The sequence below is a fragment of the Tenrec ecaudatus genome, chromosome 12 (genome assembly GCF_050624435.1).
Source record: "Tenrec ecaudatus isolate mTenEca1 chromosome 12, mTenEca1.hap1, whole genome shotgun sequence".
NCBI lineage: Eukaryota > Metazoa > Chordata > Mammalia > Afrosoricida > Tenrecidae > Tenrec > Tenrec ecaudatus.
In genome coordinates, this window is record NC_134541.1 from 6,178,908 (window position 1) to 6,290,532 (window position 111,625).

Below are 111,625 nucleotides of genomic sequence, written 5' to 3' on the forward strand. Positions count from 1 at the left end.
ATCAATTTCCATAGTGGTTGAACATACCTACAGGTCCACCAGCAATGGACGAGAGTTCCTGTCTCCTCACAGCCCCTCCAATACTTGTTTCTTTCTGATTTTTGAATTGGGATATCTTTGAGGGTGTCGGTGGTATCTCATTGTTTTAATTTGCATTTCTCTTATGGCTAACGATTGGGAACATTTTCTCATGCTTATTGGCCATTCAGATTTCTGTCCTTGTGAAACTTCTGTTCAGGTCCTTTGCCTACCTCCTCAGTGGGCAATTAGTTGTGTGTGTTTTTTTTTTTTTTTGGATGCTAGCAGAGTATTTTAGATTTTAGTAATAAGGCCTTTGATGATGTTTTCCCAGTTTGTAGGCTCTCTTATTACACTCTTGGTAAATTCTTTTGATGTACACAGGCGTTTTATCTTCAATATATCCCACTTGTCAATTTGTGACGGCTCTGTGTTTGTGTCTTTCCCTGTTTCTGATAGCCCATGTATTCCCTGCACCAACGTTCTCAGTTTGTCCCAATTCTGTCATTGATGGCCCTAATAATTTGTGGTTTTACCTCGAGGTCTGTGATCCACCTTGAATTTATTCTTGTGCATGGAGTGAGATAAAGGTCTTGCTTCATTTTTTTGCAGGTAGATATCCATTGTTTCCAGGACCACTTGTTGAAGAGGGCAGCTGCTTCTCATTGGATATTTTTTGTGCCCTTATCAAAGATCAGTTGTCTGTATGCTGATGAATTTATTTCTGGGTTTTCAGTTCTTTTCCATTGGTTTAAGTATTTGTTGTTATACCAATACCATAAGGTTTTGACCACTGTTGCTGTATAATATGTGCTAAAGTCAGGTAAACCAAGACCTCCCACCATGTCCTTCTTCTTGAGGAGTTCTCTGATAATTTGGGGCTTCTTCCCTCTCCATATGAAGTTGGTAATCAGTTTTTCCATTTCTCTGAAGAAAGATGAGGGTAATTGTATGGGGATTGGATTAAACTTATATGGTGCTTTGGGCAGAACTGACATCTTTACTATATAGAGTCTTCCAATCCACACGCATGGGATATTCTTCCATTTGTTGAGGTCACTCTTGGTTTCTGGTAACAGTGTTCTGTAGTTTTCCTTATATAAATATTTTGTTTGTTCAGTCAGGTGTATCCCTAGATATTTCAATTTCTACTTGGCTCTCATGAAGGGTACCACCTTTTTGATCTCCTCTTCTGTGGTTATCTGATGTGCATAGCAGTCCGATAAACTTCTGTCTTGTATTTTGATCTTGTATTCTGCCACTCTGCCATATTCCTCTATTGCTTCCAGTACTCCCCTGGAACTTTTGGGATTTTCCATATATAAAATCATATCATCTTTGAATAATGACAATTTCACCTCTTCCTTCCCCAGGCAAATATTTTTGATGTCTTTTCTTTGCCTTATGCTGTTAGTTAAAATCTCCAGTACAATGTTAAATAAGAGTGGGGACAAGGGACATCCTTGTCTGGTCCCCCTTTTCAGTGGGATTGTGTTTGTCTTTTCTCCATTGACTACCATGTTGCCTGTTGGTTTTTCATATATAGCTTGTATTATCTTGAGCAATTTTCCTTCCATTCCTATCTTCTTGAATGTCTTAAACAGGAATTGGTGTTGGATATTGTTGAATTATTTTTCCGCATCTATCGGCATTATCATGTGGTTCTTACAGTTTTTTATGTCAATGTGGTGAATTATACTAATGGTCTTTCGTATGTTGAACCATCCCTGCATCCCTGGTATGAATTCCACTTGGTCATGGTGAATTATTTGTTTTATATACTTTGTATTCTATTGGCCAGTATTTTGTTAAGGATTTTTGCATCGATGTTCATTAGGGATGTTGGTCTGTAGTTCTTGATTCTTGTGGAATCCTTGTCCGGTTTTGGTATCAGAATTATACTAGCTTCATAGAAGAAATTTGGGAGTTTTCTGTCTTTTTCTGTGGTCTGGAAGAGTTTGTGTAGGATTGGTGTCAGTTCTTCCCTGAATGCTTGCTAGAATTCTCTAGTAAAGCCATGTGGTCCAGGGGATTTTTTCGTTGGTAATCCCTTAATAACCTTGTCTATTTCTTCTATTGCTGTGGGTCTGTTTATATTCTTGATGTTCATCAGGAATAGTTTAGGGAGGGATTGTTTTTCCAATAATCTGTCTATGTCTTCCAAGTTGTTGAATTCATTGGCGTACAGTCCTTTGTAGTACTGTGTAATTATCCTTTTGATTTCATTAGCGTCTGTTGTAATGTCCCCTTTCATCCCTCACCCTCGCTGTTGAACTTTGTTCCCTCCTTTCTTTGGTTCAATTTGCCAGCATTCTGTTCATTCTGCTTATCCTTTCAAAGAACCAACTTTTAGCAACACTCATTTTCCCATTGTTTTCTTATTTTCCCTCTCCTGAATCTCAGCCCTTGTTTTTATTATTTTCTTTTGCTGTTAGTAGGATTGTCCTGATGACTCTGCTCTAGTTGCTGTGAATTTTGTGCCAGCATATCAATCATAAGTCTCTCTTCCTTTTTCATATGTGTATGTATTGCTATGAAACTTCCTCTGACAACTACTTTTGCTGTGTCCCATAAGTTTTGGTATGTCATATTCTCATTCTCGTTGGTTTCTGGAAATTTCTAAATTTCTTCTCTGATCTGGGCCAGTACACACTCCTTTTTCAATAGAGAGGTATTCATCCTCCAATTGTTTGCTTTTGTTTTCTAATGTTGATTTCCAGCCTTATGGCACAGTGGTCAGAGAAGAGAGTTTTGTATTATATCAATGTGCTTAAATTTATGTAGATTTGCCTTATGCCCCAGCATATGATCTATGTTTGGATATGTGCCATGTGGGCTTGAAAATAATGTAATTTTTTTTGTATTTAGATGAAAAGCTCTGTAAATATCAGGTCAAATTGTTTAATTTCAGTGTTCAAATATCTAGCCTCCTTGCTGAGTTTCTTTCGTTGTGACTTATCTTTCTCAGAACGGTGTATTGAAGTCACCTACTATAATTGTTGCGGCTGTGATTTCTTTTTTCATCTTTTGGAGTGTTTGGTTGACATATTCAGTGGGTCTCGTTTGGGGAATATATATTTAAAATGCTTAGTAGTTCTTTGTCTACCGTTCTCTTGAGCATTATATAGTGTCGCTCCTTTTTATGGTTTCCACTTTGAAGTCAATTTTATCTGAGATTAAATTGCAACCCCTGCTTTTTTGAATTGCTCTTTGCTTGGTATGCTTTTCTCCAGCCTTTGATTCTCAGCCCATTTTTGTCTGTAGTCTTGAGATGTGGCTTCTGTAGGCAGATTGATGGGTTGTGTTTCTAAGCCAGTCTGCTAGCCTCAGTCTTTTAATGCCTGAGTCCAGTCCACTGATATTCAGGGTTATTATCTCCATCCGTGGACTCTGTGATGTCATCTTATACCTTTTGTGTTTGTGTTTTCCTACCTACCTCATCAGTGTGTTGTACATGTGTGTGTTTGTTTCGTTCTTAACTTCTTTTCACCCTTAAGCCAATGCTATCTTGTGGGCTATTTTCTCTTTGTTGCCCTCTGGGTGGGGTTGTTTTATGTGGAGGTCTCTTATTTATGCTTGATGAGTGCTGTTCTCCTGCCCATATTGGGTTGGCAAGGATCTTTTTTAGGGCTGGGTTTCTTCCAATGTGTTCTTTGAGTTTTTTTCTTGTCTGGGAAGACTCTTACTTCACCATCTATCTTGATAATTTGGCTGGGCAGAGTATTCTTGGGTTTGCATTATATTCCTTCAATTTTTGGAATATGTTACTCCACTCTCTCCTTTTCTTCATAGTGTCTGAGCATATTCTTATTGGGAACCTTTATAGGTGATTGCTTGTTTTTCCCTAGCTGCTCTCATGATTTTCTCCTTTTTCTCGAAGTTGGATAGTTTAACTATTATGTGCCTTGGTTACTTCTTGAGATTTAGTCTAGCTGTTGTTCTTACAGCCTCCTAAATAGTTGTCTGGTTTTCATTCATTAAGCTGGGGAAGTTTTCCTCCAAGAATTCTCTCACTACTTTTATCTCTTGATCACACAGCTGGTGTGCTTCTTCCATGTGGGCTTAGTTGACTCCTCACTTCGATGGCTGCATATTTGAATACAAGCCTTCAAGACCCCAGACACTATTCTGCTTGATAGCTTGGCACTCTGCTTTTTTCACCATACTTTGCCATAGCACCATTATGTTCTGTGATCCTTTTATGAATGATAATGGTCATGATTTCTATTCATTTTATGAATCAAGCAGGGCTATGTGAGCAGAACCAGCTGTTTATGGATTGAGGCTAGAGTTCAGTCGAGCCCAGAATCCATCTGTTTGTCCCTGGGATATGCTTGACTCAGGTTTATTGTCTTGATCATTTTATGACAAATACAAAACCCCGTAAAACCAACTGCCCCAACAACGGCAACAAACTAACTTTCAGACAACAAAAGACAAACAAAACCAAGCAAACTAAAGGCAGGAAAACAAAAACCCATAGAAACAGAAAAGTAAAACATTGTCACTTTGACTCTTTAGTAGAAAACCCTTTCTCTTAGGAAACTGCTGGTGGCTTAGAAGGGCTGACTTTGTGGTTATCAACCCAACGACACCAGGGCTCCTGTTTGTGAAGCCACAGAGACAAAATAATAAGGTGCTAAGAAGGAATAAGGCTGCTAATCCACGGGTTGATGCTTTGAACTGCCAGTGGACACACTGGAGAAATAATGTGGCAGACTACTGTGTAAAGATTATAACTAAGACACCCTCTGGTAAGGTGACCAGACATCCCGCTTTTGGCGGGACAGTCCCAATTTTTAACAATTTTTCCTGCGTCCCGCCACATTTTTTAAAAGTTGTATATTTTTGGAAAGAATGCATGACAAGCTAGGGTATACGGTTTTTGGCTGCCATGTGGCTATTTTGCCAGGATATGAGTTTTATCAATGGTGTCCCGCTTTACCAATGTTAAAATCTGGTCACTTTACCCTATGGGGAAGTTCCTCTGTTCTCTACAGTCTGTGTAAGTCAAAGGTGACTGAATGAAAATGAGGTGAGGTGTTGGTTTGGTATTATTTTGAAAGATTATGATATCTGTAAAATAAATGTTCCTTTTGTGTAGCATTGCTGCAATTCTCTTCCTAACTTTTTCATAGCCATTGCTTTACTTCATGATTGAAGTGTTAAGGACATTATTTTAAAAGCTTTAAAAGGACATTATTTTAAAAGCTTTTTTTAAAAAAAGCTTATTGAACACCATAAAGAGAGTGAGTTTACAGATATCATTTGTTACCTGAACTCTTTACCAGTGCTTATTGGGGATCCCATTCGCTCACTCCCACCTTTTCTCTATAGTTGACATTTCCTTCCATCTTCAGCATTAAGTCATCACCATTCTTTCATGTCTACATCCAGCTCCATCTCTTTGATAATGCCTTTTGTTCTTTTTGAGCCTTCCTATACAGTAAACTCCTAGGCTTTGATTTCTCTTATTCTTTTTTAAAAAAAACCCCATGAACTTTATTAACACACCAATATTATTCATAAACATACCTGTAAAAATTCTCAATACAATATTATCAGATAAAATTTACTAATGTGAGTTGTGAGCAAAACTTGTGAGCAAGACTGCTGTCATTTTCATTTCAATCAGTCAAGTGTAAGTATAATCGATTTTAGCTTTAACTATTTCTTAAGAGTTCAAACAAGAGTTTGTAATATCAACTATTATTTTAATCCTACTTTGAGTTTATTTGACCCCATCCAGCTTTCTTAGTCATTTATGATATTGATAAGTGGAAGTCATTTGGAGAATAGGCCAAGATAATGAATTATAGAATGTTTATATACTCACTGTATTTTATGATTTTTGTGGCTTGTGTATTTTAAGAATTATAGCCCACTTGCATGTAACACATAATTAAAGATTAATAAGAGAAATTCATATAAATGTTGAACTAAGATTAGTAATCACCAAATATGATTATTAGTAATCACCAAACTGATTATTCTTATTCTTTTTTGTTGTTATTCAAATTTCTCTTATTCTTAAAGGCAATTTTTTCAAGTTATATTTTTATATTCCTCACTTTATTCTGAAAACATCTTTACTTGTATATTCAAATGATTCTTAGATTATAGTGATATCAGAGTACAGATATTATCCATGTTTGCCTATTAATTTAATAAACACTAATGAAAACTTATTTGCATAATAGTATTTAAGGACTTTCATATAATTGGACTCTCCCAGATTTTTAAAGCATTTCTCCCCCAGTCTAAGCCAATTGAACTCTTTGACATTTGGGATAATCCATTGTACATATATAAAAAGATCTATTTGTCAAATGGACATAAGATTAAACAGCCTTTGGTACAATGAATTTGTAGAGATCAAGTGATTCAAATAGGAGCAACTAAGATGGCTTCCTAAGGAAATAAACAAGATAAAAATTAAGTATGAAAGGTGTGCAAGATGATTCCCATAAATCTTTACCTATTCTCTTAGCATAAAAGTCTACACCAAGAGTATGTGTAAATTAGAATACATCTCATCTAGGGTGCCCGTGGTTGGGGAATGTTATTCAGGGAAAGTCCCTGGGATAAAAAGATGAGAGGTAGTTTATAAGGAGGGTAGAGGATGCTTGTCCTTCATTAACATATCCATGTTAACTTATTGGAGAGGTAGAACAGGTTATTGAAAAGTCTCAATGGCCTGGTTATTGGACTGGACCTTAAAGTGATATTTTATTATTTGTGATCATCATAAGTAAGCATTCCCAAGTGAAGGCAGTCCTTAGATTTATATTTGAAAACACCAGGAAATGACCCTGCTACAAAACATGCACAACATTTTCTTTTATGTTGTTTTACTACTTTGCTTATAACAAGGGTAAGTGGAAAGTTTAACTAATTGCAAAGATTTAATGTGCCACAAAAATAAAACATTTATTCTTTTTGCCAGTCGCAACTGATTTCCACCTACAATTAGTGTTCAGGTCAGAAACAGTAGGTCACCTGACGCAGTAGCTGCGACTGAGCTGTGGAACGAACCTGACTGCACTTTCCCATGCGCACCGACCGTACTGCCGAGCATCGCAGGGAAGGTGCTCATTGCAGTAGGCCTTTAGCAGCAGTGCATGCTGCAGCTTGAGCGTGCCTTCTCCAAAATGTCTGTGGCACCGCAGACACTGCTGGTCCGCAGTCTCAAAGTCAGAGCCATGCCCGTAATGGGGATCTTCAAAAATCAGTTGTTTTGGGCGATCATAGCTTCCACGGAGTTCAACTGTAGTTTTGCAGTTTTTAACTCGATTACCTTTTCTAACCACATCTCACAGATTGCTTTCGTCCATACATGGTATATAATCCAATGTGGTAAAGTCTTCTTTGGTAATCTGGGCACTGATTCATGGGGAGACCATGCTGCTTCGTACAATTTTGCCTTCGATAACCAGGAGGCTTTCCTATTTCCTAAGTGAATGTTGCTACGCTCCCTATTTTCCACTTATCTAAAAGGTTTTGATCAGTTTCAAATTTTCTGGAAATCGCTTCTGCAATAGGTGATTCACAAATGTTACCCAGGCATACAGACAAAACAGATTTGGGGGCCTGCACTGCCAACTTCTCTTGTGCAGAGATGTACAGTATGCGTCAGAACCACCAGACAGAACATTCCAAGGCAATATTTTCTTGAATACTGATTAATGCAATCAAATTGGTTCACCAATCATTTCTCCAGTGAATTCATATGTGTTTGAGTCTTAGGATGTGTGTTGGACATCACTTGTGCTCCCCAAAGGTCCAAGTCGGCAGTCAAGCCTGAGGAACTTGATATGGAGAACTGTTTCTCTACGAAGAATTAGATGAACTTCCGATGCAGATTCTTCAGGGCCCCCAGCTCACCTCTCACTGTGAAAATTGGTGGTGCTTTGCTGCTGCATTGATTTCTTGCTCATTCTAGGAGCCCGTTACATTGGAGGATGTCACTGTGGTTTTTACGGAGGCAGAATGGAAGACACTGAGCTCTGAGCAGAAGAACCTGTACCGAGACGTGATGCTGGAGGTGTGCAGGAATCTCTTCTCATTGGGTGAGGATGTGCTTTTTCTGCTCATTAACTCAGTAGATATTTAATGGCCACCTGCTCTGTGCCAAGTGAGCCACAGTGGTGCAATGGTTAAACACTCGTATGCTAACCATGTGGTTGGTGGTTTGGACCCACCAGCCACTCTGTGAGAGAAAGATGCATCCGTTTTCCGTTAAGATTTATACACTCAACTTGACAGTAACAGGTATGTTTGGTTTTTCTATGTGCCGTATACTTGGTGCTCAAGTATTCTTGCCAAACTCAATCATTCGAACCCATTCAGGGGTGCTGCCAACAAAATGCCTGGCAGTGTGTGTAGACAAAGGTTACAGTCAACAAGCCTGTAGATGAAATAAAATACTTGAAATGAAAACATAACTTCAATGGAGTTGTTCTGCTGTGAACACAGGCGGTAGGCATGAGTTGTAGTTGGCTCGAAGGCTATAACAGTAATGTCAGTAAGCATTGTACTGCTAACCGCAGGCTGGCAGTTCAGACTTACCAGTCACTCCTCAGGAGGAAGAGCAGGCTGTTGACGCCCATAAAGATGTACAGGCTGGGAAGCCCTCCAAAGTGTTGCTGTGAGTGAGAGGGACTGAGTGGCAGAGGGTCGGTAACAAATAACTCAGATCCTTAGCAATCCCTGGCTTTCCTGGATTTAACCTTGAGTATACAGAAACAACAGTTCACAACCTTTGATAAATAACAAACTGCACAATGCTCAAAGAGAATGTGTGCTATGAAGTGAAAACCTAGTAATAGAGCAATAGAAAGGGCTCTTGGTATGACAGGTTAGCTGGCTGGAGTATGAAATCACTTGGGTCTTTGAACATTAGCAAGGTAATAATATCTGACTACAGATGTACAGTGGTGAGGGAGTCGGGGCTCTGGGTAGTAGGGTAAAAGCATTTCAGACGGAGGGAGTGGTCGGTGTGGTGAGGTCTTCAGCTGTGTGCTCGCTGAGTGTGTAAGGAAGCCAGCGCAGTAGGGACGCGGTGCAAAGGGGCGTGTTGTGAGAGATGCCTTGTATGCCAGCAGTTAAAATGAAGCACCACATTTTTTATGCCTTTCAGCTTTCATGAACTACAGAGTTTTTAATGACTTAAACGTATTTCTGGTGATTTCTCAATCTGGATTGATAATCCTTATCAAATGCAACGCTCTTGTTCTCAAAGAATTTACACAAACTTTAGAGCCAAAGGAGCCAATCATGCCCCTCAGCAGCAATTTAAAAATTATTCAAGAGCCATATTTTACATGATTTCAAATAAATGAAATCACCATTATCTAAATAATATCCTGTAAAAGAATTTTAATTTTATGTCAGAGCCATATGTACTTACTGAAAGAGCCAAAACTTGAAGACCCGTGGTCCCGACCAAAGGTGGGCCCACTGTGTCTGCATGGCCGGTCAGTAACACCTCTACTAGTGAATTTAGCCGAGTCCCCTCTTCATGGACACTGACATTTTATTTTTGTGATTGTCACAGAAGACACAATCTGTTCTTTGACCTTTTTTACGACCATGAAAAATGCTTAAAATATTCTTAGATTGCATGCTCCACCAAATCACCCAGGGGTTATGTTTGGCTTCAGACCATTCTTTTCCATCTCTTCTTTCAGATTAGTCGTACCCATTAGAAAATGATTATGAACAAAGACCTTTAAAAATTACCTCTAAGTTCTGACTGGTCACATATCAAGTGTTCAGTGTACATATGCTGAGTGGCTACATGTTGGTTCCTGTATTTCTCCATAGTCCTACAGCTATAGAGAAACCACAGAGAAAAAGATCACATTTTTGTTGACACCAACTAGTTGCAGGTAGGCTTTTCTTGTAAAAAGGGTAACTGATTCCAAGATAACAATTTATTTTGTTACATTTTCATATTCTCTGATATTTTTTTTCAAATGACCCATTATGATTTAGTTCCATCATACTATACAGGTAATCTGAGGTGTATGATGTATCCAAGTCATATTGGATGTCACTTATTACTGCTTGTCATTTAGAGGGATTTGTTTTTGTACATCTTCCATTAGTAACAAGATTTGCATACAATGTTACACTGTAGAAGTTTATATATATATGTATACTGAAAGGAGTTTATTTCCTACAGATAATACTTAAATAAGAACCACAAAGGAGGTACACAAAATAGATGAGTTTAAAATATGAGTGAAAATCCATTCCATAATGCCTGACCCCAAACAATAAAACTGTTATTTAAGAGTATTTCCCTATTGCTTCTTCTTTTTTAAAAAAATTATCCTTTAAAAAAATCATTTTATTAGGGACTCGTACAACTCTTAACACAATCCATACATACGTACACATCAATTGTGTAAAGCACATTTGTACATTCATTGCCCTCATCATTCTCAAAACATTTGTTCTCCACTTAAGCCCCTGGCATCAACTCCTCATTTTTCCCCTCCTTCTCCATATCCCCCCTCCCTCGTGAACCCTCGATAATTTATAAATTATTATTTTGTCATGTCTTACACTGTCTGACGTCTCCCTTGTAGAAGTTTTTAACATTCTCATGCCAATGCCCAAAGTAATTAAATGTCTGCTTTATAAATCTAATTAGGCTAAAAGGTAATATTAATGAAAACTAAACAAAAAGGAGGCATTGAACTTACAACACAGCCAGCTTTGGCTATAACTGTTAAAATGTATCCTAGTCATAAGTTAGGGATTATGTCTATCGATTTCGCCATGTCTGTTGATTTGGCCTTTGGTCGTAGATGTGGTTGTCTATGAAAACAACAGTCAAAAACTCAAACAACATGCTGCACTGAGCCAATGTGCTGCAAAAGACCTCTTTAAGTGCCAAGAGGCAAAGCCGGCACCTTGAGTCATAAGGTCTTTTTAGGTAAATGCCAAATAATTGAAGTCTTTGAATTTTGGTATTTGCCAGAAATTATTGAATATATGAAGTCTTGTCAGAAGATTGAACAAATCTGTCTTGGACGATGTCTAGCTAGGATGCTCCTCTGAAGTGTGGATGGCAGAACTTCTCTCCACATACTTTGGACATGTTACCAGGAAGAGCAGGTGCCTAGAGAAGACAACACACTTGGTCAAGTAGAGGGTCAGGGACAAGAAGGTGGCCCTCAGTGAGATGGGTTGACCCTTTGGCTGCAACAGTTGGCCTAAGCTTAGCAATATTTGTGAGCATAGGGTCGGAGCCGGCACTGATTGGTTCTGGGTGGTATAAATTGGAACCAACTCTATAGCAATTGACTGCCAACAACAGCAACAGTCAATCTTACTGGGTTTTCCCCTGCCTTAAGATACTTCTATGCATTGATGCATTTATCTGGTGCAGTGGAACATGTTTGTCATAATAGTGAAGTTTTAGTGATTGGACATATCACTGTTAGTGTGTGAAGCTTACAGGAGCTTCACATTTATCTAAATATGGTAGATAAATGAATGAAGATGGTAGGACGTTCCTTAGGGTGTTCTAGGATGAAAATATTTATAGAAGCAGACTGCCACTGTACCATTGTACCATGGAGGTATTGGTAAGTTTGCACAACCAACTTTTTGTATTACAGACCAGGCCTTTAACACTCCCTCATATCTGCCCTCATAGAAAATTCTCTTCTACAGAACCAACATCAGAAGTTCACCCTACTTCCTCTTGCCTCCTGGATTTCCCCTGTCAGCAATTTCTCTGACAGCATGTGCTTCAGTTTTTCCCCAACTTGTGTGCAGGGAATCACTTCCATCCAGGAGAGTCCAGCCCAGGGCATCCAGAGCATCAGGATTCTGATCAGAATTGCAGGAGTGAAAACACAGAAGGGCAGGAGAGAGGAGTCTCCAAACCCTTGTTTGGGAGCAAAGGGGAGAGAAAGACCTCATGGGATTTATCCAGCCCAGCCTGGGGAAGGTCAGCAAGCCCCAGAGAAGGCAACACAGGGGTGGGAATGGAGGCCCACTCTTCCCAGAGGGGAAAAATTTGTGTGAAAACAGACAAGGTTCTGAAGAGATTAGAAACTTCAAGATTTGAAGCACTCAGCTATAAGGAGGATGAGGTCAACTATGTTCTGGAATCAAATTCCATCACAAATCAGAGTACTCTCTTCCGAGAGAAGCCACACATATTCATAGAGAGTAGAAGAAACTCTGTTCACATGTCAATCTCTTCACACACCCGAGGACACTTTCAGGGGAGAAGCCATATGTGTGTGAGCAGTGTGCACGAGGATTTAACCGAAAGTCACATCTCATCAGACATCAGTGGACACATTCAGGAAATAGGCCCTCAGTAGAGAAACCGCATGCATGTAATGTATGTGGGCGAAACTTTCAGTACACATCATATCTCACCATACACCTGCGGATACATTCAGGGGAGAAGCCATATGTGTGTGAGCGGTATGCACGGAGATTTAACCGAAAGTCACAACTTATCAGACATCAGTGGACACACTCCAGAGAGAAGCTTGGCTGTAAGGACAGGTGCATTAAACGTCAGGTGACTCATTCCAGAGGAGCTCTTTGTTTGCAGTGAGTGTGGGTGAGGCTGACTGTAATTCACTCCTCATACACCATAAGATACAGAATGCAATGGTTCTGTGTAGGGAGAATAAGGAAGACATTTGGACAAAGGTACACTTCACTATGTACTAGAGAAGATGTTTCTGTGGTCAGAGACGAAAAGGGCAGGAAGAAGGTGTGAGGTGCAATAACAGTAAGCTAAATCTCCTTTTGTACCAGAAGCCACAGGGAAGGGGGTCGTGAGGGTAGTGTGGAAGGAGGGAACTCAATTCCAGGGTCCTTTCTTACCTTTGCTCACGTCTGAGGAAGTTTGAGAAGTCTATTTTTTATGAGGGGAAGGTGTCAGTAATGAACCAGCGTGTTCTTTGCACATTCTGTAAGCAAATGGAATATAAAAGTAAAAGCTTAAGTCAATGTATGTGTAACTTGTTTTGTTTGCATAGACCAGTTCACATAAGTGCTTGATCGTGTTTTTCATTGCTTAACATTTTTTCAATAAACCAGCGGTCACTCTTGTGTTACTCATTTTTCTTGTACGTGGATTTCAAATTCACAACCGCAGTTTCTTGAGTATATTCAACCCTTTAGGGCAGTCAATGGTTCTCAACCTGTTTGTCCCTCCCCCTTTGAGGGTTGAAGGACTCTTTCACAGGGGTTGCCCGATTAACAGTAGCAAAATTGCAGTTATGAAGTATCAATGAAAATAATTTTATGGTTGGGAGGTGGCCACAGCATGAGGAACTGTATTAAAGGGTTGAGGCTTTTGGAAGGTTGAGAACACTGCTTTAGGAGGGAAAAAGGTTCCAAATACATTTATTGGCAAATCTAGTTATTTGGAGAGAAGAGTTGTCCAGGCTTTGGAGAGAGGGGCCAAGAGAGGGCTCTCATCTCTCAGGCTGGATCACCTCAACATCACTTCTTTCTGTAACTGCCTAGATGGCTTTAGTACAACCTCCTTCCTGTTGATTACCTTTTATGCTGTAAGTCTCTATGGTCTCTAGAATCTCTCTCTACCCCTGGACGAAGCTCCATTCCTTAGCATTGTCTTTAATACCACTCTTTCTGGAAAACAGCTTTCCAGAGTCTAGGGTCAGGGCCTTAACTGCCCAGACTTAACTCCAGTCTGTTGCAGTGGGCCTCAGTGCTACTCACCACGTGAAATCGCCAGTGTTAAATCTAAAGTACCCATAACGTATTTCTGATACTAAGCATAAGGCCTTTAGCCACGCCCCCTTTTGCTCTCTGGCTCGGTCCTGCCACTGATAATCTCTGGTCAATCTGAATTTGCTTTGCCTTAAAGACCCTTATAACCCAGTGAAGTGACAGGTAGGGAGGGTGTGCAGACCCGACCACTGAGGGTGTCCCGAGGAGAGTTCTGCACACACCATGTACCAGCCTGGGGTCAGGCTGAGGCTCTTCCCCAGATTAACATGCAGTCTGTTTTCTAACGCCCAGAACCCAGCATTCCCCAAGGCTTTGCTTCCTGCCTTGTGAGGATGGGGATGGGATGCTTGGATGAGAGGCAATGGGATCCTACATGTTTCATGACATCAAGTACAGGGTGCCCAGCATGTCGTGTGGCTTTTGTCCCAACTTTGTCCCAGATGAGGCTCTTTTGCTTGGTGCTACATCCTTCTGAATCCAGTACACACACCCCACCCCACCCCACACACCCCCTTTCCCCCTGGTGACTGAGACCTTAGTTTTGGAGGCTGAGTGTGCGTCCTGCCTGAAAAGCCCCTCTTGTTCCAGCTGCTTTATGTTCATTGCTGCTCAGGGCTCCACTCTTAAGTGGTGCTGAGCTGGCGCTACCTCCAGTAGCACTGCCCCTGGGTCTCCCAGCTGAAGTGCCTGCCTTTTGGAAGAATCCGTGATTTGTGTGTGATTGAGAAGGTGTAAGGGTTTGTTGCGGAGCCCGAGCCTAGGGACCGAGACTCGCCTTCCATGGAAGTTTGGGAAAATCTCGCGGGTCAGGCTGCGCGCACGCGCGCGAGCCGGCTGACGTCATCGCGTGCCGAGGGGCGGGGCCGGAGACCGCTCGGCGCTCTTGTCTGAGGAGAGGCGGCAGCGGAGACGCTCCCCGGCCGCCCCCGCCCGCGGCAAGAGCAGGTCTCTTCAGAGGGGACGGAGAGGCGGTGGGACGGCCGTTAGTCCGGTGCGTCGCGGGCCAGGGAGGCTGCAGCCGTGAAGACTCCTGGGGCTGTCGTTCTGGGGAAGCTTGGTGGCGACGAGTGACGGAGCGAGCGCGGCCTCGAGGCCTCCCCTCCGCGCGCGCGGGCAGGAGGCGCAGGGCGGGTGGGCCCAGCGTCGGGTCCGAGGCGGCTTCGGGTGGTGGGGCGCGAGCTGCGCTCTGGCGGCCCGGCGGCCCCGCTCCCGCGGGTGGACAAGGCCTTGGCTCCAGACTGGAGGAAGGTGGCTGGGAGGCGGGCTGGGGCCTGGGGTGGCGGCGCTCCGCAGCCCTCCGGTTCCCGGTCTGCGCGCTTGGACTGAGGACTCGGAACTGACCGCTGGGATTAGTCGCGGACAGGCTGACACCCCGCGCGGTCGCGCGCCGCTGCTTCGGGCTGTGGGGGTGGGTTCGGCCCGTCCTCGTAGACTCAGGAGCCGCTGCCAGAGTAGCAAACCCAGTGCAGGTGGTGGTTGAGGAGGGGCGCTTATTTGGCCTGAGGATGTTGCGTGGCATCCATCAGGTTTGTGGGAGGGTCGGTTTGCATTTAGGCCCAAGACCATTTTGAGGATCCACATAGCCATGTGCATAGCTTTGCCCGTCAGCAGTGTGTTTGCAAATGGAAACTCACAGGTGCGGTTCTCCCTTACCCATAGGATCTCTCTGAGTGGAATCCACTCCGGCAGTGAGGATTGCAGCCATCAGAGGGCTCTGAACAATCTTGTAATTTTCTGAAATGTCCCAGTGCACCTGTCTCAATCCCGGCCCCTTTCAGACTTCGGTAGCCCCACCAGTACCCGGTGGATTGTTCTGCAGGCACTCATCGTTTTGTGACAGCGACCTTTGTGTTCCAGACCCTATGCAAGTGGCCAAAGCTCTGTAAATCATTGGACTCCTTCATGGCTCAATGCTGACCGTTGTCCTCATCTGGATGATTTCTCTTAGTGTCATCTTTGTCTTGTTTACAGCATAATAAATTTGCCTGTAAGTTTTAAAGTTAAGAGTCTCTTTTCTTCCCTAGAATTGCATTTCTGGTCATGGTGGATAATCTAGGGCCTAGCATGCATGTCAAATATGTTTTTGGAGACATCTGGTGGAGGAGTTTGGCGGCGTTGAGATAGGCCATATGGGCAGCACACATCTTGATGCCTCAGATGTAAGCCTTGTGACTGGGTCTATTTGACCTGCTGATGAAAAAAAAAGGCACCAAGTGTCACGCATAACCAAAGCAGGGTATTTAAATATTGTGCTTAAAATAATGTCTTTAAAGCTAAAGGAAACACGTTAAAATTTAAAAGAGGAATGCGCTACGTCAAAATATACTTATTTCATACCAAAAGTACAGGTTTCTGTTATAAACGTTCTAGTTGTTTCACAACAGCAAGCTCCTTGTACGATTTCGGAGAGTGGGATGTGCCAGGACATTCCCTTATAAAACTCCCAACAATGGTCTGCCATCCTTCTCTGAATCCCATCGTCCTTGGTATCTGGCTTCCATTGTTGCAAACACACACTGCATACGGACAAAGCTATTCACGTTGCCAGTCAAATGTCGAAAGACTCAATGAAAACTGAAACTGTGTGGAGACTCAAAATGGATTGAGGCCTCTAAATGGAGATCTTACCCTTACACAAACCTGATACTCAGAATTTACCATATATACTCGAGTAAAAGCTGACCTGAATATCATCCAAGGCACCTAATTTTACCATGAAAACTGCATTAAAAAAGTGCTGCAGGGACCATGAGGTGTAGAAGGGTACAGGTATCAGACATCAAAAAAAAAATCTTATTGTAAATGACGGTGAGTGGAAAGTGGAGACCCAAAGCCCATCTGTAGGCAACTGAACCCCTTAGAGAAGGGTCGCCAGGAGGAGACATGCAAGTCAGGGTACAGGGTAGCAAACATACAACTTTCCTCTAGTTCTTGCATGTTTCCTTCCCCCACTATCATGATCCCAATTCTATCTTACAAATCTGGCTAGACCAGAGGATGTACATTGATACAGATAGGAACTTGAAACGCCGGAAATCCAGGGTGGATGAGTTCTCCAGGACCAGTGGTGAGAGTGGTGATATAGGGAGGGTGGCGGGAAGGTGGGATAGAAAAGGGGAACCGATTATGAGGACCTACAAAAAAACCTCTTCCCTGAGGCATGGACAGCAAAAAAGTGGGTGAAGGAAGGCGTCGAACAATGTAAGATATGACAAAATACTAATTTATAAATTATCAAGGGTTCATGAGGGAAGGGGGAGTAGGGAGGGAGGGGGGAAAATCTGATATCTAGGGTTCAAATAGAAAACATGTTTTGAGAATGATGATGGCAACAAATGTGCTTGACACAGTGGATGTATGTACAAATTGTCATGAGTTGCACAAGCCCCCAATAACATTAAAAAATGTGCTGGGGAAACTCGGCTTATACATGAGTATATACATGAGTATATACATGAGTATATATGGTAAGCCAAATAAGCACTCAACACCTACAACCAGAGGAAATCTTTCACCTTGCTCCTAACTTACAGCACCAAGATTCTCTGGAACATTATGAAGACACATGATTTGATTCATTGTAGGTATGAAATGTCAAATTATGGGGCTTATGGGCCACTGGAAATTCTTGCCTTCAGTTTTTGCATGGTAAGTCTAAGTTATGGGCTATGTATTCAATGCAGGAACTGTCTTTATTCAACACCTTTCCAAGTTGTTTCATCAGGCCTAGCTGTATGTATAGTGGTGACTATAATTCTATCTCATGCCACGAAGGGCTCATTGATTACATTTTGTCTTCCAACCACCATATATTCTCTTGGAGGCCAATCTTTTCGGACCCAGGGTTCATGTTTGGCTCTACTGTACCAACAGCCTAAGAAGCAAGGATGCTTTGTGGAGCCATATTGTTGACCAAGAAGCTATTTATCCAAGTCTTCACAAATCATCCATTGATGTTCTTGTTATCTTTTCCAAGACTAAAGAGATGGCCTTGTACTCTTCTTTCATCCTAGTAGAGTGACCGATTGGAATAGAACCATCCTTGTCATTTAAAAGGACATATGTCAAGCTAAGTTTGAACTGTTGATGAAAGATGACACTAACTTGGGTTGTATTTTGGGAGGCCAATTTTCTTCAAAAGGTTCCTGAATACTAAATTGTTGTCTTCAGTAAAGAATGGCAGCAAAAAACAAAACAAAACAACCAAAAAAAGAATGGCAGCAAATAATTTTCTCTCAGATAAAATGTAACTTTTGTTACAGGCTGAAGGACATTCTTTTCCTTTAGCTTGGAGTCAAGCATTTCAGAAAGCTCCTTGGAGAGATTTAAGTCCCTCCCTGCTTACATCACTCATTTCAGCCTGGTGAAAATATTCGCTATGTGAAGTTGTTTAGAAATCACTGTTAGTGCCCCCACGTTCTTTACTTTGTGCCATATCAGACATGGAGGACTCATCCTCTGAGAGCTGTGGTAGTTCACAGAAAGGTGGAACCAGGTACAAGATCCAAGTGTGTAACAGTGCATTGTAGGAAAGGCAGTAGACAAATAGTTGAGTCAATTCTGACTCACAGTGACCCTGTCATAGGACAGGGTAAAACTGCCCCCTGTGAATTTCAGAGATTGTGTACAGGATTAAAAAGCTCGGTCTTTCTCCCTCAGAGTGGCGGGTGGTTTTGAACCACAGACCCTGCATCTAAGCAGGCCAGCTTACCACAATGCCACTAGAGCTTTTACCGTTGATAAATAGGGGATGGTTTTACAAGTGTGGCTCTCTGAGATACAAGTGGCTCAAGACAATCACAAGTTAAAGCTGTGCAAGGGCAGCTAATCTTGTCAAACCATTTAAACAGCATTATTTCAAACATCTGGATAAGTTTTCATTCTGATAGACTTAAACAAGCAGAACTACATGCCGGTGCATTGTAAAGAAGAAAGCTAAAGGCAGTGCATGTATTTTTAAGCATGAACTTGCCTCCTACTCTCTGTAAGCTGTTTTGGTTATGCCAAGTGCCACTAATTTTATGTGCCCTCATACGCTGTCTTGCCATTTTTGAAATTAAAAACATTTGGTCATGATGTAGTTGCTTTTTAAGGTCCACCTGCATTAGTTTGTTAACACATTGCTGATGGATCCCGAGTTAATAGTGTTTCGTGCCATCTGTTATGGATGGATCACGGGATAACTTGTGATTTGTACACGCTGTCTTCAGATGCCATCTCCTTGGGTATATTTTAACTACGTCATCTATTTAGGTGTTTACATTAGTAGTAAATGTATCAGACTCGATTGTCTTCATGTTCTTTTTGTTTATTTAGCATTTTAGTGCATTTTGGTTAAATCAAATAGTTACTATTTTTGTCTTCAATTTCTGCCTACTTTTAGAGATGGCCTCATTCAGAAAAAGAAAGGAAATGAACAAATATGAAATACTTTCGGAAGTTTTTGACGATGATTATTCAGATGTTCCTGGTGAAAATGAGGATGCGGATGACTGTGTGAATGAATGTTTTGATGGTTCTGAGGACACTTCCAGTGACAGTGACATTAGACCTATAAAGAAGAATAAAGTGGCAGTGCTTTCAAATGATTCAGACACTAAAGATGAAGGTGAGTCTGTTTTTGTGAGTGATCCATTTTGTGATAATGTTACTAACGATTGGTGTGAAATTGACATTCCACCACGTTTGGAAATGTTTGAAGGTCATCCTGGGATCATTACATTTCCAACTCAATGTGACTCTGTAGCCTCTGTGACTAGCCGGATGTTTGGGGATGACTTGTTTGAATTGTTTTGCAAGGAGTTGTGCACTTATCATGATCAAACCTCAGCGAAATATAAAACATCACCTAAATCGCTCAAGTGGTCTCCCGTTACACAAAAAGACATGAAGAAATTCTTAGCCCTAATTCTTCTAATGGGACAAACAAGAAAAGATAGCTGGAAAGATTATTGGTCAACAGATCCTCTAATAGCTACCCCAATATTTTCGCAGACTATGAGTCGTAATAGATTTGAACAAATATGGACATTCTGGCACTTCAATGATAACACGAAAATGGACAACAGCTCTGGAAGACTCTTTAAAATTCAACCTGTGCTGGATTATTTCCTAAATAAATTCAGGACGCTTTACAGACCAAAGCAACAGTTGTCTTTGGACGAGGGGATGATTCCGTGGAGAGGACGCCTCAGGTTTCGAGCAAACAACCCAGCAAAGATTACAAAGTATGGTTTCCTTGTTAGGAAGGTGTGCGAGAGTGGCACAGGCTATATCTGTAATATGGAAATTCATACCGGTGAAGGGAAGAAATTGAAAGAAACTGTTCTCTCAGTTCTTGGCCCTTATCTTGGTATGTGGCACCATATCTACCAGGATAATTACTATAACAGTACCTCTACTGCTGATTTACTACTGAAAAACAAAACTCGAGTCTGTGGTACGATTAGAGTGAACAGAGGTTTACCGCTAACTCTAAAAGCCAAAGCATCAAGAATGAAGAAAGGTGACACAGTTTTCTGTAGAAAAGGTGACATTCTTCTCCTCATATGGAAAGACAAGCGAGATGTCAGAATGATATCAACAATTCATGACGCTTCTGTCTCAAACACAGCAAAGAACAATAGGAAAACGGGAGAGGACACATTGAAACCTGTGTGTATACAGCAGTATAATGCCCACATGAAGGGAGTTGATCGTGCAGATCAGTACCTCTCGTATTATCCTATTCTAAGGAAAACAATGAAATGGACCAAAAAAGTCGTCCTTTATCTCATAAACTGTGGACTTTTCAATTGTTATAGAATTTACAATGCCCTGAATCCAGAGAAAAAAATGAAGTACAAGCAGTTTCTCCTTTCAGTGGCAAAATACTGGATTACTGATGATGACAATGAAGGCTCTCCAGAACCAGAGAGAGAGATGTCCAGCCCAACCCCTAGTAGAGCAGGGAGAGCACCACGTAAAGACCCACCAGGAAGGCTGTCAGGTGACATGAAGCAGCATGAACCTGTGTTCATTGCAAGCAATGGAAAAAAGAAATTTCCTACCAGAGCCTGTAGAGTTTGCGCTGCCCATGGAAAAAGAAGTGAAACCAGGTATATTTGCAAATTTTGTAAGGTACCACTTCACAGAGAAAAATGTTATACAAAGTACCATACATTAAAAAAATACTAGGAACCTTTGATTATATATAGGTCCTATGCTAACTACAATATATGAAATAATTGTAACTGTTTAGGATAAGGTCTCCACAACTAATCATCTCAAAGGGCTAGAAGCTAATTTTTGCAATGTTTCAGGGATAGTATTTGCAGTCTTTGTTTCTCAATGTAGTTGTCTAGTATAGTTATATAGTGACAATAGTACATTGTGTAACAAAGGAACATACCAACAAATGAACACTGGGGAACATAGAATGTACTTTTTGTTTGACATACTGTAGTTTTTTCAAAGTAATATGGATTATGTTGATTATTTTTACAAGAAGTTTATAATTTCATGAATATTAAAGGTCATAAATAATCCACATACATGGCAAAATATTGTTTCATAATGTGAGATGTTTTATATTCAAAAACTTAGTTATAAATAAACATAAAAAGTTGATGAGATGTAAACCCATTTATGGTTTAATGCAAAAAAAAACCCTAACAGCCGAAAAAATATACGGCCACTTGGGTAAGATGATAAAAAAAAAATCCAGTCTTTAATGTGTTAAATTTCAGTTAGTGGTTTTTTTTGTTATTTTTTACATCTATGTTTATAGTCACTTTTCTCCATGGTGAAATTTCTTTTATGTGGCTATTTTGCCGTGATTTTTTGAAAATCAGCTTGGAAGATTATTTGCTGATAAGATTGGAAGATTAATGCCTGAGAAATTATCTTTGTCTCAGTTCTTTGCAGAAACAACTTGGTGGTGGCGGCAGCAGGCCACATCTTCCACCTTATTTTCTATCCGATGTGGTTTGGAACTTTTGGGGGCAGATTTCCCAGGTTGATTAGTATTCCTGTGAAAGCATGGTAATTTGATACTTTTTTTTGCCTGGTAGTTAACAAGACCTGAGTTGATTGACATCCTCAGGTTGCTTGGGGAAGCTCTAGCCTGTAACAGGTGAGTACTGTGCTATGTAAGTGACTGAAAAGCAAACTTTTTGAGGCTTCCTGGTGGAGAAGACAGTAGAAAAGCCAGGTTGGTGCAGAAGCAGAGCCATGTATGAGCTGAACCATTTAGTGGCAGAGATTCCCTGCTGGTAGAGAGGCCAGGGCAGAACTGTCCAAGGTGCTGATGGAGACCTGCATCAGAAGGGACCATTTCTAGTCCATGAGTTCCCCTGGAAGAAAGGAGCCCGGATTGGCCAGCTGCTAATTGTATCCCAACAAGCCTCTTACCAATAAGTGAGACTTCTCAGTGAATTGTAGGTAAAGAGCAGGGGCTGAGGGTAGGGGGAGGTTTGAGTGCTGAGAGAAGGGAGAGAACAAGTTGGGGCACAGCACCTTGGAGAAGTTTAGAATGAGGGGCATATTTAGGGACTGTCTCATAAAACCAGCTTTCTCTGGACTTTCATTCATGAGATTTGTTTACTGTGCATCGTTTTTCATGCCCTCCTTCCACTCCCTTACTCTGTCATCCCCACTGGTGAAGTTCCAAATAGAGGTAACACTGTGTTCCTCAGTCTTGACATGAAGATGACATTGATCACAGCTATAATTGCTAGATGGACATGGAACTTGAGTAAGAAACAAACCTGTAATACTTTAAGTTACTGAGGTCTTGAGAGGCTGTTTCTTAATACAGAGTAACCCAGCCCACCCTAAACATACAGACCCTTTCCTCTGAGAGTAGTCCCTTCTTCAGGTCACTCAGCTGTTTCATGTAGTCATGCTTTCAGTAACTACTATTGTAGGCATTGGGGAAGAAAAGGGGCTGTGGAATGAGACTTTTCCACTGTAGGGTGGCACTTGATAGCTGTATATCTAACTGGAGGAACAAATAAACTAACCTCTTAAATCCTCACTTTTCTCCTGTGAAATGAAAATAATAGGTATTTAAATCTTGGGCACTTTAAAGATTAGTGGAACCTTTTAGTATTTGCTTTATAAATGATATTCACTCACATTAGTGTTTGTATTGGATGGAGAGGTTTTGTTTTAGAAGGAAAGCTTTATCAGCATAGGCTTAGTTGTACTGCAGAAACGCATGGCCCTCAAGTCACAGCAATTCAATGAACCAATTTCAACCATTTACCCCATCTTATTTGCCATCCTTCATACATTGTTGTTGGTTGACACAATGATCTTTTCCAGCAGAACCTAGTGGGAAGAGGAGCCTGGTGGGAGCATGTTCTTCACATGTCAGAGGAAAAAGATGACACAGGTGATGGTGTCAAGAAATGTTTAGAAATCAGTTTTCCCCCAAGGGGGATGAACAACAAATATGGATGAAGGGATACAGCAGACAGTGTAAGATATGAAAATATAATTTATCATGGGTTCACTAGGTGGAAGGGTGGCGAGAGGGATAAAAGAGGAGCGATATATCATTGTGAATGAGGGGAAGTATAGATTGGGGACCCAAAGCCCACCTGTAGGCTACTGGACATCCCCTCACAGAATGGTCGTGTGAAGATGAACCAGTCAGGGTGCAGTATAGCAACTATGAAATATACAACTTTCCTCTTATTCTTAAATGCTTCCTCCCCACTTCCCCCCACTACCATGATTCCAATTCTACCTTACAAATCTGGCTAGACCAGAGGATGTACACTGGTACAGATAGGTACTGGAAACACTGGAATTCAGGACAGATGATCCCTTCAGGACCAGTGGTGAGAGAGGTGATACCAGGAGGGTGGGGTAGGAAGGGGGAACCGATTACAAGGACCTACATATAACCTCCTCCCTGGGGGATGGAGAACAGAACAGTGGGTAAAGGGAGACATAGGACAATGTAAGACATGACAAACTAATTTATAAATTATTCCCTATCAAGACTTCATTAGGGAGGAGGGACAAGGAGGGAGGGGGGAAAATAGAGGTGATACCAAGGGCTCAAATAGAAAGCAAATGTTTTGAGAATAATGGCAACAAATGTAAAAATGTGGTTGACACAAAATGGATGGATGTTTGGATTTTGATAAGAGGTATATGAGCCCCCAACAAAATTAAGAAAAAAAAACAAGCTATAGGGGCTCAGGTAGAAAGATAATGTTTGAAAATGATGATGGCAACATATGTACAAGTTTGCATATAATTGATTTATGCATTGTTAAAATATCTGTAAGAGCCTCCAATAATTTAAAAGTTTTAAAGTATCACAGTTTTATTTTCTTTTAACATACATTGTCCAAGCCAAGTCCAAGCCAAGTCATCAGGTCAAAGATAGTAGGGGGAACTGATGAAATCCCCTTAAGAGACTAAGATCAGCAAAATGATGTATTTTGACAATAAACATTTTTTTTAGCTTGCAAACAGATTGTTATAATTGCTGTCAATAAGGCTTAAACCTGTAAATACTGAACAGGCAAAAGTTGTGAGATAGATACAAGGGGGCTTCAAAAAGTTTGTGGGAAACTTCCATTATTTTCAGATTTGTGTAGAGTCATCACTGGGGCTTTTTCTTGCTTCTGGTTTCTTTGTTGGTCTGCTGTTGCACCTGCATGACCAGATCCAGGGCCTTCTTGAAAGCTTGCAGGTAATTGGGAAGCATGTCTACAGTGGGTTCTGCTTTGTTCTCAATTTTCTCCAGGTTGCAGTCTGGCTGCTTGGCCTTCTCAGGAGAGCTTAAGTCAGGTTGGCCCTTGCTGTGAGCTGGAGTCTCAGGGAGGAGGCACCGCTGGGCGTGCCCACTACACAGTGCTCAGGCTGCTGGCGCTTCTCTGGCACCATGCCCCATGCACAGCAAGGAGGAACCGCGGTATGACCCTCACTTCCGGCTAGGACACCGCCACGTCCGGCCCATCTCAGCGTGACCCGGAATGGGAGAACAGTTATGGGTGTGATCCGGGAACACATAAGTGAAAAATCAGGCAGGAGTTAAGACTTCATTAAGCTCTGCCCCGCTAGATGGTCCACGTGGAGGGAGAGAGTTAAATTTACTTTCTAGTTAAAAAGAAAACTTAATTTAAGTGGAGAAACTGCAATATGGTTTGATTAATGGAACAGGTCTGGATTGGATGGAAGAGCAAATGAGCAACTCTTGTCAACTGTGTTGGAAGATGACTCAGGATGCTATACTAGGGGGCTCCCAGTTACCCTTAAAGGACTGTGGAGCAGAAAGGTGACTCAAAGATGTGGAAATTATTGCACAGTATCGTTAATATCACATGCAAGTAAGATTTTGCTGGGGATGATTAAAAAGCGATTGCAGCAGTACCTCACCAGGGAAACAGAAATTTAAGCAGGATTCTGAGGATATGGAATGAGGGATAGCATTGATGGCATCAGAAGGATCTTGGCTGAAAGTACAGAGTACTAAAAGGTTTAATTGTGTTGTATTGACTCTGTAAAGTCATTTCACTGTGTGTACCATATCAAACTATGGATGACACTCAGAAGAACAGGAATTGCAGGACACTTAGTTGTGCTCATGTGGAACCTGTATAGACATCAACAGAGTAGGGACATGATGCATGCTGCTTGGTTTATTTTCAGGAAAGGTGTATATCAAGATTGTCTCTTCACCATACTTATTCAGTGTATATGCTGAGCAGATTATCCTAGAACTGAATTCTAAGAATGAGGTGGGACTGAATTATACATGTAGAACTTGTGGAATATTCTAGATTTGCATGTGATGATAATTGTACAACTCTTCTTGATATTACTGAATTGTATAACATTTGAATGGAATGCTAATAAAACTTAAAAAATAAAGAACAGGCATCAGGATTGATGGAAGGGTTATTCACAAACTTTGGTATCTAGATGACACAACTTCACTTGCTAAAAGCTAGGACACTAGGTACTTGCTGAAGACCAAAGACTGCAGCCCTCAGTATGGATCTCACTCAACATAATGAAAACCTAAATGCTTGTAAATGGACCAGTAGGTATGATCATGATAGATAGTGGGAAATAATTCATTTTGCCTGAATCCATCATCAACACTCATGGGAGTAATCGTCAAGAAATAACATGACAAAGCACAGAGTAAAGATGTCACTTTGAAAATGAAAGTGAGCCTGATCTAAACGTTCATATTTTCAATCATCTCGTATGCATTTGAAAGTTTGACAGTGACTAAGGAAGACCAGAAAGCAGTTGATGCATTTGAATTGTTTCGTTGAAGAATATGGAAAATAACTTGCACTGTCAGAAGAAAACATGCTGTCTTGGAGGAAGTACACTCAGGGTGGGTCTTAGAAACAAGGCTGGTGAGACTTTTGTTCGTATACTTCAAATATATTATTAATGCAGACTAGTCCCTGGTAAAGGACTTCATACTTGGTTAGAGAGTCATAGGGAAAAGAGAAGGATCTACTATGTTACGATTACCACAGGGGCTACAACAATGGGGTCAAATGTGACAATTGAAGATGGTTGGGTCAGGATTGGACCATACTTCAGTTTATTATTCATGCAGCCAATATGAGTCAACTTGTTACACCTAACAAAAAAATCAGACATCAGTAAGGAATCCCAGAATAGTACACAGAATATACTAAGGTGTATAAAGTTCAACAGTTTGAACTTACCCAGAAATTCCTTAAGATGATAGGCTTTGTAGTTTCTTTTTAAATAATTTTATTGGGGGTTCATACAACTCATCATAATTCATACATCCTTCTTGTCAAGCCCATTGTACATTTGTTGCCATTATCATTGTCAAAACATTTTTTTCTACTTAAAAGAGCCCTTGGTGTCACCTAATTTTATTCTACTCCCTCCATCATGAAACCTTTGTCGTTTATAAATTAGGTTTTCATGTCTTACACTGACTGATGTCTTCCTTTACCTACTTTTCTGTTGTCCATCCCCCTAGGAGGGTGTTATTGGCAAATCATTGTGATTGCTTTCCCTTTTTTCCCCCTACCCTCCTTGTAATGACTACTCTCAATATTGGCCCAGAGTGTTTAACTGTCTTGGATATCTTGTGTTTCCAACTGTTACCTGGACCTGTGTACATGCTCTGGCCTGGTTGAATTTTTGAGTTACAATTGGGGTCATGATAGGGGGGGCAGGGAATGCATTAAAGAACTAGAGGAAAGTCGTATATTTGAATCATGCTGTACTGCACCCTGATTGGCTCATCTCTTCCTTGCCACCCTTTGGTAAAGGGATGTACAATTATCTACAGATGGGCTTTGGGTCTTCACACTGTACTCCCCCTCATTTACATTGCAGTGATTTTTTGATCTGGGAGCTTATTTTCTTTTTAGGAATGGTTGAATTCACCCATGAAACTGATTGTGAATTTGGAATCCATGAACCTTTTAAAAATGGTAGATGAGTAATAGAGTGATTCATTAAAGAAACATTTTACTACAGTGCAGGACAACCAAGCACTAGAAAGAATTGGTGTTATGAGCATCTAGCTTTCTATTCCATTTGGTTACAGAATGCAAATAGGGAAGCGTTTCGCTAGTTAATACTGACCCCTCACCCACCCTCATTTCAAGTGGAGGCTATCAGACTTCCCGCGAAAGTTTCTCAGTGGTGAGTGGTCTGTGGTGGCAACTTTGTCCTTTTAAGTCAGCTAAGGAGGCACCCGGGCTCTTTTCCCTTAGTGCCCTCTGGTGCAAGAGTTGTAACTGATTGTGGAAGCCTCACACTCTCCCTGCCCAATAATGCTTCCTGGGGGTGGGGTGTGGGGGTGGAGATAAAAATCCTCTTCTGATGTATAGTGAAGGGTACCTTTGTCTCAAATTCGTGCCTAGTCTACCTACACAGTTTTAATTGTTTGATCTGCTGTATGAGGAATGAAACAGTTAAAACCTAAGCCACTCATGGAAAACACAGGATTCCTCTGGAGCGACCCTTCTGATGTTTATTGAGCCTTTACTCATAGCTAGTGCCCTGTCCACATGTGCCTTCTCTTGCGTGTTTATGCTGGTGCTTAAGGAGAATTGATTTGTGGGTAGTCTCATCCACAGTCCTTGCACACATGTAGCTTCTTTCCTGAGTGTATCCTCTGATGTGTGATGAGAATTGACTGCTGGCTGAAGCCTCACCCACACTCCTTACAAACATGTGGCTTCTCCCCAGAGCACTGTAGGGCGCGACCCATTTGGGGGCCAAATGAACTTTTCACAGGGGTCGCCTACGACCATCGGTCTTAGGAACTGATGGTCTTAGGGACCAATACACCGATCCTCTGTCAGTCTCCAAGTGGGTTCAACCATATGCAAATATGCCCACATGTGAGTACCCTGCGTGAAGACTGTTTCCCATGCTACACCATAAAATTTCATTTATTTGTAATTAGAAATATGTCACAATATGTAATTACATATTGTTTTGTGATTAATCACTATGCTTTAATTATGTTGAATTAACAAGGAAAATACATCCTGAATATCAGATATTTACATTACGATTCATAACAATAGCAAAATGACAGTTATGAAGTAGCGATGAAAAAATCCTTACGGAAAAGCAGATGTTTTGAGAATGGTGATGGCAATACATGTGCTTGACACAATGGATGCATGTATGGATTGTGGTAAGCATTGTATGAGCCCCCAATAAAATGATTTTAAAAATAATTTTATGGTTGGGGGTCACCACAACATGAGGAACTTTATTAAAGGGTCACGGCATCACAAAGGTTGAGAACCACTGCCCGAGAGTGTGTCCTTTGGTGTCTGATGAGATTTGACCTGCAGCTAAAGCCTCGCCCACACTCCTCACAAACATGTGGCTTCTCCCCTGAGTGGGTCCTCTGATGTTTGATGAGAATTGATTTGTGGCTAAAGGCTCGCTCACACTCCTCGCACACGTAAGGTTTCTCCCCTGAGTGTGTTCTCTGATGTTTGATTAGAGTTGACTTGCAGCCAAAGCCTCGCCCACACTCCTTGCACAGGTAAGGTTTCTCACCCGAGTGTGTCCTTTGGTGCCTGATGAGAGTTGACTTGCAACTAAAGCCTCGGCCACACTCCTGACATACATGTGGCTTCTCCCCAGTGTGTGTCCTCTGGTGTCCGATTAAAATCGACTTGCAGCGAAAGCCTCGTCCACACTCCTCACAAACATGTGGCTTCTCTCCTGAGTGTGTCCTCTGGTGTCCGATGAGATTTGACTTGCAGCTAAAGCCTCGCCCACACTCCTTGCACACATACGGCTTCTCCCCTGAGTGCATCCTCTGGTGTGTGATGAGATTTGACTTGTAGCTAAAGGCTCGCCCACATTCCTTGCACAGGTAAGGTTTCTCACCCGAGTGTGTCCTTTGGTGTCTGACAAGAGTTGACTTGCAGGTGAAGCCTCGTCCACATTCCTTGCACACATACGGCTTCTCCCCTGAGTGCATTCTCTGGTGTGTGATGAGACCTGAGGTTCGGGTAAAGCCTTGTCCACACTCTTGACATACATGTGGCTTCTCTGCTGAGTGTGTCCTCTGATGAGTTTTGAGGATTGACTTGTAACTAAACCCTCGCCCACACTCATGCACATAAGGCTTCTGACCTGAGTGTGAATTTTGGTGTTTGGTGAGCAATGACCTGTGGCTAAAGTCTTGCCCAGATTTGTCACACCCATAAGGTTTCTCCTCGGCACGTGTCATCTGCTCCCTAAAGAGAAGTGATTTCTGGTTAAAGCCTTGGCAGCACTCACTGTATAAATGTGACTTCTCCGCTGCATGTGTCCTTTGCTTTGCGGTAAAATTTGAATGCAGGCCAATCTCTGCCTCATCGTCTCTACAAGTGATTGCTCCAAATCTTGAGGTTTCAACTTCCTTTAACCCTTTGTCTGTTTCCTTAAACTTGTTGACCCTTTGGAATGAGTTGGGCTCCATTCCTACCACTGTGTTGTTGCCTTCTCCAGAGCTTGCTGACTGTCTTCGGGCTGGACTAGAGAATGCCCTTAAGGTCTCTCTCTCCAACAAGGGGTTGGAGCTATCTTTTATGTCCCAACCTCCTTGTGTGTTTCCACTCTTGCAACTCTCATCAGAATGGTGCTGCTCTGGCTGCCTCTGGGGCCGTGGGCTGGCATCCCCTGGATGGAAGTGATCGTCTGCACACAAGGCTGGGAAGATCTGCAGCACATGCTGTCCGAGGAACTGCTGACAGGAGAAAGCCAGGAGGCAGGAGGAACAGGGGCAGAGTTCTGATTTGGGTTCTGCAGGAGAGAGAAAGAGAGAGAGAGTTTTGTGTTAGAACAGCTATGAATGTGGCTTCCCGGACAGTGCTGCCTACTCAGATGACAGACAGTATCTCACTGCTGGAGTCCTGTGGGGCACACAGTTATGCACCCGACTGGGACCTGAAAGGGTGCTGACTCACAAGACATCCTGGTGATATGCTGGCAATCTGATATAAGAACACAGGTCAGAAAACCTGATGGAACGGCTCTAAGCTACTCTTCACTCATGTGTTCACCATGAATCACAGCCCACTTCACCAACAACAGTCTTATTAGCATGTATAATGGAAAACGTAGACAACACAGTCTTTTCCTCACCAAGCATTCATTTTCGTTCCATTTGTGCAAATTACACTTTCTAATGCAATCTAGAAGGACTCCAGGTGAGGCAGTTAAAGACTTTGTATTCATTCCAAAAAGTTGATGGTACAAACCTGCCAAGAGCTGAATAGGGCAGCAGTCAATTCTAGAAGGGCACAGATTGAAAAAAAACAATATGGAGCCCTGTAATCTACTCTACGCCTGGGGTGACCACGAGTCTGAATTGGCTTGAGCAACTAATTATGACTTGACTGCCGCATTTATAATATATACCACATGATGGGTTTTCCACCAAAAGTTCATTTATGGCCCAATTTTATCAATCACAAGATCTATTGAAATCCAATAGGGAGGAGGGTACAGGACCAGCAGTGTTTCGTTCTGTTGTGTCTCCGTTTACTGTGGGTCAGAACTGACTACGTGCCTAACCCCCCCCAACTACACTCCAGAAGGACTCCTAGCAGTTCACTGAGGAAAGCACTCTGATGTACTCCCAAAATGGGCGGTTTGCTCCTATCCAATCAACAACTTAATGTTAGAAGTTTGCTTCTATAAAGATTTAAAACATTAGAAACTCCATGTGACAGTTTGAGTGTATTTTATAGGACAAGAGAACCCATGCCCAAACCTTCAAGAGTCAAACTAAAATTTCCCAAGCAAGCATCGACGATAACGTGTTTCTGCCTGCTGACCAGCTTCTATTACAACCAGCCTTTCCCTGCTACTCACACCTCTAATCCATAGACACTGACACAGTCTTCCCTTAACATTTTGCTACCACTTGGAATAACAGATTCTATGACTAATATAGCAAAGAGCCCAGGTGGCACAGTGGAAACAACAGATGAGGGGAAAAAAACCAAACCAGGGTTGACACACTGTGAAAACTGTAACCCATGTCACTGAGCAGGCTGTATACAAACTACTAAGTGAGAACTTACTCGGCTGTGGACATTTTCACTTAACAGACCCACATTTTTCAAACACCCCCAAATTCGTTGAGACTTTGTCATATTGTTTGATCCAAATTACTCCACTGTACTATGCTGTCCGTATTGTAGTGAGGACTATGATCTTTTTTCCTTTCAGCCAGGCATCATACAGCTATAATTGTCATCTTAAAGGATGAAGTGAGTTGGCTCCTGGAGACAGGAGACTACACTTATCCTCATCTCCACTCTCCTCCTCGATCCAGGAACTGAGACCAACTGTCTCAATTTAATGGCCAACTAAAAGATCTGAAGTCCCTAGGCACTCCTCAGTGAACTTGGAAGTAGAAGAGAAGCACCAGACTCGTTCCTTTGAACCAACTAAATGAGTTGACAAAGAGAAAGTTCTAATTAGACATGGGAATGTTTATTTCTGTGGATTCCGTTCTCACACTGACCCCGTGTACAACGGAACTAGGCAGTGCCGCTCCTAGTGTTATCTTGACACTCGTTGCTCTGCTTAAGGCCACTGTTACACGTAATACATCTCTTTGCTGCTCTGTTACTCGCTTTTGACTATATAGCACTTGTCACCACTGAGCATGCCATATTTTTAAGGCTGTATATAAAAGCTTCCTGATGGCTGTCCTTCTCTTTATAGTCAAGGTTCAACCCAGTTGACTCGGGGGGGTTTTAAGGATGACATGGGCTAATTAGCATCAGTATCTAGGATATCTGTCACATATCTACTGCCATTGAGCTGATTCTGATTCCTAGCAACTCCATATAGGGAGTCTTCAAGGCTAGGGATCTTTATGGGAGTGGATAGGCTGATTTTTCTCCTGAGGAGTGCCTGGTGGGTCTGAAACACCCACTTGGTGGTTTTCAGTCTAACGCTTACCTGACAGCAATGCTGTTACTACCAAGTCCATTCCAACTCATGGCCCCACACCATGTGCTCAGAGTTAGAAATGCCCCTAGAGTACACTTTATTTGGTGTACTTTCGTTGAAGCAGATACCAGGCCTTTCTTCCTTAGTGACCCTGAACAGGTTAGAACCACCAATCTGAAACACAATACTTGAGCATACACTATGGTACATAGAAAATCTTTTGATACCTAAAACAACACAAGTATGTGTTACTGTCATGCTGAATCCAGTTCATACTGACCCTATCAGACAGCCATTTCCCCACAGGATTTCCAACCATGTAAATCTTTCTGGAAGAAGACTGACCGATGTGTCTCTCCAGGAGCACTTGGTGGGTTCAAACCACTACCTGTCTTATTAGCATCCCAGTGTGTCTTATCACTCCACTACTAGGATTCCGTTGGCTCATAGCAGGTAGGTAAGTGCTTCATCTACTGACACAATGAAGGGAAGAGAGGACTTCCTCACCCAAGGAGAGCAGATTCTTGTACGTCTCCAGCATCACGTCTCTGTACAGGTTCTTCTGCTCAGAGCTCAGCATCATCCATTCTGCCTCTGTGAGGACCACAGTGACATCCTCTAGTGTCACTGGTTCCTACAATAAGCAGAAACCAAAACATAGCACATCACCATCCATTTTCACAAGGAGACTTTAACAAAATGAGCCCAAAGAATCTGCATCTGAAGAAGTTCACTGAATTCTTTCCAGAGAACACAGTTCTCCAAAAAAGTTCTTCAAACATGACTGCATACCTGGTTTGGGGTAAAATTTGTGAGGAGTACAAGGTATGTACAAAATAGGTCTCAGAGATGTATCACTTTATTGGAGAAATTGGGAAGCAATTTGGATAAATTTATTTAAGCAGTATTTAAGAACACTTGCCTGTAAGAATTCAAAATGTAAAAAAAAAAAAGGCTAAATCACTTATCTTAGGGAGCATGGAAGCTCTGCAATGGCACCTCTCTCACACCTTACCTCAGGCATCCATTTCTGTCCTATTTTGCTACAAAAATATTAGGGTCATGAACACAGCCCAATGTGTGAGTTATGTGGATTGTTCCAGCAAATTATCAAAGCCACAGGAGTACTGGGATCTAACAGGTCACAAGTCAGGGATCCAGGATGGCACTCTAAAGCACATGGCTAGCTTCCTGCAGCCGTAAAGAAAGACTGAAATCATGACAGAATTGTGTCAGAAGCAAGGGAAAGCTACCATGTGTGAGGCCGACATGAATGAGTAAATTGTTTTAGCTTCTGTTAAGTCGGTTCTAACACCTTTGTCCTACAGAACAAAACACTGACCAGTCCTGCAGTACTCTCAGCTGTAATGTTTGAGCACAATGCTGAGGTCACTGTGTCAATCCATCACACTGAAGGTCTTCCTTTGCCCCTGACTATTTTACCAAGCATGTCTGTGGTTAGTCACCAAATCTGGTGTCAGTTTAAGGATTAAGAGTGTAGGGGTGGAATCTAGGCTATCAATCTGGATAGCCAATGAGACTTCTGTGTGGGCATGGTCTTCTCCTGAGAATTCTGCGGAATCTGATACCTCCTTCATGGAGACAGGAGACACTTCTGTCTCACTGCTCACTCTCTTGGAGACTGACAAGGCTGACTTCCTGGGAGACATCCCTGTGGAGAAACCACATGGACCTACCCTGATGCAGCCTTGGAAACTGGAGGCGCCACATAGAGACCACTGCCAGCCCTGAAATGCATCTACCGCCAATGACTTTGCACCCACTGGCCTGTAATCATCCTGCATTCGGTGTTATTTGTGTTTCCTGAGTCTGAAGAGGGCTTTATATAGATTGGGATCGGACATATGGGCTAAAGTTGGACTTAATCTGGGCTGGGATGTTCTCTTAATGTACAATTACCCTTTGTATAAAACTTTCTCTTATATACATATACGTTTTTATGAATTTGTTTCTCTAAACTGCCTGGACTAACACAATGTCCTTGACCGGGGACTGGTCTCTGTTAACACATCCAAAGAACATGAGACAAAGTGTCAGCATCCTCGCTTCTTGAGAGCATTCTGGCTGTACTTCTTCCAAGCCAGATTTGTTTGTTCTTCTGGCAGTCTATGGTATTTTCTCTCTTCCATTTTTATGTTTGCAAATACCTTTATATTTCTAGCTGTAAAACCAGAGCCAGCTGTGGAGGAGCCAGAATGTTACCATAATTGAATGTGGGGAAAGGCCAGCCCCCTACAACTTATTTTGAGTTCGATAGGAAAAATTATATGGTTGAAATATATATATTATAATAAAGTAATAGAGAGCATGAGAGAGAAAAGAGATTGAAATGAGTCAGATACATTTTATAGTAGCATGCTTACCTCAGACCCACTTGGTGGTTCACCTGGAGAGAGGGGCAGGGCAAGGGGGACAAGGGGAAAGGGAACAGGGGAGCAAGGACGGGAGAGGAAAGGGAAGCCGACCACAGGCCAAAGTGAATCTCTATTGCTAACCAAGGATTATATATCTTTGGGGGGAAGTGCAAGTTCACTAATTACAGGTAAAGACATACGTCACAGGAAGGGGTAGTACTATAGGTAATACAGCAATGAGAGGGGGACATCTAGGGATATACACACAATAGCAAGAGGAGGGATTGGGGTATGCATGTGACAAGATGGGCAGGTCCTAGATTCAGGATGGCAGTTAACTTTGGATGTCACTGAGCAGGTCTGACCTGTTATCTGAATCTCCATAGAAACCATTATCAATAGGGTGTAAACCCCACCTACAGGGACCAGACTAATGGTCACAAGCTTTTAGGGAGAAGTAGCCCATTGACAAGATAGTAGTCTGGCAACTGACTGCCTTCAGGGAGGTGAATTGACAATCATTTACCCTTAGCTGCAAGCAGTGTCTAAGTCTAACGTATATTGGGGGAGCCGAGTTGGGAGAAATCTTTGTTTCCCACAATTTAATAATACCGTTTTTCTTGTAGTATACTTTGTACTCTTGTTTGAGAAGCTGCAGGCATTTATTTGGTTTGATCACCTGTCACCTTAATGAGCTGCTTTTACATCAGCCACATCATCTAAAGTTCCTTCAAGTGGTGTAACTATATTTGAAAATGCCACACCTGGTGTGATGGCAATCAATGCCAACAGCAGGCTCAGCATGTAACAATATAGGTAGGGCCCACTACCAGCTGATAAGGCAGTGGATTGTTTCCCGGGAGGAAGAACCTACACACACAATCAGGTCAACTCAAGGAAGACGGAGGTTAGGCTGCCATCTTGAATCTAGGATCTGCCCATGTTATCACATGTGTACCTAGTCCCTCCCCTTCCTATTATGTGTACATCCCTACATCATCCCCCTCCCATTGCTTGTATTGCCTATATTATACCCCCTTCCTCTTACCCATGTGGTTACCTGAAATTGGGGGAGGCCTTGCATGCCCTCCAAATGTATATAAGCATTGGTTAGAAATATATTCTCTCCCCTCTTCTCCCACAGCCACATGCACCACCCAGAGGGGCTCAGGTGAGCATGTTACCATAAAACATGTCTGACCCCTTCATTTTACTTTCATTCCTTTCCTGTGTTCAACTTTACTATAATGTTTATATATTATTGCCGTATAATTGCACCTGCAGACCCCTGGGTTGTTAGAAGCTAGCTTACCAGTTCTATCAGTTCTTAATCATGATGCCACTTAAAATGGTTAAATGGCGATAGATAATAGTGATTCTGTATTCCTTCCCTTTTCTTTCGATTCTTTGTGCATCACTCAATATTTTGCCCACAAAATCCCTCCATATTTCAAATCTAGGCTTGAATTTTTCCTTCATTTTGTTTGGCTTCCTTCAGAGAAATTTTGAGCATGTTTGTGTTAGGTTGGATTCTCTTGAGAAGCACATCAGTGATGCTTGGATGTAGAAAGAGATTTCTCTCAAGAAATGGCTACACAGTTGTAGAAACTGTTAAGTTCATTCCAGTTTAAGTCAAACTTCTGACGCATGGAAGCTGAAAACTGGGAAGCAGGATGACAAAGCAGAGATAGCCAGGGTACACAATGGTGCATACAGAAGTGATACTGGCCAAATGAATTCCCTGTTGGTAGTCTGCTGCAGGCAGGTGACACAAGAGATTAAGGAACCAGACATAAGGTTACTTCAGCAGAAGGTGAAGGGCCAAAGAGCATTAGACTGTGCTCCATCTCTGTCTTATACAAAAAGACACTTCAAAGGAGGTATCATCAGGCTGTGACCCAGTTGATGGGTTACCACTCTGCTTCTACTCTTACCTGGAAGTGTCTAGTTGACATAATCTCTGGCCATCACAATGTCCTTCCTTTTTGTTTTTTTCCCCCACATATCCCTTTAATACTTTATTTTCTCGTTCTTGATGTATCCTTGAAAATTTCTGTTCAGCTATTTACTTTGTCATGATGAAAGGTTAAGGAAAACTTCCAACTTGTAGATAGCAGGTCAATGAGGGTATCACGTGAGTCTCAAACTAGTAGCTAGAACCTCTTATTTTCCCAGTCTAAAATTCAGCAATTTAAAAATTCGTTAGATCTGACCTAGTTCCTGGTGGTTAGGATCAAAGAAAGAAGTCTAGTGTGGGCAGCTGTTGTTGGCAATTAATAAGGAAGTAGAAAGGACTATTTCTATATTTTATATTTGTTGATCATATTCCTAGATGAAGGTTAATGTCTAAGCAGAGGTGCGTGCGTGCGCACGCACGCACGCACACGCACACACACACACACACACACACACTCTTGCACAAACATCCATCCACAGAAACATCCTATTCAGTAATTTCTCAACTGCCCACAAATGGCCCTGGTTCCTGGAACGAGCAAAACCACGTATCCTACCCACAAATGTACTAAAAAATTTCCCCTTAACTGGTACTATAAAACTCTGCTACTCTGTACAGAGAGGGCTTTTGACTCAGGTCAGAAGCTCCTCTCAGGCTTCTCCAATCAACTGTTTCCCGCTGTTCAGTCTCTCTTACATATCCTCTTCTAACATTTAGTATTCAAACACTGAAAATTAGATTGTCTCTTATATGAAGGGGTATTCTCCCCCCAAAATGGAAATTTCTTTTGAGGTATGTATTTAATTTTTTGCAAAACACTCTCAAAACCTTCAAAGTATTCTCCATTATGCTCAAGACTTTGTCAAATCTTCTATTTCATATTGGGAAAATTTTTCAAATTCATTTGTTTGAATGGCTAACAGCACCTCCCTATTTTCTTTTTTTTTAAATTTAATCATTTCATTGGGGGCTCATACAACTCATCACAATCCATACATACATCTATTGTATAAAGCATATTTGTTGCCCTCATCTAAAAACATTTGTTCTCCACTTCAGCGCTTGTCATCAGTTCTTTTCTTCCCCCTCCCTGCCAAATACCCCCTCATGAACCCTTGATCATGGATAAATTATTTGTCAAATCTTGCACAGTCCGATTTCTACCCTTCACCCACTTTTCTATTGTCCATCCCCTAGGGAGGAGGTTATATGTAGATCCTTGTAATTAGTTGCCCTTTTCCATTCCCACCCTCCTGGTATCGCCACTCTCAGCACTGGTCCTGAAGGGCTCAACTGTCCTAATTCCCTGTTTCCAGTTCCTGTCTGTACCATTGTACATCCGCTGGTCTAGCCAGATTTGTAAGGTAGAATTGGGATCATGATGGGAGTGGGGGAGAAAGCATTTAAGAACTAAGATTAAGTTGTACCTTTCATCGTTGCTACACTGCCTCTTAAATGGCCCATCTCCTCCCCGTAACCCTTGAATAAAGAGATGTCCAGTGGCCTGCAGATGGGCTTTGGGCCCCTATCTACACTCCCCTTTATTCACAATAAGATTTTTTTTTTGTTCTTTGATGGCTGATACCTGATCCTTTCGACACCTCGTGATCACACAGGCTGGTGTGCTCATACAGTGTGGGCTTTTTTGCTTCTGAGCTAGATGGCCGCTTGTTTACCTTCAAGCCTTTAAGACCCCAGACCCTATAACTTTTGATAGCTGGGCACCATCAGCTTTCTTCACCGCATTTGCTTATGCACCCGCTTTGTCTTCAGCGATTGTGTCGAGAAGGTGAGCATCATGGAATGCCAATTTAATAGAACAAAATATTCTTGCATTGAGGGAGTACTTGAGTAGAGTCCCAATGTCCAGCTGCTACCTTAATAGTAAACCTATAGTTATATGCACATAGATCTATTTCCCCATACTCATATATAAATATATTTACCTATGGACATGCCTTTATTTAGATCTCTATAAATGCCCATTGCCTCCTAGCTCTTTTCTCTAGTTCCTTTGACTTTCCTTTTGTCCTACTATCATGCTCAGCCTTCATTTGGGTTTCAGTAATTCCTCTCAGTTACATTATCCTTGATCAGACCCTACCAGAACTCCTACACACTCACCACCGATTTGGATCACTTGTTGTTCCCTTGTCCCTGGTTTGTTAACACCACTTTCGGCCCACCTCCCTCTCTCCCATGTTCCCCTGGAACCATCAATCCCATTGTTTTCTCTTCCAGCCTATCTTTAGACAGACCTGCAGAGATAATAACAGCCCAAAAACAAGACAGAGGAAAACAAAGGAACAAAAGAAAATAAAACAACATCAACAAAAAGCCAATGAAAAAAAAAACAACAAAAAAGAAAAGCCTGTAGCTAGTTCAAGGACCGTTTGTTGGCCTTTAGGAGTGTTTTCCAGTCAAGTCTGATGGGTGGGAGGCTATGGCTGGCCCCAAAGTGATTTTGGTACTCCCTGGCACCTTTGTTGCTCCCTAATTTTCTTTTTATAAATCATTTTCTTGGGGGTTCTTACAGCTATTATAACAATCCATATATCAATTGTACCAAGCACATCTGTACATATGATGCCATCATCATGTTGAAAACATTTTCTTAATCCTTGAGCCCTTGGTATCAGTTCATCTTTGTTCCCTCCTTCCCCCAACCTCCCACCCTCACGAACCCTTGATAAATTAGAAATTATTATTTTCAGATCTAACACTGTGTGGGGAGAGGTCAGACGCTTACAGACATCCTCCCAGAGGGCAGTTAGTCACCAGACGATAGGGTAGGCCTCTAGGGCATTTAGTCACCAGACTACAGAGTAGGCCTCTCTCCCTGCTATTGGGGACAATAAACTATCTCTCCCTGAGGCCTGTGACCAAGCATTCATACCCTACCAATAATGGTCTCTATCAGTTGAGCCAGGTAACAGGCAAAACTGGCTCTGTGACATCCAAAGTTAAGTTGCCATCCTAAATCTAGGATCCGCCCTCTTGCCAATTGTATACCCCAATCCCTCCTCTTCCTATTACGTGGATGCCCCTAGATCACCCTCTCCCATTACTGTATTACCTATAGCACCATCCCTTCCTGTAACATATGTCTTCACCTGTAATTAGGGGGCTTGCAAGTCCCCAGAGAATATAAAAAGCCTGGGCTAGCATTAGAGGGCTCACTCTCTCCCTCCACGTGGACCACCAAGCAGGGCTGAAGTGAGCATGCTACCATGAATCATGTCTGACTCTGTTTATTTCAATACTTCTATCTCTCATGCTCTCTAAAACTTTACTATGATCTTTACTTATTATTGCTGTACAATTGCACCTACCGGACCCATACGGATGTGTTAGGGGTTGGCTTCCCGACATGTCTGCTGTCTCCCTTTACCGATGTTGCTGTTGTTTGTCCCCCTCCCTCATTTTTTGTTCACCTTCTATGCTGTCATACTGCTATGCTTTCATGTCCCTCTGCATTTGTGCAAAGAAAAAGAAGTCACAGTAGTGAGGTCAAGTGAGCAAGGTGCATGGGGCAAGAAAGGCATGCTGTCTTTTGGCTAAAAACTGGCACACTGAGATGGTTGTGTGAACAGGTATAGTGTCATGGTGGCAACAGAAGTCCCTCTGACTGCCACAAATCAGGCTTTTGCTACTGCACACTGTTATGCAATCTTTTCTCTATATAGGAAGTTTGATTAATCGTCTGACCTGGTGGAACAAACTCCACTATCCCCCTCACATCTAGTGTTTTGGAGAGCTCCCTCGTAGATGGCTATTGAAGGTATACAATGGTACGTGACAAGTTTTGTTATAATGTTCTCAATTTAATATGTTTGAAAAGATAAAAGTCAAATGCAAAAAGATGCCCCAACGGAAGGACCTTGGGCCTCTACTCAAACACTCCCTCAATGCATGAATACCTTCTTTTATTAAATTGGAACTCTATGATGCTCACTCTCCCGACACAACGGCTGGAGCCAAAGTGGGTGAACAAGTAAATGTGGTGAAGAAAGCTGATGGTGCCCGGCTATCAAAAGAGATAGTGACTGGGGTCTTAAAGGCTTGAAGATAAACAAGCGGCCATCTAGCTCAGAAGCAACAAAGTCCACATGGAAGAACACACCAGCCTGTGTGATCGAGTGGTCCCGAAGGGATCAGTTACCAGGCATCAAAGAACAAAAAATCATATCATTGACTGCACACCTCCATGATAGGATCGCTGAAGACAAATGGGTGCATAAGCAAATGTGGTGAAGAAAGCTGATGGTGCCCGGCTATCAAAAGAGATAGTGTCTGGGGTCTTAAAGGCTTGAAGGTGAACAAGCGGCCATCTAGCTCAGAAGCAAAAAAGCCCACATGGAAGAAGCACACCGGCCAGTGCGATCACGAGGTGCCAAGGGACCAGGTATAAGGCATCATGCAAAAAAAAAAAAACGATATAAGTGTGTGTATATATGTGTACATGTATATGTATATATATACCATATTAAATGAAGGGGGAAGTGCAGAGTGGAGACCCAAGGCCCAAGTGTCGGCCAATGGAGTTCCCCTCATAGAGGGGTTTAGGAGAGGAGATGGGTTAATTAGGGTGCGAGGTAGTACCGATGAAGAACACAGCTTTCCCCCAGATCCTGGATGCTTCCTCCCAACTACCATGATCCGAATTCTACCTTGCAGGGCTGGATAGGGCAGAGGCTGTACACTGGTACATGAGGGCTGGAGGTACAGGGAATCCAGGGTGGATGATACCTTCAGGACCAAGGGTGTGAGGGGCGATGCTGGGAGAGTGGAGGGTGAGTGGGTTGGAAAGGGGGAACTGATTACAAGGATCCACATGTGACCTCTTCCCTGGGAGAGGGACAGCAGAGAAGGGGGGGAAGGGAGACTCCGGATAGGGCAAGATATGACAAAATAACGAGGTATAAATTACCAAAGGCACATGAGGGTGGGGGGAAAGGGGAGGGAGGGAAAAAAAAAAAGAGAGGATCTGATGCCAGGGGCGTAAGTGGAGAGCAAATGCTTTGAGAATGATTGGGGCAGGGAATGTATGGATGTGCTTTATACAATGGATGTATGTATATGTATGGATTGTGATAAGAGTTGTATGAGTCCCTAGTAAAATGTAAAAAAAGAAAAGAGGAGAAAAAAATGATTAGGGCAAAGACTGTACAGATGTGCTTTATACAATTGATGTATGTATATGTATAAACTGTGATAAGAATTGTATGAGCCCCAATAAATTGTTAAAAAAAAAAGAGTTGTATGAGCCCAATAAAATGGTTTAAAAAAAGAAAGTTGGACATTGAATAAAGAATTTTTATGTTAAGCACATAAAAAAAAGATGCCCTAAATATAAGATGGCATTCTTAGATACTACATACATAAGTGTGTAGTGCAAATAGTATATTTAAAAATGTTTATAATCTCAATGAAGCATAATGTCTAATCAGAAAACCCTGACTGGTAGAAATAACCTGTTCTGTTATATCGTGTGGGAAGGACGGACATCCTCCTGCAGAAACATCTTGATCACTAATTGCCCACCTGCCCACAAGATCATCCTGGTTCCTGGAATTAACTAAATCACGTATCCCTGTCCACAAATGTACGACCCTTGACGTAGCCTTTAAACCCTGGTGTTCTGGACAGAACCTTTTGACTATAGAGGCCCTTCTCGGGTGTCCTATAAACCTGTCTCTTACCACCTACGCTCTCATCTTGTCTCTCCTGAATCTCTGATTCTAACATTTGGTATTCTAATACTCAGTTTTACCAAAAATATTCCTTGTCTTAGATTATCCTGAATTCTTAATATTAACCTTTCAGGGATATCTCCCAGCCAGAAAAATACACGTTAAAATGCCTAAGATAACAAATACTAAGCCATGAATGCCTACATGTTGGTGGTCTTTTTCTGTCCCAAGACAGAGACTCAAAGTCTTAGTGTTGAGGACAATGAGGTCATTCCCACTCACCGATAGTTGAGATTTCATCTCTCGGTGCCCGTCAGTATCCTTCCAACGTAAACCTAAGGGGAAAAAGTGAAGCTGTGAGACGGCAGATCACCCATAATGCTCCTAGAAGAGTTCTTCTGGTCATGACACGGGGAGACGCAGTCAGTCACTTTACTCACTCAGCTGTGGACACGAAAGACTAGTATTACCTGACCCTGGAGCCTTGGTCCCCTTTCCCCTTCAACAACTCTCTTTCCACACCTCAACACCTCTCGTCTTTTGTCAGTTTCTTCCTGATATCCTTATCTTCTCTGTCAGTACAACCAAAAACTGCTCTCCCTGGGCAGAAGGACCAGGAAACAATGACACAGAGCAATTGCAGGTGATTTCATCTGGGAAGGTAGCTCTGCTGCCTGGGGTTTGCAGTGGCTGAGGGCTGGGGTGGAGGTAGGGTGAAGTTTGACTTCTTCCTCAACAATGAAAGCCCCTCTTGATGCCCAGCAGCCAGGCCTGTGGGACGGCACAACAACATGATTCCACTGGATCCTTCACGGTGTGCTCTAAGCAGGGCTCCTGTCCTTTCACAACGTCCTCAGTCAGGCTACTTGGGTTTTCTGGATTTTCAACCTTGCTTCATTTCAGGTTTATAAACCCTCCAATCTGGTCCCTGACACTGCATTTCCTGTCAAAATTTACTGTGTCCTCCTTGCCCCAACAATTCAGATTTCAGCTCCAGGTCCCAGATCCAGTTCTATTATGTGAGTCAGAAGACAGAACACAGATAAATGGCTATGAGGAAAGAGCCTCCCAATCTCCCAGCAGACTAAGCAATCTGCTTCTGACTCTGTGGTGCAGACGCATTACTTAATGCAGTGTGAGTTAGAATGGTGCTGATATAAACAGCACGATCTGTATTTTAAAACTGTATAAATGATCCCAAACTCCTGAATAGACCCAGCCATTTCTTTACTGCTACAATGACATATAATTGTTTTGTATTCTCCCATCATGGTTTTTTGTTTATATTCTGTGACCAGCTGCTCAGGACCTGGAATTTCTAGTGACAAATTATGGCCTGCCAGCCAGCCAGGAGTCACACAGTTTCAGAAGCAGATTATACAGTGGAATGTCCCTGATGTCTACAGCCACTAGGAAATTACTCCTGAAGACCCCAAAGTTGTTTAGGAGGATGGCTCACCCTAGAACCAAAGGTTACTAGGGGAGAGACAGACATCTGCCTGAGATGTTTCCCAAGAAGGATGAAGTATCCTTGATGATGTAAATTTAAATCTTCTGTAAAGCTTTAAAGAGAAGCTCCCAGGGGACTTGATCAGTCACGGAGGGCACTGAAAGTTGTAGGCTGTAGGTGTTTCATTGTTCATTGGGTGCCCCTTTGGAAACTGGGTCAATTACTTGGTATGGGCAGATAGTGGGGTAGTGGGTTATACATTGAGCTGGTAACCTGAAGGTCAATCCTTCAAAACCACCACTAGTCACTCTGTGGCAGAAAGGTGAGGATTTCTACTCCCATAAAGTTACAGTCTGGCGAACCGATAGGAGCAATTCTACCCTGTCCTATAAGTCACTATAATTTGTAATCAACCTGATGGCAGTGAGTTTGTGAAATTCCATGCAATCACTTCAGCCAACACCATCACATCTCCCATCTGAAGAGATTACTCCGCCTTTGCCTGCTTGCCATTAATCAAAGTCTTTACCCCTACCCTCACCCCTATATTTGAGCAGATTAGCCCAAGTGGCCCTTGGAGTGCTTACTGGAGCATCCTCTAAGAATAAGACATGATAGAGTGTTCCAAAGGAACACCCTCACCTTCCACGATTGCTTCCAGACCTACAATTAGAATTTAGTCCCTGGTTTCCCGGTATGTAAAGTACAGAGGGTGACCAAGAAAGATTGCACAGTGGCCTACATGTTAAAATACTAAACCTACCTTGGTAACTTGTAGAAGAAGGTACCAAAGGCTTAGGCTTAGTACATTAGAGTGGGTTTACCAGGGGAGACCCATAAACCCTCGCATTGAGATCTATGGAAACACCTTTTTCTTTTCAGCCCTGGTTGCAGAACTACTGATACAAGCAGCAGTGCAGCAGTGTCAGGACAAGTCCCTGGTACTGGCAACACACCTTCTCAAGAGACGTATTAAATTCAGTAGGCACAAGTGTTCATCTTGCTATTTCACTTGGACCCAACATCAAAACACACTCGGATAAAGAGGTATACTGATTAAATGCATGAAATGTTTCCAAGTGTTTAGTCATTTTAAGAATGCACTAAGACATTTCCCTACAGAACTGAGAGAGTTCAAGAAGTTGCCCCATGACCTCTTGAAAGAAATCATTCCCAGGTTTGGCCTCCCTCATACTCTGAATAACAATAAGGAGGCTCCTTCTTTCTCAACAGTAGTTTAAGTTGTATCCTAAGAGTAAAGTAGCAACTCCATTTGCTTGGAGAACAAATCAAAAGGAGAGACGGAACCAAACGCAGAAGAGGGAGCTCAGCAAACCATGTCAAAGAATGTAGTTACAATGGACTGATATTTTGCCTTTAGTTTTATTGAGTCGGGCAGCTCCCAAGGCATAATTGAAATGAAGCCACTTTAGAGCTAAAAACCTTAGTTGCTCACTGTTCAGCCTCATGTGCCTTCACCCCAGTTAGAAATGCGTTTGTTTTCTTTAACCTCAGTTCTATCCCAAACTCATCAGGCAGTGAGAGTAAGACAGCGGCTCCCTTTACAAGTCATTATACACTGTTTCCAACTAGGATAGAAGGGGCTCCTGCAATCCTGGAAAAATGTTCTGCTTCAGTCAACCCAGCTTGGAAGCTTAGGGAATGAAACCTTGGATTTGCTGAGACCCACAAGACTAAAAGAGAACGCAGAAGCAGGCTCTTATCAAAATCCATCCATTGTGTCAAGCACATTTGTACATATCATTTTCTTTTTGACTATATGTTTAAGCGAATATCATTTCACTCTTTTTTCCTTCCATCAAAGACTAATAAAGGGAATGTTTTTCTTTTCTCAATTTCTTTTCTCCAGTGTTTAAATCTGAGTGCGAACAATCAAATTCAGAAAAAAAAAACAACAAGCTAACAATCAGATGCAGGGTAGTTTTAGGGAGTTCCTAACATTAGTACTCATATCAAGTTTCCCTCTCACTGCCATTGACTTGATTCTGACCCAAAGCAACCCTTTAGGACGGATTAGCACTGTCCCTGTGGATTTCTGAGATGTTAGCCCTTTACACAGTAGAGTGCTGCCTCATCTCCCTCTGACAAAGCACAAGGTGGTTTCAAACCTCAGAGCTTGTGTTTAGCAGCCCAACTCAAAACCCATCAGGACTCCCAAGCTTTCCTAGGTTATTTTTTATCTTGCGGCACCATGACACGCCTAGATCCCTACCAACATGGGTGGGAGGTGGGGGTCGGGGCGAGTAGTCTAGATCTACAAGGCAGCTAGCTATACACCTTCGTGGGAAGCCCTTACTGTTTTGGCTAGACCTGCCAGAGAACCAGGGTTTCTTTAGGTGCAGGCTGGTGACAACCTGCCCTTGCTGTCTTTGTGTCCAAGGAGGGGCTGCAAAGAAGTCAGTACTCCACCTTGCCTTACAGCAAGACCATGAACACCACCTCTCAGGGATTCGATGGATACCTTGGTGGTGGAGTGGACACAGTGAGCCGCTAACCACAAAGTCAGCATTTCGAAAAAAACACCCGGCTCCATCGAAGATGATGCGCTCTACTCCTGTGAAGGTTTACAACCTCAGAAACACACAGGGCGCACTTCTACTCTGACATATGGGCCCTAGGAGTTGGCAGCGAGTTCTAGGAATCACAACAACGAGTGTCTGGCGAAACAAACACAAAGCCTTACTTAGCAAAGCTGGATTCCCACCATAAACCACCGCGGGTTTGCCACCTTAGACCACAGCAAAGGACGAAGCAAGTCAACGGGACGTGCGGCTTCGTCCCGCAGCAAACCCACCGCATCAGCAAACATAAACAAATGACAGGGCCATGCCGCCGACTCTGGCCCGGAACAAAGCCACGGCGCGCCCCACAACTGGGGCCACCAGGCGCTCGCTCGGACTCGTCCCAAACGCGGGCGTGGAGCCGCGCCCCCTGCTCCACCAAGCGACCCCGGGAACTCGGGAAGCACCGGGCCCAGGGCGGCCCCCGCCCACCCGGGACGCTCCTCGGGCCCGGCGCCGGGCCCACCCTTCGCCTCCCCGCGCCGCGGCTCCCACGGCCGCCGCTCCGACCAGCGAGTCACGGCCGCGGCCGCACTCACGGAGCCCGGACGCCCTGCAACGCCTCTCCGGAAAATACCTGCTCGTCCGCCGGGAAGCTCCACTCCCCGGGACCTCCAGCGAGACGGCGCGTGACCGCGGCCGAGCTCTTCTCCGCTTGCCGCCCGCCCGCCCCGCCCTCGGCGCGCGCGATGACGTCAGCGGACGGTGCCCGCGGCGTGGGCAGGCCCGCCCTCACCCGCTGTCCGGGGAGCGGGCTGCTCCTGGAAGTTTGTGTAACGAAAAGGCTGCTCGAGAAACCTCAGCTCCAGCTCGCTGCCTTCGACGGCACTCGGGCGCCTCAGTCCGCGGGGCGGACGGCGGCGCAGCGGGCAGCGAGGAGCCCCCCTCAGACTCGGAGCCGAGGGCCTCGCAGCGACCCGGTGAGTCTGAACTTCGGCTCCGGAAGTGAGCGACCGCCGCCTGCAGCCGCGGGGACTCCCGCCTGCCCCCCGCACACGCCTCTCGGAGTCAGGAGCTCGCAGGAAGCACACTGCAGGGCACCGCGGGCTCCCGAGTCTCGTTGCAGCCTTCCCTCCATCTGTGCCGGTCCCGTCTGGAGCCACGTCCTCCTGAAACTTCATTTCGTCGTCAGCCGGACCGCTGCCAGCTTTTCCTGGACCCCTCCTCCAGTCTCTTACAAATTGTGTCGCGTGCGGAATGGCTGGGGAGCCTGGCGGCACAGGCCGTTGAGTTGAGCTGCGAACTGCAAGGTCTGCAGTTTGTCCATCAGCCCAGTGGTTCTCAACGTGTGGGTCGCGACCCCTTTGGGGGTCAAACGACCCTTTCACAGGGCTTGTCCGATTCATAACAGTAGCAAAATTACAATTATGTAGTAGTAACGAAAACAACTTTATGGTTTCGGGGCCACCAGAACATGAGGAACTGCATTAAAAATTAAGGGTCGTTCCATTAGGAAGGATGAGAACCACTGTACTAGCCGTTCCGTGAGAGAAAGATGAGGTGTTCAACTCTCTAATAGTTACAGTCTTGGAACCCCCCAGGGGCCGTTCTACACTGCCTAGTAGCGTCTCTGTGAGTTGGAATCCTCTGGATGACAGTTAATTTGCATGACTCAGAAACAAGCATCAAGTTTCCTCAAAGAGCCCCCTCCCCTTACATGTTGGAGTCCAGCATCCTCTAACAAGGTGGGGAGAGGGGCTCGTCGCAACTCTACGGATCTAATATGTAAAGGTTCTAGTAAAGTCATAAAGAATAGGAGAGGTAGGAGAGAAGGTCAAATGAAAGATTCAGACACATTTCATAGTAGCATGCTCACCTCAGCTGCTCCCCGCGGAGCTCCAGGAGGATTGGGAGAGGAAGAGATGAGAGCTTCTTTACTGTTTGGGGCCTTTTATAGGTAGCCATTACACATGCATATTCAGAAGTTACTGTACAAGTTGGATGGCAATCACAGTAAAAGTCAGAGCTCATAGGTGAGGAAACCTAATACCTGCATTGGGGAAGGAAGGAGGGGGGATGGGTGATGAGTTGGGAGGAGATAATCCAGGAATGTCTGCTTCTACAAGGAGACAGAACTTTTTTTTTTTTTCACAAGAGAAAAGCTTGTAGTTAGTTCAGGGATCCTTTGCTGGCGACAGAACTTTAAAAAAAGAACATTTTACTAGGGGCTCATACAACTCTTATCACAATCCATACATATACATACATCAATTGTATAAAGCACATCAGCACTAATCATTTTCAAAGCATTCGCTGTCCTTTGCATCAGGTCCTCTTTTTTCCCCCTCCCTCCCTGCTCCCCCACGAGCCCTTGATAATTTATAGATTATTATTTTGTCATATCTTGCCCTATCCGGCGTCTCCCCTCACCTCCTTCTCCGCTGCCGTCCCCCAGGAAGGAGGTCACATGTAGATCCTTGTAATCAGTTCCCCTTTTCCAAACCACACACCCTCTACTCTCCCAGTATTGCCCCTCACCCCCTGGTCCTGAAGGTATCATCCACCCTGGATTCCCTGTGCCTCCAGCTCCTATCTGCACCAGTGTACATCCTCTGCTCTATTCAGACTTGCAAGGTAGAATTCGGATCATGGTAGTTGGGGGGCAGGAAGCATCCAGGATCTGGGGGAAAGCTGTATTCTTCATCGGTGCTACATCGCACCCTGACTGACTCATAAACCCCTCTGTGAGGGGTCTCCAGTGAAGGAGACAGAACTTTAAGGCAGTATAGCTGTTAGGGAAGAATCCGTGGGAATGATGTTTAAAGCAGGATAATGTGCTTGTACTTTATCCCTAACTTACCCGAGTGGTGGGTTTCCTACCATGAAATACTAGCTTTCCAGATTCCCTCTGTTATAAGGTTAGGGAATACAGTCCCGGTCATGTTTCACTCAGTGTTAGTTTCCCACAGTTAAGTCTGAAAATTCTCCCAAAATGCTAATGCCTGTGAATACTAAAAGAAACTACAAAAAAAAACTACATTTTTGTAAGCTGCTAAGTAACTTGCCCATTCCACCCTCCCACCTTAGAAAGTGGATCAATCTCTTCTACCTCCCCTATGGGAAAGTCTGCTGGTGATTAATTTTAGAATGTACTCCCACGGTCCCAGGTTCTGGATGCTATAATTAGTTTAGATTATTCTTCAGTATATCACATATTCTAATTCAGTATTGTTCCCTTGAATGTTGTAATGTGAATGTTGTAGTTAATTTTGGTATGGTCACCAGGATGTTATAATCAATTTTGTTATGTTTCCTTCATGATACAGAATGTCTCTTATAATATATGCTTACTCTTCTCGAAGTTACAATTCATTCATTAATTTTGCTGTCTGCTTCTGTTCATGCGTGCTTGAACCCTAGATAGGTGATGAATGAAGTTTTCGGCCTTAAAAGATAGACTGGAATTTGGATTCTGGACTGCAGTCAAAGAATCACCTTTAGATTCTAGCAGTCAGATTATAACCAAATAAAGATTCTTCTAAATTATCAAGGCATTATAGTGGATGTCATTTATTCGAATCCACAACACCTGCTGCCACAGTAAAGCAGACACTGACAACCGAGGGGTCTGGAGGCGCTGCTGCAGGGCTTCAATACATAAAGATCGTAGTAAAGTCAGAGAAGATGGGAGAGAATGCCAAATGAAGGAGGGAGACATATTTCACGGCAGCATGCTCCCCACAGGGATGGCCATGATCTCAGCAGCCAGTTCCTCACACACATGGAGCAAGGAGGAGTATATTTCTAATCCAGGTTTATATACACTTATGGGACATGCAAGTCCCCATGATTGCATCATAACGGGAAAGGGTTGTACCATGGGTAATAATACAGCAATGGCAGGGGAACGATCTAGGGGTTTACACATAATAGGAAGGAGAGGGACTAGGGGTACACATGAGACAAGATAGGTGGATCCTAGATTCAAGATGGCAGCCTAACTTTGGCTGTCCCTGAGGGGGCTTGACCTTGTCTCTGGGTTCTCCTACAAGGAAACAATCCACTATCCTTATCAGCAGGGAGTGAGCCGCACCTACCATGGAATGGAGTGCTCTAGATGGTTGATAGCCTCCTGGAGATAAGTGTGCAGTAATTTACCTTGTGTTACAAGCAGCCTCCTAAGTTTGGCTTATATTTTGGGGAGACAACCTGGGGAAAAACCTTTTTGCATCCCACAACCCGTTATCTAGTTAGTCAAAAGAGACATCCCTGAGACAGGCCTAAGACATAAAAGTTCTCTGCCTACTCATGGTCAACAATTACATTTGGTGATTATCCTGAAATCTGATTTGATGGAAAACATCTGTATATGATCCCCCCCACCCCACGTATGAATTCCAAAGTAAAAAATATGTAATCTACATATTCTGCTCTCAAATCGGACACCATCAAGATAACATCCCCCTCCCAAACGCCACTCATTGCCACCTAAGTCCCAAACATGCCAGGGAAGCCCGGTTGCACAGGAAGGCAGGCCTGCAGTCGTGAGGGCAGGAGAGCACCATACAGAGCAGCCGGCTGTGTGAGCCTCTGTGGGAAGGCGACCCTGGCAGCTGAAGGTCCTGAGGAGGAGAAGGTGAGTCCACATTCTCATCCACATGAGACCCACCTGAAATGGCCTCAGCAGTTAGGCTTGCTGTGGGACCGATGGGTCTTTCAAGTCCTGGGGACTGTGTTAGGATTCAGGGAGTGCCACTTGTTCTCAGTGTGACCTCCTTCTGGTGATCCGAGCTCTCCCTGCTTCATCCCAGGGTACTGGGGGGATAAAAACAGCCATCAAGTCCCTACATGGGGCTGGGGTGGGGGCGGAGGATGAGCAGCCAGGAAAAGCCCTCTCCTCGGTTCTCTACATCTGAAAGGCCATCGCCATTGAAGCCCCTATGGAGCACAGATCTTCTCCGGCATCTAAGCTTTATCTCCATTGGGCTGGCTGGGGTCCACATGTCCCAGAAATGGAGTTCTAAGGACGTCCCAGATGGGAAGGAAGGGAGACCTTCATCTGGGATGAGCAAGGGACAGAAGCTGCACCACAGCCTGGGCATTCTACATTCCTGTGAGAAAACATTGATATGTAAGACAATTTTTGACAGCCAGGACCAGTTCCCACTAGAAGTGTTTATGGAAAGAGAAGGGACTAAGTCCAGGGTCAGGGCGCAGTTTATTGCTTCCTGCGTAGTAAAGACTTGAAGAGAAGGGAGAAGGCAGAGAGTTTGTGGTACTGTCACTGGACTAAAGTCGAGCAGGGGCAGCCAGCCCTCACGCAGGAATGTTCAAATGAGAGAAGCAGCAGACCCAAGACAGTCAGGGAAAGCCAGCCCCTAACAAATCATTACGGGTCCGGTAGGCACACTTGTACAGCGATAATAAGTAAAGATTATAGTAAAGTTATAGAGAGCATGAGAGATAGAAGAGAATTATTGAGATAAATGGAGTCAGGCATGATTCATGGTAGCTCACCTCAGCCCGCTTGGTGGTCCACGCGGAGGGAGAGAGCCCCTTTAATGCTAGCCCAGGCTTTTTATATTCTCTGGCCATTCAAGCCCCCTAATTACAGGTGAGTACAAACGTCACAGGGAGGGATGGTGCTATATGTAATACAGTAATGAGAGGGGGTGGTTTAGGGACGTACATGCAATAGTAAGAGGAGGGATTGGGGGTATACATGCGATGAGATGGGCGGATAACTTAACTTTGGATGTCACAGAGCCAGTTTGGCCTGTTGGTAGGGTGAGAACGCTTGGTAGCAGGCCTCAGGGAGGAATAGCTTATTGTCCCCAGTAGCAGGGAGTGAGGCCTGCCATGTAGTCTGGTGACTAACTGCCCTCGGGGAGGATGTCTATGCGTCTGACCTCTCCCCACAAGTCCCCCTTTTGTTTTATATATAAAATTCAAAAGTCACATGGACAATATGGTTATTTTCTAAACATTAAAGCTATCAAGACAAAACCTCATGATCCAATTAATATAGTCAAAAATTCAGGCTTAATAGAAACATTTTGAATCCAGGCATGAAGGATAAAGTCCCCCTATGTCTATCTGCTGTTGGAGGAAGGTATGAGAGGAGCTGGATGCCACTGCGGGAAGAAATAGAGCCAAATAGGAATGTCTGCTTCCATAGGGAGAATGAATCAACCATGTGCTCACTTTGCAGCACAGCTTTAAGGAAGAAACAGTGGAAAACTTAGACACCCGCAGGAACATGTACCTGGACTATATCCCCAAGTACCAGAGTGGTCTTCCAGCCGTGGACTTCTCATCTTCCAGATTCCCTCCGTTCAAGTCAGGGAATAAGTCCCAGTTTTATTTCCCTACAGCGCTAGTATCCCACATTTCCCCTCTCTGCATTATGTTTAAGATTTAATAGTGCAACGGAGGCAACATGGTCTCTCTTCATATCTCTCAGCTTCCTATAGAAGCGACAGGAGACTGCGAGAATCACAATTATGATGATAAACAACACAGTCAGACTGGAACTTAAGCTATGGGAGATACTTTGCACCCGAGCTCGCCGGTCCAACCCTTCCATGCCACTCACCAACTGCTTGATTACATCATAGCCAGGAGATGCCTCAAGCTTGTCTTTGAATGTATAGAAAATATCCTTTTTAAGCTGATCAACATCCAATGAAATGTTTATCTTAAACCCTTGCAAATGTTTCCTAATCAAATCCCAATCATGCAATGTCTTATTATAAGGATAAGGGGTTATACAGAAGTCAGTGACATTCCAATCACATTTCAGCATTAACTGATGTTGCAAGTCCATGATTTGATCTCCCAACCACTGGATAGTTTGCTGCAGCTCCGCTACTTCCCCCACCCCCCCAGTTCATTGTCCACCTTTGCCTGAGTGGCCCAGAGCTGATGCGAGTACACTTGCCACTTCTGCATGAAATGTTCAGTCTTGATGGACTCTTGTAGAGCACTCCCAGCGAAGGCAGCAGTGGTGGCAATGGCTATGAGTCTGATTATAGCTGCGATCAGCATTCCCACGAGTCGGCGAGGTCTTCTCAGCATCTCCGACACCACTTGCATCAAGAAGGACGATTCCGGACTGCTCTCCCATCTGCGCTTCATCTCCACCGGGATCCACACCCCCATCCTGCGCTTTAGGATGAGGATGCTGTCTTTTGAAAGGTGTACAAGCAGAGCATGGTTAATGCATGTGAACAATTTACAATTGTGGCAAGTGGCACTGCGAGCAGTTTCATTTATGATGATGTTTCCTACAGCGAGCACATAAGGTAGCTTTACACACGAGCCTATGTATCGAGTCTCATTTTTGTGAAACGTATAAGTATAGCCAGACTGACTGGTGCCTGGAAAGCTTCCTGTATAGCCTCTTAAAGGCTTAGTGGCAAGTGGTAATTTCCACAGGTCCCACTGTTCAGGTTCTGTCAGACTTCAGTAACCTGGGGCGGGGAGGCGCGAGGCCTCCTTCATGCCACGCCATCAGTTCTGACCTGGTAGTGGCAAAGCCATCAGAGGTCTTTTGCCACTCACAATTACTTATATAATCACACCAGGTGATATTGGATTCCTCTGAGCAATTAGCCAGAAACTTGCCGTGGGGGCCCCAATCAATAATAATCGCAGTGTCATTTCTTAACACTTTTCCGTGTGGCCCCTGACATTTGAGCCATTTGAGTCTGTCAGCAATGACATGCCAGTAACTCATAACTTTACAGGTTTCCATAAGTCCTCTCCCCTCCACAGTAGTGGAGTTTTCATATTCTGCAAACGCTTCGCCCATTATCATATAGAAGCCATAGCTGGTTTTATTAAAGGTCAGGCAGTTATTCCATGCCTGAGAGTTAACGGTTAAACAGCTAGGGCTGGCACCCACACATAAAGGCAGAGTTTCAAATCCCAGAATGAAATTAAAATCTCTGCCCTCTTCATCGGGTGTCTGGCTATTCCATTTCCCTAAGGCCCTGGGGTCCATACTGAATCATTTACAAACATGACAGGGCCAGCCTGGGTCCACTCCACGATTTCTAGTAGAGGGGGATGGGGGACATAAGTCCAATAAGCCTGATTGGCACTTACCTCCATGGAGACAACCGACATGACAGCAAGCATTGCCAGGAGCACACACTCACAGGTGACAGGCCTGCCAGTGTTGGCTAGTGTTGCTCGTGCCTGCTGATTCAAAGCTTTTATCTGTCCCGTTAGGGGGTGTATTGTAGAGCGTTGGATCCTACGATGTCTCTTACTTATAGAGGGCTGCCATCTCCTTGACTGGGACAGAGTCAGGGTTAGAGTGGCTAGGTGGACTCTTCCTTTTCCTTGTTCCTCTCAATCCGTAGTTGAACTCTTCTAAGGGGGATCCATCTACTCAAAGGCAGGAGACAGGTGTCCTGGAGGAACCTTGAGGGGTCTCTGATCTGAGTCAAAAGCCCTCTGCACAGACTAGTGTGGGTGTATAGGACTAGTCAAGAGGAATTGTTCAGGGACATTTGTAACGAGATGCTTCCTTGGACAGGCTGTTTGGACAAGATGTTTCTGTGGGTGTGTCTGAACAGGAATGGGTGGTGGACGAGGGGGCCCATTCTGGTGAGATATCCTCCAGAGCCCCACAGGGTGACTGAGTGAGGTTGTAACTGGCCCACCCTGCTTCTCTTCACCTATGTGCTCTCAAGCCTCTGATTTGAATCAAGTACCTACGTGTGGGGTGGCCTGTGAGCTTGAAGTCTGTACATCACTGCTTGGAGGTCTTCCTAGTGTAGCAGCTGCCTTAATTATTGGCTTTAAGATTTCCATGCGGTGGAGATCACGACAGACCGTGAATAAAAGCAACAGAAAACACAGCTAGTTTTCTGTGTAGAAGAGGCCAAGGGAAGCGTGAAGGGCAAATTCTGGCTGCTTTTACAGATTTCACGTGAATGTTGTTGAGAGATGAACAGGAATTGCAGCTGGGGAACATTGATTAACCCTACGTTCTGTCTGGGAGACTCAGAGGAAGGTACCGTACGGGTCAGTCCTAAAGGGAAGTGCGTTGTCTTTGCGGTGGACATCCCAAGTGTACAAAATGCTGGCACCAGGGACTGACCCTCCTATCCAGTGTTTTCAAGCAGTATGCACCCAGTCTGTGACGGGGGTTCAGGAGGCTCCTCTCTTGTTTCCCTTGCACACTACACTCAATAGTTTGCTCTTTTGCCCTTCTCAAGAGCCTCCATAAGTCTAGAAGAAACTCTTCAAGAGTCTTATTTGGATAAATGATCACTTTTCAAAAGGTTACTAGGAGCGCCGTGGCTAAGTGCTTTTAACAGGGTAGGGCTTTCTCGGCACTGAAGGGAATTAGGAGTGGCTGAGGGCGGGTTCAGGTTGATTTTCAGTTAGTAGCCTCCATCCATTTGGAGTCCTTGTTTTGCTTTTCCCCCTTGAAATCCATGTATTCGGGGAGCTGATATTAAGAAGGGCTCAAGTAGAAGGCAAATATTTTGACAATGATGATGGCAACAAATGTACAAATGCGCTTGACACAATGGATGGATGTATGGATTGTAAAAAAGATTGTATGAGCCCCCAATAAAATGATTAAAAATAAAACAAAGACAGATCTGTCGTGAAAAAAAATGCTTGTATTCTTGGTAGAGGCTTTTACAGACAAATGGTGTTCATCTAAGGCAAGTGGTTCTATTACAAGGCTCTCCAACAGTACCCAACAAAAAAGGGATGTTTTTTCCACCAAAACTACAAATTAAATATTTTTTTTTTACAAAACAACCTTATCACCTTCAAAGTGTTCTCCATTACACGTAATACACTTGTCATCTCTGTGATTCCATTAAAAAGTAAATTTTATTGGGGGCTTCTACAACTCATATCATAATCCATACATACATCTATCGTGTCAAGCATATTTGTACATCTCAAAATATTAACTTTCCACTTGAGCCCTTGGTATCAGCTCCTGATTTTTTCCCAGTGCATGTATTTTGGAACATAAACTTGCCTCCTACTCTCTGTACACCGGTTTGGTTATGCCAAGTGCCTCTAGTTTAACGTGCCCTCCTACACGGTCTTGCCATTTTTGAAATGAAAAATATTTGATGTAGTTGCTCTTTAATGTCCCCCTGCATTAGTTTGTTAAATTTCAGTTCGTGGTTTTCTCATCTGTTTATAGCCTGTTCTCTTCATGGTGAAATTTCCTCTTTTACGTGGGCTATTTGCTGTGATTCTCTGGAAAAACAGCTTAGATTATTTCCCTAAAAGACTGGAAGATTAATGTTTGAGAAATTATCTTTGTCTTAGTTCTTTGAAGAAACAACTTGATGAAGGTGGTGGTGGCAACAGGTCACAGCTTCTGTCAAGGGAAGCCAGCCCCTAACACATCATTACGGGTCTGGTAGGCGCAATTGTACAGTGATAATAAGTAAAGATTATAGTAAAGTTATAGAGAGCATGAGAGATAAAGAAGTATTGAAATAAATGGAGTCAGGCTGCTCCAGGAAGGAAAAAATAAATAAAAGAGAAATAAATGGAGTCAGACACTATGCATGGTAGCATGCTCACCTCAGCTCTGCTTGATGGTCCACGTGGAGGGAGAGAGCGCTGCTCTTTAATGTGAGCCCAGGCTTTTTGTATTCTCCGGGGACATGCAAGCCCCCTTATTACAGGTGAGTACAAACGTCACAGGGAGGGGTTGTGCTATAGGTAATACAGTAATGAGAGGGGATGGTCTAGGGACATACATGCAATAGTAAGAGGGATTAGGGGTATACATGTGATAAGATGGGCGGATAACAACTTTGGATGCCACAGAGTCAGTTTGGCCTGTTCCCTGACTCAACTGATAAAGATCATTATTGGTAGGGTGAGAACGCTTGGTCGCAGGCCTCAGGGAGGAATAGTTTATTGTCTCCAGTAGCAGGGAGTGAGGCCTGGCATATAGTCTGGTGACTAACTGCCCTAGAGGCCTACCCTGTAGTCTGGTGACTAACTGCCCTCGGGGAGGATGTCTGTAAGCTTCTGACCTCTCTCCACAGCTTCCATGTTACTTTCTGTCCGATGTGGCTTGGAACTTTTGGGGGCAACTTTCCAAGGTTGATTGGTATTCTTGTGAACACAGGATAATTTGATACTTTCTTCACCTGTTAGTTAAGATCTGAGTTGATTGACATCCCTTGAGTAAATCACAATCGGCTGGTGAAGCTCTAGCTTGTAACTGATGAAGACTGGGCTACGTGAATGAAAAGCTAGTTTTTGAGGCCTCCTGGTGAAGGGAATAGAAGAAAAGCCAGGCTGGTGCAGAAGCAGAGCCATGTATGAGTTGAACCAGTTAGTGCCAGAGATTGATGGTTGAGAGGGGAGGGCAGCAGAACTGTCCAAGGTGCTGATGGAGACCTGCATCAGAATGGAGCATTTCTGCTTGAGTTCCCCTGGAAGAAAGGAGCCTTGATTGGCCAAATGCCAATTGATGTATCCCCACAAGCCTCTTACCAGTAAGTGTGAGACTTCTCTGAATTGTAGGTGAAGAGCAGGGGCTGAGGGTGGGGGGTAGGGTTGAGTGCTGAGAGGAGTGGGAAAGCAAGTTGGGTTACAGCACCTTGGAAAAGTTGGGAATCATGGGCATATTAGCGTCTGACTCATAAGACCAGCTTTCTCCAGACTTTCATTCATGAAAATTATTTACTGTGCACCATTCTTTCATGTCCTCCTTCCACTCCCTTACTCTGTCATCCCCATTGGTGAAGTTCCAAATAGAGGTTACACTGTGGTCCTCAGTCTTGACATGAAGATGACATTGGTCACAGCTATAATTGCTAGATGAACATGGAACTTGAGTAAGAAACAAACCTGTAATACTTTAAGTCACTGAGGTCTTGAGAGGCTGTTTCTTAATACAGAGTAACCCAGCCCACCCTAAACATACAGACCCTTTCCTCTGAGAGTAGTCCCTTCTTCAGGTCGCTCAGCTGTTTCATGTAGTCATGCTTTCAGTAACTACTATTGTAGGTACTGGGGAAGAAAAGGGGCTGTGGAATGAGACTTTTCCACTGTAGGGTGGCACTTGATAGCTGTGTATCTAACTGGAGGAACAAATAAACTAACCTCTTAAATCCTCACTTTTCTCCTGTGAAATGAAAATAATAGGTATTTAAATCTTGGGCACTTTAAAGATTAATGGAACCTTTTAGTATTTGCTTTATAAATGATATTCACTCACATTAGTGTTTGTATTGGATGGAGAGGTTTTGTTTTAGAAGGAAAGCTTTATCAGCATAGGCTTAGTTGTACTGCAGAAACGCATGGCCCTCAAGTCACAGCAATTCAATGAACCAATTTCAACCATTTACCCCATCTTATCTGCCATCCTTCATACATTGTTGTTGGTTGACACAATCTTTTCCAGCAGAACCTAGCGGGAGAGGAGCCCGGTGGGAACATGTTTCTCACGTAAAAGGAAAAAGATGAAACAGATGATGGAGTCAGGAAATGTTTAGAAATCACAGTTGTCCACCCCTCCCAGGGAGACGAACAACAGAAACATGGGAGAAGGGATATAGTGGACAGTGTAAGATATGAAAAAAATAATATAATTTATTAAGGGTAAATGACGATGGCAACATATGTACATGTCAGCGGAGCCTGCCCCTAACAAATCATCACAGACCCAGTAGGCACAATTGTACAGCAACAGTTAAGTAAATATTAAAGTGAAGTCAAAGAATAAGAGAAGAATTTCAAATAATGGAGTCAGACACATTTCATAGTTGCATGCTCACCTCAGCTCCTCTTGGTGGTCCAGGGCAGGAGAGACAGGGGTTAGGGGACCAGAAGAGGGAAGAAGGGGAAGAGAGGACGGGAGAGAGAGCTCTTTATTTCTAACTAAGGCTTATATAGCTTTTGGGGTCATGCAAGCCCCCTAATTACAGGTACAGACATATGTCACAGGAATGGATTATACTATAGGTTATACAGGAATGAGGGGGGATGATCTATGGATATACATGCAATAGGAAAGGGAGGGATTGGGGTATACATGTAACAAGATGGGTGGATCCTACATTCAGGGAGGCAGCCTAATTTTAGATGTCACTAAGCAGCTTTGACCTGCTCTCTGGCTCTCCACAAAAACCATTATCAGTAGGGTGTGAAACCCACCTACAGTGAACCAGAGAATTAATCCATTGTCATTAACAGCAGGGAGTGGGCCCCATCTGTGGTGGAACCAGGCATAGTCTGAATGCACATGACCTTCTACCATGTTCTGGCAAATAGCCTCTAATGCTTGGCCTATCTTTTGGGGGGAGACAAATCTGGAGAAGTCTTTTTATATCCCACATGTACAAGTTTGCTTGATATAATTGATTTATGGATTGTTACATCTGTAAGAGCACCCCCCAAAATATTTTTTTAAAAATAAGAATTTTATATTACTTTAACCTACATTGTCCAATCCAAGGTCAAGCTGATAATAGGGGGAACTGAGGAAATCCCCTAGAGACCTAAAATCAGCAAAATGAAGTATTTTGACAATAAACTTACTTTCTAGTTTAAAAAACTTAAGTGGACAAACTGCTATATGGTTTGATTAATGGAACATGTCTGGACTGAATGGAAGAGCTAGTGAGCAACTCTGTCGGCTGCTTTGGAAGATGAGTCAGCAGGCTGTACTAAGGGACTCCCAGTTACCCTTAAAGGACTGTGGAACAGAAAGGTGACTCAAAGATGTGGAAATTATTGCACAGTATCGTTAATATCACATGCAAGTAAAATTTTGCTGGGGATGATTACAAAGCGATTGCAGCAGTACCTCACCAGGGAAACACAGAAATTTAAGCAGGATTCTGAGGACATGGAATGAGGGATAGCATTGATGGCATCAGAAGGATCTTGGCTGAAAGTACAGAGTACTAAAAGGTTTAATTGTGTTGTATTGACTCTGTAAAGTCATTTCACTGTGTGTACCATATCAAACTATGGATGACACTCAGAAGAACAGGAATTCCAGGACACTTAGTTGTGCTCATGTGGAACCTGTATAGACATCAACAGAGTAGGGACATGATGCATGCTGCTTGGTTTATTTTCAGGAAAGGTGTATATCAAGATTGTCTCTTCACCATACTTATTCAGTGTATATGCTGAGCAGATTATCCTAGAACTGGATTCTAAGAATGACGTGGGATACATGTAGAAGTTGTGGAATGTTCTTGAATTGAATGCGATGGTAATTGTACAACTCTCCTTGATATGATTGAATTATTGTATAATGTGAATGGATGCTAACAAAACTGTTAAAAAATAAAAAGAACCAGGCATCAGGATTGATGGGTGATTCACGAGCTTTGATAGCTAGATGACACAACTTCATTTGTTGAATGCTAGGACACCAGGTACTTACTGAACACCAATGACTGCAGCCTTTGGTATGGATCTCACTCAACTCAATGTGATACACAGCTACATCCTCGTAACTGGACTAATAGGTATTATCATGGTAAATAGGGAGAAATAATTCATTTTGCCTGGATCCATCAACACTCATGGGAGTAACCGTCAAGAAATCATGGGACGTAAAGCAAAGGTGTCACTTTGAAAACTAAGGTGAGCCTGACCTACATAAACCTTGGCTTTTCACCTCATATGCATGTCAAAGTTGGACAGTGATTAAGGCAGACCAGAAAACAATTGATGCATTTGAGTTGTTTGGCTGAATACGGAAAGTAACATGTACTGTCAGAAGAAAACAGTCTTGGAGGAAGTGCAGAGTGGGTCTTAGAAACAAGGCTGGCGAGACTTCTGTCTCAGACTTCAAATACACTAGTAATAGAGACCAGTCCCTGGAAAAGGGCTTCAGATTTGGTTACAGTCACAGGGAACAGAGAAGGATCTATGTTTTGGATTGCCACAGGGCTACAACAATGGGGTCAAATGTGACAATTGGGAGGATGGTTGAGTCAGGACTGGACAGTGTGTCGGTTTATCATTCATGCAGCCAGTATGAGTCAACCTGTTTCTCCTAACAAAATCAGACAGCAGTAAGGCATCCCAGGATAGTATGCACGAGTAAGCTCTCACCTATGAGGATAAAGTTTGTTTGAACTTGAACTTAAGGGGAAACTGCTTAGATGACAGGCGTTGTAATTGATTTCCTTTAATGATTTTATCAGGGGCTCATATAACTCATCACAATCTGTACAGCCATCGTGTTAAGCCCATTTGTACACTTTGATGCCATCACCATTTTCAAGACATTTTCCTTCTACTTGAGCCCTTGGTATCAATCCCTCATTTTATTCCCTTCCCTCCAGCCCTCATGAGCCCTTGATAGTTTTTAAATTATTACTTTTTCATGTCTTACACGAACTGATGTCTCCCTTTACTCTTGTTCATCCCCTTGGGAGGGTGTAACTGGTAGATCCTTGTGATTGCTTTCCCCTTTCCCCCCCTACTCTCCTTATAATGACTACTCTCAATATTGGTCCTGAGGGGCTTATCTGTCCTGGATTCCCAGCTCTTACCTGCATGCGTGTACATGTTTGGGCCTGGCTGGATTTCTAAGGTAGAATTGGGGTCATGACAGTGGGGTGGTGTGGGGTATGTGTGCATAAAAGAGCTAGAGGAAAGTTGTATGTTTCAATGATGCCACACTGCACCAACTGGCTTGTCACTTCCTTGTGACCTTTCTGTAAGGGATGTCCAATTGTCTACAGATGGGCTTTGGGTCTCCACACCACACTATTCCTCATTCATATTCCTATGATTTTTTTGTTCTGAATTTTTTTTTTCTTTAGGAAGGGTTGAATTCATCCAAGAAATTATGATTGTAAATTTGATACTCATCAACCTTTAAAAAATGGTAGATGAGTAACAGAGTGATTCATTAAAGAAACATTTTACTACAGTGCAGGGCAACCAAGCACTATTAAGAATTGGTGTTATAAAGCATCTAGTTAGTTTCTATTCCATTTGGTTACAGAATGCAAATAGGGAAGCGTTTCTCTAGTTACTACTGACCCCTCACCCACCCTCATTTCCAGTGGAGGCTATCAGACTTGCCGCGAAAGTTTCTCAGAGGTCAGTGGTCTGTGGTAGCAACTTTGTCCTTTTAAGTCAGCTCAGGAGGCACCCGGGGAATGAAGTCTGTCCCCTCCCTCCAGGCTCTTTTCCTTTAGTGTCCTCTGGTGCAAGAGGTGTAACTGATTGTGGAAGCCTCACACTCCCTGCCCACATGATGCTTCTCTGGGGGTGGGGGTGGGAGGATAAAAAACTTCTTCTGATGTAGTGAAGGGGGGCCTTTGTCCCAAATTATTGTCTAGTCTCCCTACACAAAGTTTTAATTGTGTGCCATCCGCTGTATGAGAAGTGAAACAGTAAAAATCTCAGCCACTCACGGCAAACTCAGGATTCCTTTGGCGCGACCCCCTTCTGATGTTTACTGAGCCTTTACTTATAGCTAGCGCCCTGTCCACACGTGGCTTCCAGTGTTTATGCTGGTGCCTAAGGAGAGCTGGTTTGTGGGTAAAGTCTCACCCACACTCCTTGCACACATGTAACCTCTCCCCCAAGTGGGTAATCTAATGTGGATGAGAAGGTACTTGTGGATAAAGCCTCTCCCACACTCCGCGCAAGTATGTGACTTCTCCCGAGAGTCTGTCCTATAGTGTGTAATGACATCTGACTTGCAACTACAGCCTGGTCCACACTCCTTATATAGGCAAGGTTTCTCACCCGAGTGTGTGATGAGATTTGCCTTGCAGCTATAGCCGTCCACGCTCCTCACAAACATGGTGCTTTCCCCGAGTGTGTCCTCTGATGTTTAATGAGACTTGACTCGCAGCAAAAGCCTCACCCACATTCCTTGCACAGGTACGGTTTCTCACCCGAGTGTGTCCTTTGGTGTGTGAAGAGAACCGACTTGCATTGAAAGCTTCGACCACACTTCTCACAAACAAGTGACTTCTTTCTTAAATGTGTCCTCTGGTGTCTGATGAGATTTGCCTTGCAGCTAAAGCCTCGTCCACACTCCTCACAAACATGTGGCTTCTCCCCTGAGTGTGTCCTCTGGTGTCTAATGAAATTTGACTTGCAGCTAAAGCCTCGCCCACACTCCTGACAAACATGTGGCTTCTCTCCTGAGTGTGTCCTCTGGTGTCTAATGAAATTTGACTTGTTGCTAAAGCCTAGTCCACACTCCTCACAAGCATGAGGCTTTTCTCCTGAGTGTGTGCTCTGGTGGCTGATGAGATTTGACTTGCAGGTAAAGCCTCGTCCACACTCCTCACAAACATGTGGGTTTTTCCCTGAGTGTGTCCTCTGGTGTTTGATGAGATATGCCTTGCAGCTAAAGCCTCCTCCACACACCTCGCACACATGTGGCTTCTCCCCTGACTGTGTCCTCTGGTGTCTGATGAGACTTGACTTGCAGTTAAAGCCTCGCCCACACTCCTTGCACAGGTAAGGTTTCTCCCCCGAGTGTGTCCTTTGGTGTATGATGAGAACTGACTTGCAACGAAAGGCTCGTCCACACTTCTCACAAACAAGTGGCTTTTTTCCTGAGTGTGTCCTTTGGTGTCTGATGAGATTTGCCTTGCAGCTAAAGCCCCGTCCACACTCCTCACAAACCTGTGGCTTCTCCCCTGAGTGTGTCCGCCGGTGGCTGATGAGATTTGACCTGCAGCTAAAGCCTCGCCCACACTCCTCACAAACATGTGGCTTTTCCCCAGAGTGTGTCTTTTGGTGTCTGATGAGATTTGACTTGTAGCTAAAGCCTTGTCCACACTCCTTGCACACATATGGCTTCTCCCCTGAGTGCATCCTCTGGTGTCTGATAAGAGTTGAATTGCAGCCAAAGCCTCGCCCACATTGCTTGCACAGGTAAGGTTTCTCACCTGAGTGTGTCCTTTGGTGTCTGATGAGAGTTGATTTGCAGGTAAAGCCTCGTCCACACTCCTTGCACACATACGGCTTATCCCCTGAGTGCATCCTCTGGTGTGTGATGAGACCCGAATTTCGGGTAAAGCCTTGTCCACACTCTTGACACACATGTGGCTTCTCTCCTGAGTGTGTCCTCTGATGGGCTTTGAGGATTGACTTGTATATAAACCCTCGCCCACACTCATGACACACATAAGGCTTCTCACCTGAGGATGTCTTTTGGTGTTTGGTGAGTGATGGCTTGTAGATAAAGCCTGGCCCAGATGTGTCACACACATATGGTTCCTCCTGTGCATCTGTCCTCTGCTCCATAAGGACAAGTGATTTCTGGTTAAAGCCTTGGCAGCACTCACTGTATAAATGTGACTTCTCCGCTGCATGTGTCCTTTGCTTTGCGGTAAAATTTGAATGCAGGCCAATCTCTGCCTCATCGTCTCTACATGTGATTGCTCCAAATCTTGAGGTTTCAACTTCCTTTAACCCTTTGTCTGGTTCCATAAACTTGTTGACCCTTTGGAATGAGTTGGGCTCCATTCCTACCACTGTGCTATTGCCTTCTCCAGAGCTTGCTGACTGTCTTCGGGCTGGACTAGAGAATGCCCTTAAGGTCTCTCTCTCCAACAAGGGGTTGGAGCTATCTTTTATGTCCCAACCTCCTTGTGTGTTTCCACTCTTGCAACTCTCATCAGAATGGTGCTGCTCTGGCTGCCTCTGGGGCCGTGGGCTGGCATCCCCTGGATGGAAGTGATCGTCTGCACACAAGGCTGGGAAGATCTGCAGCACATGCTGTCCGAGGAACTGCTGACAGGAGAAAGCCAGGAGGCAGGAGGAACAGGGGCAGAGTTCTGATTTGGGTTCTGCAGGAGAGAGAAAGAGAGAGAGAGTTTTGTGTTAGAACAGCTATGAATGTGGCTTCCCGGACAGTGCTGCCTACTCAGATGACAGACAGTATCTCACTGCTGGAGTCCTGTGGGGCACACAGTTATGCACCCGACTGGGACCTGAAAGGGTGCTGACTCACAAGACATCCTGGTGACATGCTGGCAATCTGATATAAGAACACAGGTCAGAAAACCTGATGGAACGGCTCTAAGCTACTCTTCACCCATGTGTTCACCATGAGTCAAGAGTCCACTTGATGGCAACCAACAACAATCTTACTAGCACATTTATGACAAGATAGACAACATATTTCCCTGCCAAGCATTTATTTTCGTTCCATTTGTACAAATTACCCTTTCTATTGCAATCTAGAAGACTCCAGGCGTGGCAATGGTTAAAGCCCTTGGATGCAATCCAGAAAGTTGATGGTACAAACCTGCCAAGAGCACAATGGGGCAGTAGTCTATTATAGAACGGCACAGGCTGGGAAAACAATATGGAGGCAGGTGACCAGGAGTCTGAATTCACCTGATGACAACTAATGATTTGACTGCCACATTTCTAAAAAATATATACCACATGATGGGTTTCCCACCAGAAGTTCATTTAAGGTCCAACTTTATCAATCACAAGATGTACTCAATCCAATTGGGAGCTTGGTGCAAGACGAGGCAGTGTTTTGCTCTTTTGTGTCTATGGTTCCTATGGGTGAGAACTGACTACTTGCCTAACCCCCACAATTGCACTCCAGAAGGACTCCTAGCAGTTCACTGAGGAGAGCACTCTGATGTACTCCCAAATCGGCGGTTTGCACCTATCCAATCAACAACTCAATGTTAGAACAGTCTGCTTCTATAAAGATTTAAAACATTAGAAACTCCATGTGACAGTTTCACCATGTTTTATGGGACAAGAGAACCCATATGCAAACCCTCTTCAACAGTAAAACTAGACTTTCCCAAGGAAGCATCGATGATACTGTGCTTCTGCCTGCTGACCAGCTTCTATTACAGTCCGCCTTTCCCTGCTACTCACACCTCTAACCCATAGACGCTCACTTTGATACAGTCTCCCCTTAACATTTTGCTACCACTTGGAATAACAGATTCTTTTTTTTTTTTTTTGGAATAACAGATTCTATGACTAATATAATTAAAGAGCCCAGACACAGGGAAAACAAAACAACAGATTAGGAAAAAAACCAACAGATTAGTAAAAACAAACAAACCAGGGTTGACACACTGAAAACTGTAACCAATGTCACCAAGCAAGCTGTATACAAACTACTAAGTGAGAACTTAATCTGTTGTAGAAATTTTCACTTAAAAGACCGAAAATTTTCAAACACCCCCCCCCCAAATTTAAGAGTGACATTATCTATCATTTTGTTTGATCCAAATTATTCCACTGTACTATGCTGTCCATGCAGTAGTGAGGACTATCATCTTGCTTTCTTTGCAGCCGGCATCATCCAGTTGTAATGTCATCTTCAAGGAGGGAGGGAGTTGGCTCCTGGAGACAGGAGCTGCACACTCCACTTAACCTCATCTCCACAATCCACCTCCTTAATCCAGACCGGAGACCAACTGTCTCCTCTGATGGCCAACTGCAAGCTCTGAAGCCCAGTGAACTTGGAAGTAGATGAAAGGCACTAGACCTGTTCCTTTGAACCAGTTAAATGAGCGAACAAAGAGAAAGCTCTAATTAGACGTGCAGAGATTAGTTTCTGTGGACTCAGTTCTAACTCACACTGACCCCGTGTACAGCAGAACAAAGTAGTGCCGCTTCTGTGCTAGCTTCAGTCATTGCTCTGCTTAAGGCCACTGTCACACTCAATACATCTCTGCTGCTCTATTACTCGCTTTACTTTACAGCACTGTCACCACTTGGCATGCCATATTTTTAAGGCTGTATATAAAAGCTTCTTGATGCCTATCTGTCTCTTTATAATCAAGGTTAAACCAGTGAACTCAGGGGATTTTAAGGATGACATGGGCTAATTTGTGCTCAGTATCTAGGATGTTATCTGTCACATATCTACTGCCATTGAGCTGATTCTGATTCCTAGCAACTCCATATAGGGAATCTTCAAGGCTAGGGATCTTTATGGGAGTGGATAGGCTGATTTTTCTCCTGAGGAGTGCCTGGTGGGTCTGAAACATCCACTTGGTGGTTTTCAGTCTAACGCTTACCTGACAGCAATGCTGTTACTACCAAGTCCATTCCAACTCATGGCCCCACACCATGTGCTCAGAGTTAGAAATGCCCCTAGAGTACACTTTATTTGATGTACTTTCGTTGAAGCAGATACCAGGCCTTTCTTCCTTAGTGACCCTGAACAGGTTAGAACCACCAATCTGAAACACAATACTTGAGCATATACTATGTTATATAGAAAATCTTTTGATACCTAAAACAACACAAGTATGTGTTACTGTCATGCTGAATCCAGTTCATACTGACCCTATCAGACAGCCATTTCCCCACAGGATTTCCAACCATGTAAATCTTTCTGGAAGAAGACTGACCGATGTGTCTCTCCAGGAGCACTTGGTGGGTTCAAACCACTACCTGTCTTATTAGCATCCCAGTGTGTCTTATCACTCCACTACTAGGATTCCGTTGGCTCATAGCAGGTAGGTAAGTGCTTCATCTACTGACACAATGAAGGGAAGAGAGGATTTCCTCACCCAAGGAGAGCAGATTCTTGTACGTCTCCAGCATCACGTCTCTGTACAGGTTCTTCTGCTCAGAGCTCAGCATCATCCATTCTGCCTCTGTGAGGACCATAGTGACATCCTCTAGTGTCACTGGTTCCTACAATAAGCAGAAACCAAAACATAGCACATCACCATCCATTTTCACAAGGAGACTTTAACAAAATGAGCCCAAAGAATCTGCATCTGAAGAAGTTCACTGAATTCTTTCCAGAGAACACAGTTCTCCAAAAAAGTTCTTCAAACATGACTGCATACCTGGTTTGGGGTAAAATTTGTGAGGAGTTCAAGGTATGTACAAAATAGGTCTCAGAGATGTATCACTTTATTGGAGGAAGTATTTGGGAAGCAATTTGAACAAATCAAGCAGTATTTAAGAACACTTGCCTTTAAGAATTCAAAATACCAAAAAAAATCAAAATGGCTAAATCACTTATCTTAGGGAGCATGGAAGCTCTGCAATGGCACCTCTCTCACACCTTACCTCAATCATCCATTTCTGTCCTGTTTTGCTACAAAAATATTAAGAGTCATGAACACAGCCCACTGAGTGACTTATGAGAACTGTTCCAGCAAATTATCAAAGCCATAGGGGAACTGGGATCCAACAGGCCAGAAGTCAGGGAACCAGGGGCTCACTCAAAAGCACATGACTTGCTTCCTACAGGTGTAAAGAAAAAGACTGAATTTGTGACAGAATTGTGTCAGAAGCAAGGGAAAGCTACCGTTAGGCTGACACCTTGAAGGAGTAAGTTGTTCTTAGGTTCTGTTAATTCAGTTCTAACTCATACCTACGTCCAACAGAACTAAACACTGACCGGCCCTGCAACACTCTGTATTGTTATGTTGGAGCACACTGCTGAAGCCACTGTGTCAATCCATCACACCGAAGGTCTTCCTTTGCCAACTCTATTTCACCAAGCATGATGTTCGTGATCAGGGACCAGTCTCCGCTGCTAACATGTCCAAAAAACATGAGACAAGTGTCAGCACCCTCACTTTGAGAGAGCATTCTGGCTGTATGTAGTTCTTCCGAACCAGATTTGTTTGTTCTTCTGCCAGTCTATGCTACTTGCTTGCTTTCTTATGTTTGCAAATATCTTCCTATTTCTAACAGTAAAATCAGAGCCAGCTACTGTGCAGCCAGAATGTAACCATAATTGAATACAGAGCCGTTTCTCTTGTTGGACACTCTGTTCTCCTCTTTGAGAAGCTGCAGGCATCTATCTGGTTTGATCACCTGTCACCTTGATGAGCTGCTTTTACATCAGGCACATCATCATGTTCCTTCAAGTGGTGTATCTATATTTGAAATGCCACACCTGATGTCATGACAATCAGTGCCAACAGCAGGCTCTGCATGAAACTTACATACAGGTGGAGCTCATCTCCTGATACCAAGGACAATGGATTGTTTCCCTGAAGGAGGAGCCCAGAGACAAGGTCAAGCCAACTCAAGTAAGACTGAGGTTAGTCTGCCATCTTGCCATGTGTGTATCTAGTCCCTCCCCTTCCTATTGCGTGTACACCCCTAGATTGTGCCCCTCCTATTGCTTGTATTGCCTATGATAAAATCCTTCCTGTTACGCATGTGGTTACCTGTAATTGGGAGAGGCCTTGCATGCCCCCTAAGCGTATATAAGCCTTTGTTAGGAATATACTCTCTCTCTTCCCACTTCCATGTGCACCCCAAGAGGGGCTGAAGTGAGGATGCTACCATAAAACGTGTCTTACCCCTTATTTTACTTTCTCTCCTATTTTTCCTGTCTTCATTGACTTTACTATAATCTTTATATCTTATCGCCATACAGTTGCACCTGTGGACCCCTGGGTTGTTGCAAGCTGGTTTACTGTAGCAGTACTACCAGTTCTTAATCATGTTACTGCTTGGAATGGTTGAATGGTGACCAGTTAAGAAGCCTCGACAGATGTAGTGATTGTGTATTCCTTCCCTCTTCTTTCGATGCTTTGTGCATCACTCAATATTTTGTCCACAAAATCCCTCCATATTTCAAATCAAGGCTTGAATTTTTCCTTCACTTCGTTCAGTTTCCTCCAGAGAAATTTTGAGCATGCTTGTTAGGTTGGGTTCTCTTGAAAAGCACATCAGTGATGCTTGATGTAGAAAGAGTTTTCTCTCAGGAAATGGCTACACAGTGTAGACGTAAGTCCATTCCAGTTCAAGTGATCCTTCTGACTCATGGAAGCTGAAAACTGGGAAGCAGGATGACAAAGCAGAGATAGCCAGGGCACACAATGGTGCATACAGAAGTGATATGAACCCAAAATTCGCCAAATGAATTCCCTGTTGGTAGTCTGCTGCAGGCAGGTGACGCAACAAGAGATTAAGGAACCAGACATAAGATTCTGCTTCAGCAGAAGGGCCAAAGAGAATTAGCCTGTGCTCCATCTGTCATACAAAAAGACACTTCAAAGGAGGCATCATCAGGCTGTGACCCAGCTGAATGGTTGGACTCTGCTTCTGCTCTTACCCAGGAGTGTCTAGTTGACATGGTCTCTGGCCATCACAATGATCTTCCTTACTGGTTTTCTAGTCCAGTGTAGGGAACTGCGTGTACCCCACCCTGGATTTAAGCCATGTACAACCTTTATGAATTTACTCTCAGTTTCCTGCCATACAAATGGCCCTGTGATTTTACTGCCCTTTGTTCCTTTCCCGCCGGAGGGTGGCTGCCTTGACCCTTGCTAGGATTGGTGCTCTTTCACTAGCAGCTGCTATGCTCATTGGTCAATACATGACTGATGGCATCCCCCACCCCCACCCCCAGACACCAGGTATGCTTCGTTAGCATACTTACCTGTTTGCCTTATTTGGAGATGCACGACTATTGGCTACCTCAGTTGTACCTTACTTTACATGTGACATAATGGTGCCCGTGCTTCGCTGGCTATTTAAACCTCTGCTCTCAGCTCAATAAATGAGGCTTGATCAGAGTCCTGTCTTGCCTCCATCTCTCCGCGTCTTGCCCATCTTCATTCCCAGTCCCTCTTTCAGATACCCACGTTGTTGATGTCCTGCGGGACGGGACAGTCCAGGGTTGTTGTTTTTGCACATATCATTTTAATACTTTGTCTTTCTTGAGATATCCTTGAAAAATTTCTGTTCAGTTCTTTACTTTGTCATGACGAAAGGTTAAGGAAAACTTCCAACTTGTAGATAGCAGGTTAATGAGGGTGTCATGTGAGTCTCAAACTAGCAGCTAGAATCTCTTTATTTTCCCAGTCTAAAAATCAGAAACATTTAAATTTGTTAGATCTGACCTAGTTCCTGGTGGTTAGGGTCAAAGATAGAAGTCTAGTGTGGGTAGCTATTGTTGTCAATAAATAAGGAAGTAGAAAGGACTATTTCTGTATTTTATTTTTGTTGATTATATTCCTAGATCAAGGATAATGTCTAAGCACACACACACACACACACACACATTCTTGCACAAACATCCACCCACAGAAACATCCTATTCAGTAATTTCTCACCCGCCCACAAATGGCCCTGGTTCCTCGAACTTGCAAAACCATGCATCCCACTGACAAACGTACTCTAAAGCTTCCCCTTGACTGGTACTATAAAACCCTGCTACTCTGTAGAGAGGGCTTTTGACTCAGGTCAGAGGCTCCTTTCAGGCTTCTCCAATTAACTGTCTCCCGCTGTTCAGTCTCTCCTACATATCCTCTTCTAACATTTAGTATTCAAACACTGAAAATTAGACGGTCTCTTATATGAAGGAGTATTCCCCTCCAAAACTGGAATTTAAAAAAAAAGGTTTGTATTAACCTTTTTTTTTTTTTGCAACACAACCTCATCACCTTCAAAGTATTCTCCATTATGCTCAATAATTTGTCAATTTTTAAAAACATTTTATTAGGGGCTCATACAACTCTTATCATAATCCATATATATACATACATCAATTGTATAAACACATCCGTACATTCTTTGCCCTAATCATTTTCAAAACATTTGCTCTCCACTTAAGCCCTTTGCATCAGGTCCTATTTTTTCCCCTCCCTCCCCGCTCTCTCCTCCCTCATGAGCCCTTGATAATTTATAGATGGTTATTTTGTCATATCTTGCCTTATCCGGACTCTCCCTCCCCCCCTTCTCTGCCATCCATCCCCCAGAGAGGAGGTCACATGTGGATCCTTGTAATCAGTTCCCCCTTTCCAATCCACTCTCCCAGCATCGCCCCTCACACCCCTGGTCCTGAAGGTATTGTCCCCCCTGGATTCTCTGTGCCTCTAGCTCCCATATGAACCAGTGTACAACCTCTGCCCTATCCACTGACCCATCTCCTCTCCTAAACCCCTCTATGAGGAGATCTCCAGTGGCCGACAAATGGGCTTTGGGTCTCCACTCTGCACTTCTCTCTTTATTCACTATGGTGTGTGTATGTGTATGTATATATATATATTCTTTTTTTTGCATGATGCCTTATACTTGGTCCCTTTGGCACCTCGTGATCACACAGGCTGGTGTGCTTCTTCCATGTGGGCTTTGTTGCTTCTGAGCTAGATGGTCGCTTGTTCACCTTCAAGCCTTTAAGACCCCAGACACTATCTCTTTCGATAGTCCAGCACCATCAGCTTTCTTCGCCACATTTGCTTATGCACCCGTTTGTCTTTGGCGATCGTATCATGGAGGTATCGTATCATGCAGCCAATGATATGATTTTTTGTTCTTTGATGCCTGATAACTGATCCCTTCGGGACCACGTGATCACACAGGCTGGTGTGTTCTTCCATGTGGGCTTTGTTGCTTCTGAGCTAGATGGCCGCTTGTTTATCTTCAAGCCTTTAAGACCCCAGTCACTATCTCTTTTGATAGCCGGGCACCATCAGCTTTCTTCACCACATTTTCTTGTTCACCCGCTTTGGCTTCAGCAGTTGTGTCGGGGGGGTAAGCATCGTAGAGTGCCAATTTAATAAAAGAAAGTATTCATGCATTGAGGGAGTACTTGAGTAGAGGCCCAAAGTCCTTCCGCCACCTTAACACTAAACCTTTAAATATAGACACATAGATCTATTTCCCATCCTCATATATATATTTGCATGTACATGTCTTTGTCTAGACCTCCATAAATGCCCCTTGACTCCTAGCTCTTTCCTCCATCTCCCTTGACTTTCCTCCTGCCCTACTACCATGCTCCGTTCCCACCTGGGAATTTGTCTATTCTTGGGAACATTTTTCAAACTCATTTATTTGGATGGCTAACAGTACCTCCCTAATTTTCTTTTTCTAAATAATTTTGTTGGGGACTTTTACAGTTCTTACAGCAATCCACACATCAGTTGTATCAAGCACAGAATATATATGTTGCCATCATCATTTTCAAAACATTTTCTTTCTATTTGAGCCCTTGGTATCAGCTCCTCTTTTATCCCCTCTATCCCCACCCTCTCACTCTTATGAACCCTTGATAAATTATTATAATTTTCAGATTTTACAGAGTCTACTGTCTCCCTTTATCCATGTTTCTGCTGTTTGTCCCCCTCCCTCATTTTTTTCTTCACCTCTTCTACATTGTAAAATTGCTGTCCTTTCATGTCCCTCTGCATTTGTGGAAACAAGAAGTGCCATGGAGTGAGGTCAGCTTAGCAAGGTGAGTGGGGCAAGAAACGCATGTTGTTTTTTAACAAAAACTGGCATACTGTGAGGGTTGCATGAGCAGGTGCATTGTCATGGTGGCAAGAAAACCAGTCCTCAGACTGCCACAAGTCAGGCCTTTGGAATTTCATACTATTATGCAATTTTTCAGAAACTCTAAATAGAAAGCTTGATTACTCATCAGACCTAGTGGAACGAACTCCTAATGCACTATCTCCCTTCCATCACATTCAGTACTTGGGGGACTCCCTTGTAGATGGCTGTGGAGGGTATATGATGGTACCCGAGAAGCTCTGTTTTAATGTTCTCAATTTTAATGTGTTTGAAAAGATAAAAAAGTCAAATGCAAAAAGATGCCTGACAAACAATGTAGAGATGTGCTTTATACAATTGATGTATGTATATGTATGGATTGTGATAAGAGTTGTATGAGCCCCTAATAAAATGTTAAAAAAAAAAAAGATGCCTGAACATAAGATGGCATCCTTAGATATTACATACATAGCTGTGTAGTGCAAATAGTATATTTTAAAATGTTTATAATCTCAGTGAAGGATAATGTCTAATCAGAAAAGCCCTGACTGGTAAAAACAACCTGGTCCATTATATCGTGTGGGAAACATGGACATCCTCCCGCAGAAACAGCTAGTTCAGTAATTCCCCACATTTCCACAAGATCATCCTGGTTCCTGGAATTAGCTTAATTATGTATCCCTGCCCACAAATGTACGCCCCTTGATGGATCCTATAAAACCCTGCTGTCTGGACAGAGCCTTTTGATTACAGTCAGAGGCCCCTCTCAGGTGTCCTATAATAAACCTGGCTCCTACCACCTACGCTCTCATCCTGTCTCTCCTGAATCTCTGATTCTAACATTTGGTATTCTAATACTCAGTTTTACCAAAAATATTCCTTGTCTTAGAGTGTCCTGAATTCTTTTTTTTTTTTGTGTGTGTGTGTCAAGTTCACATTTTGTATTTGGAAAAAATTGCTGTGCAGTAAAATTTCTAATCCCATCCTTTGCTCACAAGAGTTGAGCTCTCAGTCTCTAGCTTTCTAAGAACACTCCTGTACATTCACTTGGTATATGGCTACTAATAAAAATAGCATCTTCCCTCCCCCACCCGGTTCTCTATCAAGATGTACAAAGGTTTCCAATCTTACAACACGGGTTTTTCATATCTTCTTCCCAAGGCTCATCCTGGCGCCACAGATACTAAACAATTTGCTGGAAGGTATCTCGATTGTTTCAAATAGTACTGCTTAGCTGTTGAAGCAGTTGATAATTCAGAATCAGACTTTAAGGAAACAGCGGGAGGTAAGTTTTTGGTTTCCTCTGCTAACTGGTTGGAGTCTGGGAGTACAGACTCGGGAAGCCGAAACGGAGAATCTTTTTTCCTCTTTTCTTTGAAAAACGCCCATGCTTGGTTTCTTGGAATGGGAGGCTCCGAAATTGTACTCTTCAAACTCTTCCTAGCTGTCCTCAGACTTGAACACCGCCTGACCCCAACGCCTGCAAGTGCTTCTGTGACCCAGAGTGCCACCTGGCTTAGTGGGCATGTTTTTGAGGATACTTGGAAAGAGCGTCTGTGGCGGTTTCTGTTGACTCTGCTGCTTTGGAGGCGGCGGGACACTGAAGCTGGGTGGCTGCTGAATGGCCTGCAGTGGTTGATGGCTGTGCTTCAGCTCAGGCTGTTCAACAGGCGATCACTAATGTCTGAGAGAGGCTTAGGTTCAAGTTCAACCAAAGCTGGCTTCATCGGTTCCAGGGGCTTCAGCTGCTTACTTAAAGCCTGTTTGGTGTCCAGATGATGTAAAGAGGCACCTAATACTTGGCCAACTTGGAAATATGGGTGTTTCAAAGCCTGGCTTGCTGTTGGTCGTTTCTTTGGGTCCCAATTCAACGTATCAGTCATGAGTTGAATAGCTTCGTTACTGGCACTGGGAATGAGAGTTTTTAAGTTTATAGGAACACACTGGGGAAAGCGGAAATTCATAGAAGATGCAAGCTGGTACCCTTCTGGCCAGTCACTCTTTTTGGGAGTTCCTAAAACTTGGCAAATTTTAAAGATTTCATCAACCTCACTTGTCCCCGGGAAAAGCGGCCGTAAGGTGTACAGTTCAGCCACGGTACTCCCAACAGCCCACACGTCGATGGGAGAGCTGTAAACCGACGATCGTAATAAAACTTCAGGTGCACGATACCACCTGGTAGATACATAATCAGTAATATGGTGGCTGGGACCTTAATTCTCTGGCAAGTCCAAAGTCAGCTATTTTCACAAGTTCTGGACCCATACAAAGCAAGTTTTCTGGTTTCATGTCCCTATGGAAAAAACCATGTTTATGAATAAAAGCCAGGCCTTGCAATATTTGATACATAATCTTTCTGATGACTGATTCAGGGAACAGTTTGTTTCTGTCTTTCATTAATTGATAGAGATTTTCTTTCATATATTCAAATATTAAATAAAGATGGTCATTTTCTCTGATAACTTCTTTCAGTTTAATCACATTGGCATGATTAAGTTTCTTCAGAGACTTAACTTCTCTTAGGTTCATACATTCATCCCAAGAGTAAAACTTTCTCTTCATCCTCTTGATGGCCACCAGCTCCCCCGACTCGTTGCTCTTGCCCATAAGCACACTGCCATAGGTGCCGTCCCCCAACTGTCTTATGGTTGTATAGCGGTTCATCTTGGAAAACAAAGCAGCAGGAATGGTTGATGGAATTAACTTTCTTGTTGAAGAGAAATTTAAATGCTTCTTGTACTCTCTTAGTTTTTCCCACAGACTCCTTAGGCTGGTGACAGGTTCAGCATCATTAAAGGCAGGCTCTCCCCCGAGACTCAGTAGGTTCATGAACTACAGCAATAAGGAATCTGGCGAGGAAGCAGTGCTTCCATTCTTATGAACACCCGGCGTCCAGGTACCAGCGCTCCGCGGAGGTGGGCAACAGCAGCACCGGGCGTCGGGGAGACATGCCGGGCCGGCCGCGCAGGACGGGCTCAGGCTGGACGGAGGGTGGCGGCCCCGCAGCCCGCTCGGGATTCGTTCTGAATTCTTAATATTAACCTCGGGGATAACTCCCAACCAGAAAAATACACGTTAAAATGCCTAAGATAACAAACACTAAGCCATGAATGCCTACATGTTGGTGGTCTTTTTCTGTCCCAAGACAGAGACTCGAAGTCTTAGTGTTGAGGACAATGAGGTCATTCCCACTCACCGATAGTTGAGATTTCATCTCTCGGTGCCCGTCAGTATCCTTCCAACATAAACCTAAGGGGAAAAAGTGAAGCTGTGAGACGGCAGATCACCCATAATGCTCCTAGAAGAGTTCTTCTGGTCATGACACGGGGAGACGCAGTCAGTCACTTTACTCACTCAGCTGTGGACACGAAAGACTAGTATTACCTGACCCTGGAGCCTTGGTCCCCCCCCTTTCCCCTTCAACAACTCTCTTTCCACACCTCAACACCTCTCGTCTTTTGTCAGTTTCTTCCTGATCTTATCTTCTCTGTCAGTACAACCAAAAACTGCTCTCCCTGGGCAGAAGGACCAGGAAACAATGACACAGAGCAATTGCAGGTGATTTCATCTGGGAAGGTAGCTCTGCTGCCTGGGGTTTGCAGTGGCTGAGGGCTGGGGTGGAGGTAGGGTGAAGTTTGACTTCTTCCTCAACAATGAAAGCCCCTCTTGATGCCCAGCAGCCAGGCCTGTGGGACGGCGCAACAACATGATTCCACTGGATCCTTCACGGTGTGCTCTAAGCAGGGCCCCTGTCCTTTCACAACATCCTCAGTCAGGCTACTTGGGTTTTCTGGGTTTTCAACCTTGCTTCATTTCAGGTTTATAAACCCTCCAATCTGGTCCCTGACACTGCATTTCCTGTCAAAATTTACTGTGCCCTCCTTGCCCTAATAATTCAGATTTCAGCTCCAGGTCCCAGATCCAGTTCTATTATGTGAGTCAGAAGACAGAACACAGATAAATGCCAATGGAGAAAGTGCCTCCAAATCTCCTGGCTGACTGAGCAGTCGGCTTGCGCTGGACTCCGTGGTGCAGGCGCATTCCTGAAGGCAGCGTGTGGTAGAACGGTGCCGATGCAAGCAGCACGATCTGTGCTTTAAAACCCTATGAACGATCCCCACCTCCTGAGCAGTCCCGGCCATTCATTCATTGCTGCGATGAAACAGAATTGTTTTCCTACTTTCCCACCATGGTTTTTTGTTATATTTGGTCACCAGTCAAGCTGTTCAGGACCTGGAATTTCTAGTGATGAATTATAGCCTGCCAGCCAGGCAGGAGCAAGACAATTTCAGGAGCAGATTAGACAGCGGAATGTCCCTGATGTCTACAGCCACCAGGAAATCACTCCTGAAGACCCAAAGCTGTTCAGGAGGCTGGCTCACCCTAGAACCAAAGGTTACTCGGGGAGAGGCAGACATAGACGTTTCTCCAGGAGAAGGATGGTGCATCCTTGATGACGTGAATTTAAATCTTGTGTAAAGCTTTAAAGACAAGCTCCAATGGGACGTGATCAGTCACGGAGAGCACTGAAAGTTTAAGCTGTAGGTGTTTTCATGTTTGTTGGGTGCCCCTTTGGAAATTGGGTCAGTTACTTGGTCTGGGCAGATAGTGGAGTAGTGGGTTACACAGTGAGCTGGTAATCAATCTGAAGGTCAAGAGGTAAAAACCACCAGTCACTCCGTGGCAGAAAGATGAGGCTTTCTACTCCCAGAACGTGACAGACAGTGTGTGCTTCTTTCTCACAGGGGCAATTCTATCCTGTCTTATAGGTCACTATGAGTTGTAATCAACCTGATGGCAGTGAGTTTGTGAAATTCCATGCAATCACTTCAGCCAACACCATCACATCTCCCATCTGAAGAGATTACTCCACCTTTGCCTGCCACTGCATTTAGAAAAGTCTTTACCCCCCTCCCCCAGCTACATTTGAGCAGCTTAGTCCAAGGGTGTATGCCAATATGGCCCCTGGAGTGTTTACTGGAGCACTGTGTAAGAACAAGACATGATAGAGTGCTCCAAAGGAACACCCTCACCATCCACGATTGCTTCCAGACCCAGAATTAGACTTTAGTCCCTGGTAGCCCCATAGGCAAATAAAGAGGGTGACCCAGATAGATTGCAGTGGCCTACATGTTAAAATACTAAACCTACTTTGGTATCTTGTAGAGGAAAGTATCAAAGGCTCGGTGAAATTAATCCATTAGAGCGGGTTTACCAGGAGAGACCCATAAACCATCACATTGTCTATACGGTACAACTTTTTTATTTCACCACTGGTTGCAGAACCAGTGCCACTGATACAAGCAGCAGTGTCAAGACAAGTCCCTGGCACTGGCAACACACCTTCTCAAGAAAGGTATTAAGTTCAAGAGGCACAACTTTTTATCTTGCTATTTCACTTGTACCCATCATCAAAACACACCCGGATAAAGAGCTATGTTTGATTACATGTATGAAGTGTTTCCAAGTGTTATTCTTTTTCAGAATGGACTAAAACATTTCTCTACGTAACTGGGAGAGTTCAAGAAGTTGCCCCATGACCTCTTGAAAGAAATCATTCCCAGGTTTGGCCTCCCTCAGACTCTGAATAATGGTAAGGAGGCTCCTTCTTTCTCAACAGTTGTTTAAGGCATATCTTGTATACTAGGAGTAAAGTAGCAACTCCATTCTGCTTGGAAAACACAATCAGGAGGAAAGAGAGAGACTGAACCAAAAGCAGAAGGGGGAGCTTAGCAAACCATGTCAAAGAACGTGGTTACAATGGATTGACATTTTGCCTTTAGTTTTGAAAGTTCCACTGCTCCCCCACGGCAAAACTGAAATTAAGCCACTTTTGAGCTAGGGAACCTTACTTGCTCACTCTTCAGCCTCATGGGCCTTCAAGCCAGTCATAAATGTATTTCTTTTGCTTTCTTTAACTTCAATTCTATCCCAAAGTGAGACGCTCCTTTTACTAGTCACCATCCAGTTTCCAACCAGGCTAGAAGGGGCTCCCTGCAATCCTGGAAGAATGTTCTGCTTCAGTCAACCCAGCTTGGAAGCTTAGGGAATGAAATCTTGGATTTGCTGGGACCCACAAGACTAAAAGAGAACCCAGAAGCAGGCTCTTCAAACCCCTCAAGACTTCATATGTTTAAGCCAATATCTTTTCACTCTTTTTTCCTTCCATCAAAGACTAATAAAGGGAATGTTTTTCTTTTCTCAATTTCTTTTCTCCAGTGTTTAAATCTGAGTGCGAACAATCAAATTCAGAAAAAAACAAAAACAACAAGCTAACAATCAGATGCAGGGTAGTTTTAGGGAGTTCCTAACATTAGTACTCATATCAAGTTTCCCTCTCACTGCCATTGACTTGATTCTGAACCAAAGCAACCCTTTAGGACGGATTAGAACTGTCCCTGTGGATTTCTGAGATGTTAGCCCTTTACAGAGGAGAGTGCTGCCTCATCTCCGTCTGACAAAGCACAAGGTGGTTTCAAACCTCAGAGCTTGTGTTTAGCAGCCCAACTCAAAACCCATCAAGACTCCCAAGCTTTCCTAGGTTATTTTTTATCTTGCGGCACCATGACACGCCTATATCCCTACCAACATGGGTGGGAGGTGGGGGTCGGGGCGAGTAGTCTAGATCTACAAGGCAGCTAGCTATACACCTTCGTGGGAAGCCCTTACTGTTTTGGCTAGACCTGCCAGAGAACCAGGGTTTCTTTAGGTGCAGGCTGGTGACAACCTGCCCTTGCTGTCTTTGTGTCCAAGGAGGGGCTGCAAAGAAGTCAGTACTCCACCTTGCCTTACAGCAAGACCATGAACACCACCTCTCAGGGATTCGATAGATACCTTGGTGGTGGAGTGGACACAGTGAGCCGCTAACCACAAAGTCAGCATTTCGAAAATAACACCCGGCTCCATCGAAGATGATGCGCTCTACTCCTGTGAAGGTTTACAACCTCAGAAACACACAGGGCGCACTTCTACTCTGACATATGGGCCCTGGGAGTTGGCAGCGAGTTCTAGGAATCACAACAACGAGTGCCTGGCGAAACAAACACAAAGCCTTACTTAGCAAAGCTGGATTCCCACCATAAACCACCGCGGGTTTGCCACCTTAGACCACAGCAAAGGACGAAGCAAGTCAACGGGACGTGCGGCTGCGTCCCGCAGCAAACCCACCGCATCAGCAAACATAAACAAATGACAGGGCCATGCCGCCGACTCTGGCCCGGAACAAAGCCACGGCGCGCCCCACAACTGGGGCCACCAGGCGCTCGCTCGGACTCGTCCCAAACGCGGGCGTGGAGCCGCGCCCCCTGCTCCACCAAGCGACCCCGGGAACTCGGGAAGCACCGGGCCCAGGGCGGCCCCCGCCCACCCGGGACGCTCCTCGGGCCCGGCGCCGGGCCCACCCTTCGCCTCCCCGCGCCGCGGCTCCCACGGCCGCCGCTCCGACCAGCGAGTCACGGCCGCGGCCGCACTCACGGAGCCCGGACGCCCTGCAACGCCTCTCCGGAAAATACCTGCTCGTCCGCCGGGAAGCTCCACTCCCCGGGACCTCCAGCGAGACGGCGCGTGACCGCGGCCGAGCTCTTCTCCGCTTGCCGCCCGCCCGCCCCGCCCTCGGCGCGCGCGATGACGTCAGCGGACGGTGCCCGCGGCGTGGGCAGGCCCGCCCTCACCCGCTGTCCGGGGAGCGGGCTGCTCCTGGAAGTTTGTGTAACGAAAAGGCTGCTCGAGAAACCTCAGCTCCAGCTCGCTGCCTTCGACGGCACTCGGGCGCCTCAGTCCGCGGGGCGGACGGCGGCGCAGCGGGCAGCGAGGAGCCCCCCTCAGACTCGGAGCCGAGGGCCTCGCAGCGACCCGGTGAGTCTGAACTTCGGCTCCGGAAGTGAGCGACCGCCGCCTGCAGCCGCGGGGACTCCCGCCTGCCCCCCGCACACGCCTCTCGGAGTCAGGAGCTCGCAGGAAGCACACTGGAGGGCACCGCGGGCTCCCGAGTCTCGTTGCAGCCTTCCCTCCATCTGTGCCGGTCCCGTCTGGAGCCACGTCCTCCTGAAACTTCGTTTCGTCGTTAGCCGGACCGCTGCCAGCTTTTCCTGGACCGCTCCTCCAGTCTCTTACAAATTGTGTCGCGTGCGGAATGGCTGGGGAGCCTGGCGGCACAGGCCGTTGAGTTGAGCTGCGAACTGCAAGGTCTGCAGTTTGTCCATCAGCCCAGTGGTTCTCAACGTGTGGGTCGCGACCCCTTTGGGGGTCAAACGACCCTTTCACAGGGCTTGTCCGATTCATAACAGTAGCAAAATTACAATTATGTAGTAGTAACGAAAACAACTTTATGGTTTCGGGGCCACCAGAACATGTGGAACTGCATTAAAAATTAAGGGTCGTTCCATTAGGAAGGATGAGAACCACTGTACTAGCCGTTCCGTGAGAGAAAGATGAGGTGTTCAACTCCCTAATAGTTACAGTCTTGGAATCCCCCAGGGGCTGTTCTAACCTGCCTTGTAGTCACTGAGTTGGGATCCTCTTGGTGGCAGTGAGTTTTGCATGACTAAGAAGCAAACATTGTTTCTTCAAAGAACCCCCAGTTAAGTGTTAGAGTAAACAATCCTGTAACAATGTGGGGTGTGCAGTCGTAACTTTATGGATATAATATTTAAAGGTTATAGCAAAGTCATAGAGAATAGGAGAGGTAGGTAGGATAGAAGAGTCAGACACATTTCATGGTAGCATGCTCACCTCCGCCCCTCTTGGCGCTCTACGTGGAGGTAGGGTAGGAGAGAGCTTCTTTACTGTTTGGGGGCTTCTATAGGTACTCATTAGTCATGCATATTCAGGACTGGGTCCCTAGCTCTGACCAGGATGACTCAGGGTTACTGGGCCACCTCCTGAATGCAAGCCCAAGTCTTGATTTGCTGTCCTGAAGCTGACTGGAGGGAGGGATCAGACTTCAGGAAACATCAACTAACCACCCACTGCTGGGACCCTGCTTTACATGTGGCCCAGAAGGGCAACGGGTTATACATTGCCCACTTCCCCGGCCACCCACTAAGCCTTGCCCATCCTGTGGTCAGCTAGGGCACTGGAGAAGTGACTGCCCCTCGGCACCTAGCTGCGGAGGGTGAGTCCCTCCAAATCTTGAACCGCCATCAACACTGCTTAACCTGGCCATTGAAGAGGACCAATGAAGAAGCCCCGCACTCAGCAACACCACCACCACGCCGTTCCCAGGGTAGCGATCAGGGCGCCAGGTAAGCTGGTTTCCTTTTGGTGGACTCAAGCAAGCTGTCCTCCACGCCTTCTCGGACCCAACTTCCCCTTCCCTGGTCTTGGTTATGGGACGTGATGGTCGTCTCTCCAAGCCTTTAGTCATCCCTTTTTTTAAAAAAAAATTGTTTTATTAGGGGCTCATACAACTCTTATCACAATCCATACATACATCAATTGTGTAAAGCACATTTGTACATTCATTGCCCTCATCATTCTCAGAACATTTGCTCTCCACTTATGCCCCTGGCATCAGGTCCTCACTTTTTCCCCTTCCCCCTCCCTCATGACCCCTTGATAATTTATAAATTATTTTGTCATATCTTGCCTAGTCCGACGTCTCCTACTTTTCTGTTGTCCGTCCCCCAGGGAGGTCACAAGTAGATCCTAGTAATTGGGTTCCCCTTTCCAGCCCACCCTCACTCTATGTTCCCAGTATCGCCACTCACATCACTGGCCCTGAAGGGGTCATCTGCCCTGGATTCCCCGTGTTTCTGGTTCCTATCTGTACCAGTGTCCATCCTCTGGTCTAGCCAGACTTGCAAGTTAGAATTGGGATCATGATAGTGGAGGTGGCTGGAGGAAGACGCATTTAGGTACAGGAAAGTTGTACTTTTTATCGTTGCTACATCGTACCCTGTGACTCATCTCCTCCAAGACCCCCCCTGCAAGGGGATCTCCAGTGGCCGACAAATGTTTTTTAGGTCTCCACTCCACACTCGCCGCCCCCCCCCCCATTCACTATGGTAAGATTTTTTTTTTTCCCGATGATGCCTGATACCTGACCCTTCAACATCTTGTGATCGTACAGGCTGGTGTGCTTCTTCCATGTGGGCTTTGCTACTGCTGAGCTAGATGGCCGCTTGTTTACCTTCAATCCTTTAAGGCCCCAGACGCTATATCTTTTGATAGCCAGGCACCATCAGCATTCTTCACATTTGCTTATTCACTTACTTTTGTCTTCAGTGGTTGTGTTGGGAAGGTGAGCATCATAGAATGCCAATTTAATAGAAGTATTCTTACATTGAGGAAGTACTTGAGTTGAGGCCCAATGTTCTGCTTCAGTTGGTTTTAATGCCTGTATAGAAAATGGGCTTTCTATACATGTACCTAAATAATACTTTTGAGATAAAATGAAGACTTTAATTCTCATAAAAGCTGTAGGTACAGGTGTGAAAATCTAGACTTTCAATTTGAGTAAGAAATCTCTTCTTAGGTCACAAGGAAGGGGTGACTCAGCCAGGGTGCAGTATACCACTGATGAAACTCACAACACTCTTCTAGTTTAGTGGTTCTCAACCTTCCTAATGCCTTCAATAGTTTCTCATGTTGTAGTGACTCAGAATTATTTTCATTGCTACTTCATAACTGTAATTTTGCTACTGTTATGAATCAGGCAACCCCTGTGAAAGGGTCATCCGACCCCCAAAAGGGGTCGAGATCCACAGGTTGAGAACTGCTGCTCTAGTTCTTTAATGCTTCCCCCACCCTCCCACTGTCACGATCCCAGTTCTACCTTACAAATCCGGCTAAACTAGAGCATATACATTGGTACAGATAAGAACTCTTGACACATAGGATCCAGGACAGAGAAACCACCTAGGAACAGTAACAGTAGCAGCAATACCACAAGGATAGGGAAAGATGGGGGCAGATGGGGGAGAAGCAAAAACGGCAAATGGAGACAGGGTGATATGAAAACAATAATTTATCAGGGGTCCATGAAGGCTGGGCAGTGGGGAAGAAGAGTGCAGAAAGACTGCCGTGTATAGTGAAGTGGTGTATGGAGAAGCCATCTATTCTTAGAAGTAAGCTTCTCCTGTGCTATTGTTTGTTTACGGAATGTGCAAACATTTGTCTAGTGAGTACAGAAATCCTCACTCTCAGAGTACAGGCAGTCAGGCTTTTCTTGAAACGCCCCGAGGAGTGGATGAAGTAGTGATTTGTGGTGGCAACATTTTGTTCACTTGTCAGTTGAGGGACACTGGAAAAGTCATGTCCACAGAATTCTACTTTTGTCTCATAGTGAAGAGGAGGTATCCTATCCTCCCTGCCCACATAGGGCTCCTTCCATCTCTTCTCTGGTGTATACGGAAGTGCGCCTCTTCTCCCATATTCTTGTCCATTTTCCTTGCACACAAAACTTCTAATCCGTTTCCTTAGGTGTGTGAAGTGATTTACAATGAATGCCTCAGCCACACTCATTGTAAACACGAGGCTTCTCTGGAGTGAATCAGATCTTTAAGGAACTTTTGCTAACAGCTAAAGCCTCACCCACACATGAATGACACACACACACATCTCCCCCAAGTGTTCCACCTTGTGGTGAAGGTCTGACTTTTTGCAAAAGCCTTGCCCACACTATATAGATGCATTTAAGTTTTTTCACCTGAGTGTACCCTGTGTTGTCTGAAGACTTTTGATGTGTACTTACCACCTCATTCACACTCGTTGCATACACATGACAGGACTTCAAAAAAAAAGTTCATGGACAAATGGAATTAAAAGATAATGGGGTTTTTCCACAAACTTTTTGAAATCTCCTCATATGGCTTCTCTCCTGAGTGTGCCCTCTGGTGCATAAGAAGATGTGATTTCCTGTTAAAGTCTTGGCCACACTCATTGCAAACAAAAGACTTCTCCCTCGAATGTATTTTTTGGTGCATAAGGAGACTTGAGTTTCGGGTAAAGCCTCGTGTACATTCCTTGCACACATATGGCTTCTCCCCTGAGTGTGCCCTCTCGTGTGTGATGAGAGTTGACCTGTGGCTGAAACCTCGCCCACACTCCTTGCACACATGTGATCTCAGTCCTGAATGTGTCCCCTGGTGGACAAGAAGACCTGCTTTCTGGCGGAAGCCATGGCCACACTCCAGACACATGAAAGGCTTCTCACCAGAGTGCGTCCTCTGGTGTGTGATAAGATTTGACTTTTGGCTAAAGCCTCGCCCACACTCATTGCACACATGTGGCTTCTTCCCTGAGTGTGTCACTTGGTGAAGAAGAAGGCCTGCTTTCTGGCTAAAGCTTCGCCCACACTCTAGGCACATGTAAGGCTTCTCACCTGAGTGTGTTCTCTGGTGTGTGATAAGATTTGACTTTTGGCTAAAGCCTCGCCCACACTCATTGCACACATGTGGCTTCTCCCGGGAGATGGTCTTTTGGTTTGTGGTGAACTTTGGTTTCAGGCCAACAGCTGCCACATCTTCTCTATAACTGACTGCTCCAAGTCTTGAGGCTGCTGACTCCGTCATTGTTTTGTGTCTTTCCACAGACTTCACCTTTTGGGCTGATTGGGGCTCCATTCCTACCACTGGGTTGTCTTCTTTGGGGCTTGTTGACCCTCCCCAGGCTGGGCTGGAGAATTCCCTTGAGGTCTCTCTCCCTGCTGTGCTCTCACACAAGGGTCTGAAGACCTCTTCTCTGTCGTGTCCTTGTGTGTTTTCACAACTCTCACCAGAATGGTGCTGCTCTGGCTGCCTCTGGGGCCGTGGGCTGCCAACCCCTGGATGGAAATGATCGTCTGCACACAAGGCTGGGAAGATCTGCAGCACGTGCTGCCCGAGGAACTGCTGACAGGAGAAAGCCAGGTGACAGGAGGACCAGGGGGAGGTTTCTGGCTTCAGTTCAGCTGGAGAGAAAAAGTTTTCCATTAGAGCAGCTTTGATGGGATTTTCCTCTGGATGACACAGTAAAGCGCTCGACTATTAGCCAAAAGGATGGCAGTTTAGAAGACAGGCCTGGTGACCTGTTTCAGAGGTTACAGCTCAGAAACTGCAGCAGTCCTACTCTGCACACAGGGGTCACTGTGCATAAGAAATGACTGTTTGGCAACAAGCAACAATCTTGTCACACTTGTATTTGATAATATATGACATGGTGTTTCCCATTAGTAATTCCTTTGTTACATTCTTACAAATTACACTCTATTGCAATCCCCAAGGTGCCCTGATGGCACAGTAGTTAATGTGCTTGGCCGCTAACCACAGGTTCAAACCCATTATCCAATCTGAGAGAGAAAGAGGTGTTAGTCTGGTTCAATAATCATTTACAGCTTGGAAATCCTGTAGGGCAGTTCTGTCCTAGAAGTTTGAATCAACTCAGTGGTTAGTGGGTTTGAGCACTGCAATCCTAAGAACCAAACCAAACAGCATGTCAGTCATACTAGAATTTCTTAATTATCAGATACTGCTTCTCCTTGGTGAACAGTTTCTATTATAGTTAGTCAGTTTTACTAAAACTAAGCCATACACTACCTCTAATACTTTATTATTTGGAAATAACAGTTTCTATGAAGTATGTGGAAATATCCTTTATAATATAAATGGACCATAAATTACAAGTCACCAAGTCTGGGTGGTTTCTAGATATAGGAGGCAATGCATGAGTGAAAATGGCATAGTGAGGTCTGAACCAGCCCAACTTTAGATGGATAATTATCAGGATCAACCTAAGCCTAATTCCCATAGGATGGAGGGCAGACATACCTCTGCCTTCCATCCTTTTTACAAACTGACATCGGCCAGCCTCCCCATGACCCTCACTGCTTCTCCTGTAGATTCAATGATCCATTGCAACAGCCACACAGATGTGTGTGCGCACACCCACCCCACCCCACCCCACTCCCATAACATACAGTTAACTGGTTTATTAAGGGACTGAGTACAACTCAGGATCAGGAAACTTGTAGGCAGTCTCCCTTCAGTGCAGCAGCTTTCTCAGCTCTGCAGGCCTCCTGTCAATCTCCAGAGGTCAGATTTCGTCTCAGCCCTATCCCGCCGCCCACCTAACACCTGTCACTCCTGGTTCAGCTCTCAGGCCACTTCCAGGCCTCTCACTCTCTGGTTTTACAATCTCTGACCTGGGCTGGGGCTCTTGCAGGAGGTTGCTTGCCTCCTCTTTCTCTTTGTTTTCCTGTCTTTGTGTTTTTTGGCTTCCTCCTGACTTTTTCTGTCTGTGGGGTTGCTTCATCAATTTCAATCTCACCAGTGCAATGAACAGACTAATGCCCTCCACAGACACTCTATTTGCAGTTTATTGATCAATCCTAGTATGGTGCATTCCAATCACAGGGCAGGTTGCAGCAAAACCAGACAAAACGAAGTGGTATACAGTCTCTGGCAATGAAAATCTAGGGCAAATGTAACTCCTTGGGAAACATCTCTCAAGATGTGTTTTCTAAGAATCAAAGCAAAAGGTCAAATAAAGGAGTTAATTTCCCTACAATATGCGAATAGTGGCTACAGAATAGATTGCTCACTTATAAACAAGCACTTATTCAGCCTTTCTTTGTGACTTTTCATTTCTGACCATCAGCAGGCACTTGTTTGTGTGGACTGAGACTGCTGATCGGCCAAATGAACGGTCCCCTTGCACTGAGCAGCCCGGCCACAGGGTTCTGGTCACTCTCACGGAGTGCTCCCCAGTTGACTGAGCTACTTAACCTCTCTCAATAACCAAACTGTGGTTTCTATTTCTGGCCAGTTGGCTCCTGTGAGACCACGTGGTAACTCTACAGTGTTGAGCTTTCAGCCTTGATTCTATGACTTTGCATGTAGTCTACAAATATACTCTACCTTCTAAATGGTTAGGAAGAAAATAAAAGATTAATTTTTCATAATGTGAAAATGATACGGAGCTCAGATCTCAGTGTTCATGAAGAAAGTTTCACTGGAAACACAGCCGTGGCCATTTGTTTGCACATGATAATTACTTTTGCACCACCACAAAAGTGAGAGTTGTGACACAGACAATTTGGCCCAAAACCTCAGTACTTACCATCTGTTCCTTTATACAAAAGGTGGCAAAATCCTGATCTACAATATTGTAGCAATTAATAATATTGATAAATCGAGCCTTAAAAGCCATTGTAATATTTTCAATACATTAAAAAAAGAAAAAGCATGACTTACTAATTCTAAAAGCCATAAACAATTTCACATTTCATTTCAAAAGCTTGTAGAGAAGGCACCTCTCACTACCTCCCTCTGCATCCTGTGCCCCCACGGCCCTGGCTTTGACAAGTCCTCAGCCTCAGCACCACTGACAACTCTCTCCCTAGTTCCTACAGGTCTGAAATACTCTCACCCTAGTTCCTACAGGTCTGATCCCTCACACCATACATCCATGGTCAAGTGTTAGCTCTTTGATGATTTCACATGCTAAATTTCCAACTTCGACCTTGTTACATCCAATCCTCCATTCACCTGCTCTAATATATTATTAGGTTCTCCTTGTATAGCATATGTCACGTTTTACCATTCCATAATGTAGTATCTCTGTATGTAAAGATCGTTGCTGTCACTTTGTACTTGAAGATAAGCCTGTGAGGTTTACATTGGCTAATGTGTTGAGTGTCTGGAATATTACCCAGCACTTAGATCAAAAACAAACACAAACAAACCCGCTGCCCCTGATTCCAACTCTTAGTCCCACTCATGTGTTACTCGGCACAACTGCTTCCTAGGGTCTATTTTTAAATTTTATTTTATGTGGTCTATAGGCTTTTGTTGCCTGTAATCTGTGGAAACAGAGTGCCAGGCCTTTCTTCTCTAGTGTCTTTGGATGGGTTTGACCCACTAACCTTGAGGTTAATAGTTGAGTGCAAACTGTATGGAACACAGAAAAACACAAAACCCTGTCAGAGATGCTATATGCACTACCACCTAGTCAATTCCAACTCAGAGCAACCCGATAGGACACAGTAGAACTGCCCTGTAGGTTTCTCAGACTAACTTTTTATGGGAGTAGAAAGCCTTATCTCCTTCACAGCAGCTGGTGGTTTTGAACTGCTGACCCTGTAGTTAGGAACACAAAGCATAAACCACTATGCCACCAGTGTACCTCTTAAAGACCCTGTAATACAGAGTAAATACTCTGTAGGTTTCCAAGGGCAGAACTTTCAGGAAAGCAGACTGCCACATCTTTCTCTCATGAAGAGGCACATGAGTACAAATTGCTGACCTTTTGGTAAGGAGCTGAGTGCTTAATGACTGTACTACCAAGACTCCTTTGGAACACATTGATGGCCAATCAATATTTACTGAATGAATGACAAGAGTACATCCTCACCCAAGGAGAGCAGATTCCTGTACATCTCCAGCATCACGTCTCTGTACAGGTTCTTCTGCTCAGAGCTCAGTGTCTTCCATTCTGCTTCTGTGAAGACCACAGTGACATCCTCGAATGTAACTGGCTCCTACAATAAGCAAAAATACCAAGCACATCATCAATTTTCCCAAACTGGGGGCCAGATAATATTCCAGGAACGCAAAACACATTCGTAAATTTAATAGTTTAACTGGTAGTCTTAAAAAGTCTGCATCTGAAATAGTTTATTCTTTCTAGAGAACACGGTTGAGATGTAGTCACTTAATACGGCCCCTCTAGTCATAATCACTTAAGTGATGTCTTGTAATTCTGTACTCTATGCTGGAAGCTATGTCACTAGTATTTCAAATGCCAGCAGGGTTGGCCAAAATGAACAGGTTTCAGTGGAGTTTACAGAGTAAGAACGGACTATTTACGAAGAACTAATCGACTATTAGCCACTGAAAGCCGTATGCATAGCACTGAAACACCGTCAGATACTGAAAGCCAAATGAACAGAAGCAGAACATTGTCAGAGACAGCGCTAGAAGATGAGCAGGTCAGAAGTGAAAATCTGACTGAGGAAGAGCTACCTTCTCAAGCAGAGCCCATCCTAATGTTGACTGGAGTAGAGCCTGTGGGAGTAAAACCTTTGGGGTCTTCACTTGCTGATGGAACATGACTCAACATGGAGAGAAGCAGCTGCAAAAATCTAACGATTCGAACTTGTAATGTACAAAGTATGAATGTAGGAAAATTGAAAGTCCTAACAAATGAAATGGAATACATACAAGATCGATGTCCTAGGTGTTAGCAAACTGAAATAGACTGGAATTGGCCATTTTGAATCAAAATCAAAAGGTTTACTCTGCTGAGAATGGCACAATCCAGATGAATAGCATCATCATCAAAGAGATCTGTCTTGAAGTACAATGTTGTCTGTGACTGGATTATAGCTATCTGAATTCAAGGAAGCCCAATCAATACAATCACTCAAATTTATGCACCAATCATTAAAGCTAGTGATAAAAAAATTGAAGAATTCTACTAACGTCTCCAGTCAAGAATTCATCAAGCATGCAATCAAGATGCACTGATAATTGACGGTTAGAAAGCAAAAGCTGGAAACAGAGGAAGGGACAGTAGTTGGAAACTAAAGTCTTGGTGATAGAAACAAAGCTAGAGATCACATGATAGAATTTGCAAGACCAATAACTTGTTCATTGTCAATGCCTTTTTTCAACAACACAAAGTGACCACATACATGGACTTCTCCATATGGAATACACAGAAATCAAATTGACTACATTTGTGGGATGAGACAGTGGAGAAGTTCAGTAACAGTATTTAAAACCAGGCCAGGGGCTGACTGAGAAACAGCCATCAACTGTTCATATGTAAGTTCAGGATGAAGCTGAAGAAAATTAAATTAAGTCCACAAAAGCCAAAACACAACCTTGAGTCTCTCACATGAATTTCAAGACCATCTCAAGAACAAATTTGACTTATTTATTTTTAATCATTTTATTGGGGCTTGTACTTTATTTTATTATTATTTTAGTAAATAATTTTATTTGGGGCTCCTAAAGCTCTCTCTCTCTCTCTTTTTTTTTTTTTTACATTTTATTAGGGGCTCATACAACTCTTATCACAATCCATACATAAATTGTATAAAGCACATCCATACATTCTTTGCCCTAATCAATTTCAAAGCATTTGCTCTCCACTTAAGCCCTTTGTATCAGGTCCTCTTATTTTCCCCCCTCCCCCCTCCCTCATGAGCCCTTGATAATTTTAGATTGTTATTTTGTCATATCTTGCCTTATCCGGACTCTCCCTCCACCCACTTCTCTGCCGTCCGTCTCCCAGGGGGGAGGTTACATGTGGATCCTTGTAATGCGTTCCCCCTTTCCAACCCACTCACCCTCTACTCTCCCAGTACCGCCCCTCACACCCCTGGTCCTGAAGGTATCCACCCTGGATTCCCTGTGCCTCCAGCTCCCATATGCACCAGTGTGCAACCTCTGCCCTATCCAGTCCTGCAAGGTAGAATTTGGATCATGGTAGTTGGGGGGAGGGAGCATCCAGGATCTGGGGGAAAGCTGTGTTCTTCATCGGTACATCGCACCCTGACTGACTCATCTCCTCTCCTAAACTGCTCTGTGAGGGGATCTCCAGTGGCCGACAAATGGGCCTTGGATCTCTACTCTGCACTTCCCCCTTCATTCACTATGGTGTATATATACATTTGCATAATGTCTTATACCTGGTCCCTTTAGCACCTCGTGATCGCAGAGGCTGGCGTGCTTCTTCCATGTGGGCTTTGTTGCTTCTGAGCTAGATGGCCGCTTGTTCACCTTTAAGCCTTTAAGACCCCAGACACTATCTCTTTCGATAGCTGGGCACCATCAGCTTTCTTCGCCACATTTGCTTATGCACCCGTTTGTCTTCAGCGATCATATCATGGAGGTGTGCAGCCAATGATATGATTTTTGTTCTTTGATGCCTGATAACTGATCCCTTTGGGACCTCGTGATCACATAGGCTGGTGTGTTCTTCCATTTGGGCTTTGTTGCTTCTGAGCTAGATGGCCGCTTGTTTATCTTCAAGCCTTTAAGACCCCAGCTTGTACAACTTTTTTTTAAAAATTTTTTTTGGTTGTTTTTTTTTTGTACAACTTTTAAAAATATTTTAAAAAATCATTCTATTGGGGGCTCCTAGAACTCTTATCATGATCCATACATCCATCCATTATGTTAAGCATATTTGTACATTTGTTGCCATCATTTTCAAAACATTTGCTTTCTACCTGAGTCCCTGGTATCAGCTTATTTTTCCCCCTCCCTCACGAACCCTTGATAATTTATAAATCATTTTGTCATGTCTTATACTGTCTGACATCTCCCTTCACCTACTTTTCTGTTGTCTATCCCCCAGGAGGGAGGGGCTTATATATAGATCCTTGTGATTGGTTCCCCCTTTCAACCAAATTTCCCCTTCCCCTCCTGGTATTGCTACTCTCACTATTGGTCCTGAGGGGTTTATCTGTCTTGGATTCCCTGTGTTTCCAGTTCTTATCTGTACCAGTGTACATCTTCTGGTCTAGCTGGATTTGTAAGGTAGAATTGGGATCATGATAGTGGGGGAGGAAACATTATAGAACTAGAGGAACGTTGTATGTTTCATCGTTGCTATACTACACCCTGACTGGCTCGTCTCCTCTCCATGTAGTAAGTCCATAGAATCTATGTGGCAATGTGAAAAATACTATCTTTTTAACTTGTGAGATCTGACCTAGTGCCACGTGGCTAGGATCAGAGAACGAGTGCTGCAGGGGTACAGCTGATGTCAGAACTGATAGAAAAGTGCAAAAGTAGATATTTTGGTAATTTATATTTATCAATAGAATATTTTATTCCCCTACATAAGACTGGTCATTATGAATGATTGTTGAAGCTCTACGAAGACAACTGAGAATCTTATTTTTACTATGCTGTTTATTTCTATAAGTTTATGAAGATGAGACTCAATATACAAGATGCTATCATTAGATAGCATGCACATGGCTATGGAGTGAAATTTAATGTTCTTGTTGTTGGTGGTGTCATCAAGTTCATCCCGACCACTAGAGAACAAAACACTGCTGGTCCTCACAATTTTTCCTATGCTTGAGCCCATAGTTGCAACCACTGTATCACATTTCATAGTACATTAAAATATGTTAATAATCTCAGTTTTTCAAAAAACATTCCTCCCAAAACAGAGTATGTCCCCATTACCTGAGAAATGAGCCAGCAGTTCAGAAAAACAAGGTAATTCCAACTTACCAGTATTTGGGGCTTTCTCTTCTTCGCTTGGGGCCAGTTGGTATCCTTAGAAGACAAACCTAAGGGTAGAAAGAGAAGCTGTGAGAAAGCAGATCACCCACAGTACTCCCCAATTAGCTCTTCTCATCATGGGAGGCGCTTTGCTGAGCTATGGTCACTAAAGGCTTCTCACATGAACCTGGAGCCTTGGTCCCCTTTTCACCTCTCCACACCCTCAACAACTCTCACCTCTTGTCGGTCTCTTCCTGGTCTCCATATCTAATCTGTCTTTTGAAGCCAAGACCTTTTCTTAGTCCTATTTTCCCTAGGCCAAAGGACCAAGCAATGTAATGACCACAGTCAGGGTGGTCACTGCTTTGAAATTCGTCCACAGGGCCAGTGGCAAATTATTTCATCTCCAGATGGATCTTGGCAAGCTGTGGGGGGTGATGTCTTCAATCCTCACTTAGGAAATCTTCTTATTCCCATGTATCCAGGACCTATGAGATGGAGAAGGAATTTCATGTTGCTGCATCCTTGACAGTGGGCTCTAAACCTAGGCCTCTTCAGTAGGGGTCCTGACTTCTCACATTATTCTCAGTTGACAATCACAGGTGTTGGCTTACTTGGGCTTTCTGGATTTTCTAGATTTATTAATTTCTGGTTTATAAGCCCTCTAGTCTGCGCCCCTCTTGCCTCCAGAGATCTGATTCAAGTTCCATATCCCACATCCGTTTCTGCAGCTTGAATCAAAAGACACAATACAGACTAATGCCTGTGGGGAAAGATACTGTCTCCCTGCAGACCAGACAGGCCTGCAGCTGTCGGCTTCGGACTCCCTGCAGTGTATTACTGAAGGGGACCCTTCTACCATAGTCCTTGTAGTTTCTCAACAACGACCTAGTGGGACTATGTAAGCAATATGCTGTGGACCACCAAGGAGGTTGGACACTATGTTAGGCTGGGTTTCGATAAACAAAACCAGTGACACTCATATACGTATAAGGAAGAACTTTATATCAAGAAAGCAATCCAGCCCAGTCCAACTTAAATCCATGGGTCCAAGGTCAGTGGTGCCCTCTTCAGACTCACAGGGTTGTAGACCAATGATGCAGAAGGTGAAGCAGGATGCAGGAAGATCACAGGCCTGTGGGTGCACAATGGCATGGATTTAAGGTCAGTAGAAACATGGCAGGGCATCAGTAGCTCTCAGGGTTGGGTGGCCCATATGGGGTCACCCCTGTAGGCAGACACTGAGTCCCAGCAAGTTGGAAGGTGAAGGGGTAGAGAAATAGAAATAAATTGACTGGGGGTTGGGGTGTGGGTAGAGAAGTTTTCAGTGTCTCATAAAAGGCTACACCTCCCATGAGACATCATCAGACAAAACTTGTTTAGATGCAAATGGAGATTCAGTTCTCCAGCAGCAGAGTGCGTTCTGCTTTGGGTTCAAGCCAAACATCCCCACCCGCGACCCCGCAAGACTCCACCCCAACACAACCACCCCCTAACTCCCATCACCACCCTAAAATCCCCAGGAACCACAGATCCACATACTGAAATCAAGGTCACCTTCAATCCTTTCCCCCAGGCCCTCAACAAACCAAAGTTTTGAGACCGACAGAGGCACCTTCATCCCGGCCCTTGCTCAATGACGTCGGGGTGTCTCCAGCTTCCACCAACAAACGTACCCTCATATGCAAGAGAGGCTCTGGATTCCCAACGTGTCTCGGAAATACAGGGCCAATTACGCGTTCCCACCCTAAAATTGGCGGGTTTGCCCCCTCGCCGCGCCCCCACTGACAGGGCATGCGAGTCTCTGGGCGCTGGCGGAATGCTTGCCCGCAGCTCCAAGAAACCGCGAAAGGCCTCTCTGAGCCCGCCGGCCGTCGCGCAGTAACCCGGACAGAGAGAGAGAGAGAACGAACATTCCGAGCCCGAGCGGCCGCGGAGCCTCCCCCAACTCCGGGACTGAGGATGCCTCCACCCAACCGGGGTACAGACGCGTCCCCTTCCCCACACACGGAGCCCGGAAACCCGAGCAGCCAGGACCCAGCCCCCGAACCCTCCCCGTCCGACGCTGGGCCCACCTTCCCTGCCCTCGTGACCGCGCGGGAAAAGCCACTCGGGCGTCGAGGACCCCGCGGCCGCGCTCGTCCGTCCGTCCGTCAGTCAGCGGGGCGGGCTTCCCGGGAGCCCGTCCGCAAGGCGCTCAGGCTGCGGCTCCCTCGGCCGCCACAGAGCCGCCGCGGGGCAGGCGGGACGGGACAGGGTGGTCACTGCGTCCTCGGCTCCCGGTCCCGCCCTCAGAATACCTGCTCGTCACCCGCAGCCGCTCCGAAAGCCCCGACTAGCTCCTGTCCCAGGAGCCTCAAGGCGCCTCTCGGCGCGCGGCTGACGTCAGAAGGCGCTTCCGGTCGCTGGCGGTGACAGCTTCCGTCTGAGCTTGGCCCCCTCCCTGTGGTGGGGTCCATTCGCAGTCTGAGCGCCCGCACAAGTCCGGGTACGGCTGCGCTGGTGGCGCAGTGGTGGCTGCTAGCCGGGAGCAAGGGGAGGCGTTCCATCCGGTCCGGCCTCGCCGTCTCGGCCCCACAGGCTCCCTGCAGTCGGCGTCGGCTCGTGGCAGTAAAAGCTTTGGGTTTCTGAGACGGAAGCCTCAGCTTTCTCCTGCAGAGCGGCTGGGGCTTTCGAATGGCTGACCTTGCGGTTCACAGCCCAAGACATCACCCACCCCGCCATCAAGGCTCTCTTCCGAACTTTAAACCCAGAAAGCAGACTCGCTGCCGTGGAGTCCATGCTGACTCAGAGCGACCCCCCTGTGAGTTTCAGACGCACTGTGTCCGGGAGCAGAAAGGCCGGTCTTGCTTCTGCCGAGCTTCTGCCCAACTCCAGACTTTAGTGGCGCTTAATTCCCTGACTTCAGGCTCGGTAACAAACGCCGTTTATAAGGGTAGCAAACTCAACGCACAGCCAGCGAGTACGTGAATCTCACAGCGACTCTGTAGGACAGAGAGCCATTGCCCCCGTGGGTTTCCCAGACGGTAGCTCTTTACCCTCGTCTTTCTCCAGCTGGCCTATCCGCTGGTGGTTTCTAACGGCTAGCTTTGTGGTTAACAGCCCAACAGCATCGCACTGAGCCACCAGGCGCCTCAAGAAGTCACGATGGTTGTCAAATCCCAGGTCGTGTCCTGTGCGACGCAAAGCCAATTTGGCCACGGGAGTGACGAAACTCAACTCGAACAACCAAACTCACCGTCATTCAGTTGATTTCGACTCATAGTGATCCTATAAGCCATGGTAGGGCTGCCCTCTGTGGATTTCCAAGGCTGTAAATCTTTACCGAAGTAGAAAGCCTCATCTTTTTCCCTCGGGGTGGCCACTATGCCCAAGAGTTCCCGAAGGAGGAGTTAGAAGAGTTTTATGCATAAATGGGAAATAGAGAGTCAAACGATCCCATGTGGGATTCTGAGGCTGTAAATCTTTACTGGAAAAGAAAGCCTCATCTTTTTCCCGTTGGCGCAGGTTAGAACAGCCAACCATGAGGTTAACTGTAGCAGCCCAATGCATAACTCACTGAGGCACCAGGGCACCAGCGGATAGAGTTTCAGCACTTCCTAAATGCCGGCTTCAAATATTGTGTCCAGCTAAACAAAGTTTATACATGTTTTCTAAAAAAAATTGCAACAATTACAGTCAACACACTCCATTTCCAAGGAGGGATATTTTGACCTATGAGAGGTACAAAATAAGCACACTTAATTAGTTCTCAATTTTATCTAATGAAAGTTCTTATGGCCATGGTACGTTTTACCCCAGGGGAGGAGATGCCTATTGCAAGTGAAGGCAGTGTTTTCACACTGACCGTTTTTTGTGATGTCGATTAGATCCTAGCATCTTCAGCTCCTGGGCCTGGGATTTTATTATAATCATCTTTTATACACTTTGTCGTCAAACGAATTCATGGCCTTGTAGCTAACTACAGCACATGGAAAACAAAGGAAATGGTCATAAAACTATGATTGGCAGCAGATCAATTCCTCACTGATGCAGGTATGACTAGAGAAGCAGGTGAGGAAAGGGCCATGCTTAGGACATTTGCACAATTGCAGATTCTGCAGCCCTCTGACCACCTGACTACTTGGAAGTTGGAGTTATGATTCAAGACCAAGCAGCCCAGGGAACAACAAGAGATCTAAAATTGATGGTGTGGAGGGCGTATAATGCCTGGTGGGGTTTGATCAAGGTTGCAATATAGATATAGCCGAGAGCAATTACTGAGAGTGGAATGGCGGGTGAGCAATGGTGGGTGGGACAGGAGGAAGGGTGAAAAGAAATAGAAGAAAGAACAAAAAGGCAAAAGCGATTTATAGAGGTAAGCTATAGGCATATATATGTAAATATTTTAATTTATAATCAAAGGGATAAAGGTCAAAGTACATATATTTATATGTTAAGTATTGAGGTAGCAGACAGACTTTGGGCCTCTACTTGAGGCCTCCCTAAACACAATGACACTTTGTTCAAATAACCTGGCACTCTTTGATACGCACCTTCCCGAAATAATCGTAGAAGACTAAATGGATGCATAAGCAAGTGTGGTGAAGAAAGCTGATGGTTCCCAGCTATCAAAAGATAGAGAGTCTGGGATCTTAAAGGCTTGAAGTTAAACAAATGGCCGTATAGCAGGAAAGCAACAAGGCCCACATGGAGGAAGCACACTAACCTGTGTGATCATGAGGTGTCAACGGGATCAGGTATCAGGTGTCAAAAGATCCAAACAATTATATTGATTGCTCCCATGAGTGAACAAGGGGGGTTGGAGTATAGATCCAAAGTCCATCTGTAGATAATTGGATATCCCCCCACAGAAAGGTTACAAGGAAGGGACGATTCAACCAGGGTGCAGTATAGCACCAACAAAACACACACCATTCCTCTAGTTCTTGAATGCTTCCTCTCCCACCATGACTCAGTTCTACCTTACAAATCAGGCTAGACTGGAGTAGACACATTGGTACAGATAAGAACTCTCGACACATGGAATCCAGGACATATAAACCCCTCAGGAACAGTAGTGGGAGTAGGGAGATGTATATAAAGGTAGTAACTGCCGCTAATGAATTAGAAGAATCCCAAAGTTAATTCAACCATTCAGTAAAGTCTCTGGCTGTTGTTGCTTCTAAAATCACTACATATCATCTTAACCACGTTAAAGGTTTCACAACAGCACAGTGAAGAAAAGAAGTCAGTTACCTAGCAGAAATACCTGGCAGACGATGAATTCCTCCTTGGTGAGCGAAATGAGACCAGCTTACCCTGAAGATGAGAACTTGCCTATAGCGAGGCAGAAGTTAAGTATTTGCTCATTTAAGTTGCACAACTAATGCCAATTTCAGTCCATGCAGAACAGCATGATTTTGAATTGGTCAAAGGATATTCGATTAATCCCTGATCTAGAGAAGGGGGCTGCAAAGGAGAAACTTATAAAGCCTTTGGACCAAAATTAAGTGGTTGACTTAAACCCAGATCTTGCTAAATTAAACTGACTATTTACTGATCTGTCTGCCTGGGACTAAATGTTTGCTTAAATGCATCTTTGAACAAGCTTCTGTTATCTAGTATGTTAATTGCTAGAAATCCTTTAAAAGGGGGATATTTTCTCTGCAATGCAGCCAGGATGTTGAAGGAATACAACCAAAGGAAGAGGATTTTAACAGAGACACATTGAGGGAAAATAGTTTTAAGAAATAATCCTTTCATGATAAAAAGATCTAGAAAAACGTTTCAGAGGAGGTGAGGAGACTGGACAGCCAGTCAACTCTTCTCAAGTTTCCTGGGCATTCAAGAAAGCTTCACTTGAGCAAGCAGTTTCTAAATAAAGAGCCTTGGTGCTAATTCGTTTTCTTTCTTATTTTTTTTTTGGGGGGGTGGGGAGTGTTAATTCTTATTATAAGGTCAAGATCCCTAGTGTGATTTACACCAACCTAGGCATTTTTATAACCCTTTCTGAAAAAAATGTGTACATTGGAAGCATTCTGTGATTATGATTATAACATTTGTAGGCCACCTATACAGATCTAAGCATGTATAGCCACTGGGAGTCTTTCCCCACTTCTTTAACCCTCCCTTTTTGTGACCTCAGTGAAAACTAACCAATCAATAATTTTATTGCAATCTCTTGGTTTCTTGTCCTGTCTCCGTCCCTGCTGAAGACCCAGTCTCTGGAATTGCTGTATCTTCACCTATACTTACTGGTGGTTTTCCTTCTAGATGTCTTATGCTGAATAAATCCTCTGGATTTTCATTCAGGGTCTGAATGTTTTTTCTGCCTACAAAAATTCAGATAAAAATATAACCCTAAGCACATACCCTTGAAAAAATGCGGGGAGCAGAGAACGGGAAGAGAGTGTACATGGATGAATCCTTAATTCTCATATATGAGGAAACCGGCAGGCTGGGTTTCTGGTGAGTTGGAGGTGAGTCCTAATCACATTGTCATAATTAGTACTGTTCCCCACTATATCCTCCCATTATAGCGCTCCCATACAGTTACCTCTGCGTGCACATGGCTGATTGCCATGTAGCCGACAGCTTTAACTAGAGCAAGATGTGTGCTATTGCTCTCTAAGCTGAAGACAGCCACTCCCCCTTACCTGTCCTTGCCGGGCATTGGTGTTAGGTTAGGTTACTCCTCCAATGTATTCAGGGACCTTTAGAGTTAGGGCACACTCACTTTGTTACATATGAGGTTACCTGTAATTAGGGGGGCTTGCAAACTGCCACCCCCAGAGTGTATTGGAAATATATTGGTTGGAAATATATTCTCTCTCTGCATAGGCCTGGCTTCTGATGTCACTTTAATTTTACCCCTCAATTACACAACTGCTCCTTGAACCCATTTTATTGTGGGGGTCCACAAAAATCCATTCACATGTCATCTTCTCTAGCCCTTACTTATCTTCCAATTCATATGCTAATGGACTGGGATCTGGAGCGGGGACCAGAAGACCCTGGGCCTCTCTGAATCATCTTGCTTTCCCATGGCCATTACAGGTACCAATAAGCCAAGGAACCATTTAAGAAAAAAGCTTTACTTCCCACACCCCTTCCTTCTTTTTACTACAAAATTTCATGCTGTGTGTCTACGAGTGTGTGTCTCTGTGTGGGAGCATGAATGTACTTCTGTTGTGTGGTAGTGTATGTGACACAGGTGAGTGTGCCTGTGCCTTTCATGTGTGTGTGTTGGGTGTGTGTGTATGAACTTAAAAGTACCTGTGAGGGTGTGTTTGTCTGTGAGTGAGTGTGAGCGAGACTGTGTTGTGGATGAAGGTGTTAACGTGTGTGTGAGGGTGTTGTGTGTGTCTGTGAGCATGTGTCTGGCATGTTTGTGATGGGGTTGTGTGGGTGAAGGTGCTGTGTGTGATGGTGCTGTGCATGCGAGGGTTTTGTGTGTGTGAGGCTGTGGTGTGTGTCAGAGCATGTGTGCCTGTTTTTTTGTGTGTGAGGGTGTTGTGTGCGTTTGAGCATGCAGGTGGAGAAAGTGGCAAGTGCAGTCGCCCCCTGGTGGTTATTTGGGGGGTTCTCCACTCCTGAGTGAACCCTGCTACAAGTCCATACTCACCTTTCTCCGGAGGCCATTGTTTTCCACACTTGTTCCCGAGATGACCTCACGCAGGTAAACACCGCGAAGCACAGCAAAGCAAGAGCTCCTTTGGGACTTCAGTCGGCCGGCAGTGACTTAGTGAATAGGACTGTAAGGCGCTTCTTACTGCCAGAGAAGACAACGAGAGAACTTAAGTAACTTTTCTGGCTCCCAGCTAGTGAGGGTCCAGGCAGCCTCATGCATACCTTTTATACCCTGGGCCCACCCCCTTCGGGAGTCCCACATTGCGACACTTTCCCCAGCTCCCTGATGTCCCCAGCTCCCTGCTCAGTACCTGGGACTTAGTAGTGGTGCTTAGTATCTGGTTCCTGGCTGACTGAATGAGAATTAATGCCTCTTTGGCTGCCCAGCTCCTGGGCATTAAGACTTCCTTCCTCAGAAACCGTCTGTGATGTTCCTTCTGCCTCCAGGCAGGGCTCTGAGATCCCTGTGCCTCCCCCACCAGCCTGGCTGTCCGCACGTATTGTCTGCCACATAGTAGGTGCTTAGCAGTAGGTATCTGTAGAAAGCATGAATGAATGCAAGCTTCCTAGGTCATAGGGGTGTGGGAAGAGCCTCGAGGGAAGGAGGGTTAAGAACTCTGAGCACTGGGCAAGATGATGACTCACCTGCAGAGCATAAAAAACACAGTCGGGGTGGGGGGCAGTAGGACCATCAGAGTCTGGGCCCTGGAACCAAGGTCCAGTTTCGAGTCTGCAGTACAGCTCACTAGTGTCGAGCAGTGCAGCTCACTAGTGTCGGGCGAGGGTATCCGGGTGCCTGCTGTCCCCAGTCGCCACACACTCGGTGCCTTAAAACAACACAGATATAACCGTCCCCGTCCCCGTCCCCCCCAGCCAGAGGGCTGGAAGTCGTAACTAAACTTGTCAAGGTGTGGTAAGGACTGCTTCCCTGGGGTGGGGGTGGGGGGACAGGGGTGGCGATGGGAGCCAGAAAAGAATCAGTTTCCTGTTACGTCCGCCGCCCCCCCCCCTTCCTCCTGGGCCAGCTAAGGCTGGTGGTTACAAGTTGGGCTGTTCAGCATGAGGTTAGCAGTTCGAAACCACCAGCCGCTCCTCGGAAGGACGATGAGACTGTCTGCTCTGGGACAGGTTGGAGTCTCAGAAACCCACAGGGGCGTTCTACTCTGTCCTGTCCGCTAAGGGAGGATCTATCGCAGGGTGTGTTCTGGTGCCTTGAAGGCCGCAATGGCGGGGGCGGGGAGGGGGGGGATGTCTCCTCCGGGCAGGCCCTCCATCCTTTCTGGTCCACCTGGATGACCCTGGCTGCTCTCCCAGCTCCAAGGCCTCAATGATAGACTGCCGTTTTGCCAGCGAAGGGGCCGTTTGTCAACCACCCACACTGGTAACCTGCTCCCCTTCTGAACCTTAGTCCCTGGGTCCCCAAAAAGACATTAACTGGCTTCCCGGCCCCCACAGGTTTGTCTTGGGGTAAAGTTAGGGGGGCGGACTTAGACCTAACCGGGCCAGGTGTCCCCGCTGTTACAAAGCGGACACGGGCTCACCAGCCCGCCCGCTGCCTGAGCCTCCCCGCACCCCAGCTCCGCGCTCCTTAGAGCAGCCTTTGCTGCCCTCTGGTGACCACGTGGAGTTCCAGCAGCACCCGGGGGTTCCGCAGCATTTCCCTGGCTCTCCACCACGTGGGGGTTTTCAGGTCCCTACTTTAGGGCAGAACTGGGCCTGCACACCTACAAGTTACTGCACCTACAAGCGCTGCAAAGATCGTGATTTCAGCAATCATGTGGGATCAGATAAATACCAACGCCTGAAAAGGTTAGATAGGATGCTTGTTAGCGACCCTATGCACTGCCTTGAGAAACTCGCAAGCTTGGTGGGGTGGGGTATGGTTAGTGAATTTTGGGGACTAGAAGAGGAACAATTCAGAAAAGGAGGGATGGTTACTCAACTCAGTATCACAAAAATTGGGTTTATTTTCCACAACCAGAAGAACAACACCTGGCAGGTCGTAGTCGGTCATTTCCTAAGACAAGGTGGCCCAGGCTATGTGTTGGGGCCAGGAATGCCTGCTTGCTGCTCATTGGGTCCCCGGTCACAGCAAGTGGTCAGAATAGCCTGCTGCTTCCCCCAAGACCCTCCCCACCCCAAGGCAAGCCTCAACCCTGATCCAAGGCGTTGTGACCTTGGATGACTAGCACAACATCCCGAGTCTTGGTTTCTCAACGGCAACACAAGCTCGAGTGACATCAAGTTTGTGAAAACCCATCACTATACATACGTCACAAAACCCAAACAAAACTTTTTCTTGTGATTTGTGTAAAAGTTTATAGACCAAGTTGATATTCCATTCAAAAATTCATGCAAATTTCCCCCATCCTTAGCCAGTGATTAACCCTCTGTTGCCCCCCTCCCCTTATAATCAAGAATGCTTCGTGTAGCGTGAAAACCTTTTCTCGACTTTTTATTATTGTGATCTCCTATAACATTTGTCCTTCCGTGACTGACTCCTTTCACTCAGCAGAATGTCCCCCAGGCTCCTCCAGGCTGGGAGGGGTTCTGCCGGTTCGGTTCCTTGCTGTCCTTCCACATTGCGCTGTAACCGCCCCCTGGAGTTCGCTTACCTGCTCTCCGCAGTTATTTCCACAGTCTCACCGGTGTGCATGCACAGTGCGCTGTAGTCTTTTCGTTCCATTTCCCACGCACTGCGTGAAGCCTCTCTCGTCTTACCCGCGTCAGACCCTGTGCTGAATACTTCTCTGACATTGTCGAGTTAGCCCTTGATTGGTCTCTGGGACTTGAGCAGGGAGACACTGCTGTGGTTTCCATTTTACAGATGAGGAAACTGAGTCTTGTAGAGGCACACGCAGCCAGTAAGGGGAGACAAAAAACAAACAAACAAATAAACCCCAAACCCAAACCAAAGCCCCTGGAATTGATTTCTGCTCAGATCCTCCCTGTAGGGCAGAACAGAATGGTTTCTGTGGCAGTCGCCTTTATGAAATCAGACGGGCTCATCTTTCTCTCTCTGAGCAGCTGGGTGGCTGGAACCACTGACCTTGGGGTTATCAGCTGAGTGCTTAACTATGCGCCACCAGGGTTCTTTAGTAAGGGGAGCAGCAGGATGCAGACTTGGGTCTCTCCAAGCCCAGAGCCGGTCTCTGTGCCGTAGGCCGCTTGGTCTCAGCTCCCAGCAGAAGCCCAGAGGGGCCATTCCATATGCTCTCAATTATTATTACTTTTAAAAAGGGAAACATGCCACGTGATGAAAGCGCTTGCTTGGTGGTAATTTCTTGCCTAATACAGGGGCTCTTTGAGGTGAGATTCTTCGGGGTGAGATGTTGGAGCACTGTGATGCTTGACGCCCGTGGTGTTCTGTGTTTCATTGTGCCCACCCGCCTCCTCTATGCAGGACCCACTGCAAAAATCCCAGAGACACCCCTGGGCTCCTGAAGTCCCCAGGAAAACCATCCCAACAGCTCCTGGCCACCCAGGAGCGCCATGTTGCACAACATCCCTTTGGGATAAGAGCCTAAACGCAATCCTAGTGTGAATCACATGGCTTTGGGGAGCTCAGGGAGTGTCTTGATTCTAATTAGTAGACCACAGCTTCCTTTGACTGCTTCCCTTGTGGGCTGAGTGGAACAGTGTAAACTCATTAGAACATTCTCCAAGGGAACCTAGATTGCAGATCTACATCCGGGTCTCTTTGTGCCAGCTGCTTTAGACCAAAGGAGGCCCGGTGGTGCAGTGGTTAGGCAGCCAGGATGCCCACCAGCAGCTCCAAGGGAGAAAGATATGGCAATCTGCTTCCGTAAAGGTTAACGTCTTGTAAACCTTATGGAAGAAGTGTTGGTGGCATGGAAGGTTAAACATTGGGCTGCTAACCACAAGGTTGGTGGTTCAAACCCACCAGCCTATATGTGGGAGAAAGAGGAGACTGCGCCCTTTGAGATCGACAGTTTCAGAAAGTGTAAGGAGAACTTCCACCCTGTCCTACAGGTTGAGATCGACTGGACAGCAATGAATTTGGTTTTTCTTTATCTGTCACTTAATATAATTCTTGAAGAACCCTCTCATCCACTTCTACAAGGCGGAATTTGCTGGGTTAGAGGCTAGTCATGTGCCATAAGGACCATGTGAGCATCAGCTCATCTATTGCATTAGTCTGCTGTGATCCCGGTAAGGAGAGTGAGCCAGTGGACACATGCCGGGGCCCATGCTTCTATTATAGCCAGCCTCTGGACCCCAGCATGGAGATCCTGGGGTGTGCAACTGGCGAACATCCTGGGTGTTGCTACTGACCAATAGGCTAAATGTTGTAGTGTTTCCAGAGGCCCTTCGGAAGACCTGGTGATTTACTTCTGAAACATCAGCCCATGATAAACTCAGACAGTCTCCACACTCGAACATGTATGAGTGCCACAAAACATGCATCAACAGATAAAAAAAGAGCAAGATACTACAAAGCACCTTCTCAGATCACAGCGCAGTAAAATTAGAAGTCAACAATAGGGAGAGTCAGGGGGAGAAAAATCAAATGCATGCAAACGGAATTACACCCTATTTAAAGACTAGTTGGTAATAGAAGGGGGGGAAAAGAAAGAAAACAATTTCTTGAATTAAATGAAAGAAAACACCATATCCTTTGGGACATCGCAAAAGCTGGGCAATTTATAGCAATGAACGCACACATCAAAAAAGAAGAACTCAAATTAACACCTTAACCAGATATCTCCAACAGTTTGAAAAAGAACAGCAAAACATGCTTATAGTCACCAGAAGAATAGAAATAATAAAGATCAGAGCAGAAATAAAGGAAACAGAAAATAGAAAACAATATAGAATCAACAAGACGAGAAATTGGTTCTTTAAAAGGATTAAGAAAACTGACAAACCACTGGCAAATCTTAACAAAGGATTTGTTAAGTAGAGGATTCAAATAACGTGACTACGTAATGAGAGGGAACAACAGAGTGGATGCAAAGTGGATAATGAAGGGATCCTGTGAAGAACTGTACGCCAACAAATGGAGCAATGCACACAGTTCTTTCTAGAAGCACACTGGCTACCTAAACTCACAGACTGAAGCAGAGCATCTGAACAGCCCATCACTAAACCAGAAAGCGATTAGCTCATTAAACGTCTCCGAGCAAAAAAAGTTCTGGTTTGGACAGTTTCACTGGTGAATTCTTCTGAACATTCAGAGAACTGACATCAATTCTACTGAAACCATCTCAGATTACAGAATAGGAGGGAATGCTCCTGAATTTGTTTTATGAAGCAAGCGTAACCTGAGACCAAAACCAGGTAAAGACATGATAAAGAAAAAATTTTAGGCCAATAACCCTCATGTACTTAGATAAAAAAATTCCCAATGAAATCTTAGCCAATAGAATCCAACAACATATAAATGTGTGTCCATAGATCTATTTCCCTATCATTATATATAAATATATTTACATAAGTGCATGCCAATATTTAGACATCTATATATTTCCTTTGTTTCCTAGTTCTTTCCTGTATTTCCTTTTACTTTCTTCTTGTCCCCAAATCATGGTCAACCTTCATTTGGGAAGGGGGTGGTTAAAGGGGGGAACCAATCACAATTATCAGCATAATACCCCCTCCCAGGGGGATGGACAACAAAAAAGTGGGTGAAAGGAGACGGCAGTTGGTGTAAGACATGAAAGAAAATTATAAATTATCAAGGGTTCATTAGGCACGGGGGGGGGGGATGGATGGGGAAAATGAGCTGAAACCAAGGGTTCAAGTAGAAAGAAAATGTTTGAGAATGATGATGGCAACATATGTACAAATGTGCTCGACACAATGGATGTATATATGGATTGTGATAAGAACTGTAAGAGTCCCCAATAAAATGAAAATAAAGAAATAAAAAAGAATCCAATAACATTTTTTAAAAAGCAAACAACATGACCAAGTGGGATTCATATCAGGTAGAATAATGGTTCAAGATTTTAAAAATCAGCAGAACATCTCATAAATAAAACACAGGAAAAGAACCACATAGTCCTATCAATTGAAGCAGAAAAAGCATTTGACGGACAGCCAACACCCTTTCCTCATGAAAATGCCCAACAAACTAAGGGGTATATACAAAACCCACAGTCAACGTTAGTCTCAGCACAGCAAGACTGAAAGCACTCCCCTTGCAAACAGGAACCAGGCAAAGATGCCCTTTATCATAAAGGGTTCTTTATCTCCTACTTAATATTGTTTTAGCCAGAGGTTTAAGGCACGAAAGGGACATATAAGACATCCAAGCTGACAAAGAAGTAGAATTATTTTCATTTGCAGACGATATGATCCTATCCATAAACCCCCCAAAGACTAAGCAAGAAAATGACGGAAACTAATTGTAAGATTCAGCAAAGTGGCAGGGTACAAGGTCAGCATACAAAACCCAGTCAGATTTCTTTACACTAACAGGGAAAACTCAGAAGATGGAATCGGGAAAACAGTATCACTTACAGTAGCCACCCAAGAGATGACATATAACCCAGGGAGGGGGGGAGACCTATAGAAAGCTATAAAACATGTTTCAATAAAAAGAACTGTAAATTAAAAAAAGAAAGCTATAAATCACTACTATACGAAACCGAAAGAGACCTCCATAAATGGAAAAATACCATGCTCATGGATAGGAATACGTAACATTGTGAAAATGTCAATACAATCCAAAGTGATCTGTAAGTATACTGAAACTCTGATCTAGGTTCCAATATCATTATTTAAGGAGACAGAAAAACTAATCACCAATTTTAGATAGAAAGGAGAGAGACCTCATATAAGCAATGCACTCCTACAGGAGAACAAAATGGGAGGCCTCACACTTCCCAGTTTCAAAGCCTACTACCCAGCCGTGGGAGTCTAAACAACCTGGCACTGGTACTACAACAGACACAGCAGAGAAGCAGAACTGAGAACCCAGAAGTGAATCCACCCCTTTATGGAGAACTGATCTTTGACAAAGGGCTGGAAACCACTGAATGGGGGAAGAGATAGTCTCTTTAATAAATGGTGCTGGTAGGATAGGATATCCATTTACAGGAAAATAAAACAGGAGCCATATCTCACACTATATACAAACTTGAACTCAAGGTGGATCAAGACCTAAATGTTTAGTTTAGAACTATAAAGATCCACGATTTAAAAGCGGGGGGGGGGCATTAGGGGTCCAAATACATGCATATGGAGTCCTGGTTGGGTAGTGGTTCTGTGTTGGACTGTGATCCACAAGGTCTGCAGTTAGAAACTACCGGCTGGCTGCTCAGCCGCTCCTTTATTCTCCCAGAAAGTTACAGCCTGGGAAACCCACAAGGGCAGTTCTGCTTGGTCCTATAGGGTCACTATGAGTTGGTGGCATTGACTCAATAGCAGTGAGAAGGAAGAATTCCTGGCTTAAATATGCTATCAAACAAAACCGAAAACAAACAGCAGAAGACAAGCTAGATGACTGGGAAGTCTTAAATATGGAAGATTTTATGCATCAAAGGATTTCACCCAAAGAGAACCCACAGACTAAGAAAATGTTTGCAATGACAAGAGACTCATTGTGGATAAGGGACGGATCTCTAAAATTTATAGAAAACTTCAACACCTTAACAAAAAACCCCAAATCATCTAATTAAACAATGATACATGATGTGAACAGATACTCACCAAAGAAGACATGCATGTGGCAAGCAGACAGGAAGAACTGCCTGTGATTGTTAGCCACTCAGGAGAAGCAGATCCCAACATCAATGAGCTATCATCTCGCCCAGATTTGTAGCAAACTTAATAACAAGCAAACAGATACCAACAAATGCTGGAGAAGGTGTGGAAAGACTGGAACACTCCTTTGGTCCTAATGGGACAGCAAAATGGTATAAGCACTGGGGAAACCAGTCTGGAACTTCCTTCAAAGGTTGGAAATAGAAATACTGTCATATCCAGCATTTCCAATACTTAGTATATATCCTAGAGAAATAAGAGCCACGACATGAACAGATATGTGTACACTCATGTTCGTTGCAGTAGGATTCACAGTAGCTGAAAGATAGAGCAACCTAAACCCCTATCCATAGAAGAGTGGATAAACAAATGTCTGGCACAGACACATAATGAAATACTGTACAACCTGAACGACTCACTGTGAATCTGGGAAACACCTCACAGCATGGATTCATCTGGACGACATTACACTAAGTAAAACAAGGGAAAGGGCAGATATGAACCCACTGCTCTAAGATGTCAAAGAAAGGTTTGCACATGAATCAAAGCATTCTTTTCCCTTTCCAGCCCTGGGTGGAAAAGACGGTTAAAAATAACAACAGCAAACCAAACCAACCAGCCAGCCAGCCAACTAACCAAACACGAAGACAAGAAAACCCTCTGGAACATCGATGAGGCCATGCCGAGTCTCCAAGCCAGTATTAGCTCTCGTTTTCCTCAACAGCCTCCTCCCTTCGCGCAGGGAACCATCCACTTCGGGGGAGTGGACCCCATCTACCTTTGGGTGTACATCAGTGCAGTCCGCGTACAGGTTCACCGCCCTCTCCTGGGGCCTGGTGCTACCTAGTTCCCCTAGCTGCCTGTGCTCCGCGGTGGACCTGCGGATGGCAGTGCCTCCAGGGGTCTACCTGCAGGAGACAGAGGCCCTAAGAGTGTACCTGTAGAAGACAGCACCCCAGAAAGTGTACCTACGGATGACAGTCCCCCCAAGGGTGTGCCTATGAAAGGCAGCGCCCCCAGGGCTAGACCTGAGGAAGGCAGGGCCCCAGGAGCGAACCTCCGGAAGGCAGCAGCATCCATGGCAATTCCTTCTGACTCGAAGGGTCTCAGCACCAGCTATGGACAAGCTGCGGCGGTGAGCACACAGCTCCTATACCTCCAAGCCCCGCCACCCCTACCGAGTAGCATCCAGGGCCCATGCCAAGTGGGACAGGCCCAGCATTCGCTCTGGTGCCCACCCAAGGCTCTGGGACGCCACCGCAGTCCTCCTGGCTCACAGGAAGCCCAGCCCACAGCTCATTAAGGGCTTTGTGTTCTTATTGTATTGAAATTTAACAAATAAGTCAAAGAAAGACTCAAAAAAAGAGCGTGCCCCACCCCGAGGCCACACAGCTGTCCCTCTGTTCCTTCCCATCTGCGCTGGGATCCCAGGGTCGGGTGGGGACTGAATCCAGGTTCCAACAAGGATGGGGGTGTTGCAGGGCCCTTGTGGGGCTCGGGGCCCGGAAGTCAGCACGGAGGGTCTGCATCCACCCTCCCCAGCCTGCCTGCCTCCTAGGTTGGGGAAGAGCCTGGCAGGAGACCCCAGTCAGTGGACCCTGCTCCACATTTTGTCAGCGCAAGGAGACCTTTCTAAGTGGCCGGGGTGTGCCCTGAATTGGGGTGCTCTGCCAGCCGGCTCAGAGTCCTGCCTGTGTGCCCAGCCCTGCCAACTGAAGCACACTTACCAACCGTGGGGGAGTGTGTCTCTCCCCTCCCCACCCTTCCCTTCCCCACCCCTCTGGCCAAGGCAGAAACTTGAGTGTGTGGAAGTGTCAACCAACCACCTGCTGGTCTCCAAATGCGGAGGTATCTTTTTAGGCCGGCTTTCTAGAAAGTTCCACTAGCCTGTTTTTCCCCTACAGGGATTGTGCTTTGGGATGAAGAAGCTATTGCCAGGGATGCCCTCAGGCTGATTTGGACTCAATGATCCTATGTGGCTGAGTGGGACTGCCCCTTAGGGGTTTGTAGATCACCATCTATGTAAGAGTAGCTGCATCTTTTTCCCGTGGTGGCCTCCCACTCTCACACTTCTGGTTAGCAGCCGAGCACTTAAATGGCTGCAGCACCAGGGTCCCTAATACCCTTTCCCTGAAGGCTGGAGTTTGAAAGAAAAAGGGGCCTTCCATGAGGGGTGTGTGCTTCAGTGAAAGTTTCCTATCTTTGCACGTTGTTCAACTATATTAGTTATATTTTCCACAACGTGTTGGCATTCCCTGTCTTTGCATTCTGGTTGGTCCCATTCCTAACACTTTAGTCTCCCTGCCACGTGTCATCTCGTCTTGGCTCGGGAAGAACAGCTGACCTCTTGGTCTCACATGGCTCACGGTCACGGCTTTTATTTGTGGGCCCATCTGTTGTTTTGCTGAAAGTTGAGATACAGGGGACAGTTTCAGCTCAAGGGTTAGAGTGCCCAGGGCCACAGTCTCAGGCAGCCCTCGGTGACAAGCGTGAGGAGAGCAGTCTGTGGTCTGAAGTTGCTCTCAAAGCTGCAGTTGGACCTCATCTGAGTGGGGCAGCAGTAGGGCACTGGACACTCTGAGTGTGTCCACCTGAGTGACCCCATCAGACTGGCCAGCAGCTGCCACACAGGGGGCACCCTTCTCAGCCTCATCTGACTGTCTCGGGGCACCCCATGTTGGGCCCTGGGTGGGAACATCTCAAGTGCACACACTGCAG

The 111,625-nt window shown here is 44.7% G+C and overlaps 3 protein-coding genes, 1 long non-coding RNA gene and 2 pseudogenes across 5 annotated transcripts; 1 reads left to right on the forward strand and 5 right to left on the reverse strand.

The window, feature by feature from the left end:
* Positions 1-7,013: 7,013 nt before the first annotated feature.
* On the reverse strand, positions 7,014-7,647 carry LOC142422187 (low molecular weight phosphotyrosine protein phosphatase pseudogene; annotated as a pseudogene).
* Positions 7,648-14,618: 6,971 nt separating this feature from the next.
* On the forward strand, positions 14,619-15,760 carry LOC142423230 (uncharacterized). Its single transcript, XR_012779108.1, has 2 exons — positions 14,619-14,752; positions 15,421-15,760. It is a non-coding gene; the product is annotated as an uncharacterized LOC142423230 (long non-coding RNA).
* An 8,296-nt stretch (positions 15,761-24,056) lies between these two features.
* LOC142423225 (uncharacterized) lies at positions 24,057-46,959 on the reverse strand. The gene is made up of 4 exons (XM_075528452.1): positions 46,834-46,959; positions 42,507-42,559; positions 32,707-32,833; positions 24,057-30,033 (listed from the first exon to the last, which is right to left on the reverse strand). Exons 2-4 carry the CDS (start codon positions 42,522-42,524, stop codon positions 28,505-28,507), a joined length of 1,674 nt encoding a protein of 557 aa, XP_075384567.1. The 5' UTR covers positions 42,525-42,559; positions 46,834-46,959; the 3' UTR covers positions 24,057-28,504.
* Positions 46,960-48,580: 1,621 nt separating this feature from the next.
* Positions 48,581-81,001, reverse strand: LOC142423234 (uncharacterized). Its single transcript, XM_075528458.1, has 4 exons — positions 80,912-81,001; positions 76,597-76,649; positions 67,718-67,844; positions 48,581-65,002 (listed from the first exon to the last, which is right to left on the reverse strand). Exons 2-4 carry the CDS (start codon positions 76,612-76,614, stop codon positions 63,057-63,059), a joined length of 2,091 nt encoding a protein of 696 aa, XP_075384573.1. The 5' UTR covers positions 76,615-76,649; positions 80,912-81,001; the 3' UTR covers positions 48,581-63,056.
* LOC142422338 (serine/threonine-protein kinase MAK pseudogene) lies at positions 74,319-76,215 on the reverse strand (annotated as a pseudogene).
* Positions 81,002-84,348: 3,347 nt separating the features above from the next.
* On the reverse strand, positions 84,349-95,950 carry LOC142423235 (zinc finger protein 343-like). Of its 2 annotated transcripts, none has more exons than XM_075528459.1 (6): positions 95,866-95,950; positions 94,646-94,700; positions 93,803-94,053; positions 93,575-93,633; positions 89,730-89,856; positions 84,349-86,289 (listed from the first exon to the last, which is right to left on the reverse strand). In XM_075528459.1, exons 3-6 carry the CDS (start codon positions 93,828-93,830, stop codon positions 85,160-85,162), a joined length of 1,344 nt encoding a protein of 447 aa, XP_075384574.1. In that variant the 5' UTR covers positions 93,831-94,053; positions 94,646-94,700; positions 95,866-95,950; the 3' UTR covers positions 84,349-85,159. The 2 variants fall into 2 exon arrangements, with proteins under 2 accessions (XP_075384574.1, XP_075384575.1); XM_075528460.1 differs by lacking the exon at positions 95,866-95,950 and adding an exon at positions 95,641-95,851.
* Positions 95,951-111,625: the final 15,675 nt, after the last annotated feature.

Excerpts from the sequence above, each read along its gene's own strand:
- LOC142423225 (XM_075528452.1), bottom strand. Across the intron at positions 30,034-32,706 it reads CAAGAATCTGCTCTCCTTGG|AACCCAAATCAGAACTCTGC; the intron begins GTGAGGAAGTCC and ends TCTCTCCTGCAG.
- LOC142423234 (XM_075528458.1), bottom strand. Across the intron at positions 65,003-67,717 it reads CAAGAATCTGCTCTCCTTGG|AACCCAAATCAGAACTCTGC; the intron begins GTGAGGAAATCC and ends TCTCTCCTGCAG.
- LOC142423235 (XM_075528459.1), bottom strand. The coding sequence starts at position 93,830 with ATGGAGACCAGGAAGAGACCGACAAGAG. Across the intron at positions 93,634-93,802 it reads CAGGAAGAGACCGACAAGAG|GTTTGTCTTCTAAGGATACC; the intron begins GTGAGAGTTGTT and ends TTCTACCCTTAG. Across the intron at positions 89,857-93,574 it reads AGAGAAAGCCCCAAATACTG|GAGCCAGTTACATTCGAGGA; the intron begins GTAAGTTGGAAT and ends TGCTTATTGTAG.